At 36.3% G+C, this 126,837-nt stretch overlaps 7 protein-coding genes across 8 annotated transcripts; 1 reads left to right on the forward strand and 6 right to left on the reverse strand.

Annotated features, from left to right (window-relative positions):
- Nucleotides 1-27,049: 27,049 nt before the first annotated feature.
- On the reverse strand, nt 27,050-37,189 carry LOC129277772 (TM2 domain-containing protein 2-like). The gene is made up of 4 exons (XM_054913938.2): nt 36,895-37,189; nt 32,790-32,877; nt 31,993-32,108; nt 27,050-29,814 (listed from the first exon to the last, which is right to left on the reverse strand). Exons 1-4 carry the CDS (start codon nt 37,071-37,073, stop codon nt 29,607-29,609), a joined length of 591 nt encoding a protein of 196 aa, XP_054769913.2. The 5' UTR covers nt 37,074-37,189; the 3' UTR covers nt 27,050-29,606.
- Nucleotides 37,190-37,768: 579 nt separating this feature from the next.
- On the reverse strand, nt 37,769-59,121 carry LOC129277770 (aminopeptidase B-like). 2 transcript variants are annotated; one of them, XR_010295848.1, is made up of 13 exons: nt 58,583-58,920; nt 50,368-50,592; nt 49,731-49,840; nt 49,028-49,210; nt 47,939-48,151; nt 47,383-47,565; nt 46,020-46,199; nt 45,050-45,126; nt 44,128-44,263; nt 43,580-43,741; nt 42,701-42,785; nt 40,419-41,752; nt 39,491-40,140 (listed from the first exon to the last, which is right to left on the reverse strand). XR_010295848.1 is itself a non-coding variant. In XM_064110341.1 (12 exons), the coding sequence occupies exons 1-12, from the start codon at nt 58,794-58,796 to the stop codon at nt 41,601-41,603; spliced, it is 1,920 nt and encodes a 639-aa protein (XP_063966411.1). In that variant the 5' UTR covers nt 58,797-59,121; the 3' UTR covers nt 37,769-41,600. The 2 variants fall into 2 exon arrangements, 1 of the variants encoding a protein (XP_063966411.1); XM_064110341.1 differs by having other exon boundaries at nt 37,769-41,752; nt 58,583-59,121.
- Nucleotides 52,240-55,931, reverse strand: LOC129277771 (perlucin-like protein). The gene is made up of 3 exons (XM_054913937.2): nt 55,877-55,931; nt 54,679-54,811; nt 52,240-53,395 (listed from the first exon to the last, which is right to left on the reverse strand). The coding sequence occupies exons 2-3, from the start codon at nt 54,800-54,802 to the stop codon at nt 52,965-52,967; spliced, it is 555 nt and encodes a 184-aa protein (XP_054769912.2). The 5' UTR covers nt 54,803-54,811; nt 55,877-55,931; the 3' UTR covers nt 52,240-52,964.
- Nucleotides 59,122-62,490: 3,369 nt separating the features above from the next.
- LOC129277290 (adenylate kinase isoenzyme 5-like) lies at nt 62,491-95,846 on the reverse strand. The gene is made up of 19 exons (XM_064110722.1): nt 95,683-95,846; nt 92,074-92,272; nt 89,073-89,165; nt 81,761-81,933; nt 80,915-81,040; nt 79,136-79,333; nt 78,506-78,599; nt 77,859-77,950; nt 76,657-76,720; nt 75,978-76,034; nt 75,363-75,437; nt 73,832-73,882; nt 71,869-72,032; nt 71,266-71,382; nt 69,958-70,149; nt 69,103-69,511; nt 68,608-68,885; nt 67,943-68,137; nt 62,491-66,506 (listed from the first exon to the last, which is right to left on the reverse strand). The coding sequence occupies exons 1-19, from the start codon at nt 95,743-95,745 to the stop codon at nt 66,435-66,437; spliced, it is 2,712 nt and encodes a 903-aa protein (XP_063966792.1). The 5' UTR covers nt 95,746-95,846; the 3' UTR covers nt 62,491-66,434.
- A 7,665-nt stretch (nt 95,847-103,511) lies between these two features.
- Nucleotides 103,512-108,243, reverse strand: LOC129277291 (periostin-like). Its single transcript, XM_054913489.2, has 5 exons — nt 107,903-108,243; nt 107,346-107,569; nt 106,835-107,021; nt 105,834-106,049; nt 103,512-104,663 (listed from the first exon to the last, which is right to left on the reverse strand). The coding sequence occupies exons 1-5, from the start codon at nt 108,168-108,170 to the stop codon at nt 104,521-104,523; spliced, it is 1,038 nt and encodes a 345-aa protein (XP_054769464.2). The 5' UTR covers nt 108,171-108,243; the 3' UTR covers nt 103,512-104,520.
- Nucleotides 108,244-111,008: 2,765 nt separating this feature from the next.
- Nucleotides 111,009-114,897, reverse strand: LOC129278356 (uncharacterized). The gene is made up of 3 exons (XM_054914547.2): nt 114,107-114,897; nt 113,391-113,569; nt 111,009-112,629 (listed from the first exon to the last, which is right to left on the reverse strand). The coding sequence occupies exons 1-3, from the start codon at nt 114,212-114,214 to the stop codon at nt 112,503-112,505; spliced, it is 414 nt and encodes a 137-aa protein (XP_054770522.2). The 5' UTR covers nt 114,215-114,897; the 3' UTR covers nt 111,009-112,502.
- Nucleotides 114,898-117,915: 3,018 nt separating this feature from the next.
- LOC129278357 (uncharacterized) lies at nt 117,916-124,635 on the forward strand. Its single transcript, XM_064110545.1, has 4 exons — nt 117,916-118,250; nt 120,845-121,023; nt 121,800-122,087; nt 123,819-124,635. Exons 1-3 carry the CDS (start codon nt 118,143-118,145, stop codon nt 121,876-121,878), a joined length of 366 nt encoding a protein of 121 aa, XP_063966615.1. The 5' UTR covers nt 117,916-118,142; the 3' UTR covers nt 121,879-122,087; nt 123,819-124,635.
- The last annotated feature ends 2,202 nt before the right edge of the window (nt 124,636-126,837 follow it).

A 126,837-nucleotide genomic window follows, 5' to 3' on the forward strand; every position in this document is an offset into this window, starting at 1 on the left:
TCCGTAGACTCGTGTGTGAAAGTGGCACTGTAAAAAAAAATCATTTAAAAAATGGATGAAATTCGGGGGTCTAATGTTTACTACTATACCAGAGGATAAGATATCTATCTGACAATTTATATCTGACCAGAAAAGGATCCCTCGACCGGCTCATTTTAAAAATATATCGGCAATTATCAAGACACCTCCTGATGGATCAAATTCATCACCTGAAAAAGTAAAATAGCCCTAATCCTTCCGCCAGGCAAATATAGTTCCAAACTTGGCGATATTACTTCCCAATTTGGGAAAAGAAAGTTAATTAGTTACCCTCCATGGAATCAGTGTTAGATAGATAATCATATTAATACACTTTGTCAATTAGATATATCAAAATGAACAAATTGAGAATGGGTTGGCTCGAACGAATATCTTTTGCCTTTCCATTGTTAATAGGCCCGTGCGACCATGAGGAATGACCATGTTCATGAGAAGCTCATGACAACAGTTGGTAAACGCCATCACATCATCCATCTCGCATCAATATCATTCCACGAGGATGCTGCACTTTCGAGTAGAAGGAAGGGGTATTTTATCAAACCGTAAAAATATGGTTGTAGCCTACACTAACAAAGATAAGTACATTGACATACGGCTCATCTCCCTTTTAAATCGATGTAATATATCAGGGAAAAAAGGACAAGTGCCCCAGTTTGGTTTACTCGCGAGGCCTTTTCGTTTCGCGCAATCGCCACTTCTGCCACTCATTGCATGACTGCAAGAAAATGTCCACTTGCGATGGAATCATTGTTTTGTGACAAAATTAGTTTCAGGTTCACAAGAAATAATTATAGCGTTTGAAAAAAATGGGAGATACGAGTTGTCCATTAAGGCCTATAGAAACTATTTATTAACAGTCAAAGGATTCTCAAACAGTTTATCAGGTACAAAAAAAGTTAATGAATGCATATCAAAATAAAGAATAAGGTTCTCAAGAAACATAGTGTTTAAAAAAGGGGGAGATCCGAGCTGTACATAAAGGCCAAGAAACTATTCATTAAAATGCAATGAATTCCCAAACAGTTTATCAGGTACAACGTCAATAAATGCATATCAAATGAAGAATAAGGTTCACAAGAAGTACAGTGTTTAAAAATGGGAGGTCCGAGTTGTCCAGCAATAAATTCTCAAACAGTTTATCAGGTACAAAGTCAATGAATGCATATCAAACTAGGTTCACATAAAGAAATATAGTGTTTGGAAAAAATGGGAGATACGAGTTGTCCATTAAGGCCTGTAGAAACTATTTATTAACAGGCAATGAATTCTCAAACAGTTTATCAGGTACAAAGTCAATGAATGCATTTCAAATTAAGAATAAGGTTCACGAGAAATATAGTGTTTAAACAAAATGGGAGATCCGAGTTGTCCATTAAGGCCTGTAGAAACTATTTATTAACAGGCAATGAATTCTCAAACAGTTTATCAGGTACAAAATCAATGAAGGCAAGAATAAGGTTCACAAGAAATATAGTGTTTAATAAAATGGGAGATCCGAGTTGTCCATAAAGACCTAGAAACTATTTACTAATAGGCAATGCATTCTCAAACAGTTTATCAGGTACAAAATCAATGAATGCATATCAAATGGAGAATGTTCTTTTAAGCTGATGAGAAGCAATTGAAACGTTTTACCGTTACTGTATATGCTCTGCGGAAGCAGGTAGAAAAATTATACCCTTTTGCAGAAAAAAGTACCTTTGATTATAACTTTCATCGATGGAAACATGTTAGCATTGGTATTGATTGGTTGCATATATAGTAAACTTAAGTGTTGACTATCGTTACCATGGTAGCTAATGTATACCATTAGCTATAGGCCTATCATTAAAGAATTTAGTATCTTTTCATCAATGGGCCCCAGATACGAGTACATGCACACACAGTATTGAGGAAGTTAACATGTATGATTAAAGCAAATTCTACTTTAGTATAGTGACGTAATTGGTGGAAAACTATGGGAGCAGAAAATGGCTTCCGGGTGAAAATTTAGCAAAAATTTGATCGAAAAAAAATTGAATTTCATGGATTTGGATTTTAATTAAATCCAAGTAGATATGTAGTTAGGGTCCAATCGAATTGCGGGACAAGTTTTAATCCCAAAGATTACTCTCAAATGATTCAAATTCAAATCGAGATTTAAAATAGGTTTCGAAAGATTCTAATTATCAAAACAAATGTTTGGAGACACGAGTATTCAACGAAGAAAACAAAAGCAATTGGGAAGACACCTGGAAACTTCAAAATCCTCGAAATGCTTCAAAATTTGAAATATAGACGCATTGCGACAATATCATGTGTTTATTTACACTTGAAACCTCTACTTTGTTCATCCAAATTCATTATGAAAAAAATAAATGTGCCTATAGAGTTCAAGAATGAATCATGACATTCTGACCATAACTCATCAGTGGAATATTTTATGAAGAAGGCTCGATAAAAGATACAAGCTTGTAGAGGGAAAATATGACTATAGCTTTTGTCAATACTTCGTATTTGAAAATATAAAAGCACATGAAGTAATATTCGTCAGTATAAAAGCTTTCACGAGAAGTTCGTTTCTGAAGAGTATAATTAGCCCACAGCAATCTTATTGTGTGGGTCCAATGTCTCAAGAGACAAACCTATTACAGGATTACGAAGGGAAATTATTCATTCCATCAGACACCTTGTTATGAAATTATTGACACTATAATTGAGGAATGCCATCCAATTGACCTAGTTGAAAACACATCTTGCCCTCGCGAACAGTTATGGAAAATCATATTTAATTCAATTTTCATTTACAACTAGTCGAGGAGAATACCATTTGCTACCAAGGGAGACGAGTGTGTATGTAAGGTGTGCGCAAGCATCCCATGTGGTAGTATGTGTAGCAGTAGTAGTAATATTAGTAGTTCGTAGTAGTAGTAGTAGTAGTAGTAGTAGTAGTAGTAGTAGTAGTAGTCGTAGCAGTAGTAGTATAATAGTAGTAGTCGTAGTAGTAGTAGTAGTAGTAGTAGTAGTAGTAGTAGTAGTAGTAGTAGTAGAAGGTGCGGTAATAGTAATAGTAGTAATAGTAGTAGTAGTAGTAGTAGTAGTAGTAGTAGTAGTAGTAGTAGTAGTAGTAGTAGTAGTAGTAGTAGTAGTAGTAGAAGTAGTAGTGCAGTAGTAGTAGTAGTAGTAGTAGTAGTAGTAGTAGTAGTAGTAGTAGTAGTAGTAGTAGTAGTAGACATACATATTGTGATAAAGTGTTTGTTTGGGGTTGTTGTTGTTGTTGTTGTTGCTGCTGTTGCATCGCGGTTAATGGCAAATGTTGAACGGGAAGTAGAAGTGTTGTGGTAACCTGTTGTTGCTGTTTTTGTAAGTGCTGTTGATGTTTATTGCCATACCTGCAACATCTTATAAGCCGATTTTGAGCGGGGTTTTATTTTCGATCGAAATGTCAACAAGTCCTTTGGGTGCAGTATTTAGCGTGCCATACAGCGCGCAGTTCGTGATTATGCATACCAAATTATGAAATATGAAACGTACTACGATATTAATTCGCAAAATCCAAGTATAAGACATAAATAAAGGTTCGAGATTTTCTTAAGCCAGATGGAATAAAAATATCAAACATATATGTTACATCTGCAGCTAGAGCGAGTGACAGTATTTCCATTTGCATTTGTCTTTATGTGCCAATGGATTCGTATTGCGATGTAAAAATCAGTATCTCATAGAACATCATTTTGAGTATTGCATTAATGTAAACACCGTGAAGAAAGAGAGAGGGAGAGAGAAGACAAGTGAAGGCCATCAGAAAAAGAGAGTATGTGTGTGTGGGTGTGTGTGTGGGTGTACACGTGAGGGTTGGTCTGTGTGTGTTCAAGAAAGGGATGGAGAGGTGGAGAGAAAGAGGGGGAGATAATCGAAGGAGAAACTAGGGAGAGACGATGAGAGAAAGACAAATACACACAGACGGACAGACAGACAGCAAGGGAAAGAAAGGTAGAGGGTATATAGAATGGGGTAGAGAGGGAGACTTGAAATGATAAATTTATCTTGTCATCATTAAAAATAATCGTCTGAACAATGGAGGCTGTTGCCATTATCACAAATATTCAACTACAATAGAGGTTGTAGAGAGTGGAGGTGGTATGGAGAGAGAAATAGAGAGGTAAATAGATAAAGGACATGGGACTGGGTAATCCCTAGATATCGATATACTGACCGAAATGAGGAAAGAGAGGCAAGAGTGAACGGAGAGATGGAAAACTATAGATGGAGTGAATGATGAGCAGACGAGATCGATATAATAGCCATTGAATCTATCGGGATCATTACCAAAGGGTAGATATGGTATGGAGAGGGGAGGGGTGGGGTAGATAAATGGAATAAGACCAATATTAGAAAAGACAGGGGAATGAGTCGAGAGATATAGAGATATAAGAGATATAGTATGGCAGCAAAAATATGAGAGAGAGATATTTTAATTCCCATTGACTCTACCAGTGACGGGGGAGCCTTGGGGCCATGAATCCCCCCAAAAAATAAATAACTAAAAATGAATAAATGAATAAACAAATAAACAAATGAATATATAAATAAATACATTACGACTAAGAAAAAATAGGAAAAAATATATATATATATATAAAAACAAAAGAAGACTTAATAGAAACGCCATGAGGAGACATAATCTTCCAAATTTGAACTCTTTGATTTATATATATATATATATATATATATATATATATATGAGACTATTTTCTGATTATGTCAAAATATATCATCAATTTTATTTTGAAAAATGGTATCGCGATATAAAAGCTATTGACTCATAATTTTGCTCGCTCGCTTTGCTTTCCCACAGCCTTATTAAAATGTTGCCCCATACGCCATGTACGAGCCTCCTCAAAATTGTCGGCTCATAACGTTTATGACCAGTGAGGGTAGAAGGGGTATGGATACAGAAAGGAAGGCAACTGAATGTAAGACAAACAGGAGAACAGAGAAAGAAAGGTAAAAAGTTAACGTGGAGATGGAGATATCAATGGAGCATTGAGCTATGAATGGAGTAAATGGAAACGACAAAATTAACTTTAGATCGATATAATACCCATTGACTCTTCGGGATCATTACCAAATCCAAGACAGGTGCCAGTGTTCAAATAACTAGTGTTTCGCTCTCTCAAGACTCGGATCAATGAAAGATCAGGTATTAAGAATTATTGCGCGTCGACAAAATTAGCTGAGAGCTCGACTTCTATATAGCGAGCACCGGTGGTTATTTATCTAAGAACAGATGCTTTTGTGCCGATTGATTAATGTATTGGTGAAAACAAAAATATTAATCAATGTCAATTTTAATGGATTTCGGTTCCTTACGTTCAATCACAATAATAAGATAAGTTTTGAACTTTTGAATAATATATGTTCCTTTGTAGAGGAGAAGGTATAAAACAAATGGCCCATGCTCGTAAAAAAATTGTTTTATAATTCTCCTTTTTCATATTAAGTGATTTTAAATGATTAATTGATCGCAAATATAATTGACATAATGAACAGTTAATACTTACTTACCAAATTTCGTATAAGCAAAAAAAGGTGTATATATACATATTATTCAGCCACCCTCCCCCTTCCTTTACCCCTATCCTTTGCCAACATCTCCAGAAAAAAAATAACTAAAAGGTTAAAAATGCCAAAGGTGAAGAAAATCTGATTCCCCCTCATGAAACGCCGATGTTTAACAAGCGAGGTAACATCAATTGATAAAATGGAAATATCACCAGTTTTGTCGTTGTCAGTATTCGGTTTCTTTTCATCTTGTTATATTCATCTTTAAAAAAATCATAATTCTAGCCTTAGAATGTACATACCTTGCAAAGTATCTATTACGAAATATTGAACTTTATTTGACTTTGATTCCTTGCACATATCATATACGTAAAGGTATAAATGGGAAAATGTTTTTTGTATGTGCCAGTGGGCAATATTACCGACAATAGGGTCAATATATTTGTATAACTAAATGGGCCAATTTTATATCTTTTTAATATTTTTTTTTTTTTTAAGTTGAACCCGACTTTCAAAATGCCCAGTATTTTTGGATGATATTTTTATCCTACCTGCCTATACGGGACCTAAAAGAACATGCATCTCATGAATGTAAATGCATTTCCGTCTCATAAAGATCTCTCCTTATCGCATGGATAATGTTCAATACTTCGGCCCGTGTTCTGAACTCAGGTTTAAACTAAACCCTGATTTAAAGTTGTGGTTTAACTATGGATAGCCCATTGGGGCACAAATCCCTAACAAAACAAATCTAATTTAATGACTCATTTGACACTCAAATTGTTCATAATTGTCTGGCAATTGTTTGTTTGTATTTATTTCCATATAAAAATAATAATAATAATATAATAATACATATGATTTATATAGCGTCTTTTCCATTTTGATCAAATGCTCAAGGCGCTCATAAAAGAGAAAAACATAAAAGTAAAGAGAACTAAGAGAAAAATATATGCATGTTCAAATTTAACAAATCGTATACATCATATAAAAAATGGAGGATGGCCCATTTTAGCGGTATTAACAAAATACCACTGTTCTTCCATAAGGTCCTTCCATGGGAATGATAACTGAAGTATTTTTCTTCATTTTAAAAGCAAAATGAAACAAAATAGTAAATATAAGAAATATACAATATATAGAATTTTTTAATTTTTTGCTCCCCAAAATTTTAACACAGAGTTAGACCGTAGTCTAAGTTAAACCTGACTTCAGAATACGGGCCACTGGATTTATTAAGACGGTTTAAAGAAAATTATATCATAGCGTTTGCACAGTATAAACAAACATACCTTCATATCGACAGTGCCAAATGACTACATCATTACGCTGGATACAGGCGAATCTCCAGTTTCTTAAATCCTTCATGGGAGGTTTCAGACATGACAATAATGAGGAGTTTATCCCGTTCTGTGCTGCAGCAAATTCAATTCAATTCATTCAATTCGGTTTATTATGAAAGACATTGTAAAACAGTCCGAAGACTGACACATACAAAGTTAACAGAAAAAAATGCAAGTGGTCGCCCTTCATCATGTACATGTATATTGCTTCTAACTTGGTAACAATGTCAGAGGATATTTCAATAGAACTTCATTTGAAGTGCCCCCTTAATATATACTGGTACGTGATCATGAAATTATGCGATGCATACACAAGTTATCCTTGTGTAATATATAATATCATTTGTTTAACTGGTAGACAGTATAATGCACACCACCTAAACCTACTTAGAACCGACCGATCGTAATCCATCGGTCTGGAGTCGGATTTTCTGGAATGCTGTAACGAAACCGACTCCGAACCGACCGATCATACGCCATTAGTCATGAGTCGGCTTTTCTGGTATGCTGTAACGAAACCGACTACAAACCGACCGATCATACGCCATCGGTCTGGAATCGGTTTTTCCAGTATGCTGTAACCAAACCGACTCTGAGCCGACCGATCATACACCATCGGTCCGGATTCGGTTTTTTTTTCGGTATGATTGTAGCATAGTAATTTAGTAATAGGGAGAATTCGCTATCGCCACCGGGATGGATTCTACAAAATAAAATATCTATTGTCAAAAGCCCTTCTTGACAAAGCAATCTTTGTCGAAAATTGGAGAATCAAAACTGTAGTTTCGTACTGTCATACGACGATCAGCTGTCTCGTTTCACCAATTAAAAAAAAAACCTCTTAAGTGTTCAATGTGATTCTACGGGCATTTTCAATAGATTTCCTATGAGAAGAATCCTTTCCCCTGGCGATTACGAAAACTCGCTATTAATATGCCATGCCCAGAGTTCGTCAGGCTCTGTAGCCTTCTCACATGTGCTTGTGAAACTTCCGTTAAGAGATATTTCAGTGGTACACGACGAAAATGCAAAGTCGATCGTCAGAAGAGTAGCAACATACAACATAAACATAATGTAATTTTTCACAATTTAATGTTGCAAATGGAGGAAAATGTCAATTTTCATGCTCAATGCTGAGCAGAAATTGTATTTCCTTCGAATCGTTTCATCAGTAGTCATTAATGCATGAATCTGGTCATGCATGTGGCAGGTCCAGTTCAATCTTTATGTGTCTATTTGGGAGTGACTTGTACCAGTCACAATTGACTAAGCTCTATTCCCACCCCCCCCCCCCATCCCTGTGTGATTTGCTGTGTGGTGTGGAGTGTTTGCAGTAGTTTTTTCTTCGTCAAAATACTTTTCAGTTTACTTATTTCAGTTACCGTGGGAATGTTTAACCCACAATTAGATCACCCCATTTTCCTCATCTACTATATTATTGTACATGAATTAATTATGGAATGCATTAATCATCTGCTGTATATATGTATATTTTTAAGGATTTGAAATGCATTTATATGATCATATGTGTTATATAAATTTAAAAAAAAATCATGAATTGGAAACATTGAATCGAATAGAATTGAATTTAATTGAATTCAAGTTAGAGGGCAAAGTTGAGGAATGAGGGATTGATGAGTGATAATTTTCCCAATCCAAGAAAAAAAAGAGTTCAATCTTTAATTTTGATGGGCCAGTTGGTTTTTTTCTCGAAGCTAACGAAAATATAGCGCCCCGTTGTGGGAAGTTCCTTTTAAAAGAGCGATAAGACCAGGAACCCCATGAACTCAAAATTCTGAATGTATTACGACCAACTCCTCGCAAAAGAAAAAAAAATAGATATATAGCGAAATCACTGTTTTGGGTGAGAGTGCATCTTCACCAAATTTACAAAATATCATCAACTCCACCCCCCATCCACTCCTATCACTGATCTCTTGGGACGTCATTGTCTCCAACCATTACTCAATTAATTCCGTTTTGCTCTGGGCAGGGCGAAGAAGGGGCTTACGCCCAACGAAAGTGTCATAGAATCCGAAATGCGGTAGACGTAGGCTGTCAGGGCTGTGGTTTATCGCCAGTGTTATTTAACGGACAGCTGTCCAAATCACGGCAACCATCAATGCAAACCAAATCAATACACATGTTTGGAAAGAGCACGGACACATCCTGAATAAATCATGAATAAATAACCACAAAATAAAAGACGTTCTTGAATCTTCCCGCAAGACTCTCCTGCATTCTTAACTATTCAGTTTGCACTCTTGGGAAGAAAATGGGGTGTTTTTGTTTGTTTGTTTGTTTTTTTGTAGATCATGGAATCTGATATTTACAATGCTCAGGGGCGGATCCAGGATTTATCAAAAGGGGAGCACATTTTTTTCCGAGGAAAAATTTGACAAGCAAAAAGAAAGATCTTTAAGCAAAAATTTAGGTATTGCGTCCCCGAAAAAAATTGACAAGCAATAAAAAGGAAAGAAAAAAGGTATTCACTTTCAAAAGGGGGCACGCTTCTGTTTTAACGGCATTTTTACGTTACAAATTTTAATTTTGCTTCTCAAAAAGGGGGGGGCACGGGCAGGCTTGCTTCTCAAAAAGGGGGGGGGCACGGGCAGGCTGTCCCCCCCCCCCCCCCCCTGGATCCACCAGTGACAATGCTGATGTCATGAATCTTGAGACCATCGTGGGACATTTTCAACAAGTCAGCGTGTTATTCTATTTATTTTTCGAAAGGGAAGATTAACAATCACTCACACCGACATCTTAAAATTTTGTTAATTTTTCTCCGTTGGTTGATTTTGCATTTTGGTAACTCGTGACATTATTAATTGTAATAACAATGAATCTCATGTACGGTACTTGTGCTATTCATTTAGCACAAGAAAGGGTCACCAGCCGTATGTTAAGTACTTACGAACAACTTTTATGAAATGGCCCCAGGCAAAGAGGAAATGAATAATATGCTAGGGATTTCGTCAACCGAACTGATACCATTATCGGTGTCAGTCTAACCTTGATCACTGGTATAATCAGTATAATGTACTATCAACAAGTTGATAGCCTTTGGTCTTACATGATAATGAAATATGATGTTTTATTTACACCAGATAGCGCCGCCACTTGAGTTATAAATTGCTCTGCAATTGTGGCATACAGACCTACAGGCACAACGTAACGTATTTAGAGAACACTTGTCTGGTGTATACATGTAGATGGGGGCTTGGGTCATCGCCCTCGCCCCCCCCCCCCCCAAAAAAAAAAAAAAAAAAAAAAAAAACATGAAAATAAATAAAGATGTTTCATGGCTAAGAAAAGAAAAGGCATCAGAGTGAATTTTATCTTCTTATAAATTGTGAAAAATATATTTTAAAAATTAGCTTTTCGAGTAATTTTTTTTTTTTGCTCGCTCCCAACTTTTTAGAAAAAAAATTTCCTTCCATGTTTGGTGTCCTCAAAATAGTTGGCTCATTATGTCACTGACTAGAGTATACTTCTGGGCGATAATTGCTTTTAAAAAGTTCCAACACCAACAACAAAAATGATAAAAAGAAGAAAATGAAAGGGAAAGGGTAAAATATGATATCATTTCATAAACACAAAAACATATAGTCAAAATCTCTCACAAAAATTAGCTTTTCGTATTAGAAAGGTTAAAACGTGATCGCTTGCGACTTTTTCGAAATTTTGTTCCATGTTTGGTCCCTCAAATAGTTTCTGGATCACTACGCCTCTGATATAGGATGAAACTAATCTCAAGAGAAGTTCTAAGGAGGCAGACTGACAATGTGGATTTGGGATCGGTTCCAAGTATAAAGTCCGTCACTACTTAGAAGATTAAATATAACATTATTACGACTTAATGTGGATTTTTCCCCTTGTAATCGTAGCTGTCCAGGCCAAAAATATGCTATTGAAAATAAATTCCGGTAGGCTTTTTTTATAATGTGTATGTCTTTATTGTAATTTACGTGGGCGCCGCGAACCATTCACTTCATCACGTGGCACTAAGTCCACTTTTACATCCATCCTTAAGAAATATAATCTTCTTTCTACAAATAGACGTTGCTATTTCGTACACCCAGACGGTGTGTTTGCTGAAGTATCGCGCGCCCCACATTATACTCAATTTAGGTATCGTATAACAGGAGAACCAGTGAGCAGAAGAATACCATAAAATATCACAAATACAGATGTACATGATGTAATGTGAAGTTTTAATGGTTTTATTTTTATTGGGTGTGGTATTCCTTTGGGCACTTCAATTATTTTGCCATTCGCTGGGGAATTTTTTTTCCTAAGTCATAAATAGCGGTTTTTAAACGCTAATGGAGCACTTCATTTTAAGCAAGGGAGAGCTGATCAACGATAATGATTGGGCCCGTGAAGGGGCAGAAGCCACATCTATCTTATCTTTTATCTGTATTTGTTTGACTTCCTACATTGACAGCTTATTATATCTCTTCCTTTTATTTTTCTAATAATTATGTTAGACCCTATATTCCTATGAAGTGAAGATCAAAGATTACATTAAATGGAAAATGGAGACCCCCCCCCCCCCCCGGAATTCCCCCGAACACATGTTTTGACATTTTCCTTTCGGTTCTCATTCTTGAGTGAATCTCTACTGGGAAATCGCAACGCCGTTATCATCTTACATGAACGTTGAATATCAATCGATTGATGTACAATAATACGGGATCAAGATATCAGAATCAAGAATGACTTTATTGCATCGAAATCGAGCAAAACAAAATGATAAACATCTCCATGGCGTTCAGTTAATGTACCATTATGTTGTTTTTCGGCAGCGCTGGGCGAAAGCGTGTATATCAAACAACAAAACAAATGAGATGTATTGGTTTTGTTTCATGGCAGCACTTTGAACTTGTACTTTCTCCACCCTTTGTATTTCAAAACACTCTTTTATTTTCATATCCATTTCATAGAACTATTCCCATTTGAGCAGGGAATTGTTGATTTCCCTAATTTCAGATATGGCCATCCCACTGTGGATGCTAATCGGTTATTAGCAACGTATTTCGTTCAGTCCCGTTCCTTTTATGAGGTTTATGAAATTTTCTGAACATATTGGCTCATTTTCTTTCTTTTCTCTTCTGCCCGTCTCCTCCTCTTTCTTCTTGTAACCCCCCCCCCCCCCCCCGATATTCCCCCCTCCTAAAGTCTTTCTCTAATTTGACTTCTTTGTATTTTTCTTCATTATATTCTACTTCTAGTACCTAGTACGTACTACTACTTCTACCGCAAAAATATAATTTATTGCTTCCTGATGCTGATGCGACTACTATGTCTGCATCTACTACTCCTAGTACTGGAAACCATTAGGCCTACTACTGCTACCACTATTACTACCGTGAATAATACCACCACTACTACTACTACTTCTACTACAATATGAGCACTGTTGTGGAGATGGGAGCTTGGGGATGATCCCCCCCCCTAAAAAATACAAATTCTCGATGGAGACAGAAAAATGAAAATAAATAAATAGGAAATAAATAAATGAAAGGAAAGATAGTAAAATATGTGTTTAAATATTTTTTACATTCAATCCAGTCAGACACCCCACCCCTTATTTCATTTTACTACCGTAGTGATCGCTGGTGATATGGAGCTGGCCCATCAATTTCAGCATGAAAACATGTTCCATGAATTATGATTCAGCGGTTCCTTGTGATCTGTCAGGTGACATCAATTTCGATCACGTGACAAGAACGTCTAAATCAGAGGAATGTGCGTGAGCGAGCATTATGAACGTCGTACCACGAAAACCAGACAAATGATGAGACAAACCGATGATGGGATATTTTTTCATCATTTTAAGAGTATTTTGTGTGTGTTTTTGGAAAGAGTTCCATATGCACCCCACCCAAAATGAATTGTCGAGACTTCCGGTTTGTTCACTTCATATTTCTCTATCTTTTTTTTTTTGGTGTGTGTGTGTGTGTGTTTCCTACCTTGCTTGGGACTCGAACTCACCTCGTTGTAACTGCAATGAAGACCTCTACCCGCTAGCGAGAAGCGCTGATACGATAGGGATTTTTTAGCGATCATTAACCGATAGTTCCCACTAGTCTAGAATCGTAGATCCTTTACTGACTTAAAGGGCACCAGGCCCCACCAGGATGGAGCTGAGAATTTCAGTGGTGATGAGGCAGGATGGTACTTGTAGTGATTTAAGATTTCTATATATATCTATATTTGTATTTGTTTATAATATATACGTGTATAAAATATTTGTATCCAAAGGAATTGTTGCTGCGCTAGCGTCATGAGCGTCTCTGGACGGTGTGTGCGCTCAATAAGATATCACTGTAATTATTATTATTAAATAAACCGATATCTATGGACAATTACACGCACTCGATCCTGCTCGAAAATTTGACGGAATAAAGCCATATTTTGGTATGTATTTCCCCTTTTATTTTTTATTTTAGTGGGGGTGTATGGAACTCTTGCCGAGTTTTTTTTTAGAGAGAGCAGTTGATGGGAGGGATTAGGAAATTTTAAAGTTTTGTTTCTCTGCCTTAGAATTCATTTTTCATTTGAGGAGAATTTCTTCTAGACGGCGGATTCCTTCTCATAATATTTGAATAAAATAGAAAAAAAACATGAATAGAGGCTTGATGGATATCCATAACAGAATTATGAAGCTATTGATCTTTTAGGTTTGAATGTTGTGACGTCACACGAGAGCACACCCCCTTTAGGGCCTTTATCATGACACTATATTTACTATATTTTAAATTCTTCTTGGTTATGATAATTCATATGGAAACATGGGTATGTGGAAGTATATATGAAGAGGTAAAAAAAATTGTTAAATGGTCATTTTACTATGCAGAATATAAATAACACGTCATGGGAGAGCTGATCGCGTGTTACGTCATATATGTAAGCTTATAAGTAGGAATAAATCACGATTATTTAATAATGATTTTTGTTACTAAAAAAAAACCATCGTTTCGTAAGGATGGATTATCCCTTTCAAGACCTGTGCGAAACACAACTACATGTACCCTCCCCCCCTCTCACACTCTCTCTCTCTCTCTCTTTAAATCTCACTCCTTCCACACACACACACATCGAGACGCAAACAATACAATAAACTTATAACAGCTGGAATTGAGACTAAGCGACTGCATCATTCCTTGTTTTGGAATATCAGAGTAATCTATTAAATGGCACCCATTTGCGTCGAATTAGAATTGGCACTGCTAATGTAATATTCTTTTTATCAATATCAATAGTAAATGGCACCATTTGCGTCGAATTAGAATTGTCACTGCTAATGTATTTTTTTATCAATGGCGAAATGAGGTGTGTACTCTGACAATAAATAGGCCTTTTGGGGGAATGTAATTGCCACGAATCGAAATTTGTATCGGTATCTCAAAGATTCTCAGTATCAACTGAATTAACTCATTACAGTATAGGTACAAAATCGTGCTTAATTATTCATCATTTTCGTCATTCGATTACCGTAACTTGCGAAGCTCAATTTCACTTCGACAAACAAGCAGCACTCATAATGCTATGCCCCATTTTCAAACAATACAGACGGGGAATATAGAGCGAGTGTGGAGAAAAAAAATCAAATGAATACAGCTCCGTACATAGTATGCGTATCAGCTATTTTCTATGTTCTTAATACATCTTATTATTATTATTGTATTATTACTATTGCTTTGGTTGTTTCAATATGTGCTCTGTCATAAAAAAAATGTAGAGAGCGTGAGATAGAGGGAAGAGAAAAGAAATATAGCGAGAGATCGAGAGAGGAAGAGAGGGGGTGGGGTGACAGTGATGGTCGGCCTAGATATCTATTGATGCTTGGTTGAATGGAAGGCGATCAGGTAAATAGAGTCTAATTGAAGTGGAAGAACATTGATAATGTTCGAATCGAGAGAAGCAAACCATGGCAGGAAGGGAAATGTAGGGTGAAGGTAAAACAGGACAGAAAATTAAAAAAGCAAGAGAGAGAAAAAGAGATAGTTTCGTACCAATAATGTGCTTTGAGAGACACTGGGTAGGTCTGTCTTTGTTTTGGCATGCATCCTAAGCAACTTCATACCAATTTGAAAACAAAAGGAAAACAAATGAAATTTTAAAAAATACAAACAACACAAAAAAGTAAAGGACAATTCCAAATAATAAAGATATGTTTGTGATCAGAGTCGCCGGAAGCAACGAGGGTGGGAAAAGAAGTCTTCACGAACCTAGCCCTTCCGAAATCTCCAAAACTCGAATCCTTTTAGAACTGAATAATGCTGACACGTTTGCTCCAGATCCTTCAATTTCAATTAAAAAGTTACAAAATAAGAATAAAATAAACACGTTTTCATTGGTCGAATTTATACAATATTTATGTATTTTCTTTCTTCTCCAGAGGCACTGCCCATTTCTACATAATACTTCGGCACTAGACTTTCACCTTCTCTTGGGAGTGTTCCCTCACACGCACATGCACACACACTTTTTTTCTCGTAACATCAAATGCTAAATCGATATAAAAAGCTATTTGTCGTGGATACCACAAAGTCAAAGAATGCTCGCATATATAATGAACCTAAAATGTAATATTTAAACTTTGATATTTAAACAACACAGACGGATAAGTAATTTGATCAGAAACAGAAAATGCTGCCGGAGACGAATGACATTATGCAGAGTGCACATAAAACAAAAACTTCATCTAAAAAAAAAAATGTGTCGATAGTGAGAGCGAAAGCGACGTCGTATACCTATAAGTTTTCGTCAAAATATATTTGAAACTGTCTATTTTAATGTATTATATTTTGTAAATACTTTCAAAATTTATTGTTTTTCAGTTTCCTGGTATAAAAGACCTCTGATATGAAATAAAGCAAACTATGTACACAAGGAGATTATTTATATTTACGTCTTGTTCTTGGCCAAGCCATTGATTTCCTCTATTTGGCGGGAGGACTAGTCCATAAGATTAGTTAGGCCCCTAAATTCCCTGCAATAGCTTTTCAGGTATAACGCAATGATATTCACCAATGCATTGTCCCCATCCCCTCCGCCTTCCCGGACAAAATACCCTAGCACATCCCCTGTTTGGATTTATTCAATTGTATAGTGATATAGTCTATAGTCAACAGTGTTAACAATGATATTGATACGTTGAAAGAAGGAAAAGGTGTATAATCATTAGGTTGTTATAACAGTGGAAGAAATTCGCACGATCTTGACATTTAAACCGAGGTAATATAGAAATGAGATAAAATACCCATCATGGTCAGAAAGGCAGTCGGGTTATATCAGAAACGCGATTTCTTCTGATAGTCTCATGTTTTCATATTAGCGAGTATTCGCAATTGCAACGGGGACGGTTTCTAAAACGTAGTAAATCTAATGAAAATGCCCGTCAAATCGCAATGGACAGCTTAGAGGTCTTTGTCGAAAATTAGTGAACCAGGAAAGCAGATCGTCCTCAGATTCGGAGATGACGAAAATTGCAAATAATTTTTCTTCTGATAAAGTACAACCCATCGACTGGTGTATTGTCGTTTGTTAATTATGTCGTTTGTCCAGAGTCCAGGACGACACTGCTGTTTTGATTCACCGATTTTCGACAAAGGCTTCTTTGTCATGAAGGGCTTCTGACATTAGATTCTCTACGTTCCAGAAAGCGTCTAGGCAGTGGTCGCGAAAACTCCCCAATTTCAAACTGGGGGCTTTAATAAGCCTGTTCACGGTTGTAAACTGCGTGCGAGCAGGAAAAAGGTCATTTGAGATAAACCATGAAGGTGGCTTTCAAATTCACTGACATAGGCATTTGTGATTTGATGATTATTCATGTATTTTTTTCAAAATATTAATTTTATCACATCCAAGCTGAAGAGTAATAAATAGAGCCTTCATAATCACTGGATATAGACGTCACAGTAGCCTGAACAATAGTCAAATGTGCCAAAGGCAGACAATAAAACAGATTTCCAAACTTTATCCCTGATGTACTATTCTAGTCACCTGGTCTATACAATGCCTTTTGTTCTTAGAATTTGAATACTCTACCGGTAAAGCTTACGCAACATCTACATTTGAAAATGATAGTGCTTATCCTAATGAAAAATCACAAAGGTCATTTGAGAAAAGTTGATCATGAGCTAACCGTGAACTGGCTTATTATGCCTGACAAACGATATCAGTCATGCCCTGACATAGCAACGCACCTGGCTCATTGAATCAATGCCGGATCTATATATTGAACTCAATACCATTTTAGGGATCGTATCGTTTTTGCACAATAGTCGGCCCCTCAAAACTACCCCCCATGGCCGCTACAGTTTACCATGCTCCGAAGTTCAATGCTTCTATAGGCCAACCACTCGAAATGCAAAAAGACAAAATAATGTTTGCAACAAGGAATATACCCAAGGAAAAAGTCTCGCGGTACACGATGTTCGATTAATGTGATGAATAATTAATGTTGAAAATATTAATGTAATTTATCAACGTTTTGAATGAAAGACTATTTACTTTTCGAAGGAAAGATTGCATTAATCATGTACATTGAATTATAAATATAAAAAGAAATATGAATAACTGAACTAGAGCTAAAAATATGGCATTGATGTTCGTGCTTGACGATATTATATCGCTCTTGACATTATAAAGTAATTTAAAAGCAATCAGAGGAAACGTCTTTATATTGAATTTCTAGAAAATGGCTAAAAAATTAATGTTTTGAAAAGCATCAATCATTATATTCTACTACTACATAGGCTTGCATTGTTGATATAATATCTTTAAAAATGAAATAACATAATATTACCATAAATCCGACGATACTGATAGGAGCATGCACATTCTGAATTTATTGCATTATTCAAAATGAATTGACATTTTGACTTACCGGCGTGTACTTGATAAAGGCAGTCTGATCGCTGGCAGTAATACCTCTTTTCCAATAAGGGCTGATGTGCAACATTAAACATCCATATTGGCTGGAGTTTTCAGCATACATTATATCGAGAACGAATTCGGGGAAACATTGGGGTTCTCGTATGACATCCGATGAGGGGACCTCGATGTTTTCTTTCGTGGCAGCACAAATCTACCGCGGACGAATGTTATTGGTTCTTCGAAGTACCTTTCCCCTCCCCTTATAATGCGGCATGCATCGCCTTCCAAATCGAACGTATACGCTGCGGAAACACATTCACCCATTCATGTGCAGAATCGCTGCAGAGGGGGGTATTGAGTTGCTGGAAGCATGGATGCAAAATCCCCAGAAAAAAGAACACCAGAACAGCTTCAACAGCAACAAAACCTGCAAAAGTTGTTCCCGCTAGAGATGCCCTTCTCCGACGAGTGCCGACGGGAAGCACCGAATATGTATTTACATCAATGAATCTTGGCGGGGAAAACATAACGAACTCATATTTTCCCGGCGAAGTCGTCTGCGAGTTCCGATAGGCGAATTACACACATGTGCGTGTTTGAGGGTGTGTGTGTGTGTGTGTGTATACTCGGATCAGGGCTGTGCGTGTATCGCGTGTACAAGGTAGATTATGTGTGTAAGAAAAAGAAATAAAGCACACCGCCCCCGCAATTTTTAATATCTTCCCATTTTCTTGCGGTTCGCGTAGTTTTGATTAATGACTATTTTGGAAAATTGACAGCAATGTTATGAACCTGTCTCAACTCATTATGATAATCAAGTATGCATTTTATTATCATGACTACATGTAAATCACCAACCCGTATGGATGGAAGAATGCCAGGATATAATTAATATCAGTGCGCCTACTTCCAGGGCAGGCATAATGTCTATGACAAATTCTTTTCTAATCCCTTTCCTTTTTATCTTTCTCTTGGAAAACTTGGTAAATTGGTTAATTAATGTAGTTCTTGGTGGTCAAATTTCTAGGTCACGAGTCTTTTCATCATAGCGACGTTCCAAAACATGAAATACAATGTGCAAGGCAAAGAGCGCTGTATTGTGGCGGCAACCAATAATACTGGGGCTACATAATACGACAAAAATCACTTTCAATGGTATGCACTGAGCCAGGTGCGTTGCTGTTTCAGTGCATGACTTATCTTTTGTTAGGTACACTTAAATTCCCTTGTTGGAAATTAACATAATAAGAACACCGAAACCCAATTGTTAATGAGTTTAAATGGTTAATCTGGGACACCTTCTTGAACCTGTTTAGAACCAAAAGACCTATTTTCCAAGATATTCAAATTCAGAAGCGGCGTCACATTGGGTAAGGGGGCAGGGAGAAAACCGTCCCCTTATTTTTTTTGCCATTTAGTGAGGAGGGGGAGGTGAAAAGAAAAACATCAATCAATCGAGGATTTAAGATTGTTTAAACTCGATACATGGGTGTCGATTAGCATTCATAGTTGGGGGACCTCATATTTCACCCCTTTCCATTCCTTGTCTCCTTTCTTCTTGGTAAATACAAATTTTGGGATCCATGCCCCCAAAGCGCCCCCATCTGTACGCCAGTGATAGGGTAGTCCTTAAGACTGAGGTTTAGGTTCATGTAAGTTTTATTCACACAAGACTAGGTACTTCGTAAGAACTAAATTTTTTTTTTTAATCAAGCGCGAAGCGCGAGTTGAAATTTTATATGCACTGACCTGAAAATGGGCCAGTTTGGGGTAGAGATGGGGGCTGGGGATCGGAATGGCTCCCTAATATTCAACCACAAAGGAAAAAAAGGAGAAAAGGAAAGGAAAAATGTAAGATATTATTTTATTTTCTGAATGTTATATATCAAAATCTATCACAAATTTGGATTTACATTTTGAAAAGCTCTATAGATTATTTTCAAAATTTTGTATGGGACAGAAAAAACATTGTATATAAAGTCTATTCAAGATTTCACATTAACTTGATGACGCAGACCAGTGCGTAAGGAGACAAAGCCTTGAAGGGTGCAGATATGGCCGATGAAACAAACAAAATAAAAATGCGATCGAGCAAAGCGAATGAACAATTTTCTTTACATTTACAATATAAAAATCTAATATCTGGATAGATTTTTACTTCATATCAAGAAGGAAGTATGATAATTCACTGTTTCCCTTTCATCTTCTTTCCTTTTCTCCTTTTTTTTTCTTAGTCATGATTCTTCGGGAGGCATGCCCCCATGCCCCCCCCCCCCCCCTTCTCCATCTGTACTCCAGTGCCGCAGACTGAAGGCAACAGCCGTGCGTACCTGTAAACTTTATACAATTCTCATTCGTTTACAACATGGGATGACAGGAGAAAATAGCAATTGATAAGCGATTACCGCTTGACCTGTTCTGCCAAAACGTGTTTTGCATGGATAGTGATCAACGTGCTCCTAAAATTAGAAATGATGCGATCTGGTAGAGACGATAGAGGGCGGCATCTCTACTTTCAGTGTTTTCACTCAGCTCAAAGATGGTCGAGGAACGAGAGTCTGGTTTCTTTGAGATCCACCGCCACTTGATAGATTATGAGAACATTAATTTGTTGTGACAATGTTTATTATGTAATCATCGCAGGCAAAAGAGCCCTTATTCTCATTATTTTCGCAAAAGAGTTATTTAGGTGTAATTTCACGAAATGCATCGTAATCAACATTGACACCATGCACGCAGCGGAGCAGCGACCCTGAAATCATTAAGATTTGTGAGACATGAGATTGACTACTACAGACGTTGCATCTAATCTCACCTCAGTTTCAAAATAAATTGTTTTTTCCTGCCCTATTACTTTTTTAAGCCGGAAAATTTTATTTGACAAAATTTCAAATGAGGTTTAAAGCTGCTGTGACAATGGTGGACACCATGCTCGTCCACGAAAACGCAAAAAATGCATGGTTGTTGTTTATAATCACATTGGGCTGGACGATTTCGCGCGTAAAATGAAAAGGGTATCAATGTCCTGGGGAAAGGGATACACTTTTCAAACCTGGATACGTGAAAATAGTTTGTTTCACCCGAATGTAGGATGGGGGATGATAAATAGTTGTTTAGGGTACTAGTACTCTGATATAGAATGGCTAGGGATATCTCTCTATGAAAGACGATTTACTTGTTTAGGGCCCCTTTTGAACATCTATGCATACACACCCTCCCTCAACCGCGCACACCCCCCCCCCCCCCCCACACACAATTCATGCATACGCGCTTATGCAAACAGGAAATGCCTGCCACATACATGTATAAGGAACACATCCCACAGAGCATGTCATAATTTTTCCAGAAATTCAATCACACGTAAAAGGGGTGAAAAGTCGTTGCAAAAATAATTAGGATCTGATACTTTTCTTTCATCATGTTCATTGGTCTCATACTATAATAATCATGCAAGCTATTATACTCGATATCAGTCGATATCAATCGTGCTTTTTATAGCCATTAACCTTTTCAAGGATAATAATTTTACTTTCATAATCCGATAATGGATTTATGTATCACTACTTGCTTTGATGCTATTATAGATCTAAATCCCTTTCAAGGATTATTGCATCTGAGAGCTTTATTTTTAGGCGAGGATAGCTTAACCTCCGTATTTGCTATACATTTCTTTCCAAATGAATTAAGCAATGACTTTGTCGCTGCAGGGGTCCAGTTCATCATTTAAGTGTATACCTTAATTATTAAATTGTGATCAATTATGAAATGATCCGAAAATCACTTTATTCTGGCGTTCTACACATAAGACCTGTTGCTCGATCGTTTCATTCCCTCGCACAAAGCAGGCACTTTTTAATGGCAATATATAGCAGGTATAAGAAGAAGTAAACATGTTTCGGATGGGCAAATGAATGAAATAGAAATGAATTAACTAATGAGAAATGCATAGGAAGAAAAGTGCGTGCTTACGTTGGCATTGGGACAGAATCATTAATTTTACTGGCACCCCTCCCCCCCCCCCCCTTTCCCCATATTTTTTTAACGATCTAAACTTTTCTGAACTCGTATTACTAGATGACGAAAGAGGAATTGTACATTGTAGCACTGCAATGTGCAGCAAATGCATGGGCGGAAATCCCTGAGGGGACAGTGGGACGCGTCCCCCTACCCAAAATAGTGGGGGGACAATATCAAACGTCCCCCTACTATTTTTGGTCTTTTATGATGGAAAGAAATACATCATTCAAAATCGAAATAAAACATGTATTTTGGACGAGATTACCTTTCTTTTTGGGTGATTACATTTTTTTCCTTGTCAAATTTTCCAGCCCCTGTTCCCCCTACTTTTGGGGAGAGATTTCCGCCCTTGAGCAATTGTGAATTTCTGTTAACTTGTTACAGATTACAATGACAATTAGGGTATGTCATTACAGAATAATGGGCAACAATAATCCCACCCTATCGGAACCTTACTCTTGATGACTTTCTCCACTTTTTGTCATACCCTGAATAATGTCTACATCATTCCACCCCCTCCCCCATCCCCTAATCTCTCATACGCCCTCAACCCTCCCCAAGAACTTGGTTGACGGATATTCTACTTTCTTCCCAATTTCTCCGTTATGCCCCCAACCCCAGGACTCCCCCTATATACTCCAATGATCAGCAAAAGTTCGGCCCTGTTTTTTTATTCTCAAATCGCCTTATCATCGCTAATCTAGGTTGACGGATAATCTTTTTTCCCAGTCGCACAATACCTGATCCATATCCGCCAGCAATTTTACCCATTTGATGATCTCCATCTCTGAAATCCGGTCCGGGATTTGAATTCCATTTTGAAATAAAAGAAGGGAATGGTACGAAACGTGCATTTTGATGTATCGGGCATCCCTGTAAGAGGACTTTCTTCCGGATATCCATGGGGTCGGTTGCATAAAGATTTTCGTTTTAATGAAACTATAAAGAATCAAGCGCAAGTCTAAAATACGCGTCTGTGATTGGCTGAATATCAAGTAAAGTTCAATTTCTTGAGTTACGTATGATCGCAACTCTTTCTGCAATGGGGCCTTTGATCATGATATCTTTTCTCTTCAAATTTTAAAGATGGATCATATCCGGGAATATGACAAGATTTCCATCTATTCCACCCCCTCCCACCACCCCCAACCCCCCCCCCCCCCCCAATGAACGGGCGTATCATAAGGTCCAACCACAATCCAATTAGATTTCGATGCTCAAAACACGAGTAACAACAAAACGGTTTGTGAGAATGATTATATCAATAAATTCGATAATTATCTTATGCTGTATAAAAGACCACTTCCTTCTGACTCTGTTCAAGTTGTCTTATAATTTTTTTTTCATTGATGAATTCATGTTTGAGAGGTTCGACAAATGCACAAGATCCAAGCCTGGAAACATGTTTTACTTTTCTTTTTTTCCTTTTTTTAAATCAGAGTCCCTGATGGTATATAGTCATCATTTCGTAACCCCTCCCATTGACTCTGTGGCAAACACTTTCCAAAGGCAATTGAAGTTTCATATTGCGCGGATAAGTGTCTATACATTCAGATAATGATAAACACTGTCAAATCTGCATGATTATGTTCTAACGTTTGATAATAGAAGTAGGTTCACATCTACTGTGGATAACTATTGTAATATGGGGGTGTCGTGGTATATAGCGGTTAGTCCGTTAATCTGAAAAATGAAGGAAGGATTCCTCTGCACATTTTCCCTCTTCAAAAAGATGTGCTGGATAGAGGGTAGAATGCGAACATCATTGTGATTAGATAACAAATATATATCTCTATGAATTAGAATGGCAATGCGGTCGATTGTAAAATGGCGCCGATCTTAAATGGTCCCGAGGAAATGAAAAAGTTATATTTGTGGAACAGCAAGTGAATAAAAATGATGACTAGTGACCTGGAGTAACTTTTATTTGAATGTAAAAATAAATTAGATATAGCGTATAGTATCATTATCACCATCTTCGTTAATGTTTTTTTCTTTAAATCAGTGATGATATTATTCAAACATTACATTCCCCATCCAATTATTCAGTTTAGATTAACACTGATGAATAATTGGCATCTGATGTTCTTTTCCGTTGGTATAGTTAAATTCACCAATTTAACACATTGCACATGTTTGTCACAATAATGTTTATAACCTTTCCATCTATACCAATGCAAGATAAAAAAAAACAATGCTGATTAAATGCCTTGCTCAAGGGTAAAGGTGTCATGACAAGGAATCGAACCACGGACCTTCACATAATTGTGCCATGCCGGCCATGTAACTCCACTTAATAGCCTATGTCCGTTCACTATAGTTTTAGAAATCACAAATTTGATATTTTCTGCATATTTCCTAACTTAATATCGTTACACATGAATAATAAAAGCGAAATTATGCATGTATATTTTTTTATAGAACAAATACACATTTTACGTCTAAAAAATCCTCCTGACAGATATGCATGCTGCGTTTCTTTGATCCTCATTATAGGTTGTTGACCTCTGACGTCATTCGGATGGAGGATAAAATTGATGGCTCTTCTGTGGCTAAAATCCTGTCTGTCTCCTCCAGAAGGTTTATGGTCAATAATCACGGTATATTCCTTGCTCCGACAGTCGCATTTTGATCTGAAAAAAAATCTTGGCAGCCTATTCAAGTTTGCCACAGTTTACATTATTATAGACTGTAAAAATAATGGGCACCGGTGTAGTTAGGAGGGCTGAATCCCTAGAATATTCACAAAATCGTAGGCCTAGGGCCTATAATAAATCAATGTTATAAACTAATGCATTAATGCGCGGCAATTTCCTGAGAGTTTTTTTTTTACCCTACAGGGGTGGGAGGGGGACGAAACAACTCTCTCTCTCTCTCTCTCTCTGTACTTTGTACATTCGGGGCATCCCCCCTCGCCTCCGGGATGATCGCCACCCATGAGAGCGAACTGACCAACACTGTATATATGTAGCCTTTCATTGACAGTGTGTTATAACTGTTGGTAATAATAGATTAGTAGCCTACGTAATTTTAATTTTACAGAGAAGCCAATATTTTTCTAGAAAAGTACCCGTTTTGCTAGTCTCGAAGTAGTGAATTAGTGTGATATCATTCAAGTGGGCCTATACTGCAAGACTACACTGCTCAGAATGTTGCATGATGGGTAATAAACCTGGCCAGATATGGGTAGTTGCGGACTTTAGATGGGGTTATTAAGGCTTCTGGTTCGTATACCATTTAACTTCACATTTCGAATCGGATTTCTTCTGATAACTAATCGGTTTCAGTTCATATTCACGCACCAAAACTATGTTAGATTAATCAGAGAGTAACAGGGGTAAGAACCGATGATCGAAAAGTTAGTATTGTGGTAATTCTTATCATTCAATGGTGACTGCATAGGATCCTTGATTTTGATTGGCTGTTGAGCGTAGTTACCATATGGATGGTAATTGATTAATCAGTTTTGCCACTCGATGGTAAAGTCACCCATAATCATGATCATAATAGCTCTTATGCAACAAACGTAAAGAATGAGAAACAAAACTCAGGGAAGGAGAGAAGGACAGAGCGTGGAAAAGGAAAATACAATTCACTGTAAATTATTACAGTGAATTACGTGAATATTCTGTATAATTAGAATGGGGTAAATAAACAAAGGGGAGTGCATTTCTTCAGAGCTTAAATCCAATACGAAATTCGGAGCCCCACCCTTGAATGAGAGGTGTTTTAGTCTTTGTTCTGCAATGTTTTATTATTTTTTTTTTAATCGTTTTTTTTTTGTACTCTAATCGTGCAATAAATTCTTGTCTCATTTATCTAAATGTGTTGTATTAATAGTGTGGCTTTTGCTCTTGGATAAGGCAAGCAGATAAGATCATGGGGCAAAAGCTAGAGTATTGGAAGGTCAGCTAACGTGCTGTCAGAACGATTTTGATAGTATAGTAGCAAGGAAAAGCGTGACTGCTAATGCCTTTTGGCATCTCAAGCGTTATTATCAGGACTTTGATCTTAGTGTGCCAGTGTAGATAAAGACAATGCCTGGGAGATGCGAGCCTATATCACATAATAGAAGTAAGAGCGGGATGAGATAATGGATTGAGTAAAAGAGACGGGATGGAGAATTGGAAAGAACAAATGAGAGAAGATGGAGGAGAAGGGAGGGAGGGGAGGAGAGAGGGTGGAGAAGAGAGAGAAGGGGAAAGAAAGAGGGACTGACGGACAGACACAGGGAGAACGACAGAGAAAGACGAAGGAGGGAAACAGAATGGCGCGAGAGAGTGACGAGAAAGGGGACGGGGAAATGATAGAGGTGCTGGTATACATATGGGCAGGGGCTTGGAGGCCATGGTTTCCCGAAAAAGTTTCACGACCAAGATTTAATAAAAAAAAATAAAGAAAAGGAAAAATGCAAGATACAATGTTATTTATGTATTTTTACAAAATTTGATTTCATTTTAAAAAGGTTAAAATTTTGCTCGCTTGGAACTTTTTGTAAGACGCGCCAAGCAGTGTCCCCTCTTTAATGTGTGTGTGTGTTTTTTTCGGGGGGGAGGTCTCGTTATGCTATTGGAGAGAGGAGGGAAATGCTGCCCCTCATATTTGCGGACTTTTTCAAATTATTCTGCCCTTTTGGAAAGGGGTTCACGTGTTAAAAAAAAAGGGGGGGAGAAAGGAGAAGTCGAGAGGAAAAGGGAAAGAAGAGTTAAAATAAATATATATACATATTATAAACTGTAATTCAATCGAGGTTTATGTCGTCTCACCCCGCCTCTATTCACACCACAGAATTCTGATCTTGAGATGACCAATTATAGAGAAGAAATCAAAGTCAGTTTGCTCTGGAGCACTTAGGAGTTGCTCCACGCATCAGCTGATGTGGACTTTCAACAAGACATGTGTCAAGTAGGTATCAACTGGACCTTGTTTCTAAGAGCATGATGGCGCATATCATTGATTTGTTAAGGGGAAGGGACAACCAAAATTTTAAGGGCCGTTGTAGCCTCCTTCTCCCTCTCTCTCCCCCTTCCTCTCTCTCTCTCTACCCCTTCCTCTTTCCCTCTCTCCCATGCAAATGCAATAGTCTACTCCTACATAGACACATATTCCGGTCAGTCTACATGCACATCACTTCCGACACTTGCATTCCTTGATACATGTATGCTTTGTATAATTACTAACATACGCTTGATTGTAAAAAGGCAAACAAAACATGGTTATGAATTAAAACTGCTTTATTAATATAAATATATAACAATGATTTTTTTTTGCTATACCATCTTAGGCTACTGTACATACAGGGGAAGGATGTCAGAACCTATTCATAATCCTAAACATAAACGAAATAAAATTACATATTGTGCTTTAAGCTTTATCATGTAAACACAAATACACTAAATTATCGGCAATTTTTTTATACAATATGTAGTATTAAAGTATTTTTTTATGGTGAAGGAGATAAAGACATACTATCATTTCACAGGTTTTCTAGATGTAGGCTTTTTTTTTTCAACAAAGGAAAGGCAAGATAAATTTAAATGTTTAATAGGCCTATCCAGCCATGGATCTTAGGTTTGCCAAATAGATAGTAAAAAAATATGTATTTCATGAGCGAAAGATAATACTTTGTCATCAGTCACAGTTTCTGAAGAAAAAATGGGGAGCAGTTGACTCTCTCTCGCCCCTACCCCCCCCCCCCCCACAAAAAACAAACGAACCTGGTGGGTGTTTCATAAAGGTGATCATAATTTTACCCACTGCTTCATGCACGATTGGAACATATTCTTCGGTGGTATTAAAGTCAGCTACATAGGGATATATATCATTTAGCACAAGAAAGGGTCACCAGTCTGGCATAATGTCATTTGTAACTTTGTAAGAGCTTTATGAAACACCCACCCAGATGGATCCAAACAGTATTTCATCCCTTCAAACCAAGCAAATTATCATTGTATTTTGTTGAAAACTTTATGTGCTGTATTTTCAACTTTTCGGACTTGTTAACTACAATATAAAATGGATGATTATTCCTCTACAGTAAAATTAAGATTGATAATTTAGTCTTAAATTCTGCTTTGGACCATCTTATGGTATGCAAAGGTACTTTCACAAATCAAAAGAATTTCACTTAAACATCAAAACAAATTCAACATCAAACTCACTAGTCACAATGCAGTGACTTGAATTTCCATTTTCCTGTTTTGTTTTTCATTAACTGTTTCAAGAGAAATGTTATTGTTACTTTAAAACTGATAAGAGATTCGAGGATAACACATTTTTTCTTCTTTTGACAGAGAAGTCAACATTTCATTCTCATTACCAGCTATGAATAAACTATAGCTATATATTTAATAAAGCTTTGAATCCAGTGACCAGGTAATAACAAGTTTGAACGTTTTGAGCAGTCATAGATTGGTACCAGGCAATACAAAAGCCAATTATTATTATTATTACCAGGCTACAAATTACTGATCACTTTATTTCACTAGACGATGATTCTGTATCACCATTTTTTAAAGTTGCATAAAGAATTGCAGTCATACCAGCTAGGATCACAAGAAGTGTAATGATCGTCACTGGCACACTTTGCCATTCCTTTCCCATGGCTGATGGGTATTCTTCCATCATTTCTTTTTAATGTCAGAACGAAAAAAAAAAGAATATTGCACAACTCTGTATATCTACCGGTACATGGATATCTTCAACAATCTTCAACAATGACACAAACATAGAGAACTAAAAAAAAAATTACCTCAAACTGCGATGTTCGGAGATTGCACATTTAATTAGTTTTAATGTGCAGACCAAGGTTCAACATTTGATACGTCTAGAAAGGTATGCCTCTTAATTCATCTAATTATGTCCACTCCAATTATGATACCTTAATGCTCACACATACCTCGAGTATTGTAGTGAAGCTGAAAAAAAAAATTGGCATTCACATGAGTCTCCAGAAAGAGATTGGGATATTAAATGTTCATCAATCAGCTCACTTTGAGGCACTTGGCAACCTTAAACTACAAAAATATTTCATATGCATGTAGTAAATAAGTTCACTTTGTATTGATACGTCACACCAATTATCTCTGTCGACCTTGGCAGTCCTTGCTACATGTAAACTTCAGCGTACAGTTTTCAAACTCTCTGAGTCCACTGTTGTTCGTTTCTGCCTGATTTATTGAGGATTCTCCAGACATTTCAAATATACATGAAGTTTATGTAGTTTCCGTCATAAGTATGGATCCAGTAAGTCTCAAGAGTATTTAATTCAAGAAATTTAGTGTTATTTCACAGTCCATTTGACTCTCACAAACATAATCCATTGACACTAACAACCTCCATCGATTGGCAACATTTCTAAGGAGACACAAGAAGCTTTCTTGATGATATATCCAACTTCAAAATAACTGAGAACTGCAACTGATCTCTGGCCTTGATTACCACATCAAACTGTCTCTGAACACAAATCACTTTCATTGGTCAACATCAGTCGTTCTGTAACCATCAATCAAACACTAAATCCATACACTCTGTTGATGATCTATCCCACTCTAAACTATCTCCAGTCAAGAACATGTAAGTACTAAAGCAAACATTGAGGCTTCATTTTTGTACTGAACAATCTATGGACACCAATTACTACCACCAGTTGGCATTAATCTTTTGATGACAAGTAGCACAATGCCTATCAACTATCCCACTTCATACTATCCAGAATCAAGAATTTTGTAGTACTATAAAAAATGTTGGGGCGTCTTTCTTGCGCTAAATTGTCTACGGACACCAATTACTACCATCGGCTGGCATCAGTCCTCCTGTGACGAGGAGCACAATGTCCACGATCCACCAAACACCTAATCCACCGAGTGTCAGAAGTTTGCCCACTGCTGTCGGGACATGGCCCATGCAGAATCGGTCTACACCAAAGAACCCCAGGAAGATGGAGAATAGCAGGGTACTGATGAAGTGCTGTCCTTCAAATCTAAAAAAACACAAGGATGACATAAATGAAAAGAACAAATTTAGTATAAATTACAAAACATCAATTCATTAGGGTCAGGTTTCATAGAGTATCATAAACTGAATTGCCTACATTGTGTCCTCTTTACCATGGTATTCGCAGAAATGCAGTTACAATAATGGTAAGCTCTTTATGAAATAGGACCCAAGTGTCCTGAACTTTCTCCAAAAAATAAGAAAAAATCTACCAAAACAAAGAGAAAATTTATGTGCAGTGATATTTTCCTTCAAATAATTATTCTAATTGAAGTTCAATGATTATCTGAACACAAATCATCCGATTCACTTTGATGTTGATGTCTTTAGGACACTGCACATCTTACAGCTCCGGGGGCCGTTTCATAAAGCTGTTCGTAAGTTAAGAGCGACTTTAAGAGTGACTAGTGATCCTTTCTTACTCGCTAACACATCGCCAATGAATATTTTGGTGTATACCATTTACCAAAGAAAGGATCACCAGTCATTCTTAAAGTCGCTCTTAACTTACGAACAGCTTTATGAAACTCCCACCTGGTCTATGATCCGATTTTGGAATAGATAAACATTTAGCATATTTTCTGCAAATACGAACAAATACAATTATTATCCTATTTGAGGTATCAAATTAAGCATTTCATATATAATTTTTAAGCAAAAGTAAGATACATAACATTCATCATTCATTTTTGTTTTATGGCTAAGAATTTCGCTCAAATTTAAGGCAGGTCCCTAACTGGCTTAAATCTGGATGTACTGTATGTTTGCAGCTTACACAGGATGTGAAAATACTTAGAAGTGATCTCAACTTGAGTACAAGCATTTTGCTTAGACAAGTAAATTGTTTATTATTTACTTATTCCATCAGTGCTCTGAATTGAATTCTACCCCAGAATACAATGGATATTACCCACATACCCCTCCAAGAAACTATAAATGGGAGAAATTAAAAGTTCAGGTGTCCAATCTTTCAAAGGGCAAGTCAACTAGCACATTATGCAGTGGGATCTACATTTTGTTTTTCTGTGCAGCTGTGAACCTTTTGATTAGTCTATTCAGTGCTCTCCTTGGTTTAATCAGACACAGCAAACATTGTTAGGAAATACATCATATTTCTGTTTTTAAACCAAAATCCTTGGTAATTGTACACACTTTATAGTTAACAATACAGGATGATTGGCTTTAAATTAAATTGACGTTCTGCTATCAAAGTAAGTTGAGGACATGTTGAGTCAATACTAGTTTTTCGCATACATGACATCTCTAGCCTAGCCAACTTCCTGTTGACATTCTCATTAAATACAATTGACAAGGTTTTCATTCATTCAATTGAGTCCACTTGATCACATTGACACAAATGATCAGTGCACTGGAACACAAATTTTGGATCACACAATCCAAAACTCAGTAAAGAGGACAACTAAAACTCCATAAAGAGAACTCAAAGACAAGACAAGTTAAGCTGATATTTTTCTTGACATTGCCATGTGTCAGCTTTAAAGGGGGAGTGAACTGTGTGTGGTCTCTCATTGACTGTGTGTTATTAAAACAGTCTTGAAATATACGTTTTCAGATATCTACTAATACTACAGAGAATAAATTGACCTTTACCGGTAATTGTATTTGTATAGAGAAACTAAAATGTTTTGAGAGGAAAAGCAATTGTTTTGGCACTTGGTAACATATTTATTGCGGTATAATAAATGTATTCAGTAGTTAATTAACATGTTATCATTGAAGTGGGTCTATATTACTAGACTACACTAGAATGATGGGTCAGGAAACTGGCCAGGTATGAGTAGTTGAGGACTCGAGGTAGCGGTATTGGTTCGTATCTGCTTTAAGCTTTCAGTCAAACATAAATGGCCAACTAATAATTCAGGATGGGCACCAATTATCTTCACTTTGAAAGGAATATGTGTTGCAGAAGCTGTCTACATATAAGGACCATCTGTCCACGGTGGTCACCCTTTCCTATTTCTCATGGGTTCGACAGGTTTGACTGTACTTAATACACAAAACCATCAATTTTAATTAATCCAATCCTGCATCATCTGCCTCCTTCCCCCCCCCCCCCCCACCACCAATGAAATTCATTGGCAACACTAGCTACTATAGCTAGGCAACCTCCCTGAAACAAAAAAATAATTTTGCGGATACTCACTTTAAACAAGGAATGTTCTCTTTAATAAAAGTCCTATTTCCATGACACTCTATGCCAGGGAGTACCCTACAGATGACGGGTGATGTCTGCACATCTTGAATCTTTTCTCTGCCATACTAGATAACACAAAGAGAGAAGAGGCAATGAACAGAATGAGAAATATCCAAAGAAAGAAGGGATACAGAAATGACTTGAGCTAAACAAAATTACGTTTACAGGTTATGTTAAATCAAACTCAAACTCATATTAATGTCAATCCTGTGTTTCTCTTCTTTTTTTTTGTGCTTCCTGCTTTACCATAAACAAGGCCAGAGTGACAGGGGGAGGGCTCCCAGCACCCCCCCCCTAATAATGATTAGCACAATTTGTTGGTGTCACAAAAACTTTTGTCTGGTTTCATGGCATTTTGCTTTCAAGTCTCAAACATCTTTTGAGACCAACTTCACAACTTCAAATTAAGTCAAATTACAGACTATTGGAGGTAAAATATTGCACCAATAGATTGAAAACGTAGAATGGTGCAATAAGCCCCAAAATACTGAAAATTTGTGGATTTCCACTTGGTCTCATTTCAATGATTTTTTCAGTACTTAATTTAAGGTTTCAAATTTAACATCATGCATAAGTCTTTCAAATATGAACAACTAAATTCAGTTCCTGAAAGTTTCGTTTTTGCATTGGGTCTAGCAAGTTTGGTCAAATCGAGACCAGTAGGTGAAAAGTGGAGGATCCAGGGGGAGGGGGCACATATGGCCTGTCCCCCCCCCTTGAGAGCCATACAGGCATAGTAAACATACCTTTGAGCACCCAAGGCCAAGTTCTCTTCTCAGTGTCTCATTGCCTTTTAGATCCTCCGGTGCATCACACTCAATGAAGTCATCGGGTCTAGGGGAAAGAAAAACAATAATGAATACATGACTACAAGTATGTGTAATATTTCAATCTAGCCTTGAGGACTCCATGATGATATTTTTAAATATTTTGACATATACTTCTTCATCATGGAGCCTTGAACTGCCTCCCATATATGTATAAGAGACACATATAAACAAAGATGGATTTCCCTAGGAAATCCATCTTTGAAGATAGAAATCACGTAAATGTTAGTGATTTTATTTATTTTTACACCTTCATACGTCTAATGCGTATGAAGGTTTCAAAAATTGGTTAATAAAAAGGTGAAAAATTGAAGGCTTCTTACCAGACCGATCTCGTGTAGATCCCTCGATCTGTTTGTCAACAAAGCAAATACAATAGGTCTGACCCTTGAACCGCTTCGTCATGACGTACCTTCGATTAGCGATGTTACGAAATGCCGTTTTGAAGAACAATTTATAGATAAAAATTATTATTTAACAAATACTAAAATTTAATACGTGATTATAAATAATTATTACAATAATAATTATTTATAATCACGTATTAAATTTTAGTATTTTGTAACATCCCTAATCAAAGGTACGTCATAACGAAGCGGTACAAGGGTCAGACCTATTGTATTTGCTTTGTTGACAAACGGATCAAGGGATCTACACGAGATCGGTCTGGTAAGAAACCTTCAATTTTTCACCTTTTTCTTAACCAATTTTTGAAACCTTCATCTTCATACGCATTAGGCGTATGAAGGTGTAAAAATAAATAAAATCACTAACATTTACGTGATTTCTATCTTCGAAAACGGATTTCCTAGAGAAATCCATCTTTGTTTACATGTATCTCTTATACATATATGGGAGGCGGTTCAAGGCTCCATGATAAAGAAGTATATGTCAAAATATTATAAAATATCATCATGGAGTCCTCAACTCTCAAGGCTAATTTCCATCCACAGTGATGACAACAGCTGCAGATCCAGAGGAAAACTTTTACGGGTGCAAATTTGTTGAATAAGGTGATCATTCAACTTTACGGGGTGCGCAATGAAGGCTTCTACGGGGTGCCCCACTACATTTTCTTTTATTTTATGAAGTGCATGAGCTATGTTTACACACTGTTCCACGTGGCCATGGCAATCACATTTCATGCCACTGTGGATTAGTGCTGCCACCAAACGGATATCCGAACGGTTTCCGCCCGCGTGGACGGATAACGGTTTTCATTTTTCGGGTTCGGGTATTCGTGGACACTGATTCACCACTTTCCTGTCACAAAAACTCATTGAATTTAGTAAGACTCACCAACAAAATTTATAAGTTTTAGTCGCCAATATCAATTAATCTTCTTCAGTAATATATTCCCGCCGAAAAGCATTGTTTTTATATCAGTTTTGGAGCATGACCATCCGTGAATGGAGTAAAGTTCCGTTCTGACAACGATGGCAATTTTACTATGGTGTCGCTTAAGATTGTTTTTCTTTCCCGTCTCATGTTTTGATGATTTCAAATGCGTAACTCATCGTATATTTTCTTACCTCAACTTTCAATGCGAGTGAAGAATGAAGATAATTTGAAACCATTTAAGCGTCAAAATAAATGTTGATCGGGTTACTCGGGTGTGTCATGTTGTTTCTTGTAATTTATTCATCAAATGCAAAATGAATTCTTCTTTTACTCACAGCAACTTTGGTTACCTAAGAAGATGATTATTTTTGAAACTATGAAAAGTTGAAAACGTCGAATGAATGTTGATTGCGTGTGTCATGTTGTTTCTTGTAATTTATTCATCAAATGCAAAATGAATTCTACTTTTTCTCACAGCAACTTTGGTTACCAATGAAGATGATTATTTTTTAAACTATGAAAACGTCGAATGAATGTTGGCTGCGTGTGTCATGGTGTTTTTTGTAATTTATTTAAATTGAAATGCGTAACGAAATATTCATTTTCAGTACTTTTTTTTTCGATATGAATGAAGAAAGAAGATAATTTTGAAATCATGTAAACGTCAAATACATGTTGATTGGCCGTTTTATTTTGTTTCTTTTGATTTATTTATCAAATCCGAAATAATGAATCATCCCTTTTCTTTCTTGAACTGTCATTAATAATGATTAATTAGAATGAAACTGTCCATTATTTAGATGTCAATTGTATTTGTGTTATTGCAAATTTTAAATTGTTCACGGATGTTTATATTTTGATAACTTGTTCGTAGAAACTTATATCAGGATCAAAACTTCATATTTTATTCTGGTAGAATCATTGAATTATGAAATAATGATAATTGTCAATTGAAAATCTCTTTCATGAATTAATATTTAATATATAAATTACAAAACACACATTTTCCTTTATTTCAGTTTAAATGGCATATCCACTATAAATTTTGATATCCATCATCCCGTAAACAAAAATACTTAAAAGGCGGTATCGTGCCAGAAAGGTTTATGATGTGCGCCCGCCGAGTATGTTTTGCAGTAAAACTTACTGATGATGAATGTAAGTGATTAGTTAGTGTTACTTTGATTAAATCTTGTCTTGAATCTTTGTTAGAAGTGTGATTTGTTTCAGAAGTTGAGAAATGAGAAGCTTGGCTATGATTTGGGGAATGGGGAGAAACCCGACATGAAAATGAAAATATTCCAAGTACGATCCCATTTGAAGGTGTAAGCGAGTGTAATGTGACCAAATATACATCGGACGATTCACTCCAGACACGTCCAGACAGCACAGCACGTGCGTGAGCTGAATGATGTAGGCCTGCGCCTGTCTGGTTTTAGACTTTTAGTAATAGTAGACTCGCACTTACACTCTCCTCGGTCAAATTCATTGCATCTTATTTCATTCGATTGGAACTAAAAAATAAACACATATACTCTTGCAACCATTAAATGGGATTGTAACTAGGCCCGACTTGTATAACTCAAATAATAGTCATTTACTAATAGCTTACACAGTCATACGATCTACATTTGTAGCCGTAGCCTCACGCTAACTCACATTAGTCAAATCCGATTGCAAAACAGATTCAACCCAAAATATTCAGCTTCTCGTGATTTCCAGAAATATTTTAATTAGCGCACGCTGACTCTCACCATCATCGGATAGGTTCAAAACTCAAATATAAGTAACTGAAAATCTTAAATATAACTCAAATAAGTGCAAATGGATATTATTTTTTATATTTCAGGGTAAAATTTTGGATACCTGTCTGCCGTCCGGTTTTCAGTGTCGGGTATCCGAATATTGAAATATCCGTTTCAAGTCAGGCCTACTGTGGATATGATTGAGTCAATTCGCCGAGATGTGATGGGCATTTAACTTAGGGCCGCCTGACTGAACTAATGTCCATACAAGTCACAAAAATATATTATTAAAGGTCAAGTCCACCTCAGAAAAAATGTTGATTTACAAATCAATAGAGAAAAATCAAACAAGCATAATGCTGAAAATTTCATCAAAATCGGATGTAAAATAAGAAAGTTATGAATTTAAGTTTCACTTATTTTTCACGTAGTTAAATTTTAAATATAGGCCCTAATTATAACTGTAGCGAGTGTAGGCCTAAGACTGTATAAGCACAATTTCTCACAGGCAAATGAGAGCATCGATGATGTCCCTCACTCACTTTCTTTTGTTTTTCATTGTTTGAATTTGAATTATAAAATATTTCAATTTTTACAGATCTATTTGACGGTAAGGAACAACTTGACTAATCAATAAAAAGTTTAACAATGGTAATTAGCCTACACTTTGTTTCACAGGACAATGAGAAAATAAAATGCAGGAAGTGGGAACATCACTTGACATGCTTGAGGAAGATTAAATCAAGAGTGTGTGAGTGGTCCCGAATAACGGAACGGAGCGGAGCTTTCTCCGCCGAGAGCACGGCAAGCAAGCGAGGCCTCCATGGTCCGCCTGGACTCGACTCGAGTCAACGTATCGAGCTCGAGACACTGGCAAGTGCAGTGGCGGCAGGAATTCGGGGAGGGCTTCGTCTACGGCTACGCTACGGTCTACTCACAAAAATGAACACTTCACAAGCGGATCCACTGGATTATATTCGACACCACAATCTTCAGTATAACACTCTCCCTGTTCAGGGACTACTATTCTGTCACTTTCTGAGAGAATTTTCGAAGAAATCTCTGTGAAACAGACAAGTAGGATGGAGAAATAAAAAAGACTGATGGGCGCTGCCATTTTATTGGAAATTAGGCTCGTTCAATAAACTTGAATTCAGATTTTTAGAAGAAAAAGAGAAGTGTATGTAGGCGACATAGAGGGCAGACAGTCTCCGTGAGGGGACCTCTATCTATGGCTTGAAATCATGAATTATGCCCTTATTTATTTTCTTTCTTTCATTCATTTATTTTATTAATTTATTCATTTTTATTTAGATTTATTTATTTATTATTATTAGGCCTACATGTATTTTTTTTTGTTGGGGAGGGAGGGGAGCAGATGGAGGGGCGCACATGTTTTTTGCACTAAAAATTAATTTGTCCACCCCGGCCCCTTTTTCAACTTATTTAGCTCCTTTTTTGCTTTCCACATTCTACTTAACTTTACGCCACCATTTTTTTTCTTAGAGGGGCCGTAGGCCATACATGTAGCCCCCCCCCCCCCCTCGATGGGAGATTTAAGTATATTTATTTTAGGCAAAAGTCAAAATGGTATTAGCATCCGTTTTTTTTCCAAGTGCCCGGCATCTTATTGCATATTGTGGCAACATTTTCTTTTTCTTCCTGGGACCCTCTCTCTGCCCCATCTCACTTTTCTCCTTTTTCTTCCTTTCTCTTTGATATCGATTTCCCTTTTATTCTCTTTCTATAACCCTAATCCCTCTTCCCTCATTCATTTTTTTTCTTAATTGGGGGCTAAATTCAGACAGAGATCCGGACAGAGATTAATGTGCATTTATTCTATTCAAAATCATATTGAGCATACTGCAGGGCGATTTCAGTTGAAGCTTGCACAAACGAATAAACAAATAGACGTATCATGCATTTTTCATTGTTTAGGAGAGCTTGATCATATGATTGCAAAGTGGAATGTTTACAAAAAAAATAATAAATAGATAAACAAAAATTAATAATAATCATTATACTTCAGACTATTTCAGGCTACAGATTATTGTAAAGTACCATGATAAATTCCTCTGTGACACAAATTAACGCACCACATTTAATATCCATAGATCCAATAAGTGTTTCTCATTATACTAAAACACATCTTTGGATGAAATACAGACATTGGCAGAGCATTAACACAAACAAGCTAAACATGATTGGTGTTGTGTTTATTTTAATTCATGATTTTAATCAATGATAAACATACACTCATCCCATACAAACAAACAAGTTTGCATCACAACAATTTTGTGTCATAATGAGGTTTAATATGATACAATTTCAATAATAATGTTCTTTTGTAAAGCATTCAATAAACAGAAACAACACATCTATTAGAGCTTTCAGATAAGAGGCCAATATGGTATGGAGTGCCAAAACTTGTGGAGTGCCCGACAGTAGCGTAATGACCCAACAAATATGAGGGGGCCAGACAAAGATTATTTCTTGATAGATTTTGACATACCTGTGCTCTTCAGAATATGATATATTTCAACCCGCTTTTTCCTTTCCTTTTCTTTTCTCCCCTTTTTCTTGGGCATGAAATGTATGGCCGTAAGTGTACTGTATCTATTAGTGAATTAGTGTTTGTGTTATAGGCAAAATATCAGCAGGAACTGTTTACTGCACTCTTATGTACATGAAACCCGGGGGGTGCGGGGACATGCTGCTTTGGTGACCCCCCTTTTTCAGACCTAATTTTCAGTTCTCTAGATACTCCGAATGAAAAAAATTCCATTAAAAAGCTGCCCCGCCCCACTCACAAAACCCGTAACGAAACATCTCAGTTCCCAAGCCCTGCCAAAATTATCCAGCGCGAGCATAGCATGCGAGGGCTGCACGCATGGCTTCACAACTCCCTCCACTAGCACCTGCATATACATGCACCACGCTAGCGTGCACCGTACCTACTGTACCGCGATCCCGTTCTGTAGACCGTTTTTCACACACCGCCTGGTATATAATATTTAGTAACCCAATAAAGAGCCCGTATTTTACCCTTGTGGTCAATTCCTTAGACCCCCATTTCAGGGTTTTGTGAGGCACACCCCCATCAAAATATAATTTGAGTGCCCCCCCCCCCTTGGCATGAAACATAAAATATGTGTCACTGAATTTGTTACAGACATGTATCAATCTGATATTACAATACTTCTGGGACCGTCCTTCAGCTTTACCATCCGATAGCCGTAACCAAGGACTGAACCATAAACCTTTGCCTCAATTCACAACTTCACCATGTAGCTTGGATTACACGCACATACCATGATGCCTCTAGTTGTCATATGCCATGATAGACGATGTATATTGTGCCTTGGAAGTAAGATTTGGAGGTTAGAATTTATCAGCCTCATACCATTATGTATTTTGTTGTTCTTGTCTTTAGCCATTACTTGAACATGAAAAAAAAATCAAAACTAAACAAAATAACCTCCTTCTCTCTAATCTTCCCAGTCTTGAGCATATACATGTAACTGGACAAATTTTCAGATACAAGAACTTTCAATTTCTGAAGAATTTGCACACCAATAACACAAAGTCTACTCTTATAGAGATGAAGAGTTAATTATTCAAACAAGTTATACCCAACATGAGGTACACACAAACATTGAACTAACTACGTTACTACAAAAGGAGAGATTTTCATCAAATAACAGGGATAACAGAAAAGTAATAAAAGATTACCGGATGTCACATCCTGAAGTTTATTTGCGATTCATCAACACAAATATCTGAAAGATTTAATTAACCCTTTCATTTGCCTTTTTTACAAAAATACTGAGTATGAGAGCACATGATGTATCCTGTTCTAAGAAAAGTACTTACTTTTGTTTTCATGGTTCAGAGAATGATACAAAAGTATTATGACTTTTATTCAAAGTAGTAGTAATAGTATAGGAATTTTACAAAAATACTTTAATCTAATTAAAGAGAGCACACGATGTGTCCTGTTCTACCAAAATGACTTTTTTTATGGTTCGGAGAATGATAGAAAAGTATCATGACTTTAATTACAAGTATTGATAACAGTGTAGGACATTTTACAAAAAAATATTACATGATTTCAGTGGTTCTTAAAAAATAAATAATCACAATTTTCTCTACCCCCAAAACAGGGATGGATCCGATAGGCGGAGCTTTTGGCGAAAGGGGGGGCGTACTGCCGAGCGGCGCACATATTTTTGCACTCCACCGGCGCCATAAAAGAAAATGTTGAAAAAGGGGTAAAGTCTTTGCTGGGGGATAGTCTTTCCTTTACTGTTGCTAATATTATATCAGTGTATAATTTTTTTAAGCGGCGCCTTTTCTTTCCTTTATTTTTATTTTTTTAAGCGGCGCCTTTTCTTTCTTTTACTTTTCTTTTATTTTTAGGGGGGGCGTGCGCCCCCTGTGCCCCCCCCCCTGGATCCAGGACTGATCAATAGAGGAGATGGGAGGTGGGGGAGGGGAAGCGGTATAGAAAAATCTCTGCCAAGCAAGAAATAAAGAACAAAAAACATAAGAGATCAACAGTCATTATTAGCATAGTAAACGCCATTGCAATAAAAGGTCCACCTCGGACCCATGGATCCACCCCTGCTCCTGCCCCCCCCAAAAAAAAAAATTATCAAAACGGAACATTGATTGATACAACTGAAATATCCACATTGTAAAAAAAAAACTATGAAAATTGCATATTTCATTCACAAGAAATGGGTTCATTACACTTCTAGCTCTTGATTAAAAGAAAAATCCCACATGAGTAAATATCTGCCCAACTTTGGCAAAAGGAAGCAAGTGACACATCAGTCAAATTTGAGTTATTGTTTCTGAAACACCCTTTGCACGTTCAGGCAAAATTTGGGGACGAAATTACCGTTCTATGGAAAGATATTGAAGAAATGCTGTTAAATTGCATTGACACCTATGTAAATGACGAACACACATTGCTCATTTACAACAAATGATACTTTTGCAACTAGCTTCCTTTTGCCAAAGTACGGCAGATATGTGTGCATCATGTGTTCATTGGTACAATAAGCACAATACACTAAATATCATCGATAAAGATATTAGTAAAAGAAAGAAAAAAACTCATAGGATTTAAATGTTTCTATCCTAAATATGACGTTTAACATAATTAGAGGCAGAAAACAGATCGCATATACGTGTACTACTGTACTACTAGTACTAAGGTAATTCAGCGTTAAGGGCTCAGACAAAACAAGGTCTGATACCTTCTAATCTATTAGAAGTATTTCACAGCTGTGCAAAGAAAGAAATACCTTATTTCACAAAATACTATTCAGGTTTCATAAACCTTCCTTATAAATACAAAGCATTAAGTAGCATTTGTAGCTTGCATTGTCTTGGCTTGAAAAGATTTTGTTGTTGTTGTTGTGGGGGAACTTGTGAACATGCTCTAAATGCAGCTTTGCCAAGTTGATATTTAGAAAATATCACCCTTCAGTGTTGACCTTTAGATCTGCAGTAGGGAGGATTTGTTCTCCATGCATGCTGACCAAAATATTAACGTCCATCATTGGAACAAAACACAGGAATTTAATTCTCAATCATAAAAAATAAAGTCTTATTTACGAACAGGAAAGACATGTGGCTATGATACACTGACCATTTTCTCAACATATTTTCTAACATTAACGTGGAGTTGGTCTTTGGTCAGCGCGGCCATCTCTGCGGCAAAGTCTTTCATTCTCGTCGAACCTTTCATCAAGGCAGCATAGATGGGGACAGTGTACTTCTGCTTGCCTGGATGGAAAATAAAGTTTACGAATTTAGTTTGATTCATTCAGTCATTGATTGATCGATCGATCAATTAATTTTATTTCTCATAAGAGAAAATAAAAACCTTAGAGTATACTAATATTTCGATCAAATTCATATGCCAATAATTTAATACAGTCTGGTCCCTATCGCCAAAGGGTTTGAAATAAGAATGAATAAAAAAATGGAACAAATAGAAGTACATCTGTAAGTCTGGAAATATGTTCAGAGTTACAGCCAGTATACTGTAATACAAGGAAGAGGAACTGACATAATGCAGTAAAGCAGCTTCTAAAACGTCATTAAATTAAGTGATGATGAAGTTATAAATAAATCCCCTATGATTTTTTTGTTACTTGATGATGGCTAATAATTTTTCGATTTCATTTAAATCCTTGTGATTTCTCTATTCAAATCATATACATAAGGCACTATATAATGATAATAGCCAATTTTTATATAGCGCTTTTCCCAGAACGGCTCAAAGCGCTTTACAGCATATTATTACCCCGGTCATTGGATTCATTTCAATCCTGCACGAAAAGTGCACAATTTCCACTCCCTGGAAAGCATTCCTTGCATTTATCGCAGCCTCATTTTGGCGCTGGCAAATTCAAACATACTATATCTTTCGCATCCTACCGGTACCCATTTAGCACCTGGGTCGAGAGTGGCAAAGTGTGGATTAACGCCTTGCCAAAGGATGTCATGCTTTATCCTTTGGCAAGGCATCCTTCTTCTTTTGACGCGCTCAACCCAGGGGAAGTAAACAGGTACTGGCAAAAATTCATTCCTTAATACTACATATAAGATGTCCTAAGAGAAATACTAAGCCATCATGCTAATATACAATATCTTATTGGTTTAGGCAAAGAAAATGCAATACAAAATTACTTTTAGGATACTCATCTATGAAATTGCAAATGTTCATACCTTGTGCGATAAGGAAAGCTTTGACATTTGGAAGGTCGTCTGAAAAGTCGCTCCTTATTGTGACTTGTGACCATCTTAATCGAATCTGAGATAAATGGAACACAAGAGAATGAGTTGGATTGTATGCTTCAACTAAACAGGTATCAATGTTGATCGCAGGCGTAAATCGGGGGGGGGGGGGGGGATATATCCAACACTTTTCTGAGAGGGGGAAATAGCATGTACAATCATCCCCCCCACATTTTTCAAGACAGAAACAGTAATCTTTTATTTAATTATCAAACGTTTAATACTACTGTTACTTTGTCAATTCACCTTTAAATTCTGTCAAAGTGCTGTAATTTGCCTAATTCTGCATTCAAAAACCGTAAAATATCTCAAACGGTTGCTCCACTCCCGTGCTCAACCTTACAAGAATTTTGCCTTTACTGTACATGTCACCATATCCCGCCACAAGCTTTGCTTTTAGGGACTTCTTCTAAAAACATAACTTGTATTTAGTTACATTCTCTTTGATAAATTGATTTGTATACATTTATGTTTACAAAAATGAACAAATTTCTAAAAAGGAAAAAAAATAAAGTTAATTTTGATTATACACCAATCAAATATTCACTTTGCAACTGGATTTGGTACATCATAAATCATATCTATTATTGTTCTTAGTGGCAAAAAAAAATGTTAAAAAAGTGACAATTCCTACTTTAAATATTCTGAAAGTGATACCCCTGCACATGTCAGATAAAGTCCTACAAAACTCTGTGCAATGAAATAACCAGACGAGCGAACAATCCCAGAGTTCGGAGTTAAGAACCTGCAAAAGATTTCATATTGCATCACACAAGGAATTAAAAGTTAGATAGCATTTATAATACCTACCTCAGCGTTATGAGTATCCTGTATCTGAGGGTAGGTTTTAGCAAATTCTTGGAGCGTTTCATGGGGTATGCTCTCTTCTGCTTCTACCAACTGGTCTATGAAATGGAGAACTTGATACGTCTTCCACTCTGAGATGTCCAGTGAAAGATCTTTGTTGTCTTTCTGCAGGTCAAAACAAAAGAAAGAAAAAAATATGTTCAAAGCTCCTCAACAGGGTTAGTAATGTGAATTATATTAACAGATTATCTCATATTCTAATCTTACAAAAGTGTACAGGCCAATCATCAAATGTTTCTGTAAAATCATAAAATTTTATTTCATATCATCCACAAAAATACCATTTTTTTAGACATACACATACATAATGCAGCAATGAACAGGAACAATGACATCAAATTTGGGGGATTCACAAAAATATAAGACTTTTAATAAGCTTAGGATACCATTTTTTAAATTGTACTTAAAAAATCCCCAGCAATATTCACTTTGGGTGACTTATTGTGGCATTTTGAGTTAGGCCATCAAACAAAAAATCTTTAGAAAGGTACCTCTTTATGATACGAGAGCCAGTAGCTGGCAAGTTCCTCCGCTGGGTCCATCAACGTCCGGCCGGCTGACAGGTCAGGGACATAGGGGGGCCATGTGGTGCCGTTCAGCCAGACTTGGTCAAATTCAAATCCTTCCCTGGTAAAATATTGCAACCAGTGTATGTGTAAATCAATGCAATGCCTAAAACTTCAAACAGAATTACACTGTTGATTTATCTGTGATTCATGAGAATTTCTTTTAATAATGTAGCCAAAATCCTTTTGATAAAGCATCTACTTTTAAATGGGGATTGTCCTCTGTTTTCCTGGGGAATATGACACCATTGGAATATACATAACACCTGATAGAGCGATGGTAGAACAAGGTTTATGACAGACATTATGTAATGCCACTGGAAAAGTAAAGTCTTTATCTCCCTTTCCCTGCCCTTATAATTATCTAAAGGCTAATGAGGCTTGGTATAAAAAATTCTCACTGGTACACTGAGTTTGCTGTTCCCCAAAGTTGTCTCTATTACAGATATTTCCAATGCCTTTCACAAAGTCTGGGGTCAGCAAATAATAATCCACCCCCCATGAAAGCTATAAACTCCCATCTGACTTAACTAAGATCGCATGAAGGTAAACAATATGAGATCATGTGATCATGAGAATTATCGGTTTTGAGCTAAGATTTTATGATTTAACAAAGATAAGTTCATATTAATGTACCAGATCTAGATATTTGTTAATATGGTGACAATCAACCTTGATTTAAAAGACTTTCTTATGAAATAATTGTTTGCTGCAACTACTTTCTTTTACCTTATACTAAGATCACATGAAGGTAAACAATACTCAGATCTACCTATAGTTTTAAGAAATTGCACTTTCAATGGTTTCAATGTTCAGTGAAGTTCTGACAGTGGCTGTTATTACTCACTTATCCTTAATCTTTTGCTCTTGAAGCTCAGGGTAGAAGTCAAGGAAAGCATCAAACAGATCCTCTGCAACTATGCTCTAAACACAGATATGGCAAGAAAGGTGTACAGATTGAAGATTAGTTCCAGTTGTGGTTACAAAACAAGAAAAGAATTTGAACAGATTCAAATATGAAAGAATTTGTTCAGATTCAAATATGACTGAAATTGAACAGATTCAATGACCACACATAGCATGGCCCATATTCTCAAGATATTTAAATTGTACCATGGTACAAATTCATGGATTATGCAACGTGTGCCAAAAGGACGAATTCGTAATTGGACTTTTCTTAGTGTTAAAAAAAAACAAAAATATTGATAGCCCATCGCTTTGTACCATGGTTGGTTGGTTGGTTTTAGAGATGATGGCGCTATTCCATCGATACCGAGGATTTACGCCAAGCTATGGTTCTGCTACTTAGTTGCACTGTGTGTGAGATAGATTCACCTAGGAGAGGCGTAGTGCACTTTTGATATTATTTACCATTATTATATTAATAATCATCGGTTGTTAGATTTGGAAGTTAGCATTTATGCTTGTCATTTTCTCTTCATGTGTCTGGATGTTAGTTACATGTAATTGGTTTTAGTAATGTGTCTAATTGTGTCCATGGTATGATTGAAACATTTTTTGAGAATCCGGGCTATGTGTATGAATAATTAAAATTACCTGCAAAATTAAACTTGTAGAAAACATATAATTGCCAAGTACTTAGCAGACAAGCATGGTATTGTGTCAGCTCATGAGTCATTTTCAAATCTATAATAAATAAATGTGCATATGTTTGTTTTTCTTTAGGTCAAATACAGGAAGTTTGTTTCTGGCGAGTTTTCATTATTTCATGTTTGGCTTGAGAACAGGGCTTTCATAAATTCCATTCATTATGGAAAACTATCACAAAAAAAGGTAAATAAAAATCCAATATGTACCTTGAACTTGAATTGATGACAATATGACTTGAGGAATTCTGTGAACTTTGACCTCCCACCGACCAGACTGGCCAGGTAGCTTACGAACGCGAATCCCTTCTCATACGGGACCTCGTTATATGTATCCTCTGGGTCAATTCCCTTGTCGATTACCACACGCAATCTGTTCAACGGATGATCCTGAAGAAAGAAATGAAATAAATAGGCTTCGTAATTACAGGATTATGGCTGCCAGTTTGGATTTTTTTATTCATGTAGGTCTTGCTTTGAAAGAAGTATAATCTGCTGATTTCTACAATGAGCATTAAGAATGAAACTATATGAAATTTGCTAATTCAAAACAGCCTATCAAAGAAATTACAAAACATAGCCCAACCCCCCCCCCAAAAAAAAAAATTAATAAATTCAAAATAGAAAAAGAAATTGAAAAACAAAACAATTACACAGAATGAAAGTAGCCAGTGACAGAAAATCATATAGATATTTCCTGAACATACACTGCCCTGTTACATAAAAATGGTTTTGAATGGCAGTAGGCCTATAGAACCATACAGCATTTGCCCAAGGCTTTAAATTTATGTCTGTCAGTTTCAGACATCACACTCTTAAAATCAAGCTTCCATATGTAAACAGCCACCCCCAAACCAACAATAAGTCTTAAGTCTCCCACAATAAATTTGAGATTTTGAGTTTGAAAACACACATCCTAAGCTTTATAATGATATATAACTTGTCAAAATGATTAACAATAACCCACACGAGTACTTGATTGAATGCAGAAGAAACTTAGTACGAGCTTAAGAAAATATAAGGAGAAAACAACATTTGAAGTTCTTGGTTCACTCAAGCAAGAGATGTGCACACTGAGCCATCTCAGTGAATTTTCCAAACAGTCTGCAACAAGAGTGTCGCTAGGGAGAGCACCTAATACGCCCGCCTGTAACGTGGAAAATGGAGTTATTGGTCAAGAAAGAAAAGTGAACGGTGGCGATTTGACCTTTGGACCTAAAAATCAATAGGCTTCCTGGGATCCATGCTATTATCATAAAAACAAAATTATATGAGCCTCGGTTAAGTTAAACTAAAGTAATCGCGTTAACAAAGACTTCAGAAGGTTAAGATGAAAACACGTCACTGTGACCTTTGACCTCAATATCAATAGGCTTCTGTATCTTGTTTTCTATTCAACTTTATAACTTGAAATTTTGACAGTATGAAGAAGAATCATTATTTTAGATAACTAATTCTTTTAAACTTTTTCTTTTTGAAGACCAAATTACAATTTTTGCTATTTCCTGAGAACCTTTCCCAAGCAACTTATTGTTGGGTTTTGGGGTGGCAGGTCACATCTATAGAGACTCACATCTCCTGCATCTGTCATTTGTTGCTTTAATAGCGACCTCCCCGTCGCAGCCTCCAGGCACATGTACGGTTCACCTAGGACTTCTTCGATGATGCAACGTTGGGCAAACATGGTGAAGCCCTCGTTCAGAAAGAAATCACTCCACGTTGCATTGGTCACCAGGTTACCGAACCAGCTGTGGGCCTTCGTGTCAATGAGAGAAAATAAATGCAGTTAACTCCTCCCAAAGGCCAACATACACCTTACAATTGGTCTGTGAACCAATTTCGAAATAAAACATATCTGATGCAAATACTGAGACATAGAACATACTGTGTAAAGTTCTAAATCATCGTACAAATACTTATGTTTAAATATGTGACTATGCACCCTATTAGAACGATTAGCTTCAATTGGCTACAATTTGAAACCAATTTGGTGTTTACTCCAAAATAAAGGCTTGCAATTATAAAAAAAAATTGTATTAGTATTCTTAGTTAATTTGAACCTCAAATAAAAAGAAACAAAAAGAATAAGAATTAAAGGATAAAAAGAAGTGGCAATTCATAAAACTTACAATTTCATGCATGACAACATCTGTGAGTGATTTATCACCAACAAGGAGGCATGGGGTCACAAAGGTCAAACATGGATTCTCCATCCCACCAAAAGGAAACGACGGAGGCATGACCAGAATGTCATAGCGCCCCCACACGTATGGTCCAAAGAGACGTTCTGCGGTGGAGATGTAGTCTTCCACGACCACGCTGAACTCTGCCTGTGCTTTGTCCTGTAACACAAAGTATAACAAGTGATTTAACCCATGTTTGCAGCCGGACCTGATGTGTTATTTCCTAAAATTGGCAACCTAAGCATTTCATCGCTATATTTTTTGGTTCTTTTCAAACCAATATGTTAGAAAAACATGTAGAATAGAAATTGATACAGATATCTTTTACAAGTTTAATATTTGTGAATTTTTAAGTTAACGACAGTGATTACGATTTTATTAAATACTTTCATCACTTATTATTTCTAATATCGAGTGCTGTTATGAGGCTGATGCCTTAAAAATAGACAAGTAAATGAAGAATCTCTAACTAGCGTTTCTAAGTCTCAGTGCAGTTCAGCCCTGTAATTAAAGGCAAATCATGGGTCAACTTCAATGCATGCCTTCTAATTGAAGCCTGCCACTGCAAACTACAATTCAAGAATAGCATGCATATTTTTCATAGTAATAGCAAATAGAAGAATAATAACGATAGGCATTTATATAGCGCCATCTATCTAGAAATATTCTATTTTGAGGCGCATAAGAAAAAGAAAGAATGAGAGAGTTTGTATGAGTGTCAAAGTGCCAATAACTAATACTGTTAGATAAGATAAGACTTCAGTTTAGATTTGAAAGTCTCCAGTGATGATACAATTCTTAAATTCAACGGCAAATTATTCCAGAGAGAAGGTGCTGAGGCAGAGAAAGCTCAAGCACCATATGCTACACGTGTTTTGGGAGTCTTAAGAAGATGCTGGTGTGACAATCTCAGGCTACAAGCTGGTGTATAAGGCATGTAAATATTTTGGTGCAATACCATTTAACACTTTCAAAGTGAGAAGAAGTATTTTAAATTCTATAACGCTTCTGGATTGGCAACCAATCAAATTTTACCAGAAGACAGGGTTCTGTCCAGACGTTACTCCTAGGTCCTATCTGGGCCGAAGCGATATCACCAACGGCCAAGGCCACAAGGTAGCTAGGAATGAGATGGTTCATACGGAAAGTGAAGATATCTGGATTGATGTCCTTACCCCATTGGTCTGCACTCATCACTGCAGCAAAGCCTGATGGGACCTAAGGACAAAGATTAAATTAAGACAGAAGGAAGGTTCATTGACGGAAAGCAATCATCAAGAGTTTATTTTCTCAAACAAAATTCTTTATGTTCATGAACGAAATATTATAACAAAGGGCATATGACAAATTGAGTAAAGTCAATGTGATCAAAGCAATGCAAAATGATAACTAGCTCAACTGGTATTAGACAGACTAAATGATGATTGAACAAACAGTAGTTAGTACAAATTGATAATAGAACAATATTATAATACACTGTGTATTTATGTCAAGATATCTAGAAATTACACTAATCTAAGACTAAGTGGCAATACCAACAAACTTTCTATTAAAAAGAACCAGGATGACAATGACAATTAACTGAATTTAATTGAAATCATAGATTGAAAAAAAAACCAAGAATGGTCTTTTCTTTCCCCAAATTCGAAATGTTTTGGGGAAGGGTGTGGGTGTGTGTCAGGGGGGGGGGGGGGCTAAAAACATCCCTCCTCCCCCGAAAGCATTCCAACTCCCGTACCTGAACAGATGCAGAATACGTTGATTTGACTGCTGGTGTATCGATGCAAGGGAAGAAGGATCTATTCAAGACGGCCTGCCCTTGAGTGTACAGGTATGGCTTGGACTTCCCTGAACACATCACAAAAATGAAAAACAAGAGATGATTTAGAGGTTCCGTTTGTTTGAGTAAGTTTGGAGGAACAACACATACAGGAAAATTTCTTATAGGTTTTAGTGCAACTTCATTAAAAAATTAATCAAACTACTAGTAATTAATTAAAAGTAAAGCTGAAATTGATTAAACCGAATCGTTTGAATGTAATACTGATGAATGACACAAAGGCTTTAATCATAATCAATTAATTAATTAAATTACTACTACTACGAATCCGTTGTATCTGAGAATGAATCAACAATGGTACACCAGGCTTTGCGATCTGACATGATCGCAATGATCATGACGATGATTATCATCATCATCATCACTATTACCACTATCATCATTATCAATTAAGTATTATAACAACCATAGAGACATAACAAAATAAATCAAACAAAGATCTATTCAATATAGACACACAAACAAATCATGAAAAAAGAAGTTCAGATACAACTGTCATCAGAGAATATCGTATTTCAAGAGAACTAAAATTTACCTGCAGTCTGACTAGGGTCTAGCCAGCATAGTCCAGGAGCTTTTCCTACTGTGTATGTGACCTCAATCTGGAACTCTTCTCCGACCTCACTGCAGGCTCGACAGATGTGAAGAGCAGCTCCATAGCTGGTGAAAGGCTTTACCTCGTACTGGAGATCAGTGTCATCGGCGGAAGACTTCTCAACGATGCTTGAAATCTGTATACTGTCATGGCTGTCTAGAATAACTGTAAGATACAAAATACATACAGCAATTAGTTTGTATTTACAAAGAAATATTTTTATCAAACTACTGAAAAGAACTTAATGTCAACAAATGCAGATACTATACATGGCTCAATCCCTCCCTCATGCTGTCATCTGTTCCTCACTGTTTGTGCCTTTCTTCTTTGATTCAATATTATCTCTTCCAAACTGAGTATCCGTCTCCTCTTAACCCACAAACACTTATACCTTCCTTGAGGAAAAACCTAAGCTATCGTCAATATATCACAATAAATTCATAATCACCAAAACAATAATCATCCTCATTTCGTCATAGTTACAGCTAAATTATCGCCATCACAATCACAATAATAACCATAATAATCACAGCTGCATCGTTCACAACCAGCACCATGACCACTACCATCACATCCAGAACAACGTCTAGTATGCATCTCCTTTCATCATAACTATCATCACCATTCACCAACACTACCACATCTTCATAATCATTGTCATTATCATCATCACTGCCACCACCAACAATACAACTCCTAAAATTTCCCATCATCATCACCATCACCAGTCTTCATTATCATCTTTATAGTCCTCATTTTTGCCGTCATAACAATCAAAACCCTCACCATCATCATCACCACTACCTCAACCACCATCATCATTAGAACATTCATCATCAATTATCAGATCACCGACAACATCATCATCATCACTGCCACCACCACCATCACTCCCACAATCATTATCATCATTGTCATCATCACCACCACCATCATTACCCCCACCATCCCGAGTTTGCTCAATCTCGAGATTCTAGCCCGATCGGCCCTCTTCGCGATTAATCTCGAGATTCTAGAAACCCCATCTCCACCATCGCAAGAAGAGCGAGGCATTGATGCATTCTGGTCTGACGCCGTGAATAAATAATCCCGAGTGCGTCTGCACCTACGAATTAGCACAATAATTCGTAAAATAGCGTGCTATTTTGCAAATAATCCCAAGTTGACTTGGGATTGCAATCTCGAGATTAATCCTACGAACTAGCGCGATAATTGCGTCTCCATTGCAAATAATCTCGAGATTGTTCAGATCGGGATAATTTGCCGGATCAGAAAAAGCGCGCTAATTTGAAAACTCGGGATGGTGCAGACGGCCTTTCTATCATCATTACCCTTACCACACCACCATCATCAACATTACCACCATCACCACAAGCACAATCAGCATCATCTTCAACATCATCATCAATCAATCAATCATCGATCATTTTCATCTACAATAGCGTATCCAGCATCAACTATGACAAAGAAATATATGGGCCCATGAACAAGGCTAGAGTCACTATTGTTCAATGCTTTGTAAGATCAGGGGCCCATTGCAGAAAGAGTTGCAATCAATCGCAACTCTAAAAATTCATGAGCAACTTGATTTTCAACCAATCAACAGCGCGCATTTGAGACTTGCGCATGATTTTTAGAGTTGTGATTGATTGCAAGTCTTTCTGCAACGGGCCCCTGATGCTGGATACATGCCTGATATACCCATTAAAATCCTGCACATTCACTCAACATACTCAGACAAACATAAAGCATGAATCTCTCATACCACTGCCATGACTGCTGGATAATACGGACTTACAACAAGAACGGTTTCAATTAAAGAGTATTTAATGTAGAGAAGCCATTTAGGCTTCAAAGGGAAAAATCAATAAATTTTATTATACAACTAAAGGGTTATCCATCATTATCCATGCACTAACTTTCTACATTTTTCTTTTTCTTTTTCTTTTTAGCCAATTCATCAAAACAACTGTAGTTATGTTCAAAGATTCTATATTTTCCTACTTACTGTACTATGCATGTCAAGAACATCAAACAAGCCTCAAAATTTGTTATAACATTCAAATTTTCACCCTACAACTGTGATCAAACCATGTGCTAGTTTCTTGATGAAAGTCGTTATCACCCTTGAGCAAAAGGGTATTCTTTATTTTTTTTCATGTGAACAAGGTATTCTTGGAATGTGATTGTACAAACATCTAAACCCATGTACTGAAATATCAACATGCTCAATCAAAATTCACATTTCATGTTTCCATTTCATACGCTGCTCGATAAATGTACGCTTCTATCCATCTGTCAGGATTGATGACTAAATTTCAAAGGGAAATTATATTTATTTCAAAAGCAGAGTCGGCATCAGATCATGTTTTTGACATTTCAAGGAATAAGAATAACATAATTTAAAAAAATAATAATTCTAAACAAATAACTTGTAATATTATCAAATATCTAAGAAGGGGTAAATCTGTGAACGATTAAATTGCTACCATCCTCTTTGTGGATTATAAAGTCGAAAGGGGGATTTGTTTCAAGGTCTAAGGGATGAACTCGCAGACGTACGCCCGTCCCTCATCGCAATCTTGGTCGTTGAGCTGTTTCCCGTTGAACTCTACGCAATCTTCATCATCCCAATAAGCCCACCAAGGCCTGTGGTTGTCCGGCTGCCCGTTAGCCCACATGGAACTCCCTCTGCTCAGCTCTCCTCCGAAGCCAGTCCATCGGTACCGCCCCTCGCTGCTACGGTCATTCAGACCGGTCCACATCCAAGGGATGGCTTTGATGCCGTAGTAGGACTTGAGGAAATTGGCGACATCGGTTATCTCATTCTGGATGTTGAACTTGACAAGTTGCCCGCCCACGTCGCGGCAGCTCTTTTCAGCGCTTGCCCAGTTCTTGCCCTTATGGAAGTACATGTAGCAAGAGGACTTCCCAGGGGATCGTGGTGGCCAATTATCTGGGCAATTATCTGTAGAGATTATTTGTTGGGAGAAAATGAAATGTTATAATCCTCTAAGTTTCGGCAAATGAAACAACATTATTTGCTTTTTTAGAGGGTGGCACATTTACTCCTGCGACATTTGCTCCGGTCTTAATATTTCAGAATGCTTATAGGGTTACATAACTTACATGTAGGTTTAGGATTGTAATAGAGTTTCTGGTTCAAAGTAATGTAAAAATGAGGATTAGGGTTTTATTTAGTTTGGAGGTTATGTTTTATGTTTGGCTAACGGGCATATTTTCCATCGGAGTAATTGTCGCCAAAGCAAATGTCATGGAACCTTTTAAAGATACATGATGCTTTCAAATACCACATCAGTGCTATTCCAATAAAGGTAATCGGGCTCCTTTGATTTTTTCCCCATAAAATCTACCACTAAATTGTTGTTAATTTAAATCCATCATTTAAAAAGAAAGAGCACTGCAAATAATACATGTTTACCATCATTGTTACTGAATTTGAATTTTCATAAACTTAAAAACTTGTTACTTTTTAGTGTATCTTTTGTAAATATGTATATCTGTACTTTGGTTATTTACTATGATGTTTTAAATGATTGCTAATGTAAGTTTTTAACATTCTGGTGGCCTATGGCCAACAAGCTAAGCTTCTTAGTAGGTCACCACGTTTCATTTCCATCTTTTCTCATGGGTGTTACTAATGTTCCATAAAAAATAGTGCATGTATTATGTATATTATCCTGTAATTATTTACTTTTGTTTTTTTCTATTTACTTATGTCGCAATGATTTACTGTTGTTGTTGATATCGGAATTGAAACGAAATAAAGAACCATTCAATCATTCATTCATTCTATTTGATGCCACCACCCTGTCACATCAAATTAACACCCTAGGTTTTCAATCTGTTCTAAAGTGATAAAGATCATTATTATGAATGAATCTATTGTCAGTTAGCTTATTATACAATCCCACAAAGTAATAACATCCACTGCGATACAGGAGAACCCAATCAGTAATCACAATACCGAAGATGTCAAAAATCATTTGTCCCACACTTAAATAAAATTCTTCTATGAAAATTACACACTCAATGTTGTTTCTATAATCAGTAATAAGCAATGTACAGATCATCAATCTACGAGATACGTGAACATGTGGATGCTTGTAAACTTAACTGATTATCTTTGGCTAGTTAAAAATATCATAACAAACCACACATGTACATTGATGAATACAAAATATTTAAATACTCATTATCGACCAAATTCAAGGTTAGAGTTTGACTTACAATAGCTACATTTCTCAGTCAGAGTGTAGAGTGCATCGGCAGCATCCTTGTTGACCTCCTCTGTCCTAGCGAGGGCAGTATCACAGCTGAACAAAAGCACAGTTGCTATGGTGATGAGCAACATATTGATATTCTAAATAAGAATAAGATTTTGAAGAATTATAGAAATCAATTTTAACATGTCAACTGGCATATGACACAAGGAACAAAAACAAATCATGAGAGCTCAATTTCTCTAATACAAGCAACAACAAAAATAAATCAATAAGAACAGATCCGTAAATATTTGAACATTTCTTGTAATTAATCTACTTTAATGTAGTACATTTCAATCTGTTGGAGACAACTTGATTTCAAATATATATGAATGCATATAATTTCTGTAAAATTCATTGCAATATGCATTGTATTGTTATAGTCTTTATCAGGTAAAGAAGGGGAATTGTTATTAAAAATAATAATTTCAAGCAGGCAAATAAAAGCTAAATAGGAGTGTAAGAAAACTGAGAATGGTGTGTTTATTAGGAATAGGATGCAATATACATGTATAGGCTTACTTTTATTTTGACAAAATGATCCAATGGGGCTAGCACAAGTTACATGTATATTTTTTCAGGACTCTAATAAACTATTTTTGTTTAAGTATTTCCTCCACAAAGCAAATTTTATAGATGATTTACATGTAGGCTATTGTCTGATTATGCAAAAAAAATTCCCATAGAGAGTCAACATACATGTATTTACTGCAAATTTGTAGACCATTTACATGTACTATTTAAATCAAATAATTCAATTGAAGAAAAAAAAATCAGTGAAAATTCAAGCAATTCTTAATCAACCTTCATTCCAGCATTGAGGACTGCCATTTTAATGGGGGGAGGTGAAATTTTATTCTTTAGAATTATTTAAAAAAGGTTTATCTTTTAAGAAACATCAAATCAGTCTGTTTTTTCATACTTGCAATGCACAGAATAATATCTAATAAAAACAACTGTTTGTATCCCTCTAGATAGTTTAAAATTGAGCTCTGTGTTGCCACTAAAATTTACCATAAAGATTACACAAAAATTATCTTAAGTTATCAAGATCATTTATGAATGATCATTGGTAATAAAAAAAAAATGTGAGCTATAGAGCATAATTATGTGCAATGAGATTTTAAAAAAATAATGATAGAAGTTAACAATCAGAGACTTACCAGTGTTCACAGCGCTTTACGAAGATGATGCAATGAGTGACTCCAAGTTTGGGAGGGTCTTCGGTTTTATAGCCGGCCGAGATGAAGATCACAGAAGGTGAGAAGTATAATCAATATCAACATCTGTTTTTGAAATCTTCTGTAACTATTTCAATTTTCAATGACTGATACATGACAATGTTTGCATTATGAATTGAAGGCAGTTATAAGAGTTTGGTATGACAGTATAATCAATACCTGTAAGATCTCTGACACCTCTAAGTGGATACAAACCATGTAAACAGGGGGAGAATTTCATGAAACATATGTCGGTTTCCCATTTATAAGCTAGTACTGCAAATCCTTGTATCTAACTAGCTGAGAACAAATTAGTGAAGAAAAATCACTAAACTGATCTATTCATGAAATTCTGCCAGGGGGCACTTTCCCTGAAGTTCAGCATAAAGAGAAAAAAAAGAAAAAAATGGAAATTAGGTTTTTTGGGTGAGGAGCAAAAACATATCATTGCTATCAAAGGGGGGGGGGGGCGGGTAACCCAAGGGCATCTGCCACGAAGCAGTGAAGAGAGTGGATACCAATGTTAATTTTTTTTTTCTTAGAAAATGAATTCGAGTCAGGATTTGATGGTAGACACTGTGTAGATGAATGCTAAAGACTACAGGAGAGCATGCATACTTATAATGTTTTATTCTATTTCTTGTAAAATCTGGTACAATTTAAAATCACTATCCACTTGGTTTCCGAGTCAGGCCCATGACCCTTGGTTCGGAGAGGGTAAGCTTAATGAGGAAGACTGTCACAAAATTCTTTAAAATCTCCCTAGTTAGTATTAAATAGGATAAAATAAAGATTATTACCCCCACCCTAAATTCGTAACAGGACTGTGGATACAGAGATGAGAAGGCAGTACATAAAAGTGAGATATTGTGGGTGCACTGACTCTGAAAAGATCACATTAACAAAGTCTGATGGAAATAAAAAAGCAATTTCATTTTCTATCAAACATTCACTTTTGGAATCATCTCTTCATGGATAAATGATACTTGTAGACTCTGCATGTGTACAGGGAGCAAATCACAAACAGGTGTTGATAAAAAAAAAAATGGCAAGCACTTGTAGTTTCAACTTTCAAGATCCTTTAAAAAAATCCTTCAATTAAGAATAGCCCTCAATCAAGTGAGGCTATAGCTATCATAAACACATGTCTTATACTCTTATTACAGATCACCTGTCACCAAACAATTGATCAACTATCAGTATCGTTTTAATTAAGTTTTTCTTCACTTCTACTATTGTCTCCAGAATTTCCAAATCACTTCTTCTTCTGGGTTGATCTGCCTCCTTCAAGCTTGAAGATTCTTGCAGATATGATTGATGCAATGTGTGTGAGCAGCTGGGTTCAGGTGCAGTGTGCATATTTACTAGTTTATGTACAAGTTACTTTATGGTACATACATTGTACATACGACTTATACGTTGAAAAATATTTGGAATAATCTGCATTTATAAGCCACTGGCTGCCATAATTGGGTGTTGCGGTGTGCGCCTGTAATCCAGGCTATATGTGGAGAAATAACAAATTGATGGAGAGGTTCGAACCCTAGCTGGCCACATCGTTTGGATGGTCAGTTGGTGACGTTAAAGGTTGGCACCAGACGTAATCACATCTGGATTGAAACACGTCTGAAAAAACTCAATATTACACACAAACACCTAACTCCTATCCTAAGCTGGCAATTTTGGCATAGACTAGCCACAGAATTTCCATCCTCGTGAGGATAGATCTAAGACAAAATAACAAGACAACAAAATCCTAAATAAGGGCCTACAGTCGATTGCTAATAATATCAGTTATTGATACTAGAATAGAGCATTTCGATCCACCAGTACTAGTATCAGCACTTTTAATAACGTTGAAGTTTAATTAACGTTAGGGCCTATTATTGTACAACGCCTACTTAGCTTGTTGTACGCGAGCAAATGGGAGATTGAATGTCAAACATTAGTACTGTTGCACACATGACGTACCATCCAAAATGTACCGTTGCACGGCTTTAGGTGACGTCACAATACAATTTAATTATTTGCGCTCAGTAAAAATGAAAAGGTGCAATATTTACGCGTATGCGCCTGCTGCATGCTGCCCAAGATAAGGTGCGCTTGTGGGATCTTGCTTTTCGCTTTCAATATTTTTGCTCCCTTTTCATAGATTACTACAGGGAAACTCTGTTTTTTTCTTCATATTTTCGCTAGATTCCGAGGCGTTGTAGGCTACAGTAGTACAACACAAATAGCGAATATTCCTATTTGTGCAATGGTGCGAGATTTCGCATTCGGTGAAAGAGACGCTCTGCCTCTAATCTAGCTATTCAACTCGGCTAACGCCTCGTTGAATAGAGCATCTTCTTTAGTTTCAATTAATGCAAAATCTCGCACTATCGCACTCATGCCTATTCGCTATTTGTAACATGATTAAACGTAGATTAGAGATCTTATTCTAATCTTAGATTAGAACGCGTCGTCTTCTTAACTTAACTAAGTTAAGTTCTTCATCGTTTTTGTCTGGCGGATGGTGGCCATGCCCATGGTGGCTGGCCATTAGAATTTGCAGTGTATTTTTACTTCTTATTTCTGCAATTTTTTGTTTATTAATTAAAATTTCTAACATTCTTAAGCTCTATCATGTCTATGGTTTTAGATACTCACCTTCATCACATTTCTGCAAACATTTGATATCAATCACCTCCTTCACTGCGAGTTCTTTCTTCGAGAAGTCAACCTTGATTTTCAGGTGAAAATGTCCGACTTTGATGTGCCTAAAGTTGGAAGCTGTTGTATTATCTATTGTAGTATCAGAATGCAAGGGCTGTTGTTTAGTTTTCTTAGCAGGTTGTTCTATAACATCTGCTTCAGCACTCATTTTGACGTTAATGTTTATAAGAACATGCACTGCAAACAGGATGATGAGGATCTGGCTGAATTAAAAAACACAGATTGCAAATAACAAACACGATCAAGATCAAGTCGCGCACGATGTCCAAAGCAATAAATTAGCCTTCATCAATACGTCAGTTTATACTTCATCAAAATAAAGTGGTACGGTACAATGGAGTTTGCTACAAAAATCCTTTGTTCAAGGACAATGGTCTGAATATTTGCAGCTAAAATTTTTACTGGGACTCGAAAATAGAAGAGTCTTGTTTTAACACTCGCTTGTTGATTGAAAAGTTCCAATCAGGGTCTGTGTCAGCAGACTAAAAAGTAAAGGCGGGGAAGATGGGGAGGAAAGTTGAGGGCGGTGAATCTACATATTTTATCTTTCCTACTTCTTTCTCCCCCCCCCCCCCTCATCCACTTTCTCTCTAGTCTTAATTCCCTCTATTTTAATTGAGTTTTTCCCCTATTACTCGCTTTTCTTTTTACTCTTTTTTAATTTCCTACCAATCTTGATCATTTACTCTACTCTATAACCCCTCTTAACTTCTTCTCTATTACAGTTGTTTTTCTTTCTCTCTCTCGATCTCTCTCTTCCTTTCTTTTTTCTTTCTCTCTAAATTTCCTCCTTTTTTTTTCTTCCTTCCTGCCTTTCTTTCTACTTTTCGTTCGTTTTTTTTTCTTTTTCCTTTCCTTCTTTCTTTATTATTATAACTTTAATTATTACTTATGACAAGTCTGTAACTTTATGGCGTTCGTTCCTTTATTATATGTGAAGTAAACGAACTATGAATATAAATGAAATGAAAATTGAATGAAACTGTACATTTTTCTTATTTTTTATTGTCTACTAGATAGATGCTGCATAATAATATTTTGCCACCCAGAAAAATGTTGAGTAAAATCCATAGAGAATAATCAGACAAGCATATTGGCGCTGAAAATATCAAGATCAGATGTCAAAAATAAGAAAGTTATGATCTTAATCTTATTTGAAAGTTTTGTTTACGGTACTATTTTTCACAAAACAGAAATATTCAGTATGCACAATTCAGTGACATGCAAATGAGAAGGTTGATAATGTCCCTCATTCATTATTTAGTGTTTAATTGTTTGAATTTTACAATATTTCGAATTTTACAATTTGATAGTAAGGGCCAACTTGACTGATAATACAATGGTAATTCAACATGTGCAGCCAAGGGAGAAATAAAACTTTGTTTCACATGACAATTAGGAGAAATTTAGAATATTTCATATTTCATATAACAAATAGAGCCTACAAAAGAAATAGTGAAGTCATCAGTAAAGCTTTGAGGCTCGATTCTACTTTGTAAATTGGACCACTATGGAATACGAGGTGTCGCACAACAATGGTTTTCATGTTATTTATCTGTTAGAAGACAATTATACTCATTACAAGGGTACAAACTCGGATGTTTCTTAGTTTAACATATGTGGTGTCCCACAGGGGTCTATTCTAGGCCCACTACTATTTCTCATTTACATTAATGATATTTGTGATGTTTCAGCTGCTTTGCATTACACTTTTTTTGCAGATGATACTATTGTTTTCATTTCACATCGTTACGTAAATGTTCTAGACTGAATTCAGAACTTCCGAAGCTGACATTATGGTTTAGGAGTAACCTATTATCCCTGAATTTAGGAAAAACAAATTTTGTTCATTTTCAGGGGAGGAAATCTACTGGTAACAAACAAATAAGCATTAATGTAGATGAAGTTGAAATAGAACAAAGGCAGTGTACACAGTTTCTAGGTGTGTATGTTAATCAGAATGTAGACTGGAGTGATCATGTCAAATTGTTACCAAAATTTCTAGAAATATTGGTGTATTATTATAGGGTAAAACATTTGTTAATGTTAGGATATTATTAATAATAATTATAATAATTATAACATTTGTAGGGCGCTTAATACAGGTGTTTCTAAGCGCTCAGTTTTCTGCCTATCAACTAAATTACCGGGAAAAAAAAAAAAAAAAAAAAAAAAAAAAAAAAAAAAAAAAACCTTGATATATTCAAAGCAAAATTTTAAACAAACAAATGCAACTAAGATGTGCACCTCAATATAGACCAACCCACAACTGATACCTATACATTAAAAAGGTGGGTCTTTAGCAAGGTCTTAAATTGATCAAGGGAGTTGGCATTATGGATGTAAGATGGTAATTTATTCCACTGGATTGGAGCGAAAACGGAAAAGGCTCGATCCCCATAACTGGTATTTGTACGTGGTCCTAAAGTAAGCTGCAAGGTTGTTGAAGAACGAAGTGGTCTGAGTGAGCTAGAAGAGCGGAGAGAAATGAGATTAGAGAGGTATTCAGGAGCTAGGCCATTGATTATTTTATACGTCATGAGAAGAACTTTGAAAATGATGCGTTGGCGTATTGGAAGCCAATGAAGTGATTTCAGAATAGGTGTAACATGTTCAGATTTTTGATGATATAAAGTACTCTTGTACTGCCACACATTTCATATTGCAATGTTCTTTGGGCTACATCTAAAGTGTCAACTACCAATATATTTCTCCTCCAAAAGAAAGCAGTTCGCATAGGTACATACATGCCGGGTCTGGTTACAGAGACCATACAAATCCCTTATTTGTAAAGCTGAAGTGAGTGTTTGAAGGTAGAAGATATACATTTTTTGCAAACTGCCTTATTTATGTTTCGTTTTAATGCCAATATGCTGCCCGACTCATTTTCTTCAATGTTTCAGCCTAACAGCACCTGGGAACAGCACTGTCCATTCATATAGCACAAGACAGTCATCGAACATACATTTGGTTAATCCCCGCACCGCAAGGCTCATAAATCAATCAGACACCGTGGTTCAGATGTTTGGAATTCTCTTCCACATAATATTCGAAATTTGAAAACCTTACATTTTTTATAAATTGGCTGTAAAGCACAATCTTTAAAAATTACAGAATCTGTAAAGTACTAGTAACGTATACACGTAAGTAATTTTGTTTTATTTCTTTCTTTTCTTCGTAACTGAAGATTAAGAATTTAACTTGTTGAATTACTATCACCATATATTCATAACAACTTGAAACTTAAATGTTATATCTTGGCAGTCGATCACTTTTATATTCTTCTCTTTCTTTCCTCTTTTCCCTATTCTTACATTTTTTATTTTGTTTTCTTGGATGCAAAACCAGTTTAAAGGTGCTCCAACCAGTCAAGCTTTTAGCTTATGTTGCAACACCTTTGTATGTTCATTATATCATGGCTTGTTTTATATATATTTATATATTATCTGTGTATTCTTTTACATTGTACATTGTGAACATGCATGAATAAATAAATTACGATCAGTCCCCTCATTTGCATACCGACCAAAATGTGCATAATAACTGTTTTGTGAAATTGAGTGAAACTTTAAATTATACCTTTTTTATTTTACATCCGATTTTCATGAAATTTTCAGTGTTGTGATTGTTCTTTTTTCTCTCTTTTTATTCAAACCAACTTCTTGTTGGGAATGGACTTGTCCTTTAAAAATTAACAAACAAAATAAAAAGTTAATTGAAATTTTGCTATGTCTTTTAGTTATTGTGCTTGATGTCTTATTTGGAAATCCATGTTCAAGTTACAAAACCAGTATCTGCTCATCATAATTGGAAGAAAACACAATGATATAGATATCACAAGGTTTCATAGTTATTAATAAATTTCTTTTAATATTTCAAGTGCCACACTTTGCAAAAACTGACAGTTGAATAAATATACAAAAATAGAAAGAATCCTTATTATTTGTTAGAGCTATGTTTTGTTAAGTCTACATAATTATGAGAGACAGTCAGTATTCTATCTTAATTGTTACAATTTCAGAGTAAACAGTGTGCAATATTTGTAATAAGCAACTTTGTTCCACAATTAATCTTTTTACAAAAAATATTCACATTAAAAAATGAAAAATCTATTATAGTAATATGATACTTTGATTTGATCTATATGAAATAGTCCCTAAATTTATAGTTTATTAAACTACTATATATATACAATCTGACATTATACAACATAAAGATATGTGTATAGCAGCTGTTGTTTTCTTATTACCGGTAATCTTATATCAAGTTTTAATCTCAAAATGAAAATAAATTCAATTTCAGATGATCAGGCAGTGTGAATGATTATTTATAATCTATTTAAATTTCAAAATATTTTAAAGATGGTACATACTTGTGTGGGCATGGAATGAATTATGACCTGTTACATGCAGATACATTACTTGTATAGTGACGCTCTACTTTAGATCTACTAAACAGACTATAATAATAAAAATATACTCCTGAGATTTGAAAATGTGTATATACTACCTTAGTTAAGAGAGAAGATGAGTACTTGGGGGATCATGCAGAAATTGGTTCAAATTATACAAATGAATGATTTTATCAATGTGCATTGAATAATTGAGAGAAAAGAATAACTTTTCCTTTATTTTCTACACAAAGTCATATATCACATTAGTCAATGAAATTAAATTTTCAACAAAAATTTTGAAATATGGTCACATGAAAAACTTGCAGCAGAATAATTCATTTGTCAAAAAAATAATTCAGTAACATTAACATTAATCTACAGCCTTCAATATTTATTCTTGATCAAATTGATTTATTTGGGGTTTTTTTAACATTGTTGTTCAAAATTACTAGTCAGAATTGAGAGCAATAGAAAAAAGTTGATTCTTTTGTTTTTTCTAGATAACTGTATATATAAGAAATTTTAAACAAAAACATTTCTCTCAAGTTATAGTGGTTATGGCCCGTTTGAAAATTAATTAATGCTTGTTTATGCACTAAAAATAAAAGTTGACAACAGCATGATTGGAACAAATTCAAGTTCTTGAACTAATGGTTTTTATATCTCTGTCTATGAAAAGTGTGTTTAAAGCTGCTCCAAACTCTAAATTTTTCACATTAGATTTATATGTTAGTATGTTAATAATTAAGAGGCAAATATTGCTCCAACAGGGATTTCTGCTTCACGCAAGTGAATTATTGCAGATCTAAGCTGGATAAATGACGAGAATATATACCTAAGTCAATCAGACTCATTTATTTCAAAGGCATTTCTAGGCTTGATGACAGCCATATAAGTCTACAAAAGCTGGTAAATATGAGAATGAGTAACTTGAAGGCTCAAGATATTATCCGGCCGAGGATAATGAATATTTTTGGTACAGCTGTTTCAGATTAAATGACACAATTGCTGTTTATCACAACATAGTATTATTTGATTGTTTTGTTGCATGAAATTCCTAGAAAGTATTATTTCCTAGAATGTGTTATTGCTTTTGCAGTTCAAATCCACATTCATATTAATCTTTTATGATTAATTGCAATTACATAATTATATTACATACTATATATACACATATAGAGAAAACACGGGTTCGGGGGCAGATCAGACATCATTTGATTAAAGAAAAAAAAAAAGTCGGGTAATTAAATCACAAAGCATCTTAGCCCACACATTAATCCCTACTATTTCATTTTTTATTCCAACATTATTGTACCGGTAGTAAATTTGATTTTTTTTGTTTCTGGGTAATATACAGATTTACAAAATACACACACAAACATGATGAAGAATGCTCACACACGAATCTGTCAGTTCATTAGAAAACAACAATTTTTGTAGGCAGCAATGGATTTGGATGGAAAGTTGTACTATTAGACACACAATCAAAAGAATGTGGATATTCACTCGACCTAACAAACCAAAAGTAACACTTTTCTATAGCAAAATAATCTTGTGACAAAAAAATACTTTATACAATAGATGACACCATATGGTCTCGCATAGCTATTTCTGCAACACATACAAGCAATACACTTATATTCACATATATTATATAGAGGACGGTTTTGACCAACAATTTACATAGATCTATGATTACATTTTCTTCATTCACAAATGAGCAAAGGATATTCACATCAACACACAACATCTTAACACAAATAGCAAAGAATTTTTTTTTTACAAATAACAATAGTACTATATATTTGATGCACTTTTTAAAAGGGTCTGTATTAAACCACATGAATGATTATAAAATGATTTCAAGAGTTAAATAACAATACATTTGATGCAGTTTTGAAAAGGGTCTGTAAGCCAAGCCATGAATGTAGAATTATTTCAAGTGCAAAATGTAAATTTTGTCATAAAACTGACATTAATTTTCAAAAGTAATCACGATTTGCTTTGCTACCCCAGATGGTTGAAGTGTTCCATGTTTCACACATTAAAGTACATATGTTTCGTAACCCTTTGCATGGATATATTTATTAGACATCAGTCTATGGAGGTTGTCAAGAAATTACATAAAAATAAATCTCTCCAAAACTCCAAGCTTCGAAAGGGGAAACCCTGAAAACATTCAGGTTCATGTGAAAATCAAAGTGCAATATTACCTAATTCCATTTGTAAATTTAATGATCATACATGTATTACATATTCCCTCTTTAAGAGGCATCTCATCAAAAAAAAAATATATATACCATATGCAAAACTTGCATTGAATATTTACATGCTCCTTTTTTTACTCAAAGATAGAAAAAAATAAGTTCAATAATTCTGAAAAGTATAACACAAATACGATTTGTACACCTTCACAAAAAGATTGTTCAAGTCACAACAATAAACATACTCTGAGTAACTCATATACATCAAAAGTCTACCATAAATAATTAAATTGTCTTTTCATTGTTTTCAATTGAACAGTTTACAAGTATATCACTAAAGTCATCTCTTCATTGAAATAAATTCTTTTATCAATGCTCCTGGAAATATCAGAATTAAACAAACACATAAAATTCACTGTGTTTATTATTCTTTATACTTATATGACATCTAATTGATGAGCATCTATGTTTGATATTTGTATGGAGTGCTATATGGGGAGGGGGTATATGCTACTAAAGGTGTTTATCACGCTGTCATTACCCCTGATCAGCATTACATTAGATTTATTGATTTGTTCTTTTGTCCATGACATGTAAAAGTAATTTATAACTTGTATCATTTGGTCAAATGAAAAACGAGACTGATAAAAATATATTTTTCAATCAGTATATCGCTTGACAATCTTGGAACTTTAGGTAGTTGATTTTATGCCGATCAAAATATTTCAATCAGCAGAAAAACGAACTGGTTACCATCTTGAACATGTCAGATAAAATGGAGTTCTCTATTGCTTGGTGCAGATTTAGAGCTTTGATATTCTACCAGATTGTTGACCAAGAAAAAGTGCAAAAAAATGTTAATTTATGTTTAAAAAAAAAAACATATGCTCAGTACAAAACAACAAAAAACTGTAAAAGCAGCCTCTCTCATAACACATATCCCTGCAGTAGTTGATAGATGACCTCTGACCTTTTAAAATGACAATGGCAAAGAGTGGTAAACTGCGATAAAGACCTACATTTTTAAAAGGCAAATGGTCCATTTGTAACTGTGACAATTCATGTCGATTTATTTTCGTTTAGAAACAAAATTTTCACTTGCATTTATACTATTCATTTCTACAAATTAAGAAACTTGCTGATCTGATGAAAAATGAAATATGGAGGGTGATAGAGGGATGATCGAGGCTCAAACCCCACTGAAGGCAGACACAGAGTCAAGGAGGGTCGACATATCATTGGCAGCCTCTTTAAACGAAACCTGGAAGGAGAAGCAAAGAGGACAAGAACACTGGTAATGATAAAAATAGAAAATATAAAGATTGTGTTGCTTATATGCAGAATCTAAATATAAACCAAGTCATGTCGGTCAGGGCCCCGTCTTACAAAGAGTTAATATTGATCTAATCAATCGTAACTATGGAAATCCATCAGTGTCATAATTTTTTTCTACAGGAAATTTGCAAATTGTCCTTTTTATACAAAGAAGATCACACCAAATTGTCAAGAAATCAATGAATTTATGTATATACATTCATATCTAGATTTTTTTTTCAATATAAACATGCATTTTATATGTTGACTTTGCTGGCTTTTCATAGTTGCCATTGATTGAATCAATCGCAACTCTTTGTTAGACAGGGCCCTGATCTGTAACAGTGTTTAAAACTCAAATTATATGACACATTTTACTAACAAATCATTTCCTTAGCGTACATATATTTTCACAACTTGTGACTTTTGCAGCATATTCAGGTTATTGTATGATGTTTTCAAGAGCAGTAATGGCTGTAAACAGAACTAAAGCCACTACAAATTTTAGCTCATATCATAAATATAAAATATGTAATTGCAAATATGCAGGGGCTCTTTTAGACCAGCTAATAAAAGCTGAAGTAATTACCCACTGTAAATAGAATAGTATCTAAAGAGGAATCCATGCCAACTGGACAGTTACTTTAAAATAAACAAGATCAACCAGAGGGCAGCTTGGTAAGAGTATGAACACACAAATGATGACATAGTTGTGAATTTCTTAGTGTTTTTGACAAATGTGATCACTGGATCCCAAATAAGCCACTGTGATGTAGGGTAAGAACTGTTCAACCATTTTCTGTAATATTCTTAATATTTCACTTGCTCTTTCTTATTCCGGCCTTGCCCCATCCTTTAAAAATTCTGTTTTTCTTATCTTTATTTGTTAACATAATGACCAAGATTATCATCACCACTACCACCATCATCACCATCATCATCATCATCACTATCATCATCATTATCATCATCACCATCATCATCATCATCCCCACCACCACCACCATCATCATCATCATTATCATCATCATCATTTCATGAAGCTGTGCATAAGTTAAGCACAAGTTGCACATGACTGGTGACCCTTTCTTTTTGTGCTAAAGAAGATATTCAAATTTGTCACTTTAACATAATGGGAGTGCCTTTCCTATAAGCCCTAATTAAATCATGAAAATGCAGATACAGTTTCTTAAAAACAATGGGAATGTTAAAGAGCTTCCAATTTAAACAGATGGGAATGATCATAGTTAAAATCTGATTATAAGCACGACAAGAATAGATCACCAACCATATGTGTAAAATTGTGCAAAAGTTAATGTATGTACAGCCATATAAAACCCCAAACTGGAATTCAATCAAGGATTCTTTGAGTAAAGGCCTCACCTTCTTAAGCTTGTTGTTCTTCTCGAAATGTTCCACGACGGCAGGGGCTTCCTTCTCAAAGGCGTCCATCTTGTTCTTGGCCACCTCCTCCGTCTCTTCTCCCCTCTCTCCGGCCTCCTTCTTCTCCTTCAGACTCTCCTCAGCCTCCTGCCGCGTTCCATCCAGCTGGATGAAGCCTGTCACCCGCCCAATCTCCTGTGAACATAACAAGCAAAGATTAATGATAGGGGTGGTTAAGATTGAAATGGTCATTATGAGCTTCAACTTCTTTTCATAATATTTCAGGAGAAAATCATGAAAAAATGGTCTATACCAAAGGATTGTTCTTTTGATGCCCACATGCTCATAATATAACAAATAAAAGCTGAAACAGTTATACCGCCAATTTGGGTGTATTATCCCATTCCTATTTCCTATTTGCTCTCATTTTTTTTTCTTTCTTTTACTTCATTTACTGTTTTAATGATTAATGCCACTGCACTTTTTTTCCTTTTAATGCACCTGGCTTAATGGCCTATACCTTTGGCTCACTGCAGTAAAACTTGCCAACAAACCCTCAACTAATCAGAATCACACGAGGGAGATTCATTCAATTTTGAAGGGTTACGATGAAATACATATCACATGATAAGGATCTATCCAGGTGTCACATAAATTCCTCTTACCGATTCATCAAAGGCGACGACCTGCTCCATGGTCTTCGGGAAGCCATCAAGGACAAACCCTGTAGCATCACTGTTAGCTGCCACCATCACCTTAAGGACATCAATGAGAATGGATGTAGCAACCAGTGAGCCTTGAGCTAGAGCAGCAAGAATGGCTTCGGTCACTCCTTGATCAAGGTTGGATCTTTCTGAGAGGATACCGGCTGTCGAGATATGCTTGAAATTCAGCTTTTCGGCCAGGGCCTTGGCTACTACTTTCTTTCCTGTACCGGGGGCACCTTTGAAAAAGACAGAATCAGAAGATAATGGAGAAATATTGTTTGCTGTCTTGCTAATGCAAAATGAAATGCAAGTACCAAGCTGGGTTATAAATACATAAGTTCCTTTATATCACAAATTTATACCTCAATGAAATAAACAGGACTTCTGAAATGAATGCTGTTTTAACAACCCATGAAAGCATCTCCCCTTATTTCCGGAATTAGAATTGCTTACCAGATACAAAGAAGAAGTCCTTAGGAGCAGGAGCCTTTTCCTCCTCCTTCTTCTCAGCCTCTGCTGCACCATCAGCAGGTGCAGCCTCTTCTGTTGGTGCCTCTGCAGGTGCTTCTTCGGTTGCTGGTGCCTCTGCGGGTGCCTCAGCTGGAGCATCTGCAGATGCCTCAGCTGGAGCTTCGGCAGGAGCTTCAGCCGGAGCCTCAGCTGTTGCTTCCGCTGCCTGCTGCTCTGCTGGTGGATCAGATGGTGCAGGTGCTTCAGCCGGTGCTTCCGTTGCCTCACCGGCACCCTCTGTAGGCACAGACTCTTCAGAAGTCTGGGGTGCAACTTGCACCTTGAAACCGCACCCGTCAAAGACCTCCTTCACCAGGCAGAAGACTTCCTCTGGACCAGCTTCAGCAGAGACCTGCAAAGGAATATCCAAACGTGAACTATAAAATATAGCTCCTATAAATTGCAAACAATTCACATCACAATTGAATGTGGAATTTCCTGGGGAAAAAAAAGGAAGTGACAATTGACAGGAATTTAATTGAAATATTATACAGCTTGGAATTATTTTGAATCACTGTAGAGCATTTCAAAACCTTTGATAAAGTAACTTTTCATATAAAAATATTATGGTTCAAATGTAGCAAGTATAATCATTAGTATCTAACTGTGTAATTCAAAACATTTGATAACAAGAAAATTCCCATTTCAATTAAGAAGGCCTTCAAGTCACTTCCAAATTATCATTGATAGAAAATGACCTAGAAAATATTTTTAAAAGCGGTTGATATACAATCTAAGGCAAGCATCTGTAAATGGTAGAATAAGAAAAGAAACCATGAACATATCTCTATCACTTACCTTCTTTAGTTTGCCCTTCTCTGCATAGCAATCAATGACTGGTTTGGTCAATTCATGGAATGTAGCGAGTCTCTTCTTAATGGTTTCTTCGTTGTCGTCAACTCGTCCGCTGGTCTTTGCTCGATTCAGTAACCTCTCTGTCATCGTCTCATCGGATACCTCGAAGTACAGCGTGAAAGTGCACTCGGATATCTGCAAGCAGCAAAGGAAAATATACTTTCTTTATATTTACTCTTCCTTCCTTCCTTCTTTCTTTCTTTCTTTCTTTTGTAGATTGACAGTTGCAACGGGGTCGTTACATACCTTGTAAGAGGGATCTCAATCACTTTTACTTAGCCTTACCATCTACAAATCCTTGATCACAGCTAATTAGATTCTCATCATTTGATAGTGTCAGAAAGTGTAGATACATTGAATAGAGGGTAGTCTTTAAAGACAAACTAATGAATATCAGAAATGTATCCATGCACTCCCATATACGTGTATATTATGTATGCGCTGGGGAGGGTGACATTTTGATAAAAATCCTAAGACATTGGTCTCTTATCATTTGTATTATTCCTCTCATTTCTCCCTCATTTTGCCAGGATTAAAGTCAGAAATTCCTTAGATGTAGGCTGACTTTCTAGAAAATAATTCTCAAAAACAAGCATCGATATTGTATATTTAAAAGGACCCTAAGGTGTGGGTATGGGTAAGGAGTTTTCAGACTCACACCCGATCTGATACGAGTACCCCCTCTCAGCTGAGAAATATCCAAGCACTAACTTTATATACACAAATGACCTGTTCTAAAACTATGTGCTGTTAAACCAGGGTTACACCAAAACCGAATTCTGCCGAATAAATTTCGAACCGATTCTGCCAGAATATGGCCTGACTCGGATGGATTCTGTAGATTCGGAACCTATTTGTATCTGATTCAGGGAGCTCCCCAAATCAGAGTACACGTATTCGAGAGGATTTAGGAGTATTCTGTTCTCCCTCCCCGAATGTGAGAAAATTTGGGAGGGATTCAGGACCATTCGTGCAGGGATTTGACTGGTGTTGAACATTTCAAAACACCCTCCAAAATACTCCTGAATGTGGCCACAACAAATTTCACTTGGCCATTTTCGGGATGTATTCAAATGAAATTCAGTTGGGTTCTGGGAGGAATTTGAGTTATTCTGGGGAGTCAATTCTTGGCGATTCTGCTCTGATTTGGGACCTATTCTGGACCAATTCCTCTCTAATTCGGAGAGCTGATTCTGTTCCGGAGTAACCCTAGCTTTACAGAAAAGAGATATACAGATTATAAACAGTTACCTGTTTTTCAAACTCTGCTCCTTGTTCAACTTCTCTTGGGTATCCATCAATCAGAAAACCGGTCGATGTCTCAGCACAAGCCATCATCTTCTCCTTCAGCATTGCTAGTACAACATCCTGCATAATTAGGAGAAATAAAAGGTATTGTACAAACCTAATGAAAAAACATGACACGTATGGTGGTGGTGGTGGTGGTGATGGTGATGGTGATGGTGATGGTGATGATGATGATGATGTTGATGATGATGATGATGATGGTGAATAGAATGACAACAAAGACACAGACTTTGATGAAAGTCATAGTGATGGACAAAGAGAATGATGATGATGATGATGATGAGGATAATGATGATGACGATGATGATGATGGTGGTGATGATGATGATGATGAGGATGATGATGAGGATGATGAAAATGAGGAGGAGGATGATGATGAAGATGATGATGATGATGAAGATGATTATGATGATGACGACATTGACCGTGAAAAGGATGATAATAATGATGAAAATGAATACAACTATGATGATGATGATGGTAAAGATGATGGTGATGATGATGATGATGATGACATTATTCAGTAATGAGTTAACTACTACTTACCAATGGAACAAGCTCTCCTTTCTCCATGATCTCAGTAAGCTCTTTCCCCCGATCTGACCCTGACGCAACCTCTGCCCTCAGGAGGTCACCGCTGGACAGGTGAGTGAAGCCATAGTTGGAAACGATATTTGCACATTGAGTGCCCTTGCCCGAGCCCGGTCCACCTATATGACAGGGATTTGAAATCTTTCATAACCATGCCTTTCGCAAACACAATATTCAAAATTCTTTTAATTCAAATCAGATTTTTTTTTTTTATTAATCAGGGGATAATAATTGCTTCAACTGGGGAACTATGTCATGGTACTTGGAAAATGAGATTCCACCCACTCTATTCCCACTAATAGACACTACTGATAGGTTCGAGCACCTGGGTGACACAGCATGTGCCCCTGCGACAACTCGGTGGATTTACAATACGGTGCGCCACCTATCGGTTGCAGCGGACAGGCCAAAATTTGCAATGCCTCATGGAAAAAAGTCGACATCTGTTGCACATGCTAGTACTAAAGTGCAAGCAATTATTCAGCGCTGGCAGACGTGGCTCGACCGGATATGCCGTTTACTAGGATCTAGGAGGTGGGAGAAGAAATTGCCCGCATATTTCTGTGCGAAATTTAGACCGTTTTTTGTGAATTCCTGTCATACGGTTTTCATTTTTGAAGCATCACAGTAAACTAGCACTGTGCGTTTCCTGCGCCTGTGCGATGTCGACCCCGAAGTTAGACAATTGGCCTGTTCGCTGCAACCGATAGATGTTGCACCATATTGTGAATCCACCGAATTGCTCCGGAGATGGGGGGTTGGGGTTAGGGTTGCAAAAGGGTTTTATGTTAGGTTTAGGGTAGGGAAATAGTGTTAAACCCAGGGTTGATGTTGGTAATCCAATTAGTGAGAGGAATTTATAGCAGAATTGTCGCCAGAGCAAATGTCATGGAACCAGCATTTTTTTTTTAAATATGGAGATTACAACGTTAAGCCCACGCACACTATGCGATCCGATGGGACGCGATTTTTCAATAAATCGCTAAATGTGCAGGTTCCAAGAAAAAAATTTATTTCATTTGAGGTTCAACATTATGTTAGAAATAATAAAATTGTAATTTTGCTTAGCGGCAAGCCCTAGCTGCGGTTGGATTAAAGTCCAAATCTGCTTCAAGTCGCAGCCGATATGACGTCATTACGATTTGAAATTGAATATGCTTTTATTCCTACAAGGAGGTTTTGGTAGACTGAATTTTGATTTCAGTAGTCCTTCCCACTATTCTGAGCTCTTATCTTTTATTGGCGGGAATGTTCATCTCAAATGTTATTACAATTTATTTGAAGTTCGGATTGCAACAAATCGCATAGTGTGCACCTGTCTTAACTCTTAATGTGCCATTCGCTGTAATCAGCGAGTGCCATATTTTTTTTGCAGAGTCTATATTTAATTGTTTTATTTATGAAAAAAAGGAATCACTCCTGAGACAATAATGTTAAACCTCTTGACCATAAGTTGAACTGAACGTGGAATCACTCATGCATGCAATGCACTCCTCAAAATTCAATAGACATAACAATAGCTGTATGACCATTGCACGAAAATGTGTTCGTGGCACTTCAGTGGATGCACAGATATGTGTTCATGGCACGTTAAGGGGTTAAGAGGTGCATGTATGCATTCCATAATTTTTCTCCAGGGCTAGACCCAAAATATTTTAAAAGGGCTAGGGAGAAATGCCTACGTATGGTAATGTAATTTTTTTTAATATAAATCAAATATAAGGGGTAATATAGAGTAACAACCCACACACCTCTCTTTTTGATACTCTTCTTTCTTTTCTCTCCCCTTCTCTAACTACCCCCCCCCCCTCTCTCTCTTTCTTGTTCTCAAATTATGGGGGACAGTTACCCCCTTCAGCACCACACCTTGTTTTTATCATAAAATGTCACTGGTTTTATTTTGTTACAATTGACTCACCTACGACAAAAATGATCTTGGTGTCTTTTAGCTTGCTTTCTTGGCTTGTTTCTGCAAGGAAAAGAATTGCAACAAATGATAAGTTCTCAAGCTATGTTGTCATTGTAGGACAAGAGTGTCGCTAAGGCGAGCACATAATACGCTTGCCTGTAAAGCAGAAAATGGGAGTTATTGGTCAAGCAGGAAAAGTGGAAGGTGGCGACTTCACCTGACCTTCTGACCACAAAATCAATAGAATTCCTGGGATCCATGCTAGTATCATAAACACCAAATTATATGAGCCTAGGTTACGTTATAAACTGAAGATATCGCGTTAACAAGGACTGCAGAAGGGTAAGATGAAAACATGTTACTGAGATCTTGACCTTTTGACAGAATGACATGTATGCCATGACTAATATGTATGAAGCAAAATTCTTTTCTTTTGGCATAGAATTAACTTCTCATAGGAATAATAGATCAAAACTTGAAATTCCAAACATAATCCTGTTTTTTCACCCTCTCTTTTTTGTCTACCATTCATTGAAAATAATGTCAAATGTCAATCTCTTTCTTCTAGTTTAGAGATCAACACTGCATAATTAATCCATAAGAGTGCAAAATCAATTTGGTGGCAATATCTTATTCACTAATAAATAAATCCTGATGCAGCTACTGTGTAGTCTAAGGCTTGGTCCCACTGCACTTACAGATGCAGAGAGGATGTAAAACAGAAAAGAATATTGCCATCCGTCCGTAGGAATACGTTATGTATCCGTTGTGTACTCTTTGCATCCGTGTTTCATACGCTCTATATCCATCGAGCATCCGTCCACTGTTATTTTATTGTTCGTCCATTTCATCCATTGTCTGGAGCAGATTAAAACGGATGGAGCCACCCCAAAATTTTGCTTGTCCGCTGTATCCATTATGAATATGTTTTGTGTCCGTCGGCCAGTGGGACCGGGCCTTAAGCACTATCTTTCCTCACATTTCATCTTTATATATCTATTATTTTTGGTACACGTATTTTTTTTTCTTTCTCCTTTTCATTCTTTTTTTCCTGGGATAAGGGGGGATGCTGCTGCTGTGCTTATCAAAATGGAATGCAGGTACTGTATGGTCCATCTATAGTTACATGTAAATCATTAACGGCCATGGCCCGAATTCATAAAGGCGGTTTTTAAAACCATCGGTTCAACCCATGATTTAGGCAGATTTCCTGCACAAATTACGCTTATTTACAATACGCTATTTTATTCATGAGTCCACTGTTTGAAGAGTGGACTTATTACTTCAAAACAGTGGACTCATGAACTTAGCATGGATAACCACGGCAATTACAGGTGTCAATTTGGGGCACTGCGACAAAAGCGCATCAGCATTGGACATTTTTTTGATATACATGTATGCGGTAAATAAGCGTATTTTATACAGGAAATCTGCATAAACCATGGGTTCAACTGATGATTTTAAAACCACCTTTGTGAATTTGGGCCTACATGTATTTGTTTCACAGATACATGTATGGCAGCAGTGATTTGATACAAACCTTGTGAAGAGGGCAGTGTACTATCATCACCTCCGGTCACTGGAGTTTGTTCTGCAACTATTGATTCTTCTACCACTGAAAAAAATAAATAATTAAAGCAAATAAGCAATATTCAAATGTATCCATTATACAAAATAAAACTACTTCACTAAAAATATGTAGATGTTCACAAGTCATTTGTTCATTTTTTTCTGTAAAAAAAAAAAAAACACCAATAATATACATAACAAAAACTTTATGAAATGATTAAATCCCAAATAAAAAGCTTAAGACCCAGTTGAAACAAAAACTATTAATTTCATAAATGATATTTGACTTTTTTTTCCTTTTTTTTTTAATGAGTGGGGTCTACACAATCCTTTCAAAAATAAATCAGCTTTATTACACCTCATGTAATAAAGTTCTTGTTAGGAATTTAATGTTTCTTAATACATGTAGGTCTCACTATAAAATAGAATGGTGATGATCACATGTGGCACCTATCATTAAATTCACGATGGCTTTAAAGAGAAAATAGCAGAGGAAATATACTTCCAAATTGACAATTTTTCTTACTAAGTATAATCACTAATTTTGGAGTATACTTCAGAACAATGATGAAAGTCTAGCTCATACCTTCGCCTCCTGCGGGTGCATTTGAATCCACTTTCTCAACAGATGGCTCAACAACCACTAAAAACACAAGAAAGAATCAATTAAAAAAGGAAGAAATAGCATCATTGTTAATATTGTAGTAAGTTATTTTACTTACACGTACAATGTTTTCTATTGTTAACACATTGTTTCAATTGTATATTACATCATTTTTTTTTAACCATTCGAAGCAAATTGCATTTTTTTTAATTGTCTATATAATGCTTGAATTCGTCATAGGCATATGAAATTATCTTGTATCTTGTATCTGTATTAAGAAAAAAAACATCTTCAGTTTCAAACACATGACTATTAACAGCTTATTCATATTCATGAATTAATATACATATATTTACGAATTTGATAGCATATTTATTGGCCATGCAGGACTAGAGCATTTTGAAAAATATGCCTTTACAAACACAATGATGTGAATTGCAGCATATTTGTATATTTTATACACTATACGATTGGAAAAAAATGTTGATTTATAATGGTAATGTCCTCTAGGCCTCATATGAAAATACATAATTTTACTTTCTTCAGAGTGATATGAAACATTGGTATCTTTCAAAGCACAAATTGTTTAATCTAATAAGAAAACAATGAAAAAAAAAATGTTTTATATACACAAGGAATTTTGAATAGTATATTGACTTACAATCCACAGCAACTTCACTGTTTAGTAATTCAAGTGCTTCTTCAGCCAATGCTTCCTTTTCAGCCTAAAATGCAATACCAAAGGCAAAAAATTTAATTTTAACTGTCATCGTAATTTATTACATCATCATCAGCATTAGCATCAGCATCATCAGTGTTAGCATCAGCATCATCATCATTACCCTCATCATCATCATGATCGTCATCAACATCATCATCTCTATTATCAGCATCATCATCAGCAGCATCATCATCATGGTTAACATCATCATCATCATAATCATCATAATCATCATTATCATCATTATCATCATTATCATCATCATCATCATCATCATCAGCATCATCATCAGCATCATCAGCATCAGCATCAGCATCATCATCATCATCATCATCACCATCATCATCATCAGCATCATCATCAGCATCATCAGCATCAGCATCATCATCATCATCATCATCATCATCAGCATCAGCATCAGCATCATCAGCATCAGCATCATCAGCATCAGCATCATCAGCATCATCAGCATCAGCATCAGCATCAGCATCATCAGCATCATCATCATCATCATCACCATCATCATCATCAGCATCATCATCATCAGCATCAGCATCATCATCATCATCATCATCATCATCATCATCAGCATCAGCATCAGCATCATCAGCATCAGCATCAGCATCAGCATCATCAGCATCATCATCATCATCACCATCATCATCATCACCATCATCATCATCATTATCAATCTCATCCGTTGTCAATAAAATCATGTAATCATCACTGACTCCACCATTATCATCATCATAATCATCATTATCATCATTATCATCATCATCATCATTACCCTCATCATCATCATCATCATCAGCAGCATCATCATCATCAGCATCAGCATCATCATCATCAGCATCAGCATCATCAGCATCATCATCATCATCACCATCACCTCCATCATCATCACCATCATCATCATCATCATCAATCTCATCCGTTGTCAATAAAATCATGTAATCATCACTGACTCCACCATTATCATCATCACCCTAAATCATGATCGAAATGTCAGACTTGAAGATGTATCTACAAAAACTTTAAAGGCATATAATTTGACATGCTATTCAATCAGTTTCAAATCAACAATCGTCTGCTGCCGATACTTTATTTGCTTCAAAGATCTAGTTTCCAATCATTCTTACCTCTGCTTGTGATTGTTCTTGATTTGTTTGATCTTCTTTCTGTGTTTTGATTGGAGGGAGGGGACTTGATTTCCCACCTCTACCTGCTGTACCTGATAAATCAATTTTTTTTTAAATACCACATTAAAATTATGAAATATTTCCATGAATACATGCAATTAAATTCCTTGATTGCAATACAATAAGGGAAAGAACCCTAGCATGGAGTGGTGGGAGCAATGATCCAAAAAAATTGTTTCACGTCTTCAGGAGTCTTCTCCTGAAGACGGACAGTGAACTTGCCCAAAACGTTGAGTCTACTCTCCTCCTGCTGCTACTCCATCGTTCACCGACCCAAGCCAGCCTTCTTTCATCTCCTCAAGCCTCTCACGCTGCCCACGACTCAGCTTTCCACTCCTTCTGGTTTACAGTCCTTTTAAGGACTACACTCATTTCAAAAAGAATATTCTACATGTACTTCCCAACCTCCATTTTTTTCCCTTTCCATTTCACCTCCATTTCTATCCACTTTTTATCTTAGTCCCTTCTGGACTTTACACATGGTGTACCATAAACCACTTCCAGGATAAGTTTGATGATATCAAAATACCACCCAGCAGTATTTTATTACAAACTAATTTTAATTCAGCCTTTGACATCATATTTACCTGGTGGTGCTGGAGTCTTAGGCGAGAAGAAGAGACTGTCGATCATATTGGCGATATCGAAGAAAACTTCATCTTCATCTCGATCTGCATTTATCTAAAAGAAATAAAAACATGTAATACTGATTTACGGCCTCCCAAGTATCCACAATGGAAGTGAGCAATTTATATTCATTCATCTGTTTACTTTGAAAATTTGCGATCAAACTACATGTATTTGAACTATTTAATTATAGTTTGATTTTTTTCTTCCCAACATCTCTTTTTATACGATTAGTATCATCATGCATCATTGGTAATATCAGGATGATTTTTTTCAATTTTTACAACTGATCAATTTCCTCTTCTTTACTTAGCAAATAATGACACAAATATAGATTTTAATAGTCACATTCAATAGAAATGTAACAGACACTGACAGAAACAGTGTTTTTTCGTTTCTTAAAATGTGGAGAATTTCTCAAAGTATTTTCATCCTGTATTGCTGCCTTTAACACAATGAAGGCTTTAATAGTTGTTCTGGTGAATGAAAACAGTAGGGAAAACGGTCCACTACATGTATTTGTGTACATGAAGAACAAAATAATATACAAAAACAATTCAATGTCATGAAATAATTTGATCGCATCTTACTCTTCTGAGAAGGCCTTCCTTGGCTTTGTAATGAGTGACAACAGGCAACGTCTGCTCTCTAAAAGCTTCCAGTCGCTTGGCAACCGCACCATCTTCTTTATCGTCAACCCTCTCGCTGGTCTCTTTTCTCTTCTCAAGACGGTACTTAAGACGCACTTCATCACAGTCCAATGAGATGACAAGGTCAGGGGACCCAAACTGTTAATAAGATAATAATCAAGTGTAGATGCTTCTAAGTCAATTCAATTCAATTTTTTATTTCATTTCCATTCAAAAAAATAATACAAAGTAATATATAAATCAAGTACAATTTTACAGACGAGCATTCTTACTTCGTAAAACAAAAAAACAGTATAATATTGATCATAAATGGAAATGAGGGGGTCCACTAAAAGCAAAGCTTGTAAAGTGTGGATCCCCCTTGGAAATGAAGAAAATATTGTCAAATTATTCATATATATTCATATACAGCAATGATAAAGGAAGACCACAGGAGGCCTATATTTAATCAAATTGAATGAAATCAAATCAAAATAGCTCAATTTGATTTTTATTTCATTTGATTTGATTGGTACTGGATTAAATTGATTGGGATAGTATTTGAATTGAATTGATTTGAATTTCATTTAAATTGAATTCAATAGAATTGAATTAAATAAAATAATAATAATAATAGGCATACATGTATTTTGAATTCAATTGAATACAATACAATACAATTCAATTCAATTCAATGGAATTCAGATGGATTTGAATTCTGGAAGAATTATGGTGAAGTACATGTAGATCAGAGGTTGTTGATTTCCTTATACTGCAAAAAATTTGTCAATTTTTTGCTGCACTCAACTCAGGTGAGGTAAATGGGGGACATAGCAGGAATTATTCTTTGAAACAATTAGTGCGTAAAAGCAAGTAATAATGTAGGGCTCTTGTGTTAGGTGATACAGAAAAAAGTGTAATGACTGGTACTATTCATTATCATAAATGTCAGCTTGAAACCTACTTAAAGGGACATAACACTTCACATGTACATGTAGATTTTCTTGAATATCTTCTTTCGTTCTCCCTGTTCTTTTATTGCCTCATTTTCTACTCCTTAAAATGTAAATTCAGTTCTAGTAATTTTCTTTTGATTCTCCACTAAAAAAGTACTATGCAATAAACTAATATAGACAATACAAAATATTCTAAATGAAGGACTATATGTACTACTACTACGACCAGGGTTGGGCTATTTTCTTCAATTACAATTACAATAAGTAATTGAAGAAATGTTCAATTACAATTACTTTTCAATTAAATTACATTTTATATCAATTTCAATTACCAATTACTTTTGTCAATTTCAATTACAATTTCAATTACTTTCTATAAAAGTCATAAATGAAATCAATTTGTATGTACGCTGTACTAGCACCATCTATTTCAGCATAATTCTAAGTTACAGAGAAACTAACGAGATAAAGGTTTAGGTTTAAGAGCACGGATTCTGCCTATTACACTCTTGATGCTGAGGCAGTTGACATGAAAAAGGTCATGATGAAATTAAATCCTAAATTAAGAGAGTTTATTGTAAAATAATTGAATGTAACTAAAAGTAATTGACAGTAATTGAAATCAATTACATTTTTTCAATTACAATTACAATTACTTTCCCTTTAAAATTTCAAATACAATTAGTTACAATTACTAAAAAAAAATGTAATTAATTACGTAATTGATCAATTACCTTGTAATTGAGCCCAACCCTGACTATGACCAAGATGAAGAATTTCTTACCTTCTCCTGAAATAGTTTAGCTTGTGACATGGTCCTTGGAAATCCCTCAATGATGAAACCAAGCGTTGTTGGGTATTTCTTCAATTTCTTCTCAATCTTGTGTTGTAAGATCTCAAAAGTATTGTCCTATTGTCAAATAAATCGAAATGAATGAAATACTATGAAAATATTGCAAATTTACCAATTAGACTTAAACAATCACTATATAACCTTTCACACATACATGCACGTAAAATACGCCCTTTTCCTAAATAACAAAACATATGGTTGAGGAAAAACAAAACAAAAACATATTTATAGCACTGTAACCTATTGAGTGCGTAAAACTTATCAATAATGGTACCTATACTGATTGAATCCTTGATTTTGATAGGTTGATAGACAATGTAATCACAGTAATTACCATTATTAGATTACCATAATTATATTGCCATATTACCATAGTTACCAAAATATTGATAACTCTTATTCAACAGGGCACAGTTCATCTCAGCTAAAATTAATTTTGAAACATGAATCACGTTCTCACCATTTTAACATCACTGACACCTACCTATCATTCTACAAATTAAACTACATATTATTTCCTATACAAGCTTGTATAGATCCCAATAAACTTTTCCAACATTGAACAATCATTGTAAGAGTATGATTGTACAAGGCCTCTTGGCTTTATTTATGCAGTTAAATCCACCTTTCAAGTATCATTTTCATTTTTACATTTACTTGTTAATATAGTGTCTCATGTTTTGTATTGTAATTAAGAATGAAATAAATGCAAATTGACTCGAATTGAAAAATTAATATTTGAAGAATCTTAACAAAATTTGGAGGATTCTATCTCACATCTTTGACAAGGCCTCCCGTCTTGATGAGATCAGCTACACTATTCCACGAATCGTCTTCCATAAACTTAGCAACCTTCCTCCTCAGCGCCGTCCCTAGCGATAGATAGATGTAACCTTGGTAACGCTCAGCGATCTTGGCGCATTGAGTGCCCTTCCCACTACCAGGGCCACCTGATGTAAGAAAAGAGGATTGGATTATAATGAAATAAGCAATCATAACGATCATATTTACAGAACAAGTATTTGTCTAAGTTTATGTGAACACTACATGCAGCTACTACATGTATGTACATGTATATATATAGTCTAGTTACATCTTATCAAGTGTCTATAGGCCTGTATTCTGCAATTACATGTATGTTAACGATAAAGTTGTGGTTTAAAGATGGATAGAAGATTGTGACTATGAACATAAAAGTTCTATTTATCAGCTCATTTGATACACAGGTTATTCATAACTGTCAGGAAGTAATAAACTATCAAAAAATTATTTTTTTTACCATAAAAGCAGAGGAAAGGAGCAAGGTTATAACATGAGAAACAAATAACGTAAATAAAATTTCAGCTTCCCATAAAAAAAAATGTTAAAACAGAGTTCAAAATACGGGCCTACATGTAAGTGTCTGCATTTATAACGAAGTTATAAAGTGGCTGCACAGGCATATGATTTTCAGAAAGGATTGAATCATTTATTGGATTAGCAATTATGATTAAATGCACTTGCACAATTGCACTGCATACATACTTGTACAAGAATTAATCTAATAGTATGTGTATGCATGGCTAAATTCATTTTGCATGTACAAATTGTGCTAATTGACAGAGGTACATTGTAAGATGCATGTCATACATACATGTATACTACACCGATGATTAATTGTAATTTGTATAAAATTGTGCATGTTATCAATGCATGTAGCTCTGCTCAATGTCATTAGCATTAATTTGAAGCAGGAACTTAATTGCTTTAATTAGACAACAAATTAACAATTAAGATAATGGAAGTTGTCACTATATTTCAAACACCTTCATTTCTTTTCATATACAGTCAGAGAGTCCCTCATAAAAACTTATAAAAGCAGAGAAAATACTGGTCTTACATACAAAGCAAGAGTTCTGAATTAACAATAAAAGAAATTTTTTTATCAAGAATTTGAAAAGCACAAATTGGAAATTTTGATGAAATTTCTAAACAAAAATACTCATGGGCAGATATCTCTCCCCAAAGGTAGGGGGGACCAAGGGCGGATCAAAAAAAAGAAAAAAGAGAAGAAGGTTATCACCCAAAATGTAAGGTAATTTTGTCCAAAATAAATTTGACCAAAAAAAATTTTTTATTATGGCTCTCAAAAGGGGGGGGGGGGCACGAGTAGGCTTTTTTTACATCATAAAAGACCACAAATAGTAGGGGGACATTTGATATTGTGTCCCCCCCCCCTTTCCAAATGGTAGGGGGGATGCGTCCCCCTGGGATTTCCGCCCATGGGAATACTGTTAAATGTATGTGTATTGTGAAATTATTTCACATTTTTTTAACTGCAGGTGTCTTCCATTATTCAAAATGCTCTTTGGTAGACAGTAAAACAGTCTTTTTTTTAATTATGATTTTAAGTCGGGAATGTGGAGGTGGTGTGAGGGTGTGCATGTGCCTGAGTGTGAAAACTGACAACTGTAATTATCAATTTACAATATGTTTTTAAAGGTCAGATGTTCCTATTCTTGAAGTTTTGTTAAGACTTAAAATCCACCTGCAGCTTGTTTGAAATAAAGGTGCTGAACCATGTGCATAAGTGTGAATATTTACTTGTACCCAATGCCCTAATGAACTATTCCTTATTTTTTGTAAATACATTTTTTTATTTCATTAACCCTTTTTCTTTTTAATACAAGATTAATAGATAAAGATGAAAGAGGGAGCAAGGTCAATTATTTAACAAGTGGAACGCCTCTGGCAGTCTCGCCTGCATTACGCAATTTAATATAGCAGCAGTGCTAACTTTGAAAACTACTATAAAATAATCATTCACAAAAACACCATTCATATAATGACATAATACCACGTTCATTGACCATAAATGACATTTGAACGGAGACTTAAGACTGTCAACTACACCCATGTCCACATTTCATTCACTCTATCCATAAACTTTCAAAGTTATGATGGCAATTCAACAATTACCCCAACATGGCCTAAGTTTATTGACCTTAACTGACCTTTGACTTGGTTTTGTGACCTGAAACTCACAGGGGATGTTCAGTGATGCTTGATTACTCTTATACTTATATCCCAAGTTTTATGAACTAGATCCATAAACTTTCAGAGTTAGGATGGTAATTCAACAAATACCCCCAACACGGCCAAAGTTCATTGACCTTTAATGACCTTTGACCATGGTCATGTGACCTGAAACTCGTACAGGATGTTCAGTGATACTTGATTACTCTTATGTCAGTAGAGGCGCACGTCCAATATGGGAGACTCTCTCCAATAGGGGAGACAATCTCCCACATTGGAGACTTGCTTTGCAAAAGGACAAAAGAAACAACACCAACAAAAGTATGATTTTTTTTCCACCCAAAATTTTGTCTCACTGAGGTCAGAAGCCCATTTGTTTTGTGTGTGATTGACAACAAAATTCCTTATCAAAATAAAAGTAGATGGTGAATTTTTAAAGTAGATGGTGAAAAGGGGTAATTTTTCATGAGGAATCTGCTTATCACATTTTTATTTGCCGCCAAGGTAATCCTTTTGTAGCAAATGTAAACAAAGGAACTTGGACTCCAAAACTGGAGACTGTCTCTGAAATTGGATACCCAAATTCTTTACAAAAGTCTCTGATATTGGAGATAATCTCCCACATTGGAGACAGTCTCCAATATTGGCCGTGCGCCTCTACTGTATGTCCAAGTTTTATGAACTAGATCCATAAACTTTCAGAGTTAATGGTAATTTAACTAATACCCCCAACACGGCCAAAGTTCATTGATCTTAAATGACCATTGACCATGGTCATGTGACCTGAAACTCGCACAGGATATTCAGTGGTACTTGATTAACCTAATGTTGAAGTTTCATGAACTAGATCCATAAATTTTCAAAGTTATGATGGTAATTCAACAAATTCCCCCAACTTGGCCAAAGTTCATTGACCCTAAATGACCTTTGACCTTGGTCATGTGACCTGAAACTCAGGCAGGATTTTTACTAATACTTGATTAACCTTATGTCCAAGTTTCATGGACTAGATCCATAGATTTTCAAAGTTATGATAGTAATTCAACAAATACCCCCAACTTGACCAAAGTTCATTGACCCTAAATGACCTTTGACCTTGGTCACATGACCTGAAACTCGAGCAGGATGTTCACTAATACTTGATTAACCTTATGCCCAAGTTTCATGAACTAGGTCCATATACTTCCTAAGTTATGATGTCATTTCAAAAACTTAACCTTCGGTTAAGATTTTGAAAATAATTTTCCCAACATGGTCTAAGTTCATTGACCCTAAATGACCTTTGACCTTGGTCATGTGACCTGAAACTCAGGCAGGATGTTCAGTAATACTTGACTAACCTTATGTCCAAGTTTCATGAACTAGGTCCATATACTTTCTAAGTTATGATGTCATTTAAAAAACTTAACCTTAGGTTAAGATTTGATGTTGACGCCGCCGCCTTCGGAAAAGCGGCGCCTATAGTCTCGTTCTGCTATGCAGGCGAGACAAAAATAGATCCACTGTACCAGTGAAGTTAATTGAATTATATGAGTTTAAAAATAAAAGAAACTCAGAATGTCTCAGAATGACATCAATTATTAATGCAAACAAATAATAACTTGCTTTACATTTTAGTTATGCTATTCGAGATTAGGCCAAAAAAGAAAAACAGTAGGGCAAAATATGAAACGATAACTCAAATTTGGTTATGTTACTAAAAATGTGGTTTCCTTTTTTTAATAGGGCAGAATGTTACCACCCCCCTACCCTTAGAACAATTGCAAATGCACAACAATCACAGTGAATAATCATCGCAGGCCAAATTGTCAGATAATCTTTAAAAAAAGGACAAACTGAACTTCTACAAAATAACTGAAGACCTACATTTGTACAAGTACATGTTGTCATAGTAATTAACTACATATTTTGTAAGGAGATCCATGTAGTACATGATACATATGGAGCGCTGCCTTTGAATATTTGATTGAGTATTATTGCTTAGCAACCGCACAGTGAAGCGCACAAATGCAGTTCCGATTATTGCTGAAATGTCACCAGTGAATTACATATGGGCAGTGAATGCAGTAAACCGCATGATAATCAGTATAAATAACAGTAGGAAGGTTGTTCCATTATGTGGAATTTTCTTATTATCAAATTCAATACATGTACAACATGTATCTCCCTTGTACAGTAATTCTCATTAGGAGTGGGCTATACATGGGTCAAAAATACTTTTTTTGTAATTTCAATATGACAACAGTTTTTTTTAATTCCTTGTAATGTATCTCAACATGAAATGACAATATTTTTTGTCTCGGGTCCGAGAAAAAAGTGTGCCGGGCCAAAATCCAAAATGGCCGCCAAAACCCCCCAAAATCACAGTTTTGGCCACAATTTTTTTATTTGGTGGTCAATTTCTCTGGTTTTGGTGTCTATTCATTTGTTTTTTGGGGCAGGCAATTTGTTTTTCCTATAATTAGTACTTTTAAACCATTATTTGTAGAGTTAAAAGGTAATTTTACCTAAATTTTCCCATTTTTGTAGCCTTTTTTCAGCCAAAAAGTAGGTTTTATCATCCTGGGGTTCTGGGATATTAGATGGTACGAGGTCAACAATAGCAAGCAGCTTCATATAGCTATATTGCTTTTATTCCTCCACTTTGGGTTTTACGGATATTTGTGAAATATATCTTATTAAAAAAAAAAAGTCAATTATCCATTGGGGCTATACAGTATACATATGTACAATGTACTGTACATACATACTGCACTGCATAAATGCATTGGCCACCATGACAGATAACAAGGCTTGTATAAACTATAGTGTCATAGAAATGAGCCCTCAGGTTTAGAATTAGATGCCTCAGAAATTGAAGATATGTTTTGTCTCAGAAATTGAGGACATGTTTTGTCAAATATGCTAATTCAGGGGGCGGAGAGAGGTAATTTACACTGTAGCTATTCTGGGCCCCGTTGCATAAAAATTTTCCATTACCCGGTATGTTAACTTAACTTAATGGTAACTTGCATGCAATCCTTTATTCTGATTGGCTGTTGATCAGCGTTACCATGATACTAGTAGTTACCTGACCCCATAAACATAGGCCAGTTAGACACCAGAACCAGGTTTTAAAAAAAGCCTCCAAATGAAGAAGATATGGCTAAAAATGTGATGTACGTATATATACATGTATGTGATATTTACATGTAAGTTTAATTTACGTTACTGGTTTCACCATGTACATCAGCTGACAAGGAATCAAATTCACAATCTAATTCTAAACCTTTGAAGCTCATTTCTATGACACTATAGTTTATATACAGGCCTTGTCATATGCCATGGTGGTCAATGCATGGATATATGCAGTGTAGTATGTACAGTGCATTGTACACCGTATAGCCCCTATGGATAAATGACATTTTCTTTTATTTGATAAGATATATTTCACAAATATTCGTAAAACCCAAAGTGGAGGAATAAAAGCAATATAGCTACATGAAGCTGCTTGCTATTGTTGACCTCATACCATCTAATATCCCAGAACCCCAGGATGATAAAACCCACTTTTTGGCTGAAAAAAGGTTACAAAAATGGGAAAATTTAGGTATAATTACCTTTTAACTCTACAAATAATGGTTTAAAAGTACTAATTATAGGAAAAACAAATTGCCTGCCCCAAAAAACATATGAATAGACACCAAAACCAGAGAAAATGACCACCAAATAAAAAAGTTGTGGCCAAAACTGTGATTTTGGGGGGTTTTGGCGGCCATTTTGGATTTTGGCCCGGCACACTTTTTTCTCGGACCCGAGACAAAAAATATTGTCATTTCATGTTGAGATAAGGTAAAAGGAACACAAAAAAACTGTTCCCACAGTAAAACCAAAAATCACCCATTTATAGCCCACTCCTATTCTCATAAAAGTTTTTCATCGAAGAATATCGTCTATTCACATTATTAAAGATGAAGAGTAATAGAATAGTATGCTATAAGTTTTGGTAAATTATTATCCATTTTTAAAGCTTGAATTCATTGGGAGATGAAATTGCTATTGGAATAAAAATCTAAAACAGTACACTCTAAATGCAAAAGAGCTATTAATCAGGGGCCCGTTTCATAAAGGACTTACAACTGTTGTAACTTTGCCATAATGGCAACTACCACGGTAACAGAGCTCAGCAGCCAATTAGAATCGAGGTTACCATGGTAGTTGCCATTATGGCAAAGCTACAACAGTTGCAAGTCCTTTTATGAAACAGGCCCCTGGTCCCTAATCGCACTCCTCTCAAAGTAAGACACAAGACCAGTCATTTTGGAGTGGGATTTACAACTTTTGAGAGTGCATTACAGCTCCTTCTGGAGTGAACAGTTTAAATTTTTAGACATTTTCACTCCAAATATAGCTCCTTCTGGAGTGAACAGTGTAAATTTTTAGACATTTTCACTCCAAATATAGCTCCTTCTGGAGTGAACAGTGTAAATTTTTAGACATTTTCACTCCAAATATAGCTCCTTCTGGAGTGAACAGTGTAAAATTTTAGATATTTGCACTCCAAATATAGCTCATTCTGGAGTGAACAGTGTAAATTTTTAGACATTTTCACTCCACATATAGCTCCTTCTGGAGTGAACAGTGTAAATTTTTAGACATTTTCACTCCAAATATAGCTCCTTTTGGAGTGAACAATGTAAATTTTTAGACATTTTCACTCCAATTCTAGCTCCTTCTGGAGTGAACAGTGTGAAATTTTAGACATTTTCACTCCAAATATAGCTCCTTCTGGAGTGAGCAGTGTAAATTTTTAAGACATTTTCACTCCAAATATAGCTCCTTCTGGAGTGAACAGTGTAAATATTTAGACATTTTCACTCCCCAAAAAAGGTAAATCCACTCTCAAAAGATGTCAATCCCACTCCAAAATGACTGATCCTCGTCTCACTGAGAGGAGAGTGATTAGGGAAAAGATTAGCTCTTTTACATAATAGAGTGTAGGTATATTATGTTTACACTAACCTTTACTTCATTTGACAAAATTACTAAATTCAAATCTAGTACTGGCACATGAAAAGGAAAATAGATTACTTACCAATGACAAGAATAATGCGCACATGGGATAGATTTGGTTTGGGAGAAATTGGAGGCAGTGGACTTAATCGCTTCATATCAGCAAGACTTGGTTCTAAAAACAAGAGAGAGAAAAAAAAAGGAATATTTTCAGTTGAATCTAAGATTTGTATATACTCTTCAGTGACCAAGAAGCTGACAACTGCTATCTGAGCTATGGAGAGGGCAAGTACAGATGTACAAAATATATTCAAAGAAAAAATACAGTACCCACAGGCACCAATACATGCAGGGGCCGCGGAACGGTTTTCAAAGTGGGGGGGCTGAGCCAAAAGTGGGGGGGGGGCTGACCATGCTAAAAATCACAATCACATGGTCAATTTTAGGTTTTTGTACACGGTTTTGGGAAAAAGTGGGGGGGGGGGGCTGAAGCCCCCCCAGCCCCCCCGGTTCCGCGGCCCCTGACATGTACATGTAGATTAACAGAAGAGTTTTAAAAAAGTCTTGAATTATGGCTATCACTCGAATAAATAATTGAAAAATAAAATGTTTTCTTCAATTGTTGAATCATAGAATGTACACCCTCCTACTCAATCCCTCCTTCCCCTTTTCTGCTCTTTTGTTTTCCTCTTCCTTCTTCTTTTCCTTTCATTCTTTCTTACTTTCTTTCCTGATCCTTTCTCCTCCCCCTCCTCCTCTTCTTCTTCTCCTTCTTCTTCTTCTCTCTCTTCTTTTCCTCCTCCTTCTCCTTCTTCTTCTTCTTCTTCTTTCTCTCATTTCTTCTCCTCCTTCTTCTTCTTCTTCCCCCCTCCTCCTCCTCCTTCTTCTTCTTCTTCTTATTCCTCTTCCTCTTTGTTCTCTTCTTCTCCTCATTCTTCCTCTGCTATCTCTGTCACCCCTCCTATTTTGTTTTTTCTTTTCGAATGCCTCCTCATCTTGCTTCTCCTGCATTTTCTTGCTTGTTCTTATTCTCATTCTTCTCGTTTTCAGTATGATATCCTTTTCCTACTACTTGTTCTCACTCCTCCTTTTGTATATTTTCCTTCACTTTGTTTTCATTTTTCAAAGATTTGTAATGATCTTAAAAAATATTGTGCACTATCAACTTAAATCAGCTATATAAATTTAGTATCAACTATCCACACTTGTTACAAGTAGCAATCAAACCCTTGAGATACTGTTTATCTCTTTATAAATTGGCCACTCCTGCACATTTAACAAAGAGGGAGTTTTCTTTTCACCTTTGGGAGAAATAATCAATAATATTGATTGTGGCTTCAGAGAATTAAAGACCATTAAATACACATGTACATTAGGTCCTTGTATAAAAAAAATAAACAAACAGGATGAGTTGAGTTGAACAAGGTGACAGATAAAAAAAAAGTCCAGCTAAAAGCAAGTTAGAAATGACAAGTCAAATTTTTCAACAAAAATACATGTTTAATTTCGATGAACTTTATTGTTCTACAACAGTGCTTTCTAAAATCGTCTATAAATAAAATGCATTTTCACATGGTGTTTCCTCCTGTTATATTCCCCCATTTATAAAAAGATGAAATATTTTATTTAATTTTTGTATTGTACAGGTTGAAACTAAAATACATAAAAGACTGGACTGATCTATATATTAGGCAATACCTTAAGTGTAAAAAAAATCTACCTAAAAACTATCTTAAAACAGAAAAATAGGAGATGAAAAGGGGGCACTTTATGCAAGTCAGTGAATATATAAAAACAGGGCTCAATCCAGAGCCATCTAAGGCTTCAATGTCCCTTTCATTGACCCTGTTTTCTGTTGTTTTTTGTGCTTTTTTTCATATTTACCATTATTGCTGCAAAATAACTGAGCCCTAAAAATATCAAAATTTAATGTTTCTTTTCTTTTGATTTTGCCATTTTGCACAAATAAAACTCAGGAGGATGACATACAGTCTAACAAGCATACACTATGTACATGTACAGTGTGCCCTCATGATACTGTACATGTAGTAGATTTGAAAATGCGAGTTGGAAAACATGGTGGCTCAGTAGTAAAGCACCCATCGATTCGATCCCTGGCCAAGTCACACATGCATGCACCAAAGACTTAATATGAAAATGAGATCATCTACCATCTAGCCAGGTGCTTGGCATATAAGCCCGGGGGGGCCACTTACATTGACGAGTGGATACCATGCGCGACCAAAAAAACACGTAAAAAGGATGTCTTTTTCAAGATAGGGCACGTTACGTACGTAACGTGATAAGGGTGTCAAAAACACAAAAATATTGAAAAAAGGGTATCTATTTCGCTCAGAAAAATATACGTGTTTAGGGTAAAATATGCGGAGGTGATGAAACAAAATCAAAATGTTTTATAAAGGATGTCCTTTTTGCCCCAATACTACGTGTTTAGAGTCCGATTTGCGCGAGGTGTGGAAGGTGGGGCCGTACTAAACCAAAATAATGGTGTGTAAATGTAAAACGACCGACAGACCCGTGACGTAACAATAAAATATCGCTGTACTTGTTTAGGGGTTCATTTCAGGGAATATTTGCCAAGAGTATCGTTTTGTTTCCAATACTTGTTAAGGGTAGGGTTTCACACGCCAATACTTGTTAAGGGGTGCATTTTCAGAATATGGAAAATACGTGTTTAGGGTGCTTTTCAAGACCCCGTGGTCGCGCATGGTATCCACTCGTCAATGGAAGTGGCCCCTCCGGGCATATAAGAAAGAAGTGAGGTAATTATTAGAGCTTTAAAAATAGCTACGTACCTCCCCTGGGTAAATGAGCTATTAATCAGGCACTTTTATGTGACCACAATGACAATTTACACTTTCAGACAATTCAACTGATAATATGAATACAGCTTCTTAAAAGATTAAGATGCAAGTGTATTTGTAATAGCAAATAAAGGTTGGTTCCCAAATATTTTATAGGCTGTTGAGAATACAAGTAGCTTACAATTTATTTTTTCATTTTGAATACAGTAACCATGATGTCACTTTTTTGGGGGTACAAGAATAAGGAACAATTCTCACCTGTGGTGAAGGTGGGCTGTCTCTCCCCATTGTCAGGCTGGATGGGAGGCAGAGGACTGGACCGCTTGACGTTTTCAACGAAGGTGTTCCATTTGACCGAGTTGGTCTTTTCCGGCTCGCCTTGTACCTTCTTAAGACAGTTCAACATGTACTCAACATGGTTCTCCGGTTTGTGGTACATCAGCCCTGTCATCAGACTCTGTATAAGGAGAGCAAAGATCATCATGACCACCATCTATACATGAATCTGGTATCACCGGGGGGGGGGGGGGGCACTTCCATTGACGAGTTGATACCATGCGCAACGATGGGGTCTTGAAAAGCACCTTAAACAAGTATTTTCCATATTCTGAAAATGCACCCCTTAACAAGTATATTGGTGTGTGAAACCCTACCCTTATAACAAGTATTGGAAACAAAACGATACCCTTGGCAAGTATTCCCTGAAATGAACCCCTAAACAAGTACAGCGATATTTTAATTGTTATATGTCACGGACGTCGGTTTTACCTTTACCTACATCATTGGGGTTAGTACGGCCCCACCTCCCACACCTCGCACAAGTCTGACTCTAAGCACGTATAGTGGCGAGTGGATACCATGCGCGACGATGGGGTATCGAAAAGCACCCTAAACAAGTATTTTCCATATTCTGAAAATGCACCCTTAACAAGTATTGGTGTGTGAAACCCTACCCTTATAACAAGTATTGAAAACAAAGCGATACCCTTGGCAAGTATTCCCTGAAATGAACCCCTAAATAAGTACAGCGATATTTTAATTGTTATATGTCACGGACGTCGGTTTTACCTTTACCTACATCATTGGGTTTAGTACGGCCCCACCTCCCACACCTTGCGCAAGTCTGACTCTAAGCATGTATAGTGTTGACTGTTGGGGCAAAAAGTACATCCTTTATACTTTAGTCTTTTTACCCTCACAAATTTGACCCTAAACATGTAGCTTTCCTAGCGAAATAGATACCCTTTTTTCATTATTTTAGTGCTTTTGACACCCATATTACGTTACATACGTAACATGCCCTATCTTGAAAAAGACATCCTTTTTACATGTTTTTTGGGTCGCACATGGTATCCACTTGTCAATGTAAGTGGCCTGGGGCAAATATAGCAGCAGCGCTGACATTTAAAGAAACCAAGATGTATAATAGTTCACAACAAAACAAAAATCCTAGGCTTTGCTAATAAAATACTAAGTTTACTGACCTCCAATGACCTTTGACCTTCAGCTAGTGTCTGGTGACCTGAAAATCCATTTATTTTGCCAATACCTGATAATACTCACACTATGCAACATTGACTATATAGACAAAACTTTCAATAATATATTTTGAAAATTCAAAATCATAACCAGCAGTTTTAGATGTTGATAATGCATGGTCACAGTGACATAATTGACCCTAAATGACCTTTGACCTTGTTTTTGTGACCTGAAACTCATACAAAATGATCAGTGATATCACCCTTAATATGTCCAACTCATTCATATGAAAAAGAAGAAGAGGAAAAGAGAAAAGCAAGAAGAAAAAAAGAGAAAAGCAAGAAGAAAAAGAAAAAGGATGAGAAGAGGATTGATGGGGAACAAAAGGAGAACATGAAAAAGAATAAAGTGTCACTGTCTGTTAGAAAATACATAACAACAAATCCAAAGACAAATCAAGCAAGTCATTCACTGATTCAGTCATTGACATTGTCAAAAATAGGGTCTAAATATTGGACAAAAATGACTTTAACTCCCTCCCCACAAGGCCACAACTATAGGGACCTGCACTGGCGGGGGACTTGCATGCATGTGATACAAGATACAAAGTAGACCCAAGTTGCTGATTAAAAAAAAATTATTCCAGGGGTTAAACCCAGGGTTAAAATCCATGACTTTGACTTCAAAAGAGTCTTATGACCTTATGACCCTCCCTAAGTTTGGACTCCAAAAGATTGATGACCAAAAAAAAAACTCTCGCAAGGGGAAGTGCTTGTAGTCGGAAATATCGCTGCCGAGATTGCACATGTTTGATCGATCGCAAAAAAATCTGCAATGGCCGCCACTGGGTTTCCCCATGGCAGGAAACTCGACACCTTTCCAAATATGGCACTCTCCCAAATATCGTACATCTCGGCCGATTGAATTGGAAATGTGTGCTGTAAACGTGCACGCGCTCGGTTTTCACAATGGAGACACGCGAACGCCAAGCCGAGTGAAGACGCCTGATTTTTTTAAACCAAAATAGGTCCGTTTGGTAAGCAATTAATTATTATTTACCAATTTGGCAAGACTTCCATATGTCCCCTCCACTAAAATTGCAAAAAAAATATGGAGAAGGTCTATCAAGAATTATATTATATCTAAGAGATTTAGGAAGGAAAAGTTGGACACATACCAAAATATGACTTTATTCTGTCAAAATCTCGAGTGTGTGTACTTTACCAGTGGCATCGGTTTATTTAGTCAGAAAAATAGATACCCAATACTCTTGGAGAGTAGACTAGTTGTAATATCGGTTGATAACCGTTATGAAACCCATAGCTTTCAACAATTCCTGCTAGCTCAGTAAGGCGACAGACTGGAGATACCTGGTTCTACAGTGAGAGGTTCGAATCCAAGTACCAACCGGAAGTGAGAAGAAAAAGAGATCGATAGAAGGGGGTTTTGGAGTATTATTTTTTCAAATCAGTGGAGGGGACATAAGGAAGTCTTTCCACCAATTTCTATATTAAAATTATTGATAGTATTTATAATCAAAATTGTCATTTGCACTGCTGAAATAAGTTGTTTTCTCAACAGTCAAGCAATTATTTTGGGGAATAGAGCATGATTTAAATCGTCAGAATTGATCGCGGCGCACGAATCAAGAGTTGTTGTGGCCGATATTTGGCAAAAAACAAGCTTCTGAAGTTCTGGTAAACTTAGTAAGTAAATAATTTCCATTTAGATCTACCATACTTTTTTCAATTCTTTTTTTTTTACGACATCGTTTTATTCAACATTTGTAGAGCCTAGGCTAGGTCTACAGAAATACATATGATTTTTAATTGATTCATGATTGTATTTTTGTTTTGGTCCAATTATTCTTAAATTAAGTGTCTGATATTTGGGCACTTTACTCTCCTAAAAAATGTTATGAATCAGTCATGTCAGAATTGAAAGATGTAATTTTTAACTTACTTTCAGAGTAAGTTAGAATTCTACTTTTGCCTTTTTTTAATTTTGGTTTTACTTTTGAACAAAATATTGAACTTGAAGCCAGGCCCATAATGTCCAGGACAAAAAAAATATATATACATGTAGATCTAGACATAAATCTACTCATCACTCAACCAGACAAAGGGTACACATTACATACATGTCAGTGAAGCCTCAAAATTTCAAAGGGTCAATCAAGAGCATGATCATGAACAAGAGCGAAATCACTGCAGAGTGCAGGCAGTGCAGCAGCTGCACGGTCGCGGAGCTGCATGCTGCAGAGGCTTTAAAGCAATCATCTAAACTGTATTTCCAATATGTGGGACTGAAGACTCGCTAAACTGCAAATTCCTACATCGTAAATTGACATTCAAATGTATCAAACAAAAAAACTACACAAACACTCACCTCAAAAAGTTGAGGTATCTCATTCCTGGACAGGTACGATTTGGTATCTTCTCTCGATGTCATTTTCGTTTCAAGATATTACAAATTTTACAGAAAAATAGCAGCCACTTCGCCGTGGCCTTATCGCCTTGATGATAATCAACGAGCGCGTTTCCATGGAGTGCGCTCATGAATTATTCATGTCGAAGTCGTGGGCGCTGGCCTGGCGGCGTAGTCTTTTATTTTAGTCATGTGTAATTCTCTCTCAAAATTGCAAAGCACAAAACCAGTGGCGTAGCTACGGGGGGGGGGGGGGCCTGGGGGGGGCCTGGGGGGTGGCCTGGGGGGCACGTGCCCCCCCCTGAGATTTGGTGTGTCCCCCCCCCCCCCAGGTGCCCCCCTGAAAAAAATTGGCAGAGCAAAAAAAAAAAGGAGAAAGAAGAAAAGAAAAAAGGAAAAGAAGAAGAAAGACAGAAGAAGAAAAAGAAGAGGAAAATAAGAGGAGGAAGGCGAGTAAATGAAATAATGTGAAGGGAAGACTTGCAAAAAAAAACAAATCTTTCATGTTACTATATAAAAATTTTGCTTGCGCTTCGCGCCAGAATTGCCTGTTCGATGAGATTCATCTTGCTCAATAGGCTGATATGGAGCAAGTTTTGAAGTCAATATACAAAATATATTTTAGCTCGGACATCGAGCTTTCATCAATTTTTTTCATTAACAAATTTAAGTGCTCTAGTTGTAAAATGTCCCTTTTATAGTCTACATATCAGCATTTTTAAGCTCAAGCTGCGTGGTAAAATTGTTTGATTTGCCAAGACCCTATTGTCTACGTGTATTCCATAATGTTCCATTAAACAAATGTATCATTCAGACTGCCAAGATTCTAGGTCTAAATCGAAAACATGCGCGATAGCCTGCATGTCCTTTATATTAAATGTACTTAAATTATCCAGTTTCACATCAGAATATCAATAATTGTCTGCTCAGGCTTCACGATCGCATTATTAATGATACCCAATTAACTTAAACCTATTTATGATTTACAAAATAAGAATAGAGTGTCCCGCTTTTAGGTCTAAAATCTCAATTTTCTTCCTCTCGCGCTTAGCGCTCGCATCAATTTTTATTTACATACCTATCCCATTGAGTGCTTAGAATGAAAATTTTTTAGGTCGGAATGTAAAAAAAAATTGCTCGCGCTTCGCGCTCGCATTATTGAAATATATACCGTCTTCGTGGGTAACTGTAAGCAGTCCTTAACAGGTCCCTTTTCGATAATGCTAGAACAGTTAATAAAAATTTCTGCTCGCGCTTGGCGTTCGCAGTAACTATCTAGTTACATACGAATCTTGTTCAGGATCACACATAACATTGCCCAGAATATTAAATTTTCAGGAAAAAATACATGAAAGTAACAAAAAAAATCGCTCGCGCTTCGCGCTCGCACTTTTTATAAGGCTTATGAGATTATTTCATGTTTATGTTGTTTTATAAGAATAAAACTAAGAAGTGACTGATCGGGGGAAATATAGGTGAAGATAATTTCGGGCCCCGTCCCCTATTGGCGAAAGTCGGATTCGCCCTTGTGACACATACACACACAAAGGAAAAAATGGTGCCCCCCTGAAAAAGCACGGACCCCCCAGTGCCCCCCCCCCCCAAGAAAAAAATCCTAGCTACGCCACTGCACAAAACCTCAATTTTACGAAATGCTCTGATCACTCTGTATTTTCAACCAACATATATCAAACATTTTTGTATACTTTTAAGAGCCTTTTCAAAACCGAAACGTGTTCCTATTTTTTACTCACTTTTTTGTGTAAAAATACAAACTAGGGTCTGTGTTACAAGACTAAAGTAATGAAAATCTGATTTTGTGATATCTGCACGTGTCTCACTATACAAATATGATTAGAGTAATATTTGATGACAAAATAAGAATGACTATTTTTCCTCCGTGGAATCGTGACCAAACAAAAGTTGAGTTTTCGCGGTCTGTGACATAATGTCCATGTACTAAATAAGATTGAAAACTTGAAAATCACGAAAAGAGTTTGGTTACTACCACTGTTCTTCTTTTTAACCGCACGTAGAATCTTCCACAGAACTGTACACACTCCTGCACAATTCTACAAATACGATGATAAACAAACCTGACTGTACTTTTACGGATGATGAAGATGATGAAGAAGATGAAGAAGATGAAGAAGATGATGAAGATGAAGAAGATGAAGACGATGAAGAAGATGAAGAAGATGAAGATGAAGAAGATGAAGAAGATGAAGAAGATGAAGAAGATGAAGAAGATGAAGAAGATGAAGAAGATGAAGAAGATGAAGAAGATGAAGAAGATGAAGAAGATGAAGATGAAGAAGATGAAGAAGATGAAGAAGATGAAGAAGATGAAGAAGATGAAGAAGATGAAGAAGATGAAGAAGATGAAGAAGATGAAGAAGATGATGAAGAAGATGATGAAGATGAAGAAGATGAAGAAGATGAAGAAGATGATGAAGATGAAGAAGATGAAGAAGATGATGAAGATGAAGAAGATGAAGAAGATGATGAAGATGAAGAAGATGAAGAAGATGATGAAGAAGATGATGAAGATGAAGAAGATGAAGAAGATGATGAAGATGAAGAAGATGAAGAAGATGAAGAAGATGAAGAAGATGAAGATGAAGAAGATGAAGAAGAAGAAGATGAAGATGAAGAAGATGAAGAAGATGAAGAAGATGAAGAAGATGAAGAAGATGAAGAAGATGAAGAAGATGAAGAAGATGAAGAAGATGAAGAAGATGAAGAAGATGAAGAAGATGAAGAAGATGAAGAAGATGAAGAAGATGAAGAAGATGAAGAAGATGAAGAAGATGAAGATGAAGAAGATGAAGAAGATGAAGAAGATGAAGAAGATGAAGAAGATGAAGAAGATGAAGAAGATGAAGAAGATGAAGAAGATGAAGAAGATGAAGAAGATGAAGAAGATGAAGAAGATGATGAAGATGAAGAAGATGAAGAAGATGAAGAAGATGAAGAAGATGAAGAAGATGAAGAAGATGAAGAAGATGAAGAAGATGAAGAAGATGAAGAAGATGAAGAAGATGAAGAAGATGAAGAAGATGAAGAAGATGAAGAAGATGAAGAAGATGAAGAAGAAGAAGAAGATGAAGAAGAAGAAGAAGATGAAGAAGATGAAGAAGATGAAGAAGATGAAGAAGATGAAGAAGATGAAGAAGATGAAGAAGAAGAAGATGAAGAAGATGAAGAAGATGAAGAAGATGAAGAAGATGAAGAAGATGAAGAAGATGAAGAAATGATGAAGAAGATGAAGAAGATGAAGAAGATGAAGAAGATGAAGAAGATGAAGAAGATGAAGAAGATGAAGAAGATGAAGAAGATGAAGAAGATGAAGAAGATGAAGAAGATGAAGAAGATGAAGAAGATGAAGAAGATGAAGAAGATGAAGAAGATGAAGAAGATGAAGAAGATGAAGAAGATGATGAAGATGAAGAAGATGAAGAAGATGAAGAAGATGAAGAAGATGAAGAAGATGAAGAAGATGAAGAAGATGAAGATGAAGAAGATGAAGAAGATGAAGAAGATGAAGAAGATGAAGAAGATGAAGAAGATGAAGAAGATGAAGAAGATGAAGAAGATGATGAAGAAGATGATGAAGATGAAGAAGATGAAGAAGATGATGAAGATGAAGAAGATGAAGAAGATGATGAAGATGAAGAAGATGAAGAAGATGATGAAGATGAAGAAGATGAAGAAGATGATGAAGAAGATGATGAAGATGAAGAAGATGAAGAAGATGATGAAGATGAAGAAGATGAAGAAGATGAAGAAGATGAAGAAGATGAAGATGAAGAAGATGAAGAAGAAGAAGATGAAGATGAAGAAGATGAAGAAGATGAAGAAGATGAAGAAGATGAAGAAGATGAAGAAGATGAAGAAGATGAAGAAGATGAAGAAGATGAAGAAGATGAAGAAGATGAAGAAGATGAAGAAGATGAAGAAGATGAAGAAGATGAAGAAGATGAAGAAGATGAAGAAGATGAAGATGAAGAAGATGAAGAAGATGAAGAAGATGAAGAAGATGAAGAAGATGAAGAAGATGAAGAAGATGAAGAAGATGAAGAAGATGATGAAGATGAAGAAGATGAAGAAGATGAAGAAGATGAAGAAGATGAAGAAGATGAAGAAGATGAAGATGAAGAAGATGAAGAAGATGAAGAAGATGAAGAAGATGAAGAAGATGAAGAAGATGAAGAAGATGAAGAAGATGAAGAAGATGATGAAGATGAAGAAGATGAAGAAGATGAAGAAGATGAAGAAGATGAAGAAGATGAAGAAGATGAAGAAGATGAAGAAGATGAAGAAGATGAAGAAGATGAAGAAGATGAAGAAGATGAAGAAGATGAAGAAGAAGATGAAGAAGAAGAAGAAGATGAAGAAGATGAAGAAGATGAAGAAGATGAAGAAGATGAAGAAGATGAAGAAGATGAAGAAGATGAAGAAGATGAAGAAGATGAAGATGAAGAAGATGAAGAAGAAGAAGATGAAGATGAAGAAGATGAAGAAGATGAAGAAGATGAAGAAGATGAAGAAGATGAAGAAGATGAAGAAGATGAAGAAGATGAAGAAGATGAAGAAGATGAAGAAGATGAAGAAGATGAAGAAGATGAAGAAGATGAAGAAGATGAAGAAGATGAAGAAGATGATGAAGAAGATGAAGAAGATGAAGAAGATGAAGATGAAGAAGATGAAGAAGATGAAGAAGATGAAGAAGATGAAGAAGATGAAGAAGATGAAGAAGATGAAGAAGATGAAGAAGATGATGAAGATGAAGAAGATGAAGAAGATGAAGAAGATGAAGAAGATGAAGAAGATGAAGAAGATGAAGAAGATGAAGAAGATGAAGAAGATGAAGAAGATGAAGAAGATGAAGAAGATGAAGAAGATGAAGAAGAAGATGAAGATGAAGAAGAAGAAGAAGATGAAGAAGATGAAGAAGATGAAGAAGATGAAGAAGATGAAGAAGATGATGAAAAGGATGAAGAAGATGAAGATGAAGAAGATGAAGAAGATGAAGAAGATGAAGAAGATGAAGAAGATGAAGAAGATGAAGAAGATGAAGAAGATGAAGAAGATGAAGAAGATGAAGAAGATGAAGAAGATGAAGAAGATGAAGAAGATGAAGATGATGAAGAAGATGAAGAAGATGAAGAAGATGAAAAAGATGATGAAGATGAAGAAGATGAAGAAGATGAAGACGATGAAGAAGATGAAGAAGATGAGGATGAAGAAGATGAAGATGAAGAAGAAGATGAAGAAGATGAAGAAGATGAAGATGATGAAGAAGATGAAGAAGATGAAGAAGATGAAGAAGATGAAGAAGATGAAGAAGATGAAGAAGATGAAGAGGATGGAGAATTAAGAAGAAGATGATGATGGAGATGGAGATGATGACTGGGGTAAATCCCGGGGGATGGGGTACATATCATTTTTAGTTTTATGGGCCAAAATTGTTGAGGGGTCAGAAGAAAAGAGAAAAAAAAATGTAAAAAGTCAGTGAGAGTGAGTGAAGCAAGCGTGCAAAAAAATTGACCTTTTTACAAAAAAACTAAGTTTATGATAAATTTAGGTATAATATTCAGAAAATAATATATTTCACCTCTTTCAATTCCCTTTTTTTGTCGTGAAAAATGTTGGGGTTCATGGCCCCCAGGCCTCCCCATTACGCCAGTGACCACCCCCCTTTAGGAGAGGGGGTGACTTCCACCCCCCCCCCCCCCCCCTCCCACCCCCTCAAATACACACACTCTTCAAAATCAAGACAGAAAGTTTTCTTCATCTAAAAATGCATTCGAAGTGCTTAAATTTGCCTAATTTTTCATTCTATTTTTTTTTTTTTTCATTTTTCATTCTTACAAGTATCTGACAGCGACAAATTCCTGCCTTTGGCTTCGTTGCAAAGGTTTAATGTCCGCTCCATCACGAGATAAACATCATTTTAATACACTGGCGTAAATGGGGGGTTATCCTGGCATTGTGAAAGCGGGGAATAATTTGTTCATAGGCCTTTCCCATATTCCAATTACATTGAGTTACTGATTACATTGTCAAACCAATGCCGTTTTCAAAACAGCAATGATTTACCAAATTTTTTTTTAGGAGATGTAAAATAGCATAATTTAACGTAAAAATCTAATAAATAATTCAAATGGGAATGAAGTTTTCCCAGATACCGACCACGCCCCAGACGTCTCAGTGGCCACAACCCGAAAGAGGGCAGCAAACAAGAGCAGAAATAAAATATGCCATCAATACTCGTGGCAACTTCGCTAGAAATCTGTAGTCACGTATCCAGATAGAGTTCTTTAAAATATAATGGGCATCACTGGCGGATCCAGGCACGGGCCGGCTTTGCCCCCCCCCCCACCCCCTTTGAGAGGCACAATTAATTTGTAATGTAAGAATGCCGTTAAAACAGAAGTGTGCCCCCCCCCCCCTTTGAAAGTGAAGACTTTTTTTTTGTTTTGCTTGTTAATTTTTTTCCTTTTGGAAAATATGCCCCCCCCCCCCTGGAAAATCCTGGATCCGCCTCTGATGGGCATCACAATCCTGAAAAACATCTATACTACCCAAATAATAGAATAAAATGTTTGGCAAACAGACAAAACATCTGACATGTCTGAGTAAACAATAATTTGAATACTGGTTCACGTCAGCCGATTTGTATTTCTGTAGGCCTAAGATTTGAGATACCAAGTCACATACACATACGCGCGCGCACACATACCCTCACACACACTGACACGTATAAATTATTACATAATAATTTTTATTTTCACTTATTTCATGACACCTTTGATTCCCCAGATCAGCAGAATTCATTTTCAAAGGGGTGATTTTAATTATCTTATCTTTCATATTAATTTTTATAGCAAATTGCTAAAGATATAAGTGTTTAAATTTGACGAAATACAAGTGTATTAATTTGGATCCTACGTCTCCTCATTAATCTGTAATTTCATAATTACCCTATTAGACTATCTAACGAATTTCATTTACCCCGTTTTAGAACTAAATTAATGTCCGATTGTCTTAGATTTTGGAACTCCCTCGGCAATATTTAAAAAAATAGCCCTTCTCTACATTCTTAAAAAAATGAAACTTGTCTTATTTAAAACCTACAGAGGTCTTTAAACCCCCTTTCTTATTTTCCCTCTCAGAGTAGAACTTATGTCTTTTTCATTGATATTATGTCCTTTTTCTATTTATCTGTTTATTTTTCCCCTTTTCGTCCCTGTTTAAGATATTGTTTTGTTATAATTATCGTTAAATTTATCTTTGTTCTGTATCTTATTTGTTTCTTGTTCTGTTATTAGTAAGTCTCCGTAAGCAAATAGCGACTATTGCCTCTTTGTCTCCCCCCCCCCTCTCTCTCTCTCTCGGGGAGGTTATTCACATATAAGCTATGCTTATGAGCTAATCTCTATACAGATACCTAAATATCTAAATTATGTATTCTAAGTATTCTACAAAAATATAATATAACAAATCAATTTAGGGTGGACCTATCCTTTATAAATGGAGCATGACTGATGACCCTTAAAATTGGGTGCCAAGTTGTTTCATTTGGCTTATTATATAAGAGAAAGCAATAGAATTCTGGGAATCTTACACAGCTTCACATGATTACACATCGAAATGCATTTTCACTTTTTTTTAATGTTTCAAGAAACTTGCGTTCATCTGTCAATAAGAAAAGGGGGCAAATTATTTGATTTTAATGTCGGCTAAATATCTTGCAACGCCCAATCACGTTTAAAATTAAAGGCGACCACACGCCTTAAGATTGGTCTGCGACCCGATTTCAGAATAAAATCGGGAATTTGATGATAATATTGAGACTTGGAATATCTTACTCCAAAATAAAGGCTTGCAATCTTTTCAATTTCATTTTCAGAAAATGAGCAAAATGCGATTTGTTACAAAATCGGATCGCGAACAGTCGTAAGGTGTGCCGTGATAGATTTGAAATTGAACATAATTAAAGGTCAAGTCCACCCCAGAAAATTGTTGATTTGAATTATTAGATAAAAATCAAACAAGAATAGCATTGAAAATTTCATCAAAATCCGATGTAAAGTAATAAAGTTATGACATTTTAAATTTTCGCATATTTTTCACAAAACAGTTATATGCACAACTCGGCAACACGCAAATGAGAGAGTCGATGATGTCCCTCACTATTTTGTTTTATATTGTTTGAAATACATAATATTTCCAGTTTTACAGATTTAACAATAAGGACCAGTTTAACTGAACCGTAAAATGTTAGAACAATTGTAATTCCCCATGTTCATGGAGGAAGAACTTATTTCACCTTTCAATGAGTAAATTGAAATATTCAATATTTCATATAATAGAATACAAAAGAAATAAGTGAGTGACGTCATCAGTCCCCTCATTTGCATAACGACCAGGATGTGCATATGACTGTTTTGTGAAATTTAGCAAAACTTTTAAATGTTATAACTTTCCTATTTTACATCCGATTTTGATGAAATTCAGTGTTATGCTTTATATTTGTTCAAATCAACTTTGTTGGGATGGACTTGTCCTGTAAGCTTCTTGAAACACACCATAATGGATTACACCGATACAAATTATTCAATGAATAATCATGACCCTTGGGTTTTGCAATATAGAAAATGAGTAGTTTTATTTCTGCCATTTGAATACAGAATCATTCGATTATTTTGAAATATATTTTATTTAAATCATATATTGGGATTGGATGTGCTTATTTATACAGGTGTACAGTCCTGTATCACTGGTCAGGTCGGGTTAAACGAGAATGAAGTGTTTTTGAGGCGGGAGAAGGACCCGGTCGACGACATGGATGACTCCGTTGGTGGTGGGGATATCACGCTCTATCACTTTTGCGGGGTTTTTTGATTGATCAGCCAGTGTGTTCAGGAAAATTTGATCTACAAGAAAGAAAAAAAAATGCAAGGGTTAAACGAGAATAAAACTATTGGAACAACTACGCTTGTAACGCGGAAAACAATAGAAATAAAGAAAAATTTGGATTTGAAAGAGGAAGTGATATGTGGCCCGGTCAATTGGCAATGCGTATTCAAATTAAAGGTCAAGTCCACCCCAGGAAAATGCTGACTTGAATAAATAGAGAAAATTCAAACTAGCATAGTGCTGAAAATTTCATCAAAATCGGATGTAAGATAAGAAAGTTATGACATTTAAAATTTCGCTTATCTTTCACAAAACATTGATATGCACAACTAGGTGAGTCAGTCGATGATGTCCATCACTCACTATTTCTTTTGTTTTTTATTGTTTGAATTATACAATATTTCATTTTTTAGAGATTTGACAATAAGGACCAACTTGACTGAAACATATAGTATTAAACAATGCTAATGCCACATGTTCAAGGAGAAATTAATCGTTGTATCACTTGCCAATGAGGAGAAAATTAGAATATTTCATATTTGACATAATGAAATACAAAAGAAATAGTGAGTGGATGACGGTCATAGTCTCCTCATTTGCATACCAGCCAGGATGTGCATATAACTGTTTAGTGAAATTCAGCGAAACTTTAAAATGTCATAACTTCCTTATTTTACATCCGATTTTGATGAAATTGTGTTATGCTTGTTGGATTTCTCTTTTTATTCAAATCAACTTTTTATTGGGGTGGACTTGTCCTTTAAATATGACCTAATCGCCCTTTTTCGATATATTTCGTGGTATTTTGTAAACATGACCAATGAAGGGGGGGGGGGGGAGCTGAAACACTCCCAAGATTTCCCTGGGTGGAGCTTTTAAACCAGCACCCCCTTGTAAAAATCGTGCCCAGGCCCAGGGTACTGTTTTGTCCCCGTTGCAATCAACGTCCCTTCAGAGTTGTGAGTGGAATTTCATTTTTAGTTAAAATGTCGATTTTTTCCATCCGAATTTGATGATATCTTAAGTCTTGTGCGAATTTTGAATAGATTTCTCGATATTACATTAACATCTTGGGTGGACTTTACCTAAATTAACCTCTATAGAGATCGTGGGCCTATTATAAGGTGTAAATTTTCAGATATCGAGAAGAAAAAATAAGGGGGGGGGGTCGACTGAAAGTATCTTACCATCATTGTCTCGGGTGATGAAAATATCATTTCCATTTGAAGCTTGGATGCGTTGTCCAGACGACAACGAGGCAGAATATCTGACGTCAGAGATCACGTGGTATTTGAGCACGTTGCGAAGTTTTTCGCTATCGCGATCGAGGTCGTTGACTACATCCATTGGGAGTTCTAGGAAGGCGTCGATGGTTGGTACAAGAACTGTGATGGGGTCCGATTCTGGAGGATGCCACAAAATTATGTAAGAATAGTTAGAGTAATATATTCCCAATATATTACACGAGTAGATCAAGTGAAAAGGTGGATTGGTCGAGGTCTGACATTACCAACACAAAGTGTCATAATTCACGAGTGTCTGAATATAAAGTAATTGTGTTAAATCATGGTATAGGATTTATGTTACCTATATGATCTATGAAATTTCGAACAGATAGGTTTTTTAAAAGCGCAAATGGTGTGGCTCTCCGAAACGTACGGTGGAGTCACATTATGGTTCATTGTCGTTTTCTAAAACCGAAAGTCTCCCAATAATTTAATATTATCTTATTTTTTGGCTGTCAAAAGAAATTTTGCGCGTCCATTTAATAGACTTGTGAAAATGGTTCGGATACCTATATTGGGTATAGTTTTTGTCCTAATCAAAAGATTCAAAACATTTTCCACCAGAAAGGGCAGGAAGACTTTCTTCGGCAATTATTTTATATAATAGCATAAAATCTTATCCTGCAAAACACAGTGAATATCACGAAAATCGGATGTTGGTGACAAAACTACGAGCTCGATACACGTCACGACACCTATCATTTTTATAGATAAAAGAATTAAATTAATGCTAAATTACATTTGGATTAATTGGCCAATCAAACCCCAATTTACTTGGAGAAAATTTTTACAATTTTCATGTAAAGAAAATCTACGTCTCGATCTTTGTATTTGTGCTCACCGTCTCACATAGAAAGAAAAACAAAACTTATCATTGACCTGATATTTGTGACTAATCTTACCGAGTTCATTTACGAGGTTGGCTTGGCGCACGAAATCGACGAAGACGGAGAATATGAAGTTATCTCGCAAGGTCTCGATGACGTCACCAACCGGAAGTGGATATATGACCTTGTCGACTACCTGGATGAGTCCTTGGGCGAATGTTACATCGGCCTCAACAATGGGAGCACCATTAACAGTAAGCACCTGAAAGTTAAATTCAGGAATTTTTATTCTTTACAATATACCAATACAGTGATTTTTTCTTCATCTATATGAATTCTTGTACTTGCAAGAATACCCGCTAATTTACGATTTATATTGAATACATTTTCTTACACACTGAAGTATGGAAAGTGTGTAGATTTACATTTATTTAAGGGGGATTTTCAATAAGATCACTACTATCATAATTATTTAAACATAGAACGAAATAGTAATGATGAAATAGTGAATAATAAAATAGTGTGCAATCATGTTTAAGATTTGATCATAATGTCTGAATGGACGTTTTCATGCATTCAGAATCACCTTCTTGACGCCATCACGGTAGATGTTGAATCTCAGCTTGGCGCCATTCAGGCTCTGAACCTTCTCGTTGTCTCTGATCTCCGTTGATGCGATCCTTTCTGGAATAATCCAAGCCTTGACCAGGTTCTTCAAAGACTCCTCCTTGTCCGGTCTAAGGCTTTCGGGGAGTTCCTGCCTCCACTTCTGGACAGCCTTGTCACTGGGCATGCACAGAGTGACGGATGCTAAATAGGAAAATACATTTTTTATGAAATTGTCATTGTGAAAATAAAATAAAAGTGAGATCTGCAAGCGGTTGAAACGCAAATATTCGGGCCATAAAAATGCAGCGAAAATTATCGTATTTACAGACACACAAAAAACATATTGTAACGGTCTCTAGTAGAAATACTAGCAAGTTGAATTTATTGAAAGGACATTGCAATTTTGAGGTGCTGGTTAAGAGCACACTAAAATATTTTTTAAAGTAATGTTGGTTACCGGTACTATACAGTATGATCTATTGGTTGAAAAATTGTCTCGAAGAGAAGATGGTTGTTGGAGCTAGGAAAACTTACAAACGTCGCCGTCTCTAATGATCGACCTCAGATCGACCTGCATGGCGATGGTCGCTGCCTCACGAAGTCCGAGGTCGTTGAGCTTCTCGACGATGTCCTGGCTGTCTCTTCCGACAAGAGCAACGTCGGAGCCCTGGAAGACTCGTTTCAGGTATTCCTTGGATGAGATTTCCCTGTTCTGTTGCTTCAGGTCGTCGGACGTGACAGCCATCGGGTTGGCGAGAGCAGTCCCGACGAGGAGGGTCAAGAATACGACGAAAGACTGCATTTTGAAGCTGTTCGATGCTTGATGGTACAGAACGAGAGTCAGAGAGACGTGTGGCAAGGCAGCAGTGACAACAAGGTGTACCGATAGGGGAAAAACACTTGTATTTATACCCTTAAAACTATAAATTCTCTGCACACTATGTGATGCTGTTTGAATAGGCCTATAAGATTCTTTGGAGGTATTAGTGCATGTTTAAAATATTCAAGCTATTTAAACCGATTATGGACTATTTTAACCAATTAAACAGTTGCCTGAAGCCTATTCATTTTCTTTGTCCTAATATCATGAATGCAGAATCAATAGCTGTTGCTAGTCAAGGGATGGCGGCTACATGGGATACAGGGGGTACCACCCCCTATGATTGTCGCGTTTAAAAAAGGGAAGGAAACAAACGAGGAGAAAAAAAAGAAGAAAGTGAATGATATAGGTCGTGTAAATCTTAACCAGGCTCTTTATTCTGTTATTTAGCTGAGAAAAATATGAGATAACAATTAGATTATCATTTCCCCTATTAAAATGCCCTGGCGCCGTCCCATGTTGCTATGCTAATAGTGATCTCTTGAATTACTACCATGGATTCGACCTCCTTAATTACATCAGTATAGGCTCATTGATGCATACCATCTGCATAGAGGTTTTCTTAACAACTTGAAGACTTGCCAGATGCTTGTCAGATACACTGGATTCCATTTTAGTTCATCCATTATTATCAGGCTAAATGAATTCAGGGACGGTGTCAAGGGCGCCTCTGTGATTTTTCAAGTCGTGAAAACGGGAGAAAGAAGAAGGAAGAAATAAAAGGAATAACAATAAAGCAAGAATAAGCGGATTGCATAATTATAGAGACACATCTTTTTCCTTTTTTATATCATTTAAAGTTCATAGAAACAATGTTATATCCGCATTTCCTCTAACAAAACACTGACCAGAAACTAATTAGATTTTTTTTTCATTTTTAGTATCCATCGCAAAACGTGTTACGGGGGACCATGTGAGGTCACAGAAGAATCCAGTTCTTGAAATGCAGCAATCGATCATGGCAATACAGTCATGGAAAGACAAACATAATACATGATGAACTTAAAGAATTGCACGAGAATTTCCGACATAGCAATGTCCTTAACCAATGCGCAGTTATGGACGAGTGTGTTAAAATGATCTTTCCTTTCTTTCATTACGATTGGCATGTTATGTAAGCATGCCTGACATAGCAGGGTGCATTATTGCATAGATCGGGTGACGAGAATGGAACATCAATGAACACTGTAGGAAGGTGTTGCATTTCTACTCTGAATGCATTGGCATGTTGCTATTACAATTGGCATACTTGGCCAACTTACTGTTAAATACCAGCCGCTAATGGACGCAATGTTGTTTTTCAGTGGAACTAATGAAAAGCACAATTCAAAATAATGTACGAATAATGAAGACATCAAAGTAATAAAGGTGAAGTTCACCCTGAAGAAAAGTTTGTTGTAAAAATAGCAGATAAAATAATACAAAATAATTGTTGAAGGTTGAGGAAAATCCATTAAAGATTTAAAAGGTTATTAGAGTTATAAGCTTCGGATTTGTGACGTCATATACGAGCAGCTGCCCCATATGTTATATAAAATGCATAAGTTTAAATCTTTAATGGTTCGCGATGACGTTTTTTTTTATTTTAGGAACAGGTGTGAAATGATTCGTCTATGGTCCTGGATATACTGAAGGTACAACAAACCATTTTCAATTTTCTGAGAAAATTGAGAAAATGACATTTCATTAATTTTCTTTTACCATACGATATGGGGAAGCTGCTCGCATATGACGTCACAAATCAAATAATTAAAATTCTAATAACTTTTTATTTCTTTGATGGATTTTCCTCAAATTTTCGGCAATTTTTTAAAATTATTTTCTTCTATTTTTTTCAATGAACTCTTTTGTAAGGGTGAACTTCCCTTTTAACAGACGAAAGATGTTATCAGCATAAACCAGGGGCGGATCCAGGATTTTCCAAAAGGGGGGCCCATTTTTCCAAGGGTAAAATTGACCAAAAAAGTTTTCAACCGAAATATTTGACAAGCAAAAAAAAAAAAGAAGGGAGGGGGACACTTGTGTTTTAACGGCAGTTTTACATTACAAATTTTAATTGTGCCTCTCAAAAGGGGGCACGGGCCGGCTGTGCCCCCCCCCCCCTTAGATCCGCTAGAGATAGAAACAAAAAGAGAGAGAGGCGAAAAGGTAGAGAGGGTGAAACGAAAAGCTGAAGAATAAAGATTTACTGCGAATGAGAGGGACGGGAAAAAAGGAGATGAAAAAAGGGAGAGAGAGAGTGACAGGGGGCGGAGAAGAGTAGAAAAGTAACCTGGAAGATCGAATTTCAGGAGAGGAGCTCATTGCACATTGCATTCACCCCCCCCCCCCTTCTCTCTCTCGCTCCATCCCTCAATTCCTGCCGTTACTCCTTCTCCCTTCTTTCCCTCCCCTCTCCCCTCCCTCACCCTCTTCCCCTCTCTCTTTCTTGATATGATGCCGAAATATTTTACTTTACCATGGCGAATTCGACTTATCAACGAAATAGGTTGACATGGCAACATATATATTCTTACTAAATCGACCAATATTCCATTTGCGGGATATAAATCAATTGTTTCTTGGGAGCATGAATTGCTTAGCCATTTGCTAGTTTTTATTTCCGATTTTTTTCCCCGATTTGATCACAATTCCCACTGTCCCCTGTCCGATCAGTCCATATCATACATTTTCTTAACCCACTCACCCCCCCCCCCTCCTTCATTCCTTCACTCTCTGGAGTATGACAATCAACGAGAGAGGAAGACCATGAAAAATCAGTTCCAGTATTTATGTCACTCACATTTATTTGTAAATTTTTTTAAATACAAAATGCATCGATCAATTTATACAAGAAGGAGAATAACAACATCAAAATAGAAAATAATAACCTACCTTATGAGTTTAATGTAATTTAAAATCGAAGTGAGAATACTCTCTTTACTCAATACCTTATAAAAAGTGTACTTTTCATCTTTTTTCACCTGAGGGAGGTGATGGTTTATTTATAGCACAATCAACTTTAAAAAAATATTTAAAAAAACATTGACCTGACTCATTTTTACAAAATTAATTCATCTACATAATTTAACATGCTTCCTACAGCCTGCTTTAACAACATGCACGGATCAGGTAATGTGTAATTTTCAAACAAAATGTTACAAAATAAACAGCAATGCATTCTTTCTAATATAATTTTACTGGTTAAAAAATGAACATTGATGTTAGAATTTTCAAAACATTTGATTAAACTCTTCTTGATCTCTCAAAGAAAAACACACACGAAAGTTCATATAATATTCCAGCTTGTATAGAAATTGTATCAGTATGATGGGAGTTACCATGGTAATTAGGTTATTGAATCTTTGTCAACACATTCTGTGGAATGCGAGGAGTGTTTCACAATCCTTTTCAGTATTTTTTAAATATAGAATTCTAATTCATCATAATCAATTGATCAATGTTATATTTAATTATCCGTTTCTTCTTTTTTTCATTTCAACATTTTCATACAACGAGCATTCTAGATATAGATTGACAACTGATCTGAGCCCAAATGATATGAATATCAACCATTGAATTGGCTTCTATTTCACATGGAAGGCGACACAGGCGAGCTACATGGAGAAGGTGCCGTTTTGTTTCCCAATGAAACCAAAAGATGCAGGTCTGGTAATTTGATAATAATCTACGATCCATTCCTCTCTTCCGATACTCTCTATTCTTCCTACCCTTTCCTCGTTCCGCCTATGATTATCTCATCTTTTACCTATAGCTCCCACTGTCGTGACCCACGCCACGATTAATCTTACTCGTGGAGTATTCGTAGTGGTCGTATCAGATCCTATCAGGTCAGTCTTGGCAATCTTATCGATCGAACACTCTTAAAATAGATGGGCAAAATATGCCTAACTTTTAACCAACCCTGGGCAACATACTGTCCACAAAACTATTGGTTAAAATCTGTCCATATTGGGTATTAAAAATAAGTAATTGGATAATAAATTTGCTCATTTGGATAGTAATTGCCCAGAATATATATATATATTACCAACATACATTACCCAACACAGTGGACAGTATGTTTCCGAACATTTTAAGTGTGTAGAAAAAATGAATGGTTAAAAAAAGCGCGATCAGCAACGAAGGGCTAATCGTGGAGTTTGTAACGGAAAGCACGGCAGTGGGATCGAGGTATATTTGAAAAAGATGTGGTCCCCCCACCCCTTCTTCCCTTGCGGCGCCGCCTCTTTCTATTCAGGTATATAAATATAGCTATGATCGCATGTTATCGAAGAGCTCGATGTGTGTGTAGTTCTTGAAGTGCGGTTTATCAGCACACAACTTGTTGTCACCTAGTCCGATGTGCTTCGGGTCATTGTTATGCATCATGAAGAAACAACTGCAGAAGAAGATGAAAGAGCGAGATGGAGAGAACGGAAAGGGGAAAATAATTATACAAAATAAGACGTACACTCTCATTGCTTCGTAGGCCTAATTCATTTAAATTTGTAATAAAAAATGAAACCAAAAATAATACATTTGATATTAACCAAAAAAAAAGAAATGACATATAGCCAAGCGACATAACATGATGACCATTGATGTGACATTACAGAGTAAACAGACGTCCGAATTCGAAAACAACGCACACAAAAGAAACATCAAGATAATATCAACACAAATATTAAAGGCTTAATCGGGGGATCGTTTCATAAAGAGTTACGATTGGAATTATGGCACCAACCCAGGGAACATTTCGTATCACCCACTGGCCTGCAGATTGGGGGCTTTTGGACCATGGACCCCCGATTTTCTTTTTTTACGGCTGCGAAAAAAGGGAGGAAGAAAAAGTAGGAAAAGAAGGGGAATACATAGGACTGTATTATTATCTGGATATGTCAAAATATATCACAGAATTTAGATTAAAAAATAAGAAGATAAAGAAAAGAAAGGGAAAAGGGAGACATAGACCTACGATATTATTTTCTGCATATTATGTCAAATCTATCACAAAATCTAGATTTTTGTATTGAAAAGGTAAAAATTATTGCTCTCTCGCAGCTTTTTTTCCTTTTTTTTAATATAAATGTTGCCCATACATCACATCTGCCCCCTCTTTTTTTTTTTTTTGGGGGGGGGTCATTACGATAATGATCTCACCTTGTCTGAGGTAACCCTATCTCGGTCTCGCAGAACGTCAAGAGCTTGCCCGCTCGCTCCCGGTTCAAGTCTGGATCTCCAGAAAGACCGATGGCGTGGAGCTCGAAGAACCCCCAGTCAGCTTCTGGTTGAGCCGCCCTGCACATGTTCTTGCCAGTCCGGAGCTCGACGGTGATGGACTGAAAGAGGCAGTAATGAAAGGAAATTTGGAGGAATAATTACAACATTTTTCACTAGGAATAAAAAAATGATACCCTTGATTACTGATTGATGCGAGAGGCGGCACCACCGGGGGGGGGGGGGGGGCAGGGGCGGCCATCAAGTGCTTATGAGAAAATAAGAAGAAGAAAAATGAGAGAAAGGAAGAAAGAGGAGACAGATGCATATAGGCCTATAAAAGGAAGAGGTTTAGCGACCGTTTCATGAAAGTTGGCATTACTGAAAAGTTGTCATTCTCCTTCAAGTTACCATAGTAACAGTCAAATGCCAGTGCATCTTAGTCAATTAAAACCAAGGATTTCACTGATTATGACAATATTGACAAATTATTCAGTTCTAAAAAAATTTACGAAACGCACCCCCCCCCCCCCCCTCCTCTCCAACACTCAAATATTCTGCACAAAACACAATACTATTTTCATCAATTTTGGAGGATAGATGCCCCCCTCCTCAACCGAAACAACAGCAAAAAAGACAATGGTTCGAGTTCGACTTACCGCTTCGTTTGACCCCGTCAACTCCGAAATGATCTTCGACAGCTTTGAATGAATCTCATCATTAATACGATCGGAAGAAATGTTGGTATGGAAGATGCAGAGAGGCATGTTGATCAGGAATCTTTACTTGGCGCCAAAAACAATGGAAGTTCGGTGTTTAATGTAGGCCTATTATTTAAGCTGAGGATAGAGCGGACAAGACCGGTCAAGAATATCAGAATACGAATGAATGATGAATTTCAAATACCTTGCGTCAAATACGAGGTGGAGAATTTGAGCATAATCAAGACCAAAAACAAATGAATGGTGTCGGGCTACTAGTAAAGTGAAATCTTGAGAGTAAAATAAAGAAGGATAGAACACCTAGGATACAAAATGAAAATGTATACTGGTACAATAATATCAAGATAAGCGAAGGCAGTGCTTTCAGAGGAAAAATAAGATGGTCGGCATGGTAGGAAAATCCGGGGCACACAGTATGCTCATGATCGGTATACCAGCATGCTAGCCGATCCTCACATAATGGAACAGGGGCGACGCCACACGGGGCGGGGGTCGAACGCCCCTATGGTGTTCAAGATATTAACAATATTTCTAAATGAAGAGAGGAAACGGGACTCAAGAAGAAGACAGGCTGTGAAAGGAGATGAAATATGAGAAAGGACTGGAGATCAAGATAAAGGATCACGATCGTAAAAAAATCCCCATTTTTATTTATTTCGTCTTTGGGGTCATTTGCTCCCCCTCTGAATATTAAAATACACTGCCTACCCCTGAATTGCAATAGTACCAGTATTATTTTTGGTGGGTTTGCGTGCCATTACAGGGGATTCTAAATTTTTATTGTCTTATGATGAATAGGAAGTACGTGCCAGATATAAACTTTCTATACTGGTAGTATTTCAGGGATGTAGTTACAAAACACTTTATTACATAGACTGTGAAAAATAAGCGAATGTTGGCGGTGGTTTGGGTTATCCAGTGTTTATTTAACACCACTAAGTTGCAAAGGAAATTCAACCAAAAGTACAACAGGTGGATCAAAAAATACTTGTTGCCGAGTATGACTGTCGTCCCGATGTTGGGTATGCACATGATGTTTTATTCTACCATACCCTTCTTTATACATTTCAAAGCATTTTTACAGTGTTTTTTTTTATTCAGAAGATGAGAAACAGGGAGGGATGAGGGTGGGTGCAAGATTCCATGACATTTGCTCCGGCGACCATTGCTCCGCTCTATTGAATTCCACACACTAATCGAATGACCAACTTCAACCCTGGGTTTAACACTATATCCTATCCAAAACCTAACGTAAAACCCTATTGCAACCCGAACCCTAACCCTCCATCTTAGACGAAATTAAGCCCAGGGCAATTATCGCAGGGGCAAATGTCGTGTCACCGGGTGCAGATGTACAAAGTTATTTCTATTTCAAGGGAGGTTAATCGTGCAACAATCATAATTCAAACTAAATCATCAAAATGTTACAAAGAATTCCATAGGACATCAGTCGGCGTTAGCCTTCTTCACAATTTCTTTCCTTTTTGTCTATTTTGTTTTTCTTTCATAATATATCCTAAAAATTTCGTACCAAAATTTTGATCTTATAACGTCCACATAATCCTAATTGTCGATATAGACTGAATTCTTACTGAATGTCTAATTCATGTTTAGTTATATTTCTTTGTATATAAAATATTTATATTAATGCATCTGTATCTTCGTTGACATCGTGTAACCTCATCCGTTGCAACTGTAATAAATCAAGAATAATGTAATTTTTCAAAATGTCGGCTCAGATCTTCACTGGTATTATTATAATAATAATATAGGTATATTTATCCAGGGAAGCCACTTCAGTTCCGAAAACTGTTCTCCCAGCGGGCCCTGCTATTAGTATTACCCCGGCTTTAGCTGGGCTGCCTATATAGGCGCTCAAAGCATTCAAGGAATTTCTTCCTACCGGGTACCCATTCACCTCATCTGGGGTGAGTGCAGCACAGTGTGGATAAATTTCTTGCTGAAGCCATGGCTGGGATTCGAACCCACGACCCTCTGTTTCAAAGTCAGAAGACTAATCCACTGGGCCACAACGCTCCACGTTCACTTTTACTTATTTTCCATGGATATTTAAATTTGAAACTTTTAGTTAAGTTGTCTGGAACTACTCAGTAAAACTGTCAGTAAATGTTTAAAACTGTATACAAGGTAGTTGACTATATATTTATTCATTTATTAACAATATTTCAACAGGATGCCCAATCAACATAAACATTGCTCTCCCTTGGGGTCCTGCATAATTATTCAAAAAACAATAAAAATATATCTTATGATACACAGTAAAATTAACATGAGAAAATATACATAAATACTATGATAGAACATAATAGTTGAAGTCAGATATAAACAAACCTATAATAAACTACGCACATCATTAGAAAGAAGGGAATATACATACATAGAACATAATAATTGAAATTGACATCGGAGAGGTTTAATATTGGAAAATTAAGCTGAAATTGGACTTAAAGGTTATCTTTTCAATATTTCTTAAAAATTGAGAGGGGTTTATGTTTTGAGGCTCAGGTTGAAGACTATTCCATAATGAGACGGCTTGATAATGAAATGAGTGAGAATGAGTCAATATTACATTTTGGGAAGTGTAACTTATTTTGAGAGGAATTTCTTGTGCAGTATGAATGAATTTCTTTCCTAAAAGTAAATAACTTAGACAAACATGTGGGAGCAATACATTTCATACATTTGAACATTAAAATAAATCTAAAAATGCGAACTCTATCTTCAAATCTTTTCCAGTCTAAGAGGGCAAATAAATCTTCCGAAGGAGTCAAGTAATTAATGGGCATTTAAAATTATTCTTGCGGCTCTTTTTCCGTAACTTATTCAATCTTTCGGTATCTTCTTTGAATTTATCCCCCCCCCCCCCCCCAGACAATACAGCAATAATCTAGAATTGGCAAAACCATATCGTTATATAAAGTGAGTAAAGTATTTTTATTGACACAACCTTTTAACCTTCGTAGGATACCCAACTTCCTGCTAACGTTATTGGCTACTTTATGTTCTTTCCATGATAATTCATTATACCTAAATATTAAAAGGTTTGAACTTGTATAATTTCGTGACCATTACAAATTATTTTCAACTGAGATTCATTGGAATGAATAGAGTATGCAAGTCGAACTCGTGTATATACCAACAATCATACATTTTGTTTTTTCACAATTCATCATCATACGGTTTTCTTTTAACCAGCAGGCTACATTTTCTAAATCCAATTGCAATTTATTTTGTATTTAAGCTAACTATCACCTTCGGCCTTAACATATGTAACGTCTGCGAACATATAACTGTTTTAGAGTGTTTCAATACATTAGGCAAATGAGTTATAAATAATGAACCTTACAGTTTAATCAACCACGCTTGATATTAAAAATAAGACATTGTTGTTTCAGCGTTAAAATGTCTTGTTTAGGCCGTTTAAACGAAACTACTGCAAGGATCTATAGTAAGCAGGAGAAGGAGAAACAGAAGTAAAAGAAAACATAATTTTACAGAATAGGAATAATAAGAATACGAAGAAGAACAAAACTATATAATGACGAAGTTTTGCTATGCTGATAACACGAATAAATAGACCAAGTATTATTAAGATCCATAAACCCTATAACGACGTCTGCATATACCCCCCCCCCCCATTTGCATTTGCGTTCTCTCTGTTCACGTATTTCTAAACTACTCGGCCTATACTTTTGATGGTACCCGCATTGATAAGCCTGTTCCTCTCTCAAAAATAAATTATCTTTCACATTGTAAGCTCAAAATTTTCCAAGTCTCCATTTCGAAATCTTATCGCTGGGGCAAGATTCCTGAAAATTAATTCCATTCGAAATAAGGACAAGCGGCTGGAAGAGTCGAAAGAAGAACAAGTTTGAAATTCATTAGTCAATATCAATATCATCTGGGTTTCTTTTTTGCCTGATTTCGGTTGCCATATTGTTGCTTATTCAAGATGATGCGTTGTGTGGTACATGTGAACACGCCAGTCAACAAACTAAGCGATGGTTTCAGGAATCAGCTGACGACTATGCTTTCAAAACGATACAATCTTGAAAGAGGGGTGAGTTTTGTACTTATCTATTCTCCGAAATTCACAATAAAAAAACATAAGTGTACAAATGAACATAATAAAGCAAGATATAAAATAACAAGTAAGAAACAAACATATATACAAAGAAACATATATATATATACCAAAGAGGCATGAGGATAGTGAAATCGGAAGGACACCCAGTTCAGCTCTGCCCATAGACAGTACTGTTCTTTCATGGGGTCCAAGGATTAAAACACATTGTAATAAAAGAAAAGTCTTCCAAACATAATTATCTTAGAACAAAGAGGGGAAAATTGGGGATATGGACGGGGGAGGATCCAGTATCAAATTCAAAATACTTCATAGATCAGGGAGGAAGGCATTGAACCTATGTTTTAAGAAGACTTTGAGACTTCGAGGGACCTTTAGATTTGCAGGGAGGTTATTAAATTGAGAGTATATTACAGAGTATAATATTAGACTGCTTTGGTAATGGTTAGAGTCAATATACCCGACTGCTTAGAAATCATGAATGCTTCTAAGTTGGCAACCAGGATGCCGAAAGTTTGAGGTTATATCAGAGGGTTTTGATAACGAATAATGTCCTTTTCTCACTACTTGCTGCATCCGTGCATCCGGACTAAAAAGGCATAAAAAATTGTCCATTATTCTTGGGCTTGGCGTCGTCTTCCTCTATTAGGCAGAGTCGTGCTTATTCTACAGCAAAAAATTGGGAAGAAAGGGAAAACAAGGGAAAGGAGAGGAGAAAAAAAAAAGAGGTGGCAGACGAGTGGATAAAAAAGGGTGAGGGGAAGACTTAATTGAAAGAAAAATTCACGTCACTATAAAAAAAATCGCTCGCGCTCGCATTGCCTGTTTAATAAAATACATAATGTTGCTCAATTGGCTGAAATGGTGCTTGAAATATCCAGGTTTGAAGTCGATCAATATACAAAACAAATTTCAGATCGGACATCGAGCTTTGATTATTTTGTTTGATTTACAAATTGATTTTTCAAAGAAGTGCTCTGTATAATGTCTCGTTTTTATGGTGTGAATATCAAAGATTTTCAGCTCGCGCTGCCCGCTTGCATTATTTGATTTTTTAATGTACCTATTCTCTTCGTGTATTCCATACTTCTCAAAATATCCCTTTTCAGGTCCGATTGTCAAAACTGATCAGCTACCGCTGCGCGCGTGCATCATTTTGATCAGTGAGATACTCATATTTCTATGAATCCTATAAAGCCACGTTAAATCATGAGAGTTTATCAAAAATCGAACCTTTTTTCCCAACATTCGCATCCTTCACAAATCGCAAGGAGTAAACTTTACATCCGATCGGGTAGCCCTTTTCACACTTGTCACGTCATTTTCAAATGTTTAATTGGTTATATGACATAATAAGCCATATGATAATAATATCATAACATTTTTTGTGTGGGTGTGTATGTGAGGGTGTGTGCATAGGCGGCGGAAGCGGGGGGGGGGGGGACGTGTCCCCCCTAAATTTTAGGTGGGGGACGATCCCCCCTAAATTTTTTGTTGGTAACCTTTTTTTTTTCTTTTTTTTTTCTTTTTTTTGTTGTTGCTTGCTTGTCAATTTTTTTTCCTGCTTCCCCCCCCCCATAATTTGTGGTTGATAACTTTTAATTTTTTGGGGGCGGGGCTTGTCAAAAAATTGTGTGGTGGTCCCCCCTAAAATATTTGGCTTCCGCCGCCAATGGGTGTGTGTGAGGGTGTGTGTGTGCGTGTGGTAAAGAGATTCATGGAGAAGTTGACATGTGGTAGGTCCATGGTTTGGCTTAAACCTCTGGAACTTCCGGTGGTTACATATTTTACAAGCAGGGACGCCCGCCGAGATATTTTGATCGGAGGCAATTTTTTTTTTATCAGTAAAAATGAAATTATGCTGTTTCTGAGGAGTCAAGTTTGACTCGGAATGGTGCCAGATGGTATTTGACTCTGTTTCAAGTCAAAGTGATTCGATCATTTCCTAGTTGACTCGGAATTGAATTATATTTAGCTGATGCTACAGCTGGCGCCATTCGAAGACAAAGACACAGACCCTTCTTTTTATAACCATTTGTTTATTCCTTCCTTAGTTTTTCCCTTTTTTGTTTTCTCCTTTTTTCCATACTTCCTGATAATCAAAAGGGTTACCCCGCCCCGCCCCCCCCCCTTCGGTTTAGCTCCTGCGTACAATAATGTGTTTTCGGTGGGGAAAATACTTTTTTGTGTGTCAAAATAATGGATTAAATTTCACCATGTTGCGCAAAACAATGGACTCACATATTGTGTACGCCATGAAAAGATATACACAATTATTTAATTTTATGGAAGCTTTTATCGTTTAGCAATTTCTGGGCACCTTGACTTAATGGATGCAACCAAAAATAATACATCTTCATCATGTTTATTGAACTAAGAATAAGACATTTCGGTCGTTGTCGGTGCCCTCCCCCGAAATAAATCACAAATTAATTACGAAAATTCTTAATTGCCTTTATATCAAGGTTTGTTATCAGTGATGAACAGCACTTTAAGAAATATATGAAATGTGAGATATGATTTGGTCTTGATAATCAGATGGTAAAAATATCTGTCTGTTTATTTCTTAGAACATCGTCGTTTTACTTCGAGAAGGTCTCCGTCTTATGCGAACGGGGACCCTGGATCCGTGCGGGTATATCGAGCTCTTTGGTTGTGAAGGGGTATTTGATGACGCAGAGAAGAACAGAGAGGATACAACGGCTCTTATTCAGCTATTACAAAAAGATTCAGGGATACCTCAGGCAAGGTATACATTCCCCCATTTCCCGTTTGTATTCTTGGAAAGAATTCCATATTTTCTTTCTTTCTCTCTCTCTTTTTTTCTTTCTTTCTTAATCAAAAGTTTGCTCTAATTAATAAAATAATGCCCCTAAAATGCTATTTTTTTTACAAACTCTTTATAGGAATCTGATCAAATGTATTTTAAAAATGTCAACATCACATTTATTTTCTTATGTATTTTATGGTTTTCTAAATTTCTTATGCATTTCTTTGTTTTTCGACTTTGTTTTTATTGTTTTTTTTTCAATGGAAATGTCAAAGACTTTATTTTGACCATAAACAAGGTGAAATTAATTGGTTTTATTCAGTAAAAGGAAAAACAATGACACATTTATGAATTTTTGCTAAAAACACTATGAATCAGTCCTTAAAATCTTATTAAGGTTAAACCTTTTTCTTATCCTTCTTTCTTTCTTTTTTCCTGGTCATGAAAATTATTGTCAGGGCCATACCCCCGATTCCCCCCCCCCCACCCCCATCCTACGCCAATGGTCTACACATTATTTTTAAAATTACAGGAATATTCTGATTGGCTGTAACACTGCAAAAACACCGGTGTTGATTTTATCACGAGCCCGGTATCTATATCGGTCTACACCAGAGAGGTGTTGAAACAACACCAGTTACAAATCAAACCGATACTGGTACCTTTTTGTCATTCGCGGCTAATACATTACTGTGAAATTCCAATATGTTTCGGTTACTAGCTTTATGAAATAACTCATTATCGTATCATTTCAGACTCTTCGTACTCATGAGACCTCAATGGAGTTCTAACTGGGGACAGATCGGTGGACAAAGCTTGGTCATGGATGCCTGAAACCATACACTGCAAAAACTCCTGTGTTGATTTAACACCAGCCCGGAATCTATACATGTCCACACCAGAGAAGTGTTAAACAACACCAGATTCGTTTTGGTCTAACACCAGAAAGGTGTTTATACAACACCAATTAGTATTAAGACAGCATCGGTTTGATTCCAAACTGGTGTTGTTTCAATACTTCTCTGGTGTGGACATATTATACAGTGCGTCCCAAAAAAAACTATACACTTTTGAAATGGCTGCCAAATAAAAAGTATATCACTTTGGGGGGAAAGACTTATATATATGGAAAGCTTATAAAGTCATCTTTCAAATGACACCAAAATGTTGGAAAACTATTCATGCTTGAGTGAGCACTACCCGCTTAAACAAAGGGTATGAGAATTAGGGTGGGCAGGAATTAGCCTTTCGGTTTCTTTCAGTTTTTGAGAGGCGAGTCCCTTGGAACTTGCAAACTTGAGGGTGTTCTGATGAATTGATGGTCATTCATTATCTTTTTAAATTGTTAGAGCAAATTTCATGAATTATCAAATTGAAATTCCATGCATGAGTGAGCATGAATTGCAATCTTTAGTGAAGCATTTTAACTTTACAATGTGGGTCTCAGCAGTGTGTTCATTGAAGTCAGAAGAATAGGGGTAAGAAATGACTTCAGTGGGTGAAGTAAGCTGATGGGAAAAGGGTCAACAGAACGTTTAGCCTCCCTCCTACAGGTCCGTCCCTCCCCCCTCCTGTTGAGATTGAGACTGATTGCTATTACATGTACGCATTAAGTGCAAAGCGGACTGTCAATTTGATAATAAATTCTGAAAATTAGATCATCAACTTTTATCTATCATTCATTCAATCAACAATCTGTTAGTAAATAAACTCAATCAATGTGATCAATCAAATATTCACCTTTTTCAATAAATTATTAATCAAACATTCAGCTTTTTCAATAAATCATTTTATAAATCATCATAATTAGCCAAGTTCTTAATAAATCATTCAATGGAAAAAAAAAGACCCATCAACCATCAGTCACTTGGCATTTTAAGTTTTAAATACCAACCAAGAGAAAGAAAGGGGTGGAGGGCGGGGGTGAGTACATGACACGTAATTTGTAAGAGAACACAAAGAAGAATGCCCCTTTAACCCAGTCTTACCCTATCTCATCCCCTTGCATGTAACAGGTACCATCACATTACTCTGACTCTCACAAGCACACTTGCTAAGATCCACATAACAAACGAAAAATGCTACACTAAAATTACAATTCCTGTTTACTCATGCATTACATTTCAATTTAGTAACTCGTGAAATTTGCTTAAGAAACCAAAACTGATCTCCATTTATCAGTAATTTAGCATAACACCCTTAACTTTGCAAGTTCCAAAGGACTCACCTCTAAAAAAATGGAATTAAGGCTAATTCCTGCTCACCCTAGCAAAGGCTAGTCTCTCAGGAGGGGTGAAAGGGGTAGAGAGAGAGAGAGGGGGGGGGGGTTAAGTGTTCTGTTGACCCATATCCCGTCAACCTACTTCCCCCACCTAAGTCCTATCCCTATTCTGACTTCCATGAACACATTGCTGAGATCCACTTAAAAAGTGAAAAATTGTATTTCATGTTCACTCATACATTAAATTTCAATTTAATAATTCTTAAAATTTGCTCTAAAAACCTAAATTGATAATGCTTGATCATTGATTTATCAAAACTTTGCAAGTTCCAAGGGACTCGCATCTCAAAAACTGAAAGAAATTGGAAGGCTAATTCCTGCCCACCCTAATTTTCATACCCTTTGTTTCAGTGGGCAGTGCTCGCTCAAGCATGAAAAGTTTTCCAACTTTTTGGTGTCATTTTAAAGTTGACTTTATAGGCTTCCATGTATGTAAGTGTTTCCCCCCAAAGTGATATATTTTTTATTTGGCAGCCATTTCAAAAGTGTATAGTTTTTTTTGGGACGCACTGTATAGATTCCGACTTTTTGCAGTGTACTCCCATAGGATTCCTCTCCAGACTTCATGAAGCACTCGTTGATTCGCTCCAGATTTCTTCTATAAAGTTATTCTCAATATAGTTATTCTAAATTATATATAAAGTTTGAAATAATTATTGCCCGCGGGAGTATGAGATATGGAATACCACGGAAAATGTCACAAATAATGAATAAATATGAAGACTCATACAGGGGTGATCCCGGGAGCCCCCCCCCCCCCCTTGATCATTTTTGGGGGTCACCCCCCCCCCCTCGAATTTTAAAGTATGTAATAAACCTTACATATCTTTTGATCTGTTCACAGAATGCCCCATTTGCGCCCAATATTTTATTGTTCATATGCCAGGCGGCTATTTTTATGGTTAAAGTGAGAATTGTATAGTGACTGAATATATTCAGTTCGCTTGCTTCATTTCTTTGCATAACTTCGATTATACTCGTACAATTCAAAATGGATTGAGTGGTGATCTGAACTCCCCCCTTCCCTATCTTGACAGCCACTGATTATCACATATGGCCAGTTTAACAAGTCGCAGAAGTTGCGTTATAAATCTAAAGTTATCGTTTGTGACATAAGGCCTTATTGCTGTAATTTTCCAGATGACTCTAAAATGATACAGACCATAAAATATAGACGTGTAAATAAATGTTGACTTCTTATGGTGCCCGATCGAATATCAAGTTATAGTGTGTAAATGAATAGTAGGCCTAGACAATTTTAAATATTTATCTATTTCAGATTCATAAAATGATGTAAATAATAATACAATCATATGTTGTTTTTGTTATGTTGTTTTTATTCTTGTTTCTCCTCAGTGTATTTTAATTCGTGTAATAAATTGTAAGACCTGTTGGTTACATAAAATCTGAGCAAATTGAATTTGTTTCAAGGGACTGCACGAGTACATTTATAGGGCATTGTGAGTTTGGTGTATGGAGAAAGAGTGGGAATCTAGATATCGGGTTTTACTCATTAAAAAAAAGGAGGGGCGTCGAATAGGAAGAATGGCGAGTCACAGAGAGAGAAAAAGAAAGAGAGAGGAGGAGAGAATGAGAAAAAAAGGAAGAAGAGAGGGGAAGATAATGAAAGAAAGGGGAAGAGATAAAGAGGGAGAGGAAGAGAGATCTAGAGCAGCCATTCTCAATTACTTTTTTGGAAGCGCCACATTTCTTGTCGAGAATCTGTAATGCTCCACTATCCATTACGCAATCCAGCAATGTATCAGCGGAGGGGGTCCAGAGGCCCCTGGTGGGGGTCGAAGGGGCAGAGCCCCCAGAAGTTTTGGAATATGAGGCCTTTTAAATTGCCCAGATGGGCTCTAATTAATATCAACGGACGAAATACAAATGCCAACAAACTACACAATATTAATATTAAAAGAAAAATGACCAGTGACTTTTTCACAACATACCAATGATACCACTAGTTCAGACTGTTCTGCACCAGATCTATTGGCTGAAGCAAGTGGCATAATGAGTAAAAAAAAATGAGGGGGCTAGATATGGCAGCTGAAGCAAAACTATTGAACTTTTCAATATAAAAATCTATATTTTGACATATTAAGATAATAATACAATATTCCACTCTTTCCCTTTCCTATTCTTTCCTTTTCTCCTTTTTTTCTTGGCCGTGAAACATTTGGCCCCCCAATTCCCACCCCCATCTGTACGCCAGTGGCTGAAGTTACATTCCCCGATTTGCAAGGGCTGGAAATTAGGCGTTGCACTGCACTATAGCGCTCCAAACTGCCCCCCCCCCCCCCCCCTCTAGATCACGTGCAGTATCATTCGTGTGCATGTAGGTAATCACGGCAGGCAATACATCTGAGCATACATGTATTTCACTTTTACAACTTCGGATTTTAATAATAATAATAATAATACATAGGATTTATATAGCGTTTTTTCCATTTTGATTTGCTCAAGGCGCTTTAGGAGAGCAAAACATCGGCTCCGGAAACAAAGTTTCTGCTTGTTATGTCTCAAATTCATAATCTTTTATGATCAGGATGTTCTTTGAATATCACGTTATTTGATGTTTAACTCTTAACCAAAACGTATACTCTGGAAATGCAAAATTTCTCGCCGTTGAAATAGAAATCCTACAAACGGGGTTTTCAGATCACTTGTGTGGCATATAAACTCTGTACAGCATAGAATGAATAAAAAGGAGAACACCATCGATCCTCCAAAATAGGCCGGGTTATCGAGTGCTAAATTTGAAGAAAAAAAATGAGGATATAAATTAGCAATTAAGTGTCAAGTAAAGAGTTTTTGTTTCTTCTTTGTATCAAAATGATCACCAAATCCTTATTTCCAGGTTACTGGTAGATACATTTTTTATCCCCAATGTTTCTTTATTTTTACTATTTTTAATACCAGCTCCCAAGCGCCACTCCGCAAGGCTCGGTGCGCCACAAGTGGCGCGCGCGCCACCATTTGAGAATCCCTGATCTAGAGGCATCAGGATCCCTTTTCCAATGTCACTTCAGTCAAGCCCGACGATCAAGCCATGCGATGTAGACATAAAAAGTCGTTTATTTTTTAGTAACCCCAACCTTTTGTTAAGTGGGAATTGGGGAGAGAGATAAAAAAAGACATGTTTTCTACGGAAGCTTTAAAAAGCAATCGACTTGAAGAAAATGGCGAGATCCGTTATAAAGTGGATAGATATGAAAAGTTTATAATCTTGGCGATCGCGAGATACGGTATCGGGGGGGGGGTGGTGGCAGGTAGCAGGGGACTAACTGCCCTTCCCTTAATTAGAAGAGAAAAAAGAGAGAGAAAGAAAGAAAGGGAGGGAGGGAAGAAAGGAAGGAAGGAAGGAAGACAGACAGACAGAAAGAAAGAAAGAAAGGGAGGGAGGGGAAAAGAAAGAAAAAAACAGAAAGAAAAAAAAAAAAAAAAAAAAAAGGGTCAGAGAAAGAAAGATTACATGAAGAGGTCAATCTTAGTAGCATTTCATAGGTGGT

This window comes from Lytechinus pictus, chromosome 15, assembly GCF_037042905.1.
Source record: "Lytechinus pictus isolate F3 Inbred chromosome 15, Lp3.0, whole genome shotgun sequence".
NCBI lineage: Eukaryota > Metazoa > Echinodermata > Echinoidea > Temnopleuroida > Toxopneustidae > Lytechinus > Lytechinus pictus.

What these genes read in the sequence shown, in the direction of transcription:
- LOC129278356 (XM_054914547.2), bottom strand. Translation starts at nt 114,214, where the DNA reads ATGCCTCTCTGCATCTTCCATACCAACATTTCTTCCGATCGTATTAAT. An exon ending in TGACGGGGTCAAACGAAGCG is followed by an intron (nt 113,570 to 114,106) that starts GTAAGTCGAACT and finishes TGCCTCTTTCAG; the next exon opens with TCCATCACCGTCGAGCTCCG. An exon ending in ATAGGGTTACCTCAGACAAG is followed by an intron (nt 112,630 to 113,390) that starts GTGAGATCATTA and finishes CTTCTTCTGCAG; the next exon opens with TTGTTTCTTCATGATGCATA.
- LOC129277772 (XM_054913938.2), bottom strand. Translation starts at nt 37,073, where the DNA reads ATGGCAGCGCCCATCAGTCTTTTTTATTTCTCCATCCTACTTGTCTGT. An exon ending in CTTGTGAAGTGTTCATTTTT is followed by an intron (nt 32,878 to 36,894) that starts GTGAGTAGACCG and finishes TCTTTCCCCTAG; the next exon opens with ACCCGATGACTTCATTGAGT. An exon ending in TTGGCCTTGGGTGCTCAAAG is followed by an intron (nt 32,109 to 32,789) that starts GTATGTTTACTA and finishes TGTGTTATCTAG; the next exon opens with TATGGCAGAGAAAAGATTCA.
- LOC129277771 (XM_054913937.2), bottom strand. Translation starts at nt 54,802, where the DNA reads ATGTTGCTCATCACCATAGCAACTGTGCTTTTGTTCAGCTGTGATACT. An exon ending in GACTGAGAAATGTAGCTATT is followed by an intron (nt 53,396 to 54,678) that starts GTAAGTCAAACT and finishes TAATCTCTACAG; the next exon opens with ATAATTGCCCAGATAATTGG.
- LOC129278357 (XM_064110545.1), top strand. Translation starts at nt 118,143, where the DNA reads ATGATGCGTTGTGTGGTACATGTGAACACGCCAGTCAACAAACTAAGC. An exon ending in GATACAATCTTGAAAGAGGG is followed by an intron (nt 118,251 to 120,844) that starts GTGAGTTTTGTA and finishes TTTATTTCTTAG; the next exon opens with AACATCGTCGTTTTACTTCG. An exon ending in TCAGGGATACCTCAGGCAAG is followed by an intron (nt 121,024 to 121,799) that starts GTATACATTCCC and finishes GTATCATTTCAG; the next exon opens with ACTCTTCGTACTCATGAGAC.
- LOC129277290 (XM_064110722.1), bottom strand. Translation starts at nt 95,745, where the DNA reads ATGACATCGAGAGAAGATACCAAATCGTACCTGTCCAGGAATGAGATA. An exon ending in TGCACCCGCAGGAGGCGAAG is followed by an intron (nt 75,438 to 75,977) that starts GTATGAGCTAGA and finishes TATTTTTTTCAG; the next exon opens with TGGTAGAAGAATCAATAGTT. An exon ending in GGACTTCTTCTTTGTATCTG is followed by an intron (nt 68,886 to 69,102) that starts GTAAGCAATTCT and finishes TCTTTTTCAAAG; the next exon opens with GTGCCCCCGGTACAGGAAAG.
- LOC129277770 (XM_064110341.1), bottom strand. Translation starts at nt 58,796, where the DNA reads ATGAGTGCTGAAGCAGATGTTATAGAACAACCTGCTAAGAAAACTAAA. An exon ending in TTTGCAGAAATGTGATGAAG is followed by an intron (nt 50,593 to 58,582) that starts GTGAGTATCTAA and finishes TGTATCTTACAG; the next exon opens with TTATTCTAGACAGCCATGAC. An exon ending in GTCATCAATTCAAGTTCAAG is followed by an intron (nt 45,127 to 46,019) that starts GTACATATTGGA and finishes ATCTGTGTTTAG; the next exon opens with AGCATAGTTGCAGAGGATCT.
- LOC129277291 (XM_054913489.2), bottom strand. Translation starts at nt 108,170, where the DNA reads ATGCAGTCTTTCGTCGTATTCTTGACCCTCCTCGTCGGGACTGCTCTC. An exon ending in CATTAGAGACGGCGACGTTT is followed by an intron (nt 107,570 to 107,902) that starts GTAAGTTTTCCT and finishes TTTCCTATTTAG; the next exon opens with CATCCGTCACTCTGTGCATG. An exon ending in CATCACCCGAGACAATGATG is followed by an intron (nt 104,664 to 105,833) that starts GTAAGATACTTT and finishes TCTTTCTTGTAG; the next exon opens with ATCAAATTTTCCTGAACACA.